A 144179-nucleotide genomic window follows, 5' to 3' on the forward strand; every position below is an offset into this window, starting at 1 on the left:
GGTCTTGGTCCTTAAAATCGTAACCTTAAAGGTGGAGGCGGCAAAAACGATACATATCACTTAAATTTAGATGTTAATAAATGTCGCTCACAAAATTGAGCGTAGACCTACGTCTTTCGTGAAAACTAACAAAATTTCCTGCTTTTTATTTGATATAGTTATTCTAGACATCAATAAATATTTTGTTTGGTTATTCCTTTGCAAGACATAAATCGAATTTATTAAACCTTTTAAATATTACAGCAACTACAACAAAAAAAATAGGAACTAACCGCTTATTCCTGCGCCACAGAATTCAACCTACGCACAGGGGAGGCTCAAGATAAAATTTTCACCCGGACGAGTTGGATTTTTGGCGCCCTCTAATTTCCACTCCGAATAAAAACCTTGACCGTGTTACATACGTATTTACGGTTTTAAATACTTCAATTATTACTACTCGTATTACGTTTATTGTAGGTATACATTTATTTAATACCTACATTATTATATTATATCAAACTATTAAGCCACCTCTGGTCTCGCACCGTCAGTTTTTACGGCACTGAAACAGATGTACAAAATCGTTTACTTGTCGAAACTCCTGGTTCTGGTCAAGCAAAGTATATGATTCACTTTACTAGAATGTTAAGAAATAAGCATGTCATTCATTCTTGCAAACATCCTGGAATTTGTTCAACATTTGACTGTGTCGTGGAGGCTTGACGCATACCAAGTTCCACAGAACCGTTACACCTTTCGGTGATAATAACCTTGCGCATTAGAATCTCGTTTCTAGCGGTCAGCCAACTGATAGTAGATGGCCTTGATGACGCAAGACTCTTTTCCCATGCATACCTGACGTCACACGACCTGTTCGTGCAGTTGGACCGTGCGCATGGAAGAATGTGACGTATGCATGGAATTGGGTCTGCGAAGCAGGGTGAATTGTAGATGTTTCCCTTTCGTTGGTTTCCCATTTATTAGTGTTCAGTTTATATCAAACAACTGTATTGATGCTCTGCAATACAACATTCACAACTGAGACACAAGAAGTATACTAGTGGTCTCAAATGACCATTTTCTTCTTTCTTGCCAAAGCCCAATATGTTGTTCATTTCATAGATGGAGAAAATATTCTTAACTTTCATTCGTCTTCTATTCTTATGTAAATAGAAGTTTATCTAATCCAGTGTATCGAAGCTTTCCACTCAGGAACTTATCGTTAAGTTTCAATCGAGTTGTGGAAAGGGATATAAAAGTTAAACGTGTAGAAACAAATTAGACCTTTGTACACTCCTATTGAGATAAAGTAGCACATACTTCAATTGCCTTCCTTTCAAAATGTGCCACTTTATGTGCCCATTCACGTATCCAGGAATTCCTTTCGGGGGGGGGGGCTAAACAGCATTTTTTAATGGGGTAGGGACGGCGACAGGGGTGGGCAAGCGCCCACCCAAAAATTCCTATGCCCACCCGATTGCCCACCCAATCAAATTCACTAAATACATATACTTAGAGATATGTGAATGTTGCAATAAATAAGTGTATTCTGGTGTTCATTACATGTACTAATGAATATTTTCTATACTAGAAATTTTCGCATATCATCATCCCATAGAAACCAAAAGGAATTACCACAGATCTTGAAACAAGATGACTGTGACCAACTGAATACTTCTATGATCAGAAGCAGCTAGTAGGCTTATGAGGCGCATAATTATGCAGGGTATGGTCAAAATGAGATCAGGATTTAGGGTGAGCTTGAGAGCTGCAGCTCCGGGCCTTCGCTGGGGACAAACTGCTTTGAAAAGTAGCACATAAAGAAAAAATTACATACTTCGAATGTGATGAAAAAATGAAGAAATACGTCCCACCTCATGTTGCTTGGCGAAAAGTTATAACTGACACTGAGGGGATTGGGGTGGGATCTTGGTGTTGTAAACACCGGGTTTTCACATATATAAATACCGGCCTGCGTATGATTAAAATAATATCTAAATAAACAAATAAAAACCTCAGTGTTGCTTCCTCCAGCAACACAATAAATTATTTCGACTTTTTAATTAGATCTACATTGAAATTCCAGAAGCGTACCTTTCCTTGTTTCATTACACTTTTTATAAAGGGTGTCTCAGAAATAATTTCGTTTTTAAAACTAACTAAGTAACTAATTCTCTAGTCTTCTTAAACCCGAAGGTTCATGGCTGCAGCAACACACGCCTTCCATCTGCCCCTATCCTGAGCAAGATCTATATACTCCTTTCCATCCCTACCTATTTCCTTTAGGTCTATCTCAACAGTATCCCTCTATCTTCGTCTTGGCCTTCCTACAGGTCTCCTACCATCAGGTTTCCCAATAAGAAACCTGTAAACTCTTCTTTTCTCTCCCATTCGTGCCACATAGCCTGCTCACTAAGTCTTCTTGATTTAATTATTCTAATAATATCTGGACATGAATACAAATTATGTAAAGTCCAGCACGGATATTTCTGCCGTGCGATGCGCGACAGAACTAAAGAAGCAGTGTTGCTAATGGAGCAGATAGAAAAATCGCTGCAGTGCACCGATGCACAGCTGTTACGTACAACAAGGAAATTAGAGAATTCAGGTCTATGTAACGTTGAGTTTTAAACGTCATGCATTATACCAGGACTAGTATTAATATGTACTAACAAGTGGCTTTGTATGTAGCTACATACATATGGACTAAAAATTCGCAAAATATGAACTAACACATACGTAAAATTACCAAAAATGCTGCAAAGAAGACTTCTTCATACGATTCCTTATTTAAGTGATTTCAAACAAAATAAAAAATATTATTTTTCATTGCATTAATGCACTGGTGGCGTTCTAACTGTTCACTCCCAAAACCCGTATACACTGGTACGGAACTGCAACGGCAGATAACAACATGCCAACGTGTTAAACCGCGACAATTGGACCACAACACTCCTCCTCAAGCAGAATTATTATTACCTCTCTGTGATCGGCGAAAGTCGGTTGCCTTTGTTCTACATTTACAAACGATGCCGGCTTCCACAACAATAACAAATACATATACTGCCAATAGACGATAAGCTGCGCGGCTTTTTCTTTTGCTATGAACCAGGGCTGGCGCTAGTCATTTTGCCTCCCTGGGCGGTGGCGGTAGATGCCGCTCCATTTCGACCCCCCCCCCCCCCCCGCCATTACGCAGCAACGGGAAATCGAAAATCAATATATTCCTAAGTAAAACATCAAAATATAATATAAATAATGAGACTTCTTATGCTATTTCAATACTATACTGCTGGACAAAAAAAAAAACCGGACACTTGCATTTTTTGTGATAACGCAATGGGTCGATAAAAGCTTTGGTACAAGGGCTAACTAAATGTTGCAGAAACTGAATTAAGTACGAATGCATAAACAAAGTCCGAGCCTATGAATGGTGCATATGGTACTACATGATCTGCCGAACATTCTGTAACATACCTGCGAGCTGTTATTGCAATTCAGATGTCAAATATTAAAGTGTCCGGTTTTCATTGTCCAGCAGTATATTAAGCGCAAAAGAATATCTCACTCGACCACAGTTTTCAATAGGCTTATTTTTTTTTCTCTTCAAATTTTGCCGCCCTGGCCGGTGGCACGGTTCGCCCTCCCCTTCCGCCGGCCCTGCTATGAACTTGGTCACCCATCAAAGCATGGCAATTTTAACACAGAAAACAATATGCATCGCATTAAGCAGCAAAAATGACAGCCACCTCTTCCTCCACCTAAATCCCATCTTTCGCAGCAAACGTCGCAAACTCTCTTGACTTCCCGCAAAATGTATGTCCGCCTGTAATTTGACATGCAATTTTTTCAATGTCGGCACTTCATTTTCACGCAGAGCGTAGTCGTATATGCGCCTACGGATAACGTTTTCATCGAAAGCGTCCACTGGTGATTTGGTCGCTGGTCTTTGTCGTTCTTTCCCGTAAGTGTGGAATGATGTGGAGGGGCCTTCTGACATCTCAAGAGATTGTCTTTCGTTCATGATAGCCCTGATTGTTCGTTCAGGAACTCCAGTCGCAGCCGCTGCTCTCTTGCCAAAATGCTGTATTGGGATGCTAACTACCTTCACTGGCTTCCTCCTTCATGAACTCGTGCACGTTGCTTAGAATTTCCCGAGCTTGGCCATGCAAGGTTTTTGATTTCAACTTTGACAGAACTGGAGGCATTATGGAATTTAACGTTCATTAACAAACACACACTTTCACATACACACACGCAATACACGCACACAACGTCAAACCGGTCAAATACTTACTATAAAATAAAAATATGGTGCTTCCAATCCAACAAAACGCACCGTCATTTTACCTGCCTTTCCCCTTCCGTGACAGAAATAGTGCTTCATTATTACAGTTGGCAACACTAGTTACTAGCTAGCCAATGAACATGCACTGCATAAAAGAAGCAACCACTACGCCGTGCTATATTGCCACATTACCGTCCCTGCCGAACGGGGTGGACCGAGAGCTGGAGCGCTAATCAATTGTTTTCAATTATGTTTGCGCGAGTGTATCCAGGAATGGAATGACAATATGACAACAATAGCGAAGGTTTTCGAGCAGGGTAGAACACGTGATACTAAGAGAGAGGGAGACGAAACGAAAATGGACATTTCCACTTTGACATGAAAAACGTTTTAAATCCATTCATTTTACAGATAATGACACAAACAAGAGATGTGCAAAATATCTCGGCGATATTTGTTTCGGTTCTCGAGAAACACGCCTTCAAACACCGCTGAAATTCACCTACTACGTCACGCATTTGAAAACGTCCTCTCCACAGACAGGAGGTCCTCTGACGTCATCACTTAGAAATGCGTGCAGGCGGGGCTTCTGCTCGTCCCGTCAACTTAGCATGAGCCGCGAGAGCGACAACAAATTCACTCGTTACTGTGTAAAACAAGTATCTTACAACTTCCAGTGCAAAAATCTGTGCTCTATTTCTTGGAGATGAATTATGCCCTAGCAGTATAGTAGTATTTACCATAATTCAGCCACTCGGTAGAGGGTTTTCACATTAGGGTGACAAAGCAAACCTTGTAACAGTCAATGGCTGAACACGTGAACAGCCTTGTTCATTGCGAATACATAGGTTAGTTCTGACTGGCAAGAACTTAATGTTATAGGAATGCCTTTTCTGGAATTACAATTATTTTCGTCATAATATTTTCTTCACAAATTTTAAGTTAATACTTTTAGAACACACTGGTTTACACGCCAATTTCTGCAATATAAGAGGTGATACGGTATAAAAAGGTACGGTGAGTTTTTAAATTTCCTGCAGGAAATGACAGTTTTCTTCAGTTAATATATATTGCAAATTTTTGTATTTAGCCTACTTTTACGTCGTTTTTCCGTTCACTTTGTTTAACTGCAACGATGAGAACGCATGGTTAATTTATTATGTATCATCTCTAACATCACATTTCTTTCTACTTTTGGCTAATCGCTACAATGAAGATGAATAACTACAAGCAGTATTCGAAGTCGGGGTGCAGGAGTACACCCCCCCCCCCACACACACACACACTACCACCAACTGCACAATCTAAGTATCATCCAACCTGCCATGCTAAGAGACAAACTTTTTCTTCTGTCCCATCTCATTTCGAAATCATTCACTTTTCCCATCTCCTTTTATGAGACGAGACGGAACATGCCTCGTCTCGTAAGCAACACTAACATTAACAATAGAAGCATCCCCCTAGCTGTCCCCAAAGTCTCGAGAAAACATTCTCCCATGTAACAATTTCCAGTTCAATGAAATGTCACTCACAAGGAAACAGTCATGCCCAGGTCGAGAGTCAAACCTGGAACATGCGACTTCCTCAGATAAATCATGAATTTTGTGTATAATAATTACAAAGCCAGTTCATTCCTGGTAATTCTGAAACTGCAGTTTGGTTTGCATATATAAGCAGGATAATATTTAGTTTTCGAGGGCTGTACCGTCGAAACGAGGAGTCAAAAAAAAAATATTAAGAAAGTTTTTTTTGTATTTATAATGATAAGCCTTTGCATACGTTGTTAATTCTATAATTTTCTATACTTGAGACGAGAACGAGAATTGCCCTCCGAAACCGAGACAGATGTTTATAAATTGAGACGAGACTGTCAATGAGACATTTACAAATAAACACGAGACAGACATTTACAACTGTCAACGAGAACGAGACCAAGGCTGCCATGTCTCGTCTCGATAGGATCCTTAGTGGTGAAGTTGTGAACCAACCAATTAATGCGTTCGGGGTAACGAGATGAGGCGGCTTTTTTTCGCAGTACAAAATTCAAAATAATTATATCGTACCATTTCAGTATGGGATATTGTTATACACATGGGGGTATATATAGTTCACGGGGGGAGGGATGGATCAACTTTTGGTATGATTAGGGTTGCTTTATTTCGTCCAGGACACTGCTGGCCGGAAGCTTCTTGGGGAGCAGGGGGGAGGGGATGTTGGACCCGACAAAGTTGTGTGTTTGTAGTCACGAAGTCATGCTACTTACTATTGATACTTTTCTGTTCATCTTGTGTCACTACGTTTTTAAGAACCAAATTTCTTTAATATGATTCGAGGGGGGGGGGGGGCAATAACTGATTTGACAGTCTCAATTCAGTTTCTTATCGCAGAAATTCCGAAACTATCAGGAAATTGCAGATATTGGTCTGCAGTCGCATCTGGTGTGTGGAATTACGAAATTTCCTTCCCATCCGCATCCCGTCCTATATGTCTCTAATTTAAGAGAATGAAATAAGTCCGAAGGAATTTTTTATGAACAAGCGGATAGAACAAGGAAACTGGTAATTTTAGTGAACCAAAAAAAGAGGGGGGTTGGACCCGTCGAATCCCCCTTAAATACGACCATGGTTATACACATTATTTCCTTGTAATAATTATACATAAACTAAGTATAGATATGTACTGTGCAACTAATGTAATCTTCTCAGTGTATTTTCTCTTATCTGCACAAAAATATTTGATCATAATTTGCGCAACAGAAATGGAACACAAACTGAAATTGCTTTATGGAATAAAGTGAAGAATGTGAAAATTCCTATTTTGCACTACATAGGTTACGGTAAATATCGATAAATATAAGTTTAAAAAATATTTGAGTGTCTGGTCAGCAACCAATTTTATAAGCAATATTTTTCGCATGGCCTGAGAACACACACGCAACTGAACCCTTCCATTTACCTTGCACGTGAGCATCACGGATATTTCATAGAAGAATGATCATTACAAAGCATAGCTTTCCTTTCTCATATCGCTCCTTCTTCGAGTATTTAAATCGGTACAGATTTGTAAAACTGCTGCACGTGTTCGCTCACCGTGGGCTACCCATCCGGAACTGGACGCTCGAAGCAGACGACAAACGAGCTCTACCTAAGGAGTGACGTAGTAACATGGCGGCGGCGTGTTTTCAGCGCAACGCTAGCCTCGCAACTTTGGAAGTCTCGTTTCTGCCTTAAACTGGACGCAGAGAAACGCGAGAACTTGCAGGGGTAATTTTTCCAGGGTGTAGTTTTTAAAATTGTTGTAAAAAAAATTGAGTGGAAATGTCCATTGGTATCTACGCAACGGCAAATTTATGTGTGTTGTACTCTAGTTCTAAATTATATAGCCTTCTCCACTAACCTGTCTCCTCATCCCTTTTAGGTGCAAATATTTTCGTCTTATTTTCAAATTCTCTCAATTTATGTTCCTCTTTCAGTGTAAGGAACCAAGTTTCGCATCCATATAATAATACAGGCAAAATTACTGTTTTGTATATTTTAACGTTTAGTTTCTTAGATATTATACGAGAAGACAAAAGTTTATGAAGAGAAAAGTAACATGCATTTCCTGAATTAAGCCTGCTTTTTATTTCCTCTTTAATATCATTTTCATTTGTTAGTACGTAATACTCCTAAGTACTTGAATTTGGAAACTGGTACAAACGAGTTGTTATCAATAATTGGATTTTGATTATTACCTAACAATTGGTTTCGACCTGTAAGCATATATTTAATTTTCTCTTTGCTAACTTCCAAACCTATCTCTTTAGCTGCTTTGAAAACTATTTTAGCATTATTCTTAATTGTATTTATATCATCCCCTAATAATTCTACATCATCTGCATGTGCTAACAGTTGAGTCACACTGTTTATTTTTAGTCCTCTGTTAGTTACTTTTAGATTCCTAACAGCGTATTGTAAGGCAAAATTAAAGAGCAATAGAGATAATGAATCTCCTTGTTTTAACCCATCATAAATTGTAAATTTGTCAGTCATATTAATATCCACACGAATTTTACTTTCTGTTTCACTGGTGCATACTTTTATCATATTAACAAGCTTCTTAGGTATTCCAAACTCGACTAATATATTATATAATTTATCTCTTTTGACTGAATCATATGCTTTTTAAAATCAGTGAATAGCTGATGGATATTTTGATTATATTCCCACTTTTTCTCAAAGTGTCTGATGTGAAAAATTTGATCTGTTACGTTTAAATCCACATTGATAATCACCTATAATTTCATTAGAATATGGGGTTATTCTTCGTTTTTAAAACTATTAAAATAAATACTTAAATTTTTGTATCAAGATAAATTTTGTTACCAAAAGAAAGCTTAACCATTAAATTTTTATTTGTGGAAAAGAGTATTGGGCAAATGGTGACCGTTCATGTTTTCATATTCAATTATTCTTGAACTAAAGTTTTCGCCGAAGTATTGCACGAGGAATAGCATTAATTTAATGTGTAATGCATTGCTTCAATTCTCTCAAAGTTTGTGGCATTGGGGTCTGTACCTTACTCGTAAGGTAAGAAAAACTCTGCTGGTATCAAATAGGGACTTCTCGGTGACAAGCTAATGTCCCCTCTGCGACTGAAGACACTTTAATGGAATAACTAATGAAGAGTATTCAGTGAATTATTGGTGACTTGAGAAGTGGCTCCATCTTGCTGGAAGAACGTGTTTCTGTTGTAGCCATCATAGTTCTGAATTGCAGGAGTAAGAAAGTCCTAATCATTTGGCAGTGGCGCTCAGAAGTTACAGTTTGAGCATTACCATGATCATCTTCAACAAAATAAGGGCCAACGGCGCACACGGTCAACGTTCCTGTTCGATCTTGATGACCTTGGATGTTTTCAAACTTTCTCACCCAATATTATTAATTAAATTTGCGCTTGGGACGTCTCTTATTCCTGCCAGGTTATAATGATGCCGGTACAAATGACGCACAACAACATAAGAATCATTATTTTTATAAAATGCACGAACACAAAAAGTACGTTGCTGCCCTGTAAAGCTCTCCATGGCAACTAAATATTAACAATGTTGCCAAGCGTTTGCGATCTATCTCAATTCTCCGTAATGTGCGAATTGCCCCAGAGGGCGGATTCAAAAACGAAAATATTTCTGAGACACCCTATATTTATATTTTACATACCTGTCATTTTCAAATATCTGCATGGTATACAAAATAACAATTTTGTATTTGTTCTACTAATAAATTTCGATGACATCCTTGTGTCCAAAATCACATTCTACAAAATGTCTAACCATACGCGCGTTACTTCTCCCGCTCGCGTAACGAAGACTTACTTCAGAAAACGAATAACAACTTAGCAAACAGATTTTTCAATGTTACTTGATTATTACTTTTGGGCAATATTTTGTCAAAATAGCCTTTCATAAGCTTGGGGATACTATATGCAGAATGAACAAACAACTGGTTTCTCTCTCTGTGTGTGTGTGTGTGTGTGTTTACATTCCAATAAGGCATTAATTTTAATACAAATATCCAGTGGCGGCGATTTGGAGGAGCAAGGGGGAGTTCCCCCTCCCCTCGCCACATTTTGCCACTTGTTGCAGCCGCACTATGGCCTCTTAATGCTAAGACTTTCTACCAAAAATGTAAACTGTCCTTGCCCCCAAGTTTTGGCATCCGATCGCCGTTACTGCAAACATTCAGATATGATGAAAATAATATGATCAGGATCATGAATTTAAATTACGAAAAAGTAATTTAATCCTTCACCATTAGCTACCATCACAATTTCTATCACTGTCGCCTAATATATAAAGTGGAGTAGGTATGTGCCTTATATTTTTGCTAGTGTTGCCCACGAGACGAGACTTTGGCCTGTCTCGTCTCGTGGAAATGCTGTGAAATGCTGTCTCGTCTCGAAAATATTCGTTTGTCAAAGGGACACATGATCAATCTCGTCTCGTCTCGGATATTTAAAAGCCTGTCCCGTCTCGTCCCGTGGGCAACACTAATTTTTGCATTTGAAGGACAAAATGTGACGCAACCAATTCACATTTATTTCACTACATTGACATGAAGGAAAAATGTGATTAGGATGTATGGGCGCACACACACAAACACTTACCTTGAAATAATTGTGTCCATCGGAGACAAAGAAGTGGAACAAGATGCGAGAATAGATAAGAAAAAGAAGAGGAAAGACACCAAACAGACACACAAATACATGTGATGTGTGTGTGTGCATGGCAGTTAAGAGAAACATTTGAAGAATGGAACGAGAGAAAGTGAAAGGGAGAAAGAGGTAACAAGCTGAGAAAGAAAGATGTAAGGAGCCATTAGGGAGTAAAACAGAAAAGATGAAAAGGAAAGGGAAAAGAAGTGAAGGGAAATCGGGAGTGTAAGAGAGAAGGGGATACGTATGTATGTATGTGTCTTACATGCATATACATTCATGTAACAGTTGGGCTGAAAAGTTCGTAGGCTGACTCATAGATGGCGTTACTAGAATTAAATCCATGTGATTTTTACTTAGTACTAACCTTCAAAAGATACGTGTATAAATTTCACAGCTGCCGGATAATTAGTTCGTGAGATATAGCATTGTGAGTGAAGCAGCTTTTGTTATTGTGAAAAAATGGATAAAAAAGAATTTCGTGTTAATAAAGCATTGCTTTTTGGCGAAAAAAAATACTGTTGAAGCCAAGGCTTGGCTTGATAAACATTATTCGGACTCTGCACCAGGAAAATCAACCGTTGAGAAGTGGTTTGCTAAATTTAAACGAGGCGAAATGAGCATCGAAGACGATGCACGCAGTGGACGCCAAAGAGGCTGTTACCGACGAAAACATCAAAAAAGTCCACAAAATAATTTTAAATGATCGTAAAGTGAAGTTGATCGAGATAGCTGAGATTATTACATAGCGTTGTTGGAGTATTTAAAGGATGAAATCACGAAAAAACGACCCCATTTGAAGAAGAAAAAAGTGCTGTTTCATCAAGACAATGCACCGTGTCACAAATCAATGAAAACGATGGCAAAATTACATGAATTCGACTACGAATTGCTTCCCCATCCACCATATTCTCCAGATCTGGCCCCCAGTGACTTTTTCCTGTTTGCAGACCTTAAAAGAATGCTCGCTGGAAAGAAATTTAGCACTGATGAAGAGGTAATCGCCGAAACTGAGGCCTATTTTGAGGCTAAAGAGAAATCGTACTATAAAAATGGCATCGAAAAATTGTATGACCGCTATAATCGTTGTATCGCCCTCAAAGGCAACTATATTGAATAATAAAATCGAATTTTGTCAAAAAAATATTTTTTACTATGTTAGCCTACGAACTTTTCAGCCCAACTGTTATCTATACCTGCCCAACCTAATCTTTCAATATACAGCTTCTACCCACCCGGTCGAAAATTTCTGGCGCCGCCCCTCATAGAACCTCACAATTGTATGTTTAAGGTAGTGGTGGCAATTGGGTTCCAAACGGACCGGGGAGGGGGGGGGGGGCTTGCAAGCAAAGTTTACTTTATCTTGGTAGACAAGGCTTAGCATTAAGAGGTGATAGTGATAGCGGGGAGGCAAAAATATGAGGAGCAACTATCCCCTAAATCGTCGCCACTGTTTAAGGCTGTCATTTTAATCGGAAGGTGAAATTGGAACATTTTTTTACCAATTGACCCCTATGTTTCCATGCACTAACATTATGTGTCGGAACCGTTTCAGTATGTGCATTTCTTCTCATCAGGCATCAAAACATCTATGTACCAGAATTGTTTTTACGAAGCTGTTACACATGCACGGGACAACGCGAGATTCAAACTGTGAGCTGCGAACTGGACGCAGACAGTTCTCGAATATTTCTCTCTGATTCGAGCCTGAACACCACTTATGTGTCTTGCCCACCCATGTTTGCAGTTCTTATAACAGCCGAAACCCACCAAATTGTTCATATTCAGGCCTTAGCAATCGCAAGTGTTCAAAAATTGTCTGTCACAGCTTCCGCTGTCTTGTCATATATCGGCACGAAACAAAGGAAGTCTTCTCGAATACAGCTGGATCGCAAAACAATTAATGTACAATGAAAACCCTTCCGTTCCCAACACATCTAATGTTTTGTCTCCCTATATGTTCACAACTTCGTTCATCTTGTTTATGAGCAGAAGTCTAAGCAGCGGAAAGTGTAGAAGATTCTCTAGACTTTTGAAAGTTCTTTCATAGGTAGCCAGCCTTCTTTATCTGTACCTTCCCTGCCCCTGTTGCAGCCTCTTGTTTGACAGAAATCTGTGACTTTGATGTCATTATCCACATTCCTTCTGCATCTGCGTCAAATGTGAACAGATCCCAAGTTTTAATGCTTTGGCCGGGTGTGGAATGTAGGGTAGGCACTATGATTGAAGTAAATATTGTACATTTTAACATGTATGATATAAATATCTGTATTATCAAAACTAGCATGGAGTGTGTATTAAGGGATGGTGTCAGTAGCAGTCATTAGAACTTCAAGAGATATAAAAAAACTAGTATTTGTACATGATATTTCTAAATTTTATATTTTAAATTAACTTAATGACCCTCGACATAGATAATTTACCTTCACTTAATACTATTAAACTTTTGAAAAATGGACTTGGAGGTCGGTTCTAGCTACGGGCCTGATGTTGTGTAACATGGCTTTACAATATGCTTTGATTGATTGATTGATGTATTTGCTTTATTATTTTACTTCGCTTTTTGTGCCACTTTGGCTAATTTGCAAAGATGGGGATGAATGGATACTCACAAACATCCATGCCCAGACCTGGATTCGAACCTGGAACCCCTGGCGTTGTAGCACAATGTGATAACCACTCAGCCATGGAGGCCGGCCTACCATATGCACTGTACTTCCACGTGCAACAGTCAACAGGATTTCCCACAAATCATGTGCATTTGCAAGTCCCTGAAATTTCTGGAAAGAGTTAATGTAATTCGAATGATGAAATTGTAGCGATATTTTATAACAAAAAATATTGTTTTCTGTGACTTCATAAGTTACAGCAACTATTATTATTATTATTTTACAATACCCTTCCGCATGTAAAACATGGATTAGAGGTAACATGAAGGACAGTAGATTAAGTGGTCTCTGACTCAGATTGCATTGTGAAAGAGTACAAAAAGAAAATGAACTGTTCCTTCATCAACAAAGTGATAGGCTAGATGCTTAATTATTGATAGGAAGAAAGGCAAATCCTGTTTCTATCTAAATAGTAGACTAGAGTACGAACTTGTATACAAAGCCAAAATATTTTCAATCCAATTTGAACGTTGATTTGTAAAGTAGTAGTAGTAGTAACTAATAATAATAAACGTTTCTATGACTCTGCCCCCCGCCCCCGAGAAAAAATCCTGCGGGCATCCTTGCGCATTTGACTTTGTTCTTAGAGCGGACAGAGAACAGTACTTATTCTTTCCTAAATATCCTCTTCCTGGTAATATCCTATTGTTTCTTTTTTATTATTATTATAATTGCACACAGTAGGATATTTGAAAAAATCCAGTGGGGATTGCAGTCAACACTTTAATATCTGGATATTACATATGTTCGTATGCATCCTCAGGTACAAAAAATAGCAACTCACCCTCCATTCAAATACCACCCTGATTATGAACAATAACACTGCTAGGTTTTCTTTTTAGCAGAAGACTGAGATAGTTACCAGTGCAGTGCTGGACTGAAATGTAACAGTTCCTTTGGCAGACAAATTTGACTCCAGGGATAAATTCACTACATATGCTGTGCAAAGATATTTTGGCATCATTGTACTTTTATTTGCTAGGCAACACAAATAAATTACCTTAAATATACTAGAAGTTACATAGTATAGATCCCTCACTGCATCTGAAACTCTGGCATGGGAGAATTCGTGATAGTGACTCTAGTTTAAGTCATGAAAAAGCTATAGTTCATATATTTTCCAAGGTTTCAGAAATCTTGGGAGTTTTTCTGTTCTGCAGAAACTCAAGTTTGTCTATTTTATAAAAAAAATATCTTTGAAAACTAGTAATTTATAAATTGTGAAGGGGAAAATGTAAAACAATTCCTTGTGCTATGACAACACAAAGGTGGTAACACACTTTCAACTTCTGAAATACTGGAGACGATATTAAAAACTCCACGCTCCAACTTCCTTTACTTCCTTAGTGCTCTCAGCACTAACAAAAAATGCATGTTTCTCCAAGATGCCCTGAAGAACTATAGGGCACGTCCATCTGTGCTCCACAAGTCTGATATAATACAAAATCACTTCAAGACACTTTTTGTATTTTCTATTAACACTATAAAAGTAGGAAAACAATTAGAAACAGCTAGACTTATTAAAAAAAATACGTAATTGGTTGCATTAATTGGTACTGACGTTTACATCATCTCATTAGAATGTGATCAGGTTACTCAAAACACACGACAAGTCAACTAGAGAGCACCACATGTCAATATTTTAAATACTTCTAAAATGACACTCAATTAAAATTTGAAGTGGGCACCCTGCTCACCCACACCAGATTGCAGGTTAACTGAATTACCATTGTAAACAGGTATGTTAGAGGCAATTGTAATTGTAAACACTAAAAAAAAGAACAAATTACAAAAAATGAACATTCATTCTACTTCAAATTCTCAAGGGCCAGATTGTTAGAAATGCTAGAACATAATTTTGGTCTCACAGGGGCATTTTTGCCACTAGGCTATAGCTTAGGGTCTGCAAAAAAATGTGAACGGGTAGAAGTGACAAAGACCATCGACTATTAAAATTACTTAATATTGTTATAATGACAAATTAAAACCATATATCAAGTCCTTTTACTTCCTTATTTCATGAAATAAAGTAGAGGAAAGGAGTGTCTAGCTTATAAATAACTTCTTACAACATAATTCCATTTTCAGTACTGTATTTTAACTACAAAGGAAGACATGCGAGGTCATATAACAGTGCTTGAATATAAACAATTCTTCCTCAAAGAAAATAATGTAAATATTTAAATGCCAACAATTAAATGTGGAGGGATATTGACGGTTGAAATCAACATCCTTGTTTCTCAGTTCCGTGGCCAGTGTGGTTACTGTAATATAGTGTCGGTTTCTTTTCCTTTGGAGCGTGTGCAGTATCAGTGTTGTGCTGCAAAGTGAAAGTGGAACTTACAAACAAAAACAAAGTTTGATGAATATTTTTAATCAGATGTGTCTATATTTGAAAGTTTACAAGGATAGCCTAGGGGCTCAAATTTTATAAATCCACCTCCCCTGTTGGTCTGTCTGTCACAAAGTACTGCAGAGAATTGTCTATTACCAATTACCATTCATTCACCTTGTTTTATCTAATGTAAGGTTCAAGAATTGAAACAAAGAATGTAGGAAAATTGCTATGAGGAAAAACTGAAGACAAGTGTGATGAAAAATGACTCTATGCAAGACACAGATGGACAATTGCAGCCACCTTGACTGACCTGGGTTGGCTGGAATCACTGGAAATCCCACCTTACCCAAACAATGACAGAATCATGAACTGTGTGTTTATGGTGGAAATTTCAAAACACAGAACCCACATTATAGTGCAAGGCAAATCAAGAAATTACTATTATTACAATACATGCATCTAGAAGGGCAGGAAGAGAAGAAGAGAGATATGAAAATTGACACCAGGAGAAATAAAGTACATCCATAAACTGAAAAATATTTTATATTGTCTATTCAATTGTACATACACATGTTTTTCATGTTTAAAATATAAACAATTTGATTTGAAAGAACGCACAGGCTGGTATATTACAAAGACAATACAAAAACATGAGAACAAGAAACAAATTTTTACAAAATATAACACCCCATTGCTTACTCTTTATCACAACCTACATACATAGTATGCACATATTATATTTACATAGGGAGTTGTTCAGCAATAATGCTGCTCCACAGGAACCTTTCTTTCCCAGTTCTTTTTGATGAAAGCATGCATAAAGAATATGCACAATAAGAATAATGAATTTTAGAAATAATCGATGTTTACGCTGATAAAGAATTAAGTCCTAGATTATTATTTTATGAATATTATACTATTATTATGCATCAATTTCTGTAGATACAGTGGAACCTCGATATTACGTTTTTCAGGGTATCAAGCTGAAAACACCGAAAATGCAGGTAAAAGGTAAAAAGGTAAAGTGTTCCCCTGTGCATAGCACCACGCCATGAAGGCGTTTTCGGAAAATATAAAATTGAAGAATATTTTATAATGTTTTGTTATGTTGCAATGATCATGATTGAATGTATAATGCAGGAAAATGTAAAATTCGCGAAAATTTAATCAGTATTCCACTGTACATTAAATTGCTGTTTTAAGTCCACTTTATGCACAGAAAGGCTAATAGGGACTGGACCTACAGTTTAAAGTGGAATCCGAACCAGTATGCGCCTCCAACAGGTATTGAACCCGGTTACCTTCATTATAATGCAACGGTGCTACCACTGCACCATCGAGGAGGCCCAGTTCCACTGTACAGTCAATATAAAATTAATTTGTTGCAAATGATGGTAATTAAATACACTTCATATTATACAATAAATGACATACAAGTTTTGTCTAGTGATTCTACTACTTATATCTATTCCAACACTAAGTTTCGAGAGAAGAGTTTATGGATAAAGTCCAATTAACATTGCATGCTACTAAAGAGATATTGTCACTAACGTTCAGGGAAGAAGTATTATGCTTATTTTATTTTAGAACTTGGCAACTCTTGTATCGAGGAGGAGCAGGGGGAGGGCCTCATGTAATTTTAAGATGAAATACTTACAATGTGACAAATCAGTATAATCATATCATAATCTCGTTATTCCCATATTAGGTCTGTGAGTCTTATTTAATACCTTAATCATCAAAACTAAATTCTGTGGCACAACAGCTCTTGAAGAACCAAGGCCTGACAAGTGGCTTTTCATTGCTGACGCATGGTCAGCATGCTGAGTATCACCACCACTCTTTCTGGCTTTTGACCAAATTGTCCTTACAATGCTGAGCCAACACCGAAAGTTTAGAGTTCCCATCGGGGATTGAATGAATGTTTGCATCAAAGGTGAGTGTGCTAACAATTTAGTTACGTGAGAGGTCTTTCATAATCACGACAAAAATAAATACAAAATATCCTGTTTATAAATGTAAAATGCACATTTAGTTACCCATGTGACTATATACATTGTTGTTCTATCAATTTAGTGTTCCCCATCTCCATATGCACTGGTGTGATAGCATCAGTACATTTACACTTTATTAAAACATGATCTCCAATGTAAACATAGCAAAGAAAAAATCGCATCTAGTGTAAAGTTTATTACCATAGCTTTTAGAAAATCTACCATGAATACAAAATAGTCTGTTAAAATTTTATAACAGTTCAAAACGTACAATTTATGGCATTAGTTTATTTTCGAAAATCTTGGAAGTATTCAAATGGAAAGACTTACAAACACAGTGGGATATTACTGTTAAAATTACTAAGTTCAATTTTGCTCCTATCTTACCATGTAAACCATTGTACATTAAATAGTGATACTTGGTTCTGTAATATTACACTTTTCACTCTTTGTTTTCTATAGAAGAAATAAGATGAAAAATGGATGTAAAATCTTGTATATCAAAGGTAGTATTTGACAGAATGCAAAGACATCCTCGACTATCAAAAATCATAATTACTGGCAGAAAGGTTAGGTTCTGCTAATACACAAATGTATTACTTTCTATCAGTGTTTACACCAAAGACACATGAAGGGTATAACATTACTTGCTATTGAATGTTTTTAATATTAACTCCTGTACACAAACATAACTAACAACCTTGTCCATCAAATATACATGAAGTCTCTCTATAGTAGAAGAATAATTAATTATATTGTTTAATATGAATGCTCTGAAAATAAAAATGGTAGACAATGGTTAACAATAAATCCAATGCATCTTTGATATAGGAAGACTATACTCACAGCATATCAAGGCAATCAATCACCTCACTCCCAACATTACCAACAATATTGTGTAATAATTTTTGAGATAATACGTTTTTTTATAACATCAACAATTTAACATTTTCACTTCATATCTTAAAAATCTACAAAGCAGGTATGGCTAGGGCTCAGTCGATACCACTTAGAACTGACACTCTTAATGATGCCCACTGATACTTGAAAATTGTACCAATTTATAAAGTATTTCAGAATATTATAACTTTACATATTTAATGGCCAAATCCATCGCTCCCCACAATTCTGCTGCAAAAAGAGAATTAAAATTATTCATCCAGGATAGAGTCTGCAAAAACACGGCATTTTTGAATGCCATGCATGATAACCCAGGGTTTGTTCAGAATTTTCCATTGAGGAGGGGGATAAGTTCATACTTAAGGGGAACATAAGGGTAAATTTAGAACCAAAATTACTATAAATTGAAGCTTTGTGAAAATTTTAGTGAGTGCAGAAGAAATTTGAGGTGTGTGTGTTGTTAAATCACTACATATAGCCAGATCTCAGAAAAGTATCAGCCAAAATCGTTGATTAAACTCCGAGATAAATATCAATATTACTGTATCAGAATCGACTCAGCCCTAGATAAGGCACATTCTGTATTTTAACAACAGAAAGAAAGGGACCACAAAAATGAATCCAATAGTACAGATCAGATAACGTAAAAGAATTCAAGAATAACAGGTCAAGAATTTTTGACTGTGAACACTTATCAAGACCTTTGATCCACACCCTATTCATCATTATGTGACATTACCATTGTAAGAATCGCTGAAAAAGAATATGAGACTTTTGGAATGTCAACAGAAAATCTAACTTTCTTTTAAGTTTGTTATGCGATTATTATTGTTTAATTTATAAATATTGGAGGAATGAACATATTCATTGAATTTTACTAGTATCATTGATTCCCCATAGATAAAAGCCCTTAACACAACTTACATAGGAATCAGCTATGTTAACAACTCCACGTTATCTCTCCTTTTCGCACATACACACACATATATACACACACTAACTCTATGATGCACATTCAGCATCTTAAAAGACAGTCAAGATGGAAGACAGCAAATGGTATTGTGTCAGCTACTTGCAGCTACACACACAATGTTTTACATAAATGACAAATAATCAAATTTGTCTTTCAGACTAGAAGAAAAGTTCAGCACATTTCTGGTCACTGGCATTAGTTTAATTATGTTGCACACATGCATAATTGGTGGTTCATACTGCAAAAAATGTCAAAAGTGCACTGAAACTACAAATGACATTAGAGAAGTATTGAATACATATACACTATGAGATCTTCAACAAATGACACTTAGTAACATGATGCCCAATTTACATGTCTATGATTATGGTATTAGTTTAAACAAACTAAATTAATGTTAAATGATACTATTTTATTGTGTGATACTTGACTAATTCATGTCAATATTTCAAACAACAAAGGCTGCTTACATTTGGATGCTGGTTGGAAACCATGATAATTGTAAACTAGTGTACACAAGGAAGTCATTGTACGTTTACAAGGATATAAATGATAACATGAACAATTATGAATCGTTTGGAAACAAAAACCATGAATGGAACATTTCATTATGTTAATACAACACAAAGTGCAAAAACAAAATATTCTGAGCAATTAAAAATAACAATTTTCAGTTGTGAAACATTCAAAGTATATGTATAAAATAATGTACAAAACTGGTTCAAGAAATACACAAAACATAGATATAAAAATGTTTATATATGCACACACACGTGATGCTATATGGGATACATACAGAGCATGGATTACACCTTTAGCATCCATGAAAATGTCTTTCTACGCTATCGCAACTTTAAATGTGAACGAAAGAAGTCATTTATAAAAATGCACATGCTAGGATGAGTAGCAAAACTGCAACTGGAAATATAATGTAAACGGACATTCTCGGGTAACAACTCGATGTTAGAAAAGTAGAATTAATGTTGTCACTGAAATGGGTAGGTACCACAACGATAACATGTTCCTCAGATAGGAATGAAATTGGGAAAACACACTCGGATTTATTCACGCAACTTTGTGAAAAGTTAGAGTATTCGTAGGTTACTTTCTCAATATCAAACGTGGCTATTATATCATTGCTCTCAAGGTCATTGTCACTGAAAAATACATAGTAATAGTAACCATTTGACGTTATGGTATGGTTTGTTTTCATGCCGATACCTGCCAATTCTGTATTTTTGGAGTTTCTACACAGATGGGAAGGGGGGTAGTAATGCTGAAAGACTATGTCACCACCGTAGCACAACTGCAAACTCATTTCAAAACTTGATTCTGAAGAAACATCGTCACCAGGTTCAGTGTAATTAATAGCATTTCCGCCATGTTCGATGGCACCATCTAGCTTTTGAGCACCACCATCAGCATTTCTACGATGACGGGGATTACTGGGAATTTTAGAATTCTCATCATTATTATTATCATGCACTTTACTTCTTTTCCGACTTCTGTGCGGATGCTCTAAATTTCTTCTTAGATTTTCTTTCTCCTTCTCCCTGTTACGTACCTGCATTGGGTCATGTTCAGTAACTGTGTCATCTGATCTGCTGCCTTGATATAGCTCATGAATCTTCCTTCTCATGTGTCTCAAATTACGGTTGTTATTTCTCAAATCTGCATTTCTATGTTGCGATGCCTTCCCGTTCGGAGAGTGATTTACAATTTCTTCCAGTAATCTTTTTATCTCTTCAAAGTCTTCTTTATCCTCCTCCTCGTCATCATCATCTTCAAGTTCTTCATCTTCATATTCATCATCATATGAAATCTTGTCTAATTTTTGACGTGCTTTCTTGGCCTTCTCTCTAGTTTCTGTAGATTCGAAAACTGCAGGATCTTGCTTGTCTCCATTCTTGGTTGTTGGAATTTTTGACTGGCTCCTTTCAGTTTTTCCGTCTGTTTCAAATACAATGTATACTTCTTCCTCTGCTGGTACACCAACTCCTTTTGTAATATCTTTCTTTGTAGTAGATGAATGATCATACAATCCACAGGTTTTTAAATTTTTCTCACCTTTAACTATCATTAAATGTCCACCATCATACCTGAAAGTATTAAAAAAAAAAGTTTAAAACATTATGGGAAAAAAAGAACAGCTGAGCCAATATCACTTTGAATCAATACTGGTACACAACTCTGACCAGTTCCCACCCACCGATACCAATAACTGAAAAACATAACAACTCTAAGTAATTCAGAATACAAATTTCAATTTGTAATTTTTCCGTTGCAACTATACCATACAAATCTGCCAGGTTTGATTTTAAATATACAGTATATAATTTCACACATGTGATAATCAGTTGTCATTACAAAACCAATTTTCACCAATTTATTGGTACAAAATTAATGAAAATTATGCTATTTGTACAACTTCCAAAATAATTACACTTCAAAATGTTACACAGCATTTTGCAGACCACACAAGATATTTAAACTATTGCAAAGTATCAAGCAGTATAAGTGATTACAGTTTATTTCCCAATGCCGATACAACTGGTATTGGCCAATATAGATATAATACTATAAGCTCAGTCCTGAAAATAACACAATAAAATTAAAAAGCACATAAAATATTGCATGTTCTGCTGTTTGTATCGTTCTCTGCATCAGCATTTTAACTCTTCTAATGAGCCAGCTACTGTGGATTAGTGGTTAGCATAAAAAGTTCTTTTTTGGCTGCCGTTCTATTTAATCCGCAGCCTGCTACAACCCTTCCAGTCTGTGCTTTTTCGCCGTCACAAATATGATTTTCTGTGTTGCCTGAAACTCCAATTTTCTTTGCTCGAGGCACTCGACCCTGACCCATGCAGAGAGCACTTTGCATGTGTACCTGTATGTGTACGCTAGTAGTGAGTGGATGCTTAATTGTTATTTTGTGAATAATCGAAGTTACGCTTACTATTGTTACAAAATGATAAAGTTGAACTTTTCTTAATATAAGGTAAAATAAGAACACCCGTAAAAGATAAGGTATTTAAAAACAGTAGTTTAACTTCCAAAATAGTGACGAATTGCTGCCAAGTGCATGATCATATCATAAATGAATAGTCCCGTTAACCTGGAATTTGTTCCAAAACAAACACTGAATATTTATGTCTAACTTTCCCACAGGATGTTAGCTACAGTCCTGCAGAATTAACTTGAGAGAAATGGCCGCTCTTTGAGTGATGCACCTGCGCTCAAATTGGCTAGAGCGGGGGACTTCCCACTGTAACTGGCCAACGGAAACTCTAATGTTCGGGCGCATGAAATGTTACCAACTGTTGAAAGGACTCACGTGCAGTGACTGGTGAAGCAAGCGAAGCGGCAGTGCATAGAGCCTCGGTGTTTTGTCTCAAGATAATTCTGCTGGACTGTAGGCAACAATGACACATGATTTCATAGCATGCTCAATTTTTTAAAAAAACTTTTGCCCCTCGCATTCTACTGAGTATACTTTAAATGTAGGATAATTGTTTCACCTTGCTGCAAATTTTGTATACATTAAACAATGAAGAAGGAACGATGGTGGTCCACTCATTAAGACTTCATGTTGGGAAACCCATTTTGACACACTGGGTCAGGAAAAAATTTCCATCAGTGGTCCTGCATCAGACGGTCAGGGTCTCACCCAGGTTCACATCAGTGGGTACCTAAGGTAAGGGAACCCCTGGGTGAGTAAATGCAGCAACAGCATGGCACCGATCACATCACTTCCACTTCGTCCAAGATTGAGAATATGTGAAGCCCTAGCTGCAAGCCCTAAGGTATCTTCATGTAGAGGAAACTTTTTTGGACAAACAATTATTTTTCAGCAGGACAAAACACACTTTTTCAGTTGAAGGGAGCAAATAATGTTTAATCAGGGTATATCTGATATCATGGCAATTCTTTATTTAGTTATTTGCTGGATATGCCAATGTGTCATACAACTTTGTACACATATAAGTTATTTGTGTTTTGTTATCCAGAGCATAAATCAATCACTCTTTTGCATTTTGCATGTTTATTTTATTTATTTATTATTATTATTTTGCCTTTCTTTTGAGCTCCTCAGCAGATATCAGTACAGCAATCTTCCCTGGTTTATGTTGCTGGATTTGTAACGGAGAAAATTACAGAAATCATGCTTTGCTCCAAATGTAACTCCCAAATATCTAACTTGTCCTGTAGTTTGGTACTTGTGGACCTAATTTCTAAAAGTGATTTTTATTCAAAAAATCTTTTTTGTTGATTTTTTTTATTATTTAAATTGGATTTTTTAGATTTTTTTTGAAAAAAAAAACATGCTTAAAATTGCTTGCATGGTTTTTGGTACCATGCACATAGATATAGTGTTTATAGAAAGGTTTTTTCTAGTACTGTGCCCTGTAAAATATTTGAACAGTTTGATTAAAGCAAATAAAAAATATACGTAAACATATTTTTTTCTGTTTCTGATCCTGTAACTTTGTCAATGAAACTAATAATAATTTAATTAAGTTTTCTTCCAGTGAAACTAAAACATTCTGGATGTACTCTACAATTGTAACTTAAAATATTAACTTAAATATTTTTATAGTCTTTGTACCTGCATTTTGGAGATTTTTTTAATGATAGTTCGAAAAATATCAGCTGCCATGTTTATATTGTTTCCTCCTTCCCTTATTTCAATTATTTTATTACCGGGGTGTAAGTAAGAAAAGGTACTAGCGAGAGGTTTAGTAACAAGGCTCAGACCATTCTATGTTCGGAGAGACGCCTCCGTCCTCCAGGTACATACCTGCGCTGTCTTCCTCGATGTACACGCACCAAAACCAAATCCAATACTGATCCTGAAATTCCCTTCCGATCTTCTCAGATCGGTTCGGTTGCTTCGCTATACAAATTCCAATACCTGTCGATTCATATCCGTCTGTCAGGCTGGTACCTTTCCACGGATGAGACAAGTAATGGAATTTGTAAGGTCTGCATTCCAAACCGACGAGAACATCCTGTCTCCGTAATGTTTCGTTTTCAAGTACACCTTCTAATTCTTACCTACAAGTCAACAATATTGACACTATTTATGATTAAACATGATTAGTATTTTGTATATTTTTCTACACAAAATGTTTGCTATTTTTGCCCATAAATTATTGAATTTTAAATCAAGAGAGATCCTATGTTTACATTTCCTTTTCTATGAGCTTCACACTATCAGTACATATATTTTGTTTCCATTATTTTCCTATCTTACAACATTATAATCACCATTAAATTATTACGAGAGTAATGTACTTTCACCAAAAGTGTTTCTGATATATACAAAATCCTTATGTACATTATTCTATAAATTATTTATTTAGAGTGATTTAAATCAATTATTTTTTAAAAAACAATCACCTGATTTACATCAATCCATCCTGGTTTAAAGTGAAACTTCCAAGAACATATAGAGCCTGCTAGTGGCTTTTATAAAGTGCACCAAGTTATTCTGTTACATCATGAATAATGATCACAAGCCTCTCAATCATAAAGTTCACATGCCTTGGAAGCATCTTTGATTGAGAAGTGGCAGAAATTGTAAATTCTTTCAATAACATGCTGGCTGGAAGGATCGTAGCAGCGAGCTATGGTCAATCATTCACTTTCAATTTTCAAATTAAACAAAAACCAGGAAGAGGCAATGAATCTTGGATTATCTTTACTCAATGTCTCTTTTTTTCCCCTTTAGGTTAATCAAGATCATGAGCATGAATGACGAATAGATGAAATTCACTCACAAAGGAACATGCATGTTCAGTTGAAAACTGAACATGGAACTTGGTGGTGAGATTCTAAGTCAATTACAATGCACTCAGCTACCAAGGCAGCTAAGAAGTGATGTAAATTAACTAAATTATGAAGCTTCTAGTTTGAATATTTTAAAGTCTGAAATGGAGAAAAGAGAAAAAAGAAAAAGATAAAATAAATTAGAAGTATTTCTCTGGTATTTTATGTAAGATTTCATGAAATTTATCTCCAACCAGTGAAAATATACAGTAAAACTTTTCAATCATGGACAGGCCTGGAGGAAAAATAAATGTCCATTATTAAGAAGTGTCCGCTATTTAGAAAAAAGTGTAGGATGTTACACAATAGGATAAGCATATTACAGTACTGTAACTGTCGGATTGACCATTACTGGTTTTGGTATATTGTAATAATTAATTGCTGGCCAGCTACAAGGTGTAAGGTTAAGTAATATACTTCCATGAGTGTACTTTTATGTTATTATTGCATGTCAGTGTATGTGCTTATTGAATTGTGCTTTGCTGGAAGTTAGTTTCCCCTGTTTTTTACCTCCCCGGTTGGGGGAGCTAGCTCTTACAAAGGACCGTTGGCAGTGGAATTTTCCAATGCTACGGGGTCCACGTCCACGGACATTTACCCCGACTATAAAAAGAGCCAGTGGGCTTTAGAAAAAAAACAGTGTTTCCCCATTGATCGATGAAAGAGGAACGTCTCAAGTTTAGTCCACTTATGGTGGCTAAACTGGATATAATAATGTAGCATCTGGTTATGCCAGCCCCTATTGCTGTCCCAAGTCGCCTTTTAGAAGAAAGCTTTGATTATGTGGATATTTCCGTATTTGATTAATTGATGCCCAAAAGAAGAAGTGAAGGCGTAAGGAAACTCATTTGTAACGGAATATCTTTTAAGCTGAGGATAGGCCCACTGAGATAGTTATGCTAACTCGGTGGTAAGGGAAGTGCCGATGGTTATGCCATAGGTGCGCAATTATATTGATTTAGAGATTTGGTATTTTGGTCTATGCAAGACACTCATGGAAACGCTCTGTAAAATATGTATATATATAACTACATATAATAAACCAATATATCCTACGAGAATGGTATAATTTCAAGAACAACGGTACTGTCCATTTAACCAGTTGTATATTCACTTGCTGTATATGTGTAAACGAACCAGGGACATACAAATATAAATTGTTATGTGAAACCCCCCCCTTTTGTAATTCCGGCGCAAATATAATCTGCTCGCTTTTGCACCCAGGGTAAGGAAAAGGAGAGATTGAGGGATGAAGGTAGGAAGTAATCCAGAGGGCCGGATAGAAACGAGGGATAGGGGGGCCGACAACTATCACATATGGGGGCTCTATTGTCCAGGATATATCTTGTTGTATAAATTGTCGTCAGGTTTGAAAGATAGACGGACTGACGGACGGATAGAATTTTTAATTTTTACAACGAAGATCGTACAGAAGTGAATGTGTGTGGAAAAAGTAAAGTAGAAAAAATGGCAGTACAAATTGATAGAGATTTGCTTGGACAGCTATTGGGTAATCAGGATATAAGCGATAAATCTCAGGAGGAAATTATTAGGGAATTAAATAATCTTGCTTTATCTCGCACTGAACAGCAGAGTGCTAAGGAAGAGGAGAAAAAAGTTCAGAAAATTCTCGATAAGTCAAATTTACTGATTCCAGTCTTCACAGGAAGCGATGACAAGATTTCGCCGCATGATTATTTGCAGGAGTTGCGGAATTATAAAGATGTCATGAGCATTTCGGAGAAGTCATTGATTGACAAGATTCTTCCGTTTTCGCTAAGGAGGGCTGCAGGGGATTGGTTTAGATTTTCACGCCCGTTTGAAGATTTCAAGAGCTTTGAAAATGCTTTCTTAGAAGAATATTATTCTGTACATTATAAGAATGAAATCGACCGTTTGATTCTGAATCGCTTCCAAATGAGCGAAGAATATCTGGTTTTGTTTATTCGTCGAATGAGAAAACTCTTTTCTATGAGGCAAAAAGAGACAGACGAATGTGAAGTAATCGAACATATTCTATCTCATGCACACCCTAGCTTCCGAAGGCATTTGTATGGGATGCAATTTCATACTTTGAAGGAATTGGAATCTGAAGCAGCCATTGTTCAGAGGAGGTTGTATTCAGAAAGGCTTTATTATTCACCGCTCGCCGGTGAGACGGAATTATCATTTTCTGAAGTTTGCAACACTGAAGAGGACACCTCGCGAAGAACAGGAGTAAAACATTTGGCTTTGTCCGCGAGGACAAGCGAGGGGGGAACCGAGAGTGACCAGCTACCCTTATGCTCTCTCAATCCAGGTTTAGGAAAAAGGATCAAGTGCTGTGAAACAACCGTTTTACCAAGAAGGGGCATTGGCGGTGACGCGACCGTAGGGCAAAAGAGACCCTCTTTTGATGCAACTTTTGGACAAAGTTAATTTGTTGGGGCTGTCGTTGTGAGGGCCATAAACTTCAGGAATGTCAACAGGCCAATAAAAGGAACCAACCCTCAGGAAAGGGGGGTCAGCAGCGCCCCCAAATAAACCTTCTGTCGCCCGCCAGGAGAAAAAGCAGAAACAAAGGCAGTTTTTTGAATGGAGAAGGCTGTTTTCAGCAAGACCTCGAACCTCTCATTCAATGTAAGATTAACAAGAAACGCTTTGTATTATTTGCAGATACGGGAGCTTCAGCTTCTACGCTAAGTTTGGAAACAGCCAAGTTGTTAGAGAGGGATGGGAATAAATTCATGAAGACGAGAAAATGGAACATTTCATTAGCTGTGGGCAGCGTTACATCAGCTGGCGAGATGTATGTACTGAAATTTAAGCATAAATTTATCATCCTTGAGAATTGTTTCCGTGACATAATCGTTGGAAGGGATTTTTTGAGGCAGAGTGGGATAATTTTGCACATTGAGGAGAACGGTTGGTCGTTCAAGGATAGCGACGTGATTTACACGTTCTCGAAGCGTGCATGTAAACGAGAATTCGCTGTTACAGTTATGCAGAGAAATAATGTGGTACAGGAAAGGAATAACTCGTCAGATCACTCGAGCCTGGATGGATGCAACACACATGCACAAGAGAATGGCGGGAAGTCTACGAATGAGGATACGGGCCAATTAGTCGATTCCCAAGGACTCGAAGTTCAGAAGACTGCAAACGCTGGTGCATTATGCTCTCTGAAAATCTCGAAAGAGGTGAAGAGAAAACGGAGGAACGGAATAAAAAGGGAATGCAAATTTCCTCGAAAAAATTCCATTTCTACGAACGAGAAGAACCATTCATTATCATTGTTGCCTTTTGCTTTAGAGGACAATGAAAAGGATGTATTACTGGTTTCTGAGAGGCTACAAAAAACTTCATCGCTTGTTTCAGAGCAAATGAGAGACAGTTTGTTATCTCATATAATGAAACAACTGAAGGGAAAGCATTTCTCTGGGAGTAGGAAGTATAAGGAGAAAGTTTCTAAGTTGGCCAATCAGTCGTTTTTGGATGAGGAGGGAGTTTTGTGCAGGAGGATAGACTGCAAGCAAGATTCTAAGGAAACAGCCAAGATATGGGTCCCGTTGAGTTTGAAATCTCAAATATTGACGTCACATCACGATTCTGAATTTGCAGGACACAATGGGAAGCAGAAAACTTTGTCGAAAATCAAGGAGAAATATTCGTGGCTTGGAATGACATGAGATATCGCTCGCTACGTCAGAAGTTGCGTTCCCTGTACAGTTTCCAGCGAAATGAAGAAAGAAGTGAGACCGAAATATAAGAAAACGAGCCCAGCCTTACTTCAGGTGTTCCAGGATGAAGAGAACGAGATCAAATGTAGGCCATGTAAATTTCGCATTGGAGACAAGGTGTGGCTGAAAGAGCACACTATATCTGGCAGATTGCGTGGCGTTAATGGTGAACTTGAAACGGAACACTCAGGTCCATGTTTAATGTCTGGAAGGATTGTCCGATTGTGGAAGGTGAACCAGGCCAGTTGTCCAGCCATAAACCACCAGCTTTTGCTGCGAGGTGGAGGGACAGCAAATGGTTGAGGGGAGCCACGTGACAAGCTCCTAATGAGGGTTAGTAACACTACCGTCGGGCCGCCTACACAGCAATCCCAGCTGTCATAATAGCCGACCATGGATCTTCTTTTATTTCTGATTTTTTTTTATTTAGTTTTCATTTGTATATAACTTAGCCCCATTTTCTTCATTTACACAACACTGTTTATTTATTTGCGTGTCTCCAAGTTGTAAACAGAAAGACACACTGCAAATTTAGGTTCGATAGTCGAACCAGGACTCGGTCAGGAGTCCAACCAAGGACTCGGTGAGGAGTCGAACCAATGACTCGGTGAGGAGTCGAAGACAAAAACTCGGTCAGGAGTCGAAGCCAAGGACTCGGTGAAGAGTCAAACCAGGGACTCGGTGGGGAGTCAAACCAGGAACCAGAGAAAACCAACTTCAAGGAAGATGCTGTCAAGAAAACTTCATCCTAGAGAGGATACTTCAGTGGCGGACTTCACAAGGAAGAGGAAGCTTGGTGAATCTGTGAACATTGTGGACAATGTGATTTGGTGAATGAACTAGTGACTATTTCATTTTTCAGATACTCTGAGAAGAGTTGAATATCTTTAGTGTCTGTTGGGTAATTGTGTTGGATGACTTTGTAAATATGGTAATCTTGTTTTGAGTGTATTGTTTTTTCTTGTTCCTCTTGAAGGGGGGAACTATGTAACGGTCGGATTGACCATTACTGGTTTTGGTATATTGTAATAATTAATTGCTGGCCAGCTACAAGGTGTAGGGTTAAGTAATATACTTCCATGAGTGTACTTTTATGTTATTATTGCATGTCAGTGTATATGCTTATTGAATTGTGCTTTGCTGGAAGTTAGTTTCCCCTGTTTTTTACCTCCAAGGTTGGGGGAGCTAGCTGTCTTACAAAGGACCGTTGGCAGTGGAATTTTCCAAGGCTACGGGGTCCACATCCACGGACGTTAACCCCGACTATAAAAAGAGCCAGTGGACTTTAGAAAAAAAACAGTGTTTCCCCATTGATCGACGAAAGAGGAACGTCTCCTCAAGTTTAGTCCACTTATGGTGGCTAAACTGGATATAATAATGTAGCATCTGGTTATGCCAGCCCCTATTGCTGTCCCAAGTCGCCTTTTAGAAGAAAGCTTTGATTATGTGGATATTTCCGTATTTGATTAATTGATGCCCAAAAGAAGAAGTGAAGGCGTAAGGAAACTCATTTGTAACGGAATATCTTTTAAGCTGAGGATAGGCCCACCGAGATAGTTATGCTAACTCGGTGGTAAGGGAAGTGCCGATGGTTATGCCATAGGTGCGCAATTATATTGATTTAGAGATTTGGTATTTTGGTCTACGCAAGACACTCATGGAAACGCTCTGTAAAATATGTATATATATAACTACATATAATAAACCAATATATTCTACGAGAATGGTATAATTTCAAGAACAACAGTACTGTCCATTTAACCAGTTGTATATTCACTTGCTGTATATGTGTAAACGAACCAGGGACATACAAATATAAATTGTTATGTGAAACCCCCCCTTTTGTAATTCCGGCGCAAATATAATCTGCTCGCTTTTGCACCCAGGGTAAGGAAAAGGAGAGATTGAGGGATGAAGGTAGGAAGTAATCCAGAGGGCCGGATAGAAACGAGGGATAGGGGGGCCGACAACTTTCACAGTACATACTTTACGAATGTAATGTTTTTTTTCTACATTCAAGGAACAAAATACTGTACTACATACGGTGAATATAAATTTACTAAAGTATCCCTACATACATGTATCGAACACTAAGTTTCTTTTTCTCGTAGACGTTTACGACTTCAACTTTTGCCTTTAAAATCAGTTGTTTGTATTTCTGTGACATCGTAGCAGAACTGACACACTCTTCTCAAGATAACCTCAAAGAATACAGTCTACTGTCTGCACTTTTAAAAAGAAATACGTTCGGTGTAACATGAAACAATGTGCGCTAGTTCGAAATACTGGCCTTGTTGTGTCGAATTCCAGGAATTGCGACAGTTTTCTTTCAGGCTGTTTGTTATTAAGAATGTCTGTTATTGAGAAGTAATATTGCCATCAAACCACATGTATTTCTGCCCGGGAATTTAAAAATCTCCGCTATTCAGAAGTGTCCGTTAGGAGAAGTTTTACTGCATATATATATATTTTTTAATATTAGAACTTAATTCGAAGGCAAGAAACTCAAAACTGTAATTCTGGGACATTGGATTTTTGCAAAACATTGCACAAAATTCTATTATTTAAAACAGGGTTGTCCAAATTACAAATCGCAGGCCACATCTGGCCCATCAAGGTAATGTATGTCTCTTACCCTGATACCTATAAAACCTCTAATGTTATTTTGGGGTAATATCTTTAGTGTATAAGTAAAATATAATTGGCTCACAACCAATCAATTATCTTATGGATCCTGCTCATGAAAAAGTTTGGGTGTCCTTGCTTTAAAATAAGAATGGGCTATGGCTTCTAATGAATACCTTAAACAGCACAACACTTTGTTGCTATTGTTATTGTAATGGCACAATTTGAACACTACAAAATATCTGCATGGAAATGGATTTCTGTTCTAAAGTTCCTCCTCTGTATTTTGTATCCAATTCAAACTCTGGATGTCAGCACAGTTGAGTACTGAATTGTTAGAGGCTTGCATATTTTGTTTTTGACGAAAACAAAAAATGTGAAATAACACATTGTAATGTCATTTTTTCATGTTTCTGAAAGGTGTGAGGTGCATTTTCCTACCCTGTTTTGTCACGAAATGATGCAAAATGTGAAATAGACTCTTATACACAAAATTTAGAGTTTGTTAACCAATGTGACACTTTCTGAGGTTTGAATTATCCTGCGAGTTATGCAATTCACGGAAAATTGATTAGTTCTGCTGTAAATATTCGAGAAGAAAAACTGGACCCCTTTATACAGGAATAATTTGAATTTAAAATTTTAGGTGCATCAGCACTTCGGCTATTTTGCACCCGTCAATTTATATGTGGTCCAGCCCCTTACCATAACTAAAATAACAGAACTGAAAAAGAGGCAGTTAGCACACACAAGGACAAAGCACAGGACAACACACAGAATTATACTGGCCTGTCGCCAGAGCATTGTTTGTCTGCAAAATGCAGTCCAGGGTGTACTATGTGGAAGGTCACCCCTTATACAGGAATAAACTCAATACTCTGGTAACTACATAAATGTGCTATTAAAAGGGATATCTTTATTTTGTGTAATAAGTGCAGCTTTTAAATCAAATTTAGGATTATATTCACAATTTTAAAACCAAAATGTCCCATTGTATACTGCATTTGATCTGATTTTATATACCACCTTAGAACCCAAAATTGACTCTTGTTTTACTACAGACATTTTGCCTTTTTATTTACTAAAAATATGTGCCTCTATGAATTGTGCCCCCAAGTGCATACTGAGTTACTGGTAGATTTCAATTGTTACTCACTATGTGTCTTCATGGCACTGTGCAATGCATGGTGCAGAGCTTAAGAGCAGTGGCGATTTCTCTGGGTGTGTAAGTCGTGTGTCAAGGGCCAAAGGAAAATGAAATAAAGAAGAAAGTATCTGTACTTTTATAAATTACGATTTTGAGCGTTTTTCTTTAATTGTCAGTCTCGAGCACCCGGTAGTTTTCGAATGCGGCGCAGCGCGCAGTGGTTGTCAGGCAGGCAGATCCGTCCCGGACTGCCAGGATGTTGGAGAGGAAATACAACGTCTTACCACTGCCGAAACATAGGATGACCGCGCATGCGCACCCTGCCACCCACCACCAAGGTTAGCTTCTCAAGGCATTGTATTTGTTCCCAACGGTTTGCTTTCATTCACCCCGCGTTCCGCGTTGTTTTGCTCGTGATTGTTGTGCATTATTTTTTAAACGTGTGGTGTGAAGTAATGTGATTATTTTAAGATGGAGAATAGTGAAATTGTTGTGCAAAAATATTTAAATAATTCCTTTTCTTCGCTTTCGTATTCAGAGAAGAAACAAGTGATTGACAATGGTCGACCATGTCCGAATCTCACGATGTCAACAAATGTTAAAGGAAAAAGTGGTGCTGGAAAAGGTTTTGAGAGACATTTTCGAAAAGAACTCTATGAAATATCAGACAGGCTTTGCGAGTGTGATGTGCTGAATAAATTTTACTGTTGAACATGTTTATTATTCTTAGGGGAGTGCGGGATCCCGAAAAGTCGAGACCAGGAAAAAAATTTCCCGTCCCGATCCCAACTTCTGGAAATGACTTCCCGACTTTTTCGGGATCCCGAGCAATCGGGAAATACCGAATGGTCATTTTAAAAAGTTGTTAATTCTCGATGTTTTCGGCAGTGCAAATGTCCGGAACTTATCGGAAATTCTTAGTTTTTGTATCAGAAATGCAAAAGCAATCACTTAAGGTGAAAATGACGTGTATAATTCGATTTTTCAAGAGCTTCGGAAAATTTCGAACATTTTCCATCCCGAAAATATCCCGACTTTGTCGGGAAATTGAGAATTTTTCCCGTCCCGAATGTCGGGATTTAAAAAATATCATGTCCCGACTCTCGACTAAAAAAGGTGTTTGGAATTATCAAGGGTATGCGGATTTGAATCATCTCAACACTGCAGTGAAAAAACACAGTGAGTCTGAATTTCATCTTTCTAGTTTCTTTAAATTTAGTAGTTTTGTTGCCACCCCTACTAGAATTGACGTTCTTTTGGGTACTCAACGAAAAGCTGAAACAGAGCTACACAATGAAAAAGTAAAAAAGAACAGGGAAATATTAAAGAGGTCGATTAACGCTGTCTACTATTTAACAAAGCAAGAACTGCCATTCCGAGGCCATGAGGAAAATGTAGCATCTCTAAATAAGGGCAATTACATGGAATTCCTTACTGCAAGTGCCGAGTTTGATTCCTCATCAAAAGAACATTTATTAAATTCTACAGTTTTCCGCGGCACTTCGGCAGGCATTCAAAATGATTTAATAAATTCAGTTTTGATATTCTGAGTAATGAAATCTACAATGAAATTCAAAACACAGACTTTGTGGCTATCATTGACGATGAAACATCAGACATTAGCAATAAATCTCAGGTGTCAACCGTGATACGTTTTTTTTCAGCCTCACAGAAAAAAGTAATTGAAAGATTTCTTGGGTTTCATGACATGAGCACCGATAAAACTGCAGGAGCTCTTTTTAGTCACGTGACTGAAATAATGGATAAATATAAGTGTGGGGATAAATTAATTGCCCAGACATACAATGGGTCTTCTGTAATGAGTGGTCAGTTGAATGGCCTTCAAAGTAAAGCTTTGGAAAAGTATCCAAAAGCTCTCTTTACGCATCGTTATGCTCATGTCACTTTCACTAACATGTTCAAAAAACGTAGTGGAGACTTCGGTCATTTGACTGCAATGACTTCAAGAGGATTTTCTAGCTTCCTGAAGGATTTCGAAAATATATTTTTAATAAAGGCTTTATCCAACTTGCATGCCTTTTAAGACGTATTATTCAGTATATTGCAGTCTAAAAATGTTGATATTTTGTATTGCATTTTGTATTGCAGTAATACAATAACTGAATTTCAACAACAGCTGCAAAAGGAAATTGAGAATTTCGAAACACTATGGAATTCTATAACTGGTGCAGTCGAAGAGGAAGAGGTTGTTGAAATGAAAAGGAGGCGACGGAACAACGAATCACAGAAAGGCCACTGCCGGAGGCTTTATTTTGAAATCAATGATAATATCAGCAACCAGATAACAATTAGATTCGCATCATTTGAAGAATTGCAATATTTTGATTTACTAAATCCCACAAAACGGGGCTACTTCAATAAAAGAGAACTTTCTCACCATCTCGTACATAAATTGCAGGAAATTTATGGCAGTCTGTTTAATTTAACCAAACTGCAGAATGAACTTTACGTTTGGTATGCTTCCACTGAAGGATCAGAGAAAACACCAATTGAGATTGTAAATTATCTACTGGACACGAATCTAGTGGGAGGGTTTGCGGAAATGTATAAATTAGCAATGTTGATCTCAACAATTCCTTCCACGATGTCATCTGTCGAGAGATTGTTCTCATCACTGAAGAGGATCCACACATTCTGCCGCTATACTCAAACTCAGAACCGGATGACGAATTTAAGTCTTATCACCATCGAGAAAGAATTGCTTTCTAAGTTGCGAAAAGGGGATAAATCCAAATTTTATGAGGCGGCGATCAGCGCATTTCTCTCTAAAGAAAGAAGAATAGAACTGGAATTCAAGTAACTGTAAGTAATGAGCAGTTGATTTTTCAAAATTTACTTTTTGGAAGGATAAATGAAGGGTAAGGGGAAAAAACCGGGAATGCATTTTAGCGATTTTTCAATGAACGGGTCATTCTTATGTCCACGGTGTTTTTTTAGGGGTGATGGGAGTTCCACCAACCCCTCTGGTTGTAAACTCGCACTTTAAAAATTAATTGTATGGCGAAGTATTGAACATTAATTTTCGTTTAAACAGACTTTGCTTGTCCTTACCCTTCAAAAATATTAATATTTTAAATGAAGTATTTACTTCATTTAAAATAATTTATGTAATGTAATGTTTTTCTAAATATTTCTAAATTTACACCAAAAATGTTCGGAGAAAATTAGTAATATTGGGTCACAGAAATGAGAGGGGGAGGGGTTAACATTCCTTCTTTGCCAACGCCTTAAGTTCAGAGTCAGGAGACGGCACTGCTTAAGAGCACTAAGAACAAATTACACTGTTCTACAAATTTTCACTTTTTTTCTGTTACAGAAGGGAAAGTAGCTGTTTCTTACTGATATTGACCTCCTGAACGTGAATATGCACTTCATTTTCTAAGATTGGTTCTTCATTTGAAGTTACGGCATAATCCAAGTTACCCATAATAATCAATGCATTGGCTCTATTTTCAAGATAAGCGTAATTTATGATACATAACAATTAATTGTAAGCAATCTGGGCATAATTTCATAAATACATTAAGAGCGCCCGCAAAAGGAACTGAAACCTGGACAAGAATGTTTCTCTGTTGTGTAGGAGAAAGTACCCTTTCTTCACTGAAATAGATTCATTGAACAGTAAAAACCACTAACTATGAATGTTGAATTCCTACCCAGACTTCTTGTAAGACGTCAGAAGATTCTCTACCTGCCATACCTCCCATGAGACTATTTCCTTGCTGCGTGAGAAATTTCCGGGTCAAGTCCTCTCTCGCAATGGTGACCAGATCTGGCCAGCTAGGTCATGTGACCTTACTCCTTGTGACTACTTCCTTTTGGGGTTTCTGAAATCAAGTCTATGTAATCAAACCCCAAACAGTGCAAGAACTCAAGGTGGAAATTGAACGTGTTATCAACCACATCAATGTGCAAGTGTGTGAAAAGGTGATCGCAAATTTCATCGAGAGAGTGAAGTCCTGCAGAGCAAGTCATGGGGGACATATGCCGGATGTTGTATTTGGTCTAGGAATTAATTCGTGCAGTTGTTACGCACACATTAAAGCTGTAGTTCAAACACAAAATAAATAAATACCTTAAGAAAAATATTGTCCATCGCGAGCCACCACTTTCGCCCATCTGTCAGGTAAGTTACGGATTCCGTGGCGAAAGAAGTCCTCATCCTTTGAAGCGACCCAGTCAGAGACCCATTTTTCGATATCTTCTGAAGAAGTGAACCGCTGTCCAATCAAATCGTTATTCATGCAATCGAACAAGTAGTAGTCCGAAGGAGCAACGTCTGGTGAATATGGCAGGTGGGGTAAAACTTCCCATCCGTCATTTTCTAAATAGGTTTTGACCGGTTTTGCGACATGTGGGCGAGCATTATCATGTTGAAAAATAAGTTTATCATGTCTGTTCTCCCATTCTGGTCGTTTCCTGGCCAGAGCTTGCTTCAAACGCATTAATTGTCGTCGATAACGTTCTCCATTAATAGTTTCACCCGGTTGCAGCAGCTCATAGTACACCACACCTTTCATATCCCACCATATGCACAACATAACCTTTGCACAGTGAATATCTCATTTCGGTTGTGATGGACCTGGTTCACCTGGCTTCACCCAGGCCTTTTTTAGTTTCGGGTTCTTGTAATGGATCCACTTCTCATCGCCAGTAACAATGCGATGTAAAAACCCCTTTCTTTTCTGTCTTTCAAGCAGCAATTCGCAAATGGTTTTTCGTCTTTCAACGTCTCTGTCTTTCAATTCATGTGGAACCCAATGTGACATCTTTTTAATCATTCCCATGGCTTTGAGGCATTTGGAAACTGTTGTTTGATCAACGCCTAATGCTTCTGCAAGTTCTTCCTGCATTTGACACAAATCCTGATCGAGCAATGCTCTCAATTCTTCGTCTTCAATTTTTTTTGGCTGTCTAGGTCGCTCTTGGTCTTCCAGGCCGAAATCACCACTTCTAAACCGTGCAAACCACTTCTGACACGTTCGCTCAGCTAGCGCATGGTCACCATACACTTCCACCAAAATACGATGACTTTTGGTAGCACTTTTCTGCATGTTAAAGTAATGAAGCAGAACACCCCGCAAAAACACTTTATCTGGCACAAACTGCGCCATGTTCAGTTGACTACAAAATGCCGTTGTTGACGCGTCAATCAACTGCCCTATACTACGAACGATGTGCGCTGACAGGAGTTTTCAACACATGTGTGGCTGGCTACACGGAACTGTGGGATGATACGATCGTTATGCCATCTCTTGTCCAGGCGCACAAATTAATTCCTAGACCAAATACTTCATACCGTATCAATCCTGCACAATGATACGATACTTAAATTGGAACATTTACCCATTGTAATGATGTAAAAATATTTGCCATTTTGTAATTATACATAGTGTTATTTTACACATCTTAAAATGTGTCCTTCTTAGTGGGACACCCTTTACAACAGCAATTCAAGTTAAAACATAACCGTTGTGCAGCAAAACTGCTTTACGACAGAACTTGGAGGAATCAATAAAAAGTCTCCAGTCCTCAGTCTTATGTGATATATTCATCGATGCAAAGAAGCCTCTGTCATGGCACACAGTCAGGTCCCTTTTGTTTCGAAAAATGAAAGATATTCTTTGACGGTAGGGAGTAATACCTTCACATCATCCGCAAGGTGATTCCATTTTTGTAGCCGCAAGGCCAACAATTCGGCTTTATTTTTATTTTTGGGAAGTTTTAAGTTCCTGATTAGGTCATTTAATTTCGCCTGTGTTATCTTGTGGTTTACAGGATTCTTGTTGGTAAACCTGATGGTAAGAGACCATTAGGAAGGCCAAGACGAAGATGGAGGGATAATGTTGAGATGGACCTAAAGGAAATCGGTAAAGGATGGAAAAGATTGGATTGATCTTGCCCAGGATAGGGACAGATGGAAGGCTTGTGTTGCTGCAGCCATAAACCTTCAGGTTTAAGAAGGCTAGAGAGTTAAGTTATCTTGTGGGGGTTTGCTAGCAAGCAGCCAAAGGTGGTGAAATACTTCCCTGAATACATGAAATGTCGGAATGGAGTGCTGTTGTTGGGATGCTACATTGCTAAACAGCCACCAGTGTTACCACATTGCAGTATATACTGCATGTACAAAATATAACAATACTCTGGAAACACTGTACAACTGAATGCAAACTGGCCAATGTTGAGATCTGAAAAAGCAAAGGATGGTGTGATATACTGGAATGTGACGTGCCAGACCGTCAACAGTGATGCTGTATATACTCGAATTGAGCCGAGTTGCTTGAATGTGCCCCCTCTCCCTCCCCCCCCCCTCCGTTACACCAAAACGAGAGCCAATTTAACATTTTTAATGTCATTTTTGTGTTCAGCATCCTCAGATTAGTAAAGAATGGTTCTTTCATTTCTGTAACAAAATGTGTGTAGAAGAGTGTTAATAATGAAGGTTGTGAGATAATACTGTATCAAACATAGGGTGGAAATTGGTTTGTGCTTTTATATTTTATTTTTTTATTTCAAAATGCCATTTCAGTCATTTGAAGTTCAATTCTTATCTTCCACCCATGTGCTGGAAACAGCACATGCTATTGTAAACAGAACAATGCATAAGGATTGTCACAAAATGTCAAACAAGCCTTGAAACAAGCCTATAACTCCCATAACAAAATATGAGGATTTCTATGCATTTATGGTTTGAAAATAAAATAAAGAGATTCATCATCCTTGTTACCTCAACTAATGAAGACTGTTTGAAATAGTGGAAATATTGTGTTTTAAAGGTAATATATTGAGTTACGTAGTCATATGTATGTCATCACCAGGGTAAGGAGTTTAAGATGCAAAATTATGATCGGGAAAGGAAAAAAAAATATGTTTTCAAAATGGTGCAAAAAAAAAAGTGTTGATAAAATGCCTTTATTCAATGCTCTCTCTTTCTGCATCTTCTGTATGTAATGCGGGCAGATCACATAGAGAACTGTGGTTCTGCTGAATAGGTTTAGTTGAAGTTTGTGTTTTCTCTCGCGGGTTTTGCTACATTATCTGGGGAACTATTGGGGCTGTAATGATTATATCATACTATTTAATAGCTCTCGTTCTGCTCTACAAAATGATGCTATAGGATTTTATGTGCTCAAGAAGAGTGAAAATAATTTATTTTTCTGTCCAATTTTGTAACAAAATATGAAAAAACAGGAAGGAAAAAGGTGCTGAAGCATCAGAAAGGGGGTGAATGTGCTAATCTTGCAAAAAGGTGCAACAAAGTGTGTTCATTTTACTTGACTAAAGCTGAGGTCACATATGGGAAAGAATTAGAAAGGATTAAACATAAGAAAGATGGAAAAGGAAAAGAGGAAAAGTTAGAGATGAAGAGGGGGAATTTGAATATATAGGCATTCCGTACTTTCCCGGAATATCGGAGAAAATCGAAAGACTTGTAAGAGGATATGGTGTAAGGTGTGGGATGCGAGCTCCAAAAACTTTAGAAAAGCATTTCACGGGGTATAAGAAAGATAGAAAAGAGGAAGAAATAAACGAGGGAGGGATGAAGGGTGTGTATGGAATAGTTTGCTAATGTGGCAAGGAATATGTGGGCCAAACAGGAAGAAGCATGAATGTTCGGTGGGGAGAGCATGACAGGGATATAAGGGAGGGATTTCCCAAGACGGGGCTCTCCGAACATATCCTTGACGAAGGCCATGTAATCGCCAAACGGAAAGTACTTAGGGAAGAAGAAAATCCTGTAAGAAGGAATGTATATGAAGGGTCGTATATATGTAAGGGAAAAAAGAACAAATTAAACATGGATGATGGGAATATCGATGAGATGTGGGGAAGATGTTCAAGAAATGGGATGGGAAGGAATACGTAAAAATAGGATTTAATGTCACCCCGGAAGTAGCACGCCAAGCTCAAATGGAAGAGAAATTCTCGCTGGACTTGACGTGAACTGGAATGTAGGAGGAGTGGGGGGGGCGGGGCGGAGGGGGAAATAGAGGAGAGGCGCCAGACCTCACGCTGTACGAGGAAACTTTGGCATATTACAATTGCAGCACATGCAGGCTGTGGCTATTCACAGTGTTAAAGTTTTAACATTCCAAGCAGCAGTTTCTAATCAGGGAAACAGCATGGTAGTATGACGTGCACCTGTAATGGGTTTTAGATTTTTATTGTTTTTTAACCACACATCTTTTACCAATCCTATATCCTGTACCTATGGAGAGGTCGACGTGGTTATGATTTACCCATAACCTAAACGTGAGCAGCCTGAAGAAGGGAGTAGATGCGTCCCGAAACGTCGGAATTACCTAGATACATACTCGCAAAACGTAAGTTATTAATATTTTTATAATCTGTTGCCTAGTGATCACTGAACACGGGATGTGTTTAGGGAAAGGAGTTCCGATGAGGAGAATTATTCTGAGGTGGCTAAAGGCCGGTCCACATGCTACGTCTTCAAGCACATCTTGCTTGCGCAGTTCAAAACTGTACAGGACAAGATGTTGCAGTTCCGGTGCGTCCACACGCTACACCTTTCTGTAGTTTTCTCTACTTAGTTCTGGGCAGTCCATTGTGGAGAAAGTGCTACTCTGGTCAATTTTCGCAGTTTGTCTTCCAAAAAGAAGGCAAATTAAATGTCTTAAAAACACAAAATGTTCAGTATGGTACAGGCACTGGCTACTGAAAATGCATCAATTTTCTCACATGACGATACTTCGTGAATTGCATGGTGGGAAACAAGTAAGAAACATTGTGCTTATTTACTTATCACCTATGTCTTCTTATAAATATGTGAATAAATAAATATTCATTGTAAACGTATAATACTATAATAGCACTCGCTGAAAGACTATTCCAATATTTTCCTAATTCCGCAGAATACTTCACAATGTCCAAAAATCAAAAGTTAACATAAATACCCTTCCTTGATGATTCTCTTATGAAAAGTTAATTTAAAATTCAGCTTGCTTAAAAATATTTATATTATAAATAAAAAATTAATTACAATGTACAAGTTATTTATATTTTCAATACTTTATGCCGCTCTTTTACATCTTGGATTAATCTCAACAATGAGAAATTGTAAGGAAGTGATTAAATGGTGATGGGACGAACACAGTGATTACACAGACACATGACCTTGGTACGAACTTGGGACATCTGGCTATAACCATGGGGATAGTATAAGGTAAGTTATTAAAACACACTTCCTGCGGGGTTGAAAAAAGTATGACCTTGTTACCATTTGTGGTTTGGCTTATTTTACTTCGCTTTCCACTATATTTGCTTAATTTTGAAGGATTATGGGGATGGGTGATGTATGATCAAATTGATGGACACTCACAAACACCCATCCCCAGGTCAGGATTCGAACCTGGGATCTCTGGTGTCGTAGTGAGATGTAATAACCAATCTGCCACAGGCACTAAGGTAAGCTAATCCGGGATGGACCTGTTTTAAAGTGGATTCGAACCACTGTGCCCCTACCCCGAGATTGAAATCGGGGCAACAGAGTTATCACAACGTCATCGGAGGATTCATCGGTTCAATAAAATCAGCATTTAATCTTATCATTGCCATTAGCCTGGAAAGCCAGAAAATAATTTATACTCTCTTGATATGATCCATATTATTATAATGTCACTAATATATTTATTTCTGTGAAAGAAAGCGTAATTCCCTTGTTATTATATGTAATATTGCACCTTGTTTGTAATGTATATCTTTTGTTTAATACTTATTGTATTTTATGCTCTATTATGAGTAGTTTAATGTATCTTCATGTTTACGAGCATCTTTTTGTAAATAGTGAGGATTCATCTGTACTTGAATCTGTGTTCTCGAAATAGTATAAAAGCGAGGATATTGCGTAAGAAATATCACACTTTCACCATGGATCGATGAAGCTTTTAAACCTAAAAAGAACTCCTCGGTGTCGTGCATACATCTTGGTATGGTAGTTCGGGGCACAAGCTAGGCCTACGCGATCATAGGTATGCCGATGGCCATGCACTGATGCTATACTGCAACAATTATTCGTTAAGAAATAAAGGTAGCCTAATGATTAATTTGGACTAAAAGGCTAAAAAGCAAATATTGGCTCAGTTATTATTACATATCTCTTGGTGTGGTAGTTCGGGGCGCAAGCTAGGTCTATGTGATCATAGGCTTGCCGATAGCCACTCATTGAGTTTATGCATTTTAGTTGAGTCAATTCATCGACAAAGCGAAATCCTCACCTTCGTCTCAAGTATATTCGCATTATAATTGTCATAAATAAAGAATAAAACTTTTTAGTTTATCTACTGCAGCAATGTGGTTTTATTTCTCTGTGCTGTGAATATTGTCTTTGCCTATCTGAGAGGAGTCTGTGTATTTCACCGAGTCTCATCGTTCACCGCTGAGTATTATTAAGTCATTATTAATAAATATAATAATACAGTTAATAGTATAATAATACAGGCTTGAACGTTTCACTCTCGTAGTTTCTTGATCAGTCAAAAATCCAAATAAATGAAAATACCTTAACATTAACATCATCCCCAGTGCAAGAACAAGCTGATTGGTTTATTCACTTTGGCCAAATCTTTTCGGCCAAAGTGAAAGAGTCCTCATGGAATTTTCCTTACTAATGTATATCTCTTTGCTGCAGCATCAAACTCTTTGTATTAAGCACTCATATGCCTGATTCTTCTTGTTCAGGTCACTGTATTTCTTTGATTTCACTTGCTACGAACACGTAAATTTCTTGTATGTAGAGTTCAATGAAGTCCGTTAAAAACTCATGTGAACACTAAGATTGGTCATCGGTGTACAAAAACGAATTTATCAAGAAAAAAGAAAGCAAGATTTTCGAACTCCGTTACTAGTGTTTCAGCACTAGGGTCGAAGGAAAATTGAGCAATAGGAGGACAAAAGACTGAGGGGAGCATAAACACACACAGAAAGTTGCTTCCGTAGTCCTTTGAGGTGTGCGCACATATCTATGCTCTTGGGTTCAGTCTTTGGACAACAATCTCCACATGTGCAGTTCTAAAATTTACACAGTCTTCCAGTCCACACACTATGTCTTGCATGCACAGTTGTGAACTGGAGCAAGCAAAACATACTTTAAGATGTAGTGTGTGGATCAGCCATACGACTCCACCAAGTAGAATATCAAATAGATTGATTGATTTGCTTTCTTCCACTTAGCATTTTGTGCCACTTTTGGCTAATTTGCCAAATGATGATGAAATTGATGAATGGACACTCACAAACATTCATGCCAAGGCAGGGATTCGAACCTGAGACCCCTGGTAGCTTAGAACGATGTGCTAATCACTCCGCCACAGGGGCGAATTCTTTCCCTAATAATAATAAAAAAATAATAACTGTTGATACTGATCTACTACTACTAAAAACTAAACTTCGTGGTGCAACAGCCCTTTAGGGGAGGACCTGTGAAGCAATTTTCATTGGGTGATGCAAGGTCTGTGCATCTGGACCCATCGCCACCTTTTTGTAGCTTTCAATTAGCTCCCCATTTGTCCTCACGATGCTGGAGCAACAGCAAAATTTTGGGAGCTCAGGCTGGGGATTGAACCCAGGATTGATGAAAAGGGAAAGGAGAGAGTGCTACCCATTCAGATAAGTGGGAGCTCACATTACTATTACAATTTACTGGATTTTAGATCTACAACCCATCTCCCCAGTACATAAATATTCTGGCAGTCAAAGTGGGGGGGGGGGGGGGATAACTAACCTTGAGCAAACTGAAAGTGTAACTGTAGAACCTGTGAGAAGGTAAAATCCCCAATACTCCAGAGTATCATCGGGTAAGGTCATCTGCTTTCGCAAGTGAACTTGCTTTTTTGTATTGCTGAAAGCTGGCTCGTGCTGCAACTGGTACGCACTAAACGTGTTGTTCATCTTCAGGCCATGACCCTGAAATGGAACAAATGGCTGACTTGAAATCATCATGCAAACACAAAACTATTTGAACAAACAAAATACCACAGTGCCAACTTACCGAAAAGATGAAAGCAACGATGTTGCAGGAAGGAAACAGGTTAGTCCAGTGGTTCCCAAACTTTTTACAGTACACAAATAAACATATATTTTAAATTCAGAAACATTTTATATTTAAAAAGTAATAAATAAGCACATATTTGGAACAATCATATCATTGATTGAATTTCAGTGAAAATATTGGAACTTTTCACGGTGTCCCTGTAAGCCAGCCACAACGCTCTGGTTAGGAACCGCTGGGTTAGTCATTCATCAATGGCTGGAAATGTGTCATGGCACAACCACAATCCTCTCTCTACAAACCTTGTCTCCTGAAGTGTCACAAGGATGTTATTAACACTACACATTCCTCATGCTAGTATTATTCTGTAAGGTGACTAGAAAATTTCTTACTTCCAAAAAGATTACATCACTTCACTGAACATAGGGGATAAAGTGAGCTCCAATTTAAAATGTTTTCAAAGTACCATTGAAATCTCTCACTCCACTACATTCAATATATAACTCAGTCCCTTTTGTGAGGGTTCTGGATTCAAATTCCCAATGCAATTAGGGTGAAGTCACATAAAATTATTACACAGTGGACTCTTTTAACTCGAACTTGGATGACTCTAATTATTCGGTAATTCGAACAGAAGTTTATCTTCCTTGAAATTCCTATTGAAACAATTGTTAAAAATTAATGTGTAATGCAAATTTTCACCCCTTTTATTTTGGATAATTCCAAGGTAGCTATCCAGAGACAGCTGTATGTCCCAGGTTGCCGATCAGCCAAGTTCACCCCAACTTCAAAATAAAAATTCCTCAACACCATTGTAACGCATCTACTCTGGTTGGTTGAAGGGGTTAACGGCCACTCCAGTCTGCCTGCGTTCAATGGGACAGTGTTGTTCTTGGCCCAGAGGACAATTTGCCTGCCACATGTCTCCCTTTTATATAATAGTTTGGTTTCAAAATTTCCCGTTCGTGGGAAACTTCCATGCTGGTTAGCGAGTTTTGCATTATGGTTCTTGGCAGCCCTGTGAGATTTTAGCTCTGGGAAGACAGAAGACAGGAATCTTCCAGGGAACGTGTGCTAAACGCTACCATCACATGTTGGAAGCCGCGGATCAATCCTATTGGGCTGAGCAGGCTGTGCACTTTGGTTGGGGAAAGAATCCTCGATGAAAAGACTGGAGATAGTTTATAGTAATGAAGCCTATAAACTATCGCTTAGCCCCTTAGTCATTATTTGAGTGTGAAGCATCAGTCACATTTGCTAATCAATTATTTCCTGCTTTTTGTTTGGGCTTCAGAGCGTGCCTAGATTATACGCACCTTCTCTAAAGGTATTACATACTCAAGTTACAAAACAAACCCTTGTTACTATTATTAACAAGCAGCGTTTTCCCTTTTGTTATTATGGGATAAAGTTTAAAAAAAGGGCTACAGCTCCTCAACCACCATTTTTTTCTGATATATTTCACTTTACATGTAATAATGAGTAAAAAGCAACACTTAAGCAACATGTGACAATTAAGAGTCCAGGGAGGATGCAGGAGCAGAGGCCCAAAGTCCGAAATATTAAAAAATTATGAAAAATTTCAGATTTTTTCAAAGTTGGGGCACAGGTATTGCATATCCTTAAAGACTGTTCCTTTGTTGTGCTTCCCTACAAATAAGGTCCATTCAGCATCCATTGGGCGTACACTAGAAGCGAAATTCCAGAAATTGTTCTGTACGCTGGCAACACTGGCACAATTACACATTGCTATTATTTTCTTAACCAAGAAGTGTCAGTTTATTTTCATCAAAACTTTGTATGGTTGTAGGAATGTACCACTGCAACATACTACATTTGTTCCATTCATTTTGGTCTATTCTGGGTGACACTTTTTTTTTATTTAATTTCAATTTTTTCTTCTTCTTCTCCCTTTAACACTCATTATTGGGAGGCACAATGTATAGCCCTGTCTTCAAGGAAGAAAACAAAACCGATTTGATCTCTCTACAACAATTTTTTTTTGTGCTTCGCCGCAAGTTTGAAAATTGTGTGCTTGAAAAGGTTCTGCCTGCAGAGGGTGTCCAGGTGCGCAAGGCTCCCTCCGCTACAGGTTAAACCTAAACCACCTGCAGTAAATACTGTTACATATGTAACTTCTCTCAATGATTGTCAAAATGGTTCTTTATTGGACACTATCCATTGTCCAGTGTTTTTCAATAATAAGTATAAGTAACAGGCACTCGATATGCCCAATTAATACTGTATGTTAGTAAAAATTTGTTTAATTATTAGGTAATGTACAAACACATATCAGAAATAATCAGGAAACATGGTCAACAGAAATTTAGTGTAACCAAAGAGGCTATCTCTTGAGAAAACATTTCTTCTTACTAAAATAATACTTACAAATAACAATAAAACTGTCAAAGTAACAAAAAAAAAACACCTACCTGACAAAATATAGATGATATACCATCACTGATTTCAACCACATCAGACTCCGACAATGGGTAAGTAACATCTGCAAAAACACTATGTCGGAGATAAAGTGGTATGACAAGCAAAATTGTAGGAAGGACAGCAGTTAGGATACAAAATGTTATCACACGGCGCGGACCATGCATTCTTCCAAATCCTGAAATAGAGAAAACCAATTGCATATTATTTCTTGAAATCTTTTGAAGATACACAACAAAGCACGTATAAAGCTGCATTTAATTATATCAATATAATCATTATTACTACTACTTGAATTAAAAGATTAGTATGTCGATAATCATAGAAGATCTACATACATTCTTGCGTAAGTGGTGGTATGATACAGTAAGCAGATGCATTCTGCGAATATTTCAATTAGTGTGGCTCAGGGGCGCCGACTTGTAAAAATTATTGGGGGGGGCTCTGATCACTGAAATAAATGAATGACTCACTCCCTCCCTTTTTTAAAAATAAAAATTACATGTTCTTATAGCAGTTTTTAAGCAGCTATTATATTCCTCATGCAAATGAAATGTAACATGAAAAACGTTTAGAAAATGTTTCAAAGTCGCTTTATGTCTTTTGTGTCTGCTCATTTGTTTTTTTAGATAACAATTAACATTTTTATTGAAAAGTATGTATTTACATTAAGAGACCAACCTAACAGTTTTATGCTGGCCTCGGTAGCCGAACGTGTTGGGTGGTCGACTCAACTCGCTTTGATCCAGAGGTCTCGGGTTCGAGTTCCGGCGAGAACATGGGTGTGTTTTAATGTCCGCAACAGACATGTGATGGGTTTCAAATAACCTTAGTGTTGATGTACCCATAAAATAACGAATATTTACACAAATAGCAGGAAAATAAGTTTTACTTTTTTGTTCCTGCTACAATATTTAACTTTTTAAATTTAATTTTGCAATAATAAAAAAATATAGCATGTACACTAAGATATAAAGTGACATACACAACAAAAACATAAGAACATGATTTAAAAATTACGCACTGGGTTATTTTTTTATGAACTCATTAACGAGCGGTCTCAGGTCCAAATTATCAAGCACAGTTTGATGTATGTGGAGTACCGCTAAGCTGCTTAGTCTCTTCTGTCCCATTGTAGATCTCAAATATGTTTTCAGTCGGCGAATAGCACTGAATGACCTTTCGGCTGTTGCTGTCGACACTGGCACAGTGCGGAGGACCATCATGAATTTGGCAACTTCAGGCAGAAACTCCTGGAGGGTACTGTCTTCCAATAGAAACTTCCTTATGTCACGCATGGTAGTTAGAACCACTTTCTTCTGTTTTGCGATATCACCAAGCATGGACATGTGTAAGGAGAGCCTGTCGGCATCCAAATCTTGGCGAAAGAATTCTCGCATTTGCTGAAAGTTTGTTGTGCAACTGTTCACAGCTGAGATGCATTCTTTCTCTATGGCTGTTACTTTTTGTAGTCCTGTAGATTCATGTCCTTGTTTAACACATGATTTTGCTGTGTCACACACGTCAGTGTATATTGATTTATAATACTATTTTGGAGTGTAGAACTTGTGAGGTTTGGCAGCATTAGGTTTTTCAAGTCTCTTAGGGACGTGACGTTGCCGGGGCAATTCTGGCTCATCAACGAGGCTGGGTTTGACCTCTGCCAGAACTGCTCAAAACCCATTCGCTTTTCTTGAAAGATGTCAGTCAAGTATTTTAGTTTTCATCCCACTTCTGTAGCATCAATGTGTGGAAACTGAATCTTACAGTGTACCTCTTCTATTGGACCCATCACATGGCAGTAGAGGGAGAGAAATAAAAATGTCTTGAAGTGAAGCATTGTCTCCAGGTATCCAGCACATTTTGATGCTGCGTCAGTAGAATCTTCTTCAGAAAATTTCTCAAAAAAATTGAGAAGGTTTTCATAGTTCCTTAAGATCTGTTGCATACTGAAGGCTCTCAACGTCCACCGACGAGGGCAAAGTGGTCGCAGTCCAGTATGGCCAGCCTTCTCATTCACATCAATAATATTCCTAAATATTTGAATTCCTTTAGGGGATTCCCAAACAGTCTTGAAGAAGTCGTTGGCTAAATTTATTATGTCTCTGATTAATATATGATAATTATATTCTTAGTATATAGTAATAAGTCATGTGTTTTGCTGTCTCCGGTCATAGCCCCCCAAAGTTGATGGTTTGGCGGTCTCAGCCCCCCAAAGTTGATGGTGTAGAACATTTCAAATGTGTATTTAAAGTTAAGATCATGTGGCACAATTCAGAGTAAACTTTACAAGAGAAGCAAAATCATACATTAGATCCTCTTAAGCAAAATTATTGGGGGGGCTCTGCCCCCACATCATTAACATTGGGGGGGCTCGAGCCCCCCCCCCCCCAAGCCCCATGGAGTCGGCGCCTATGGTGTGGCTCCAGAGTTAAAATAATGCATTTTTGATCATTTGCCCGTTCATATAATGAAGCAATTTGTACTAGGGAAAATTTTAATTGTGAGATATCAGCATCATTTTAGATTGATAATGATAATGAATATATGGGGAAAAAGGCAACAGAAGTTAATCATTTTATGACCAAACTTCTTCCTTTTTTTATGGCTTGTATGCCTTTTCATCTTATATTTTATATCTTCCTCGTTAGAATAGCCGAAAGGGGTTTCTAAAAAAATGCATTTTCCAAATGATGACATGCATGTCTATGTCTCTGTCAAAGTGTATGAGGTTTGTCTGAACAGTAACTGGACTGTCTAAATAGGGATAAGCATATTATGTAATCAAGTAGTATGATTTCTTGGTAGTATATGACTGTAATCTCAGCTTTCTGCAACCATTAGATTCTTTAAACATGCTTTTGTTTACACCTTTGTCTTTGCAGGTCGTTCAGCTGTGAGAACTGAGGAACGAACCATGTGATAACCGTCGCTGCGCTTAAACTTGCAGAACAGTTATCAATGCAAATAAAATTGTGTAATTAACGATAACCGTTATAATTGAAATAAATACAATACAGGCGCAGAAAATCTCACAACTTCCATCACCATTTTTAGTACTTATTATTTCTCGTTGCTATGGTTACATCAATTTCATTTCTTGTATTTTATACAGTGTGATAAGATGATATAACAATATATATAAAATAAACATGCATAAGTTAAAAACAACATCAATAACATAAATAATATTAACTTTGAACATGACAGTTTGAGAATAGGACAGTCTCAATCTCTCCCCTTCTCCTGAAAAAAAAAAATAAAATGAACATTTTTTTTTTTTTACATAATATATAAGATTTGAGTCCTGCTTTTAATATACACTCGTCAGGATAATGAGAAAGTTCACTTGACATAATGAACCAATTCACAAATTTACAATTTTTACTAAAGTTCTGAAAATGTCATCTTAGTGTTCGAATTTACAGTTACTTATGCATTACTTCATAACAATTACATTAGTTTAAGCAATTCTTCCTTTTTCTCATCAGAACAATTAAATTTCTTGATATTTGACAAGTTCTGCCTTGTTGTTATCTTATTTCCGTCCATAGACATCAAAATTGTATAATTGTTTTTCACAGCATCAACTATATAGGGTCCAAGCCATAATTCCATAAACTTATGAATTTTCTTGTTAATTGCACTACTATGTTCATGATTTTTCACTAAAACAATATCACCTGGGACAATCTTCAATTTATTAGCATCACACTCAATAGTTTTGGGCTTATATCTTTCCTTAATACGTGCTTTGGCGATAAAATACTTATGTTTCCAGGGCACAAACTTTAAATCATCTGGCCAGTTAATTTGACTGGTAATTGAATCCTTTAATTCGTGATGAAGAAAAAGTTCACTAGGTGTGAAACTTGTTATTTCCGAAACGGAATTATTAAGAAGTCCTGTTACATGATTCAAATATTTTACCCAGTCCTGATGATTTTGCGAAGTATATAATCGTAACAATCGTATTAACTCTTTGTTGTACCTTTCCACAGGATTTGCGAAAGGCGAATACACTGACGTGGTGATATGTTTTATGTTACAGTCATCCATATATAACTTCCACTCTTGTGATTTAAATTGGGAACCGTTATCTGGTAATATTACCTTACATGCTGGATAGTGGTAAAAATACTGGAGCTTGAATTTGTTAATTATTTCACGTGACGTTGCCTTCCTTAATGGATAAGCCATTAAAAATTTTGACATCGTGTCAACTATTGTTAATATGTACCTATATCCTTGTGATTTGGGTAACGGTCCAACAAGATCTATTGATAACATATCATGTGGAGTAGTAGAATATACATGCAATTCATCCTTACTAATTTTTGTGTGAGCTTGTTTAGTTTTTGCGCATGTTAGACAGTCGTTCAAATACTGCTTGATACTAACTTTCATTTTAGGCCAATAATATAAACTTCTGCACTTATTAAATAATTTATAGTATCCAAAATGACCTTGTAAGTCATGTAATTTATGAAGAATTTTGGGTACAACAATAATAGGTACTACAAGTTTCCACTTGTCTTCTTTCAAATGTTTCAGGAATAATATATTATCTTGAATCGAATATTGCCTTTTTATATTCTTCGACAAATTCCCATTTTGTAACTTTTGTACAATGGCACTGCAATAAGAATCCGAATTTTGACTTTCTTGCCAAAATGTTACACTATCTTCGTCAAGAAAATCAAGACTTATGTTATTTACATATAGTTCCGATAGAGTTGGAAAACCTGTACTAAATCAGGATATCTGCTTAAAGCATCTGCAGCTTCATTAGATTTTCCCGGCACGTGATATACATTATAATCAAACATTTGTAATTTCAAACTCCAACGATTTAATCGTGGATTCAAAGTTTTAGTAGATTCTAGCCAAGATAAAGGTTGGTGATCGGTAAACAATTTCACCTTAGTTCCAGCTATGTAAATGTAGAATTTTTCAAAAGCAAATAATATCGCTAAGCATTCAATCTCGTGAGTATTGTATGATAACTCATTGCCTTTAAGAGATCTGCTAACATATTGAATTATACGTGGTCCTTCTTCAGAATTTTCAGTTGAGTCTTGCCATAGAACAGCTCCTATTCCTTTCTTCGAACCGTCTGTGTTGATATTGAAAGGCTTCGTGAAATCTGGTTGATACAAAGCCTTTGGAGATATCAGTGACTTGCGGAGGTTTTCAAAAACTGAAGCATGAACATCATTCCATTGCCATTTTGATTCCTTTTTCAACAGATCATACAAAGGCTGTGCCATTTCAGCAAATCCTTCAATAAACTTTCGCCTCCAATTAGCTAATCCTAAGAACCTTCTCAAGGAGCGTTAGTTTGTTGGAATTGGAAAATTAATAATTGCTGAATTCTTTGCAGGATCAACCATAATTTTATCACCGGACACTATGTGTCCAAGGAAGCAGATTTCTTTGTAAGCAAACTTACATTTGGAAAATTTAATAGACATATTGACACCCTTTATCTTTTGTAAAACTAGTTCTAAATGTTGCATATGTTGAGACCAATCTTTGCTGAAAATTAGAATATCATCCAAATAACAAACAACAAAATTTCTGCAATCGGTGGAGAATATTTTATTCATCCTGTCCTGGAACACTGAGACTGCTGATCGAATCCCAAACGGAAGATAGCGGAAAAGATATTGTCTGCCTCTATAAGAAAAAGCTGTGTAAGGATATGAATCTTCAGTCAACGGTATTTGAAAATAACCGCATGATAAATCAATTGAAGAAAAGTAAACACATCCTAGGAACCTCTGTAACATTTCGTTAATTGCTTCTACTCTCACTTGTGGAGAGATAACATGTTGATTAAGTTTCCTAAAATCGATCACAGGTCTCCAAAGACCTCCTTGCTTTGGCACTATATGTAGAGGGTTAAGATATGGTGAAGAATCTTGGTAAATAATTCCCCATTTCTCCCACTTGGAAAGCTCTTCTTCTAAAGGTCTCCTTGATATTGGTATGGGATAAGGTGTGCTTGTAATAGGTGTTACAGTATCTAATTGAATCTTGTAAGGTTCAACAATTGCTTTTCTAGGTTTATCTGAAAATTGTACGTGATAATACGACAGAAGTTTGAATAAATCAGCTTTCTGCAAATTGTCTAAATTATCATTTCTAAAAACAGACTCATAAATGGATTTCTTAGCTGGCATATATTCTACATCATCATTCAAAGTTGACGCATCACGTAACAATCTACATGAATAACTTTCATTATCATTTAATGTATCTTCGGAACAAAAGTTAGACTTTGTACAATACTTCAAATCTTCTGTAGAAGAACATTGCCAAGTTAAAACAGAGGAAATTTCCTTTCCTTTATCATTTAGCAAACTTACATTCCCTTCTTTAAAATCAATTACAGCTTTATATTTCCTCAAAAATGGAACTCCTAAAATGACATCGGCATTCAACTCTTTAAGAACAAAAAATTCCATAGAAAAGTATTCGTTCTTTATCTGCAGATTAATAATTTTACTGCCAACAACTTTACACTTCTTGGATCCAGCGAAACCGGTGAGTTTTACATCTTCCACGTTATCCAGTTTAATGTTGCCAATATAAGACGATAGTTTACACCAAACGTCAAAATTTAGAACATTTGCCTGACTTCCAGAATCTATAATACAAACTACAGGTATTTGACAAATAATTCCATGAATAACTGGAACTTCAGTTAATGGAACCGGAATATCCTAATCACTAACAGTCCATTCAGGTTCTTCTTCAAACCATTCCAATAAAAAATTCACTTGTAGTGGTTCCGATATTAAGTCTTTATCATCACGTACATTCATAATTTCCTGTGTTTGAAATGAATTTTGTTTGTTCAAATTTGGCCTCTCTGAAAGAAAGCAGAGTGAACGAGGCACTTCCATCCGCTCCTTTAATTTAAATTTGTTGTTGATTGGTAAGATGTTCCAATACCAGATTGTTGTGTAAAGGTCCTTGATACATTTCCAGAAGGAGAATTTGATATTCCAGAAGTTGTAGATGCATCTTGTGGTTGTAATGAAGTCACATTAACAGGTTGACTGTAAGTAGGAGCAAGAGCAGGCTCACTTGTATACTGTGCTTGCCTATTGTAGAAAATCCTTCCATTCTGACTACTGTTAGGTAACTGAGAAGTTATAGCATCCTGATTATAATTCCTATTTGTAATGTCACCGGAAATACCAGAGTATGCATTATTTCTTTGGAATCTAAAATTATTTCCGTTATTATATGTAAATCCTGAATAGCCACGATTATTTCTACGTCCTCTAAAACTATCATTGCTACCTCTAAACTGTCCATATCTTGAATTAGCATTGCTAAATTCATTAGTAAAAGGTACTTGAGCATCCATCGACGAAGTCTGAGTAGAAGATGAGCAAGTGTTTTTGATGTGTTTAACATTAATTTGCTTGATACTAAATTTTGATTTCATACTGTCAGGATTCTTGTTGGGTTTAACCTTACTACTATTATCGGTTTCTTCCGGTAGGAAAATAATTCCTCTTCTACTAGTTCGGACAACATCTAATTTCCTTAACATAGTTGTTAACTGGTCCATAGAACGTATCTCGTGACAAGTTATGTTATTAGCTATATTATTTGGTAACTGGCTAATAACTAATTGAATAACATCCAATTCGTTTGGGTTCTCAACTAAATTGCAATAATTTGAATATGTTTTCAACGCAAAGCTTTCTAAATCACCATGTACTGTAGGATCATACTTCCTGTTCCTTAATACTGATAACTGAGACTAGTATTTCCGGACTTGCAAATTGTTTCATGAATTCCCTTTGAAAATGATCATATGAAGAAAACATACGTTTGTGAGTTCTATACCAGTACGCAGCTCTGTTGGTGAAACACTGCTGAATACTCTGTAGCCTTTTGTTAATTGAAATGCGCATAAGATCAAGCATAGAATTAAGATGTTCTAGATATTCTCGAGCCGATTGGTCTTCTATTTTCCCAGAAAATTTGGGTAAATGAGACAGTTCATTTATCTTTACATATCTGTTTCCTCTATCCCCAACAGTAATTACAGGTAAAGACGTTGGAGAAATACAACGATCAAACTGACTTTGTGAATTATCACAGTAATTGTTATTTGTATTTGACTCATTAACACCAATTTCAGCATTTGGACAACTTGTTCCAGTCATTAAATTTGCATTACGCCTTTCACCTTGAAACCATGGTCTACAAGCTTCATTCTGCAAGGAAGAAATATGACGAAACCCACACGTTTCACCAGGGACATTACTATAATGAACGGCAGGGAGGTTAGGTTCTAGCGAGTATGTAAACATTTGATTTATGTAACTATTTTCACCATCAGCAGAACAACATTGTTGAACATTGGAACGTTTATCAATATTTGTAATGGTAGAATTCAATCTAGAAGTTGTCTGCATATTGTTAATCGCATAATTACTTGTATCCTTAAACTGTACACTATTAGGTGACATATTATTTCGATAATGTTCCTCATTGCAGGTTGGAATAAATCTTTTGTTTCGCTTCCAGCGAACACGATTTCGAACATGCGGTTCATGGAACGTTGTTTTCACATGGGTTGTTAAAGATTCATCAGATGAATAAGTAGATGAATTAGTCACCCCCGAGTCAACTGCATTTCTAGCCCTTTCACGTGATGTCTTAGTTTGAGAACTATTTTGTGCAAGGGCAGGTTTCAAATTTCCTTTTGTGTTGCGTTGAAAATATGCATAATTAGTTTGCAAAACATCAATACGAGATTCTATATGTTGAAACCTGTTATTACAATCAATAAGATACGTTCCAAAATGTACATTTTCCTTACCAGCAACTTCCAACGATAATAATCTATTATTAATATCAGTTATTTTGGATGAACATACTGTAATAGATTTATCGTATTCACTAATCAAATCTTTACTTATTAAAATTTGTTGTCCTTGAACGTCTTGTTCTGTTCGGATTTGAGAAATATTGCTATTTAAAATACTTCCCAAATGTTTATTTTTCTTGACACATTCAGAAGCTATTGAATCAAGTTGTGTTTTAACATCGGAAGTCAAGTTGTCTAATCTTTGATTAACAGTATTAATTTCTTGATGAACAAATTCAAATTTTGAAGTTAGGTTACTATAAATATCCAATTCCAATTGTTCAAACTGAGACTTAATATTCTCATTAAACTCTGAAAATTCTTGATTAGATTGCTGTAACTGTAATTTCATATCTTGGTTAGCAAGATCCATTCGGGTTTTTAGTTCTTCATTAGACTGTTCTAACTGCAATTTCATTTCAGCATTAGACCGTTCTAACTGCGATTTCATTTCAGCATTAGACTGTTCTAACTGCGATTTCATTTCAGCATTAGACTGTTCTAGTTTCGTCTTGAGGTCTTCATTAGAAGCAACCATTAGCAATTGAATACTCTTAACAGTACTTAACAAATCACCAAAATTCGGGTTAAGAGTTTCTAGATAAGCTGGCAAACTAAAAGGATCATAATCTGGTTTGCAACCTTTACAATAATAATTTTCTAGTGTAGTCGAATAAATTGTCCAGTGAGTGACTGTAAGTTTGAGACAAGATATATGATGCCATGACGAGCACTGTGTACACTGAACATACCTCAAATCATTGTCAGGATCATTACAACAAGATAATTTGTCGGGTTTTGTAGAACAAACATCATGTTCTGTAGTATTCGCATTACTGGAAGCGACCACGGGATTACCAGCATCAAAGTAAGTAGTCATTGTATTAGCTTGAATGTTTGTTTCTTTACGCGACGATTTAGATTTACTTTGTTTTAACTTATCAGCCATTGTGATCTTCACACATATGACGATTCACTTAAGAGGAAGTGATGCCTCTCGTCCGAGCGCGACCGTCTCCCCCTCCCTTTCCTAGAAAGACCAGTTTTCCCCGTTTATTTTAAAAGAAGTAATCAATTCCACTCCTTCTCCGTAACTATTGGACTTACGACCTTCATATTTTTATGGGACACTTTTCAAAGGTTTATTTCATAATCTATTCACTCAAATTCTCTGTAGCACTAATGATTTCATACTTGATTTTAATTATATTGAGTTTGGCAACAGCGTACAATTGCCTCGCTAAATGGTCGACTTCTCACTTTCCGAGTCCGTTTTCTTCCTCATTTTCAGCGAGGGTAAACAAAACAGGTTTCGAGAATCGAGGGAACCGAGCGGGCAGTGGTTTCTAGTGTTTCGCCGGATGGGAGGGGAGGGGGGGGGTGAACTGCCTCCTCCAGAATAAATAGCCTCGGCAGGGGCAGCGTGACAAAATTCGCAGCAGCTTCTATTCTCCACTTGCTTGTGACCATAGGAGCACAGAGCAGATGGTATGGTTACTCTATCCCAGTGGTTCTCAACCTTTTCGAGACCGCGCCCAGTCCCAACAAATTTATTCGTAAATACCTTTCAATTTTTTTATAGTTCATACTAACAATTGGAAAGTATGGTATAATCATCAAAACTGACAAATTTAAATTAGTTACCAATCACTGGACCAATGCAATATTATAGCATATAAGTTCCTCAGGCCATCATCATTAAATTAATTTCTGTTCATTATTATTGACAAACCCCTTTCTGATCAAAAATATATAATATTATTCCGTATAAAATTGATTGATTTTAATTGTGTTGCTTTTAATTAAAACTACAGGCCCCAGTGGCGGAGTGCTTAGCACGACAGGGGTCCTGGGCTCGAATTCCGGAGTGGGCATGGATGTTTGTGACTCACAAACAAATTGTGAGTGTCCATTCATTCCTCATCTCCATCCTCGCAAATTAGACAAAAGTGGCACAAAAAGCGAAGTAAAAGAAAGCAAATCAAATCAATAATTTTAATTAAAATTGTACTCACGATAGAAGCCGCCATTAGAAATATATGCTTATTTCTGTGCTTATGTCAGAAATTAGTTTTTAGATTATATTTAGTTCAGTCTTCACAGAATTGCTTTCACATAAAACACATCCACTGTGAAATGAGATTTTAAAAGCCTAAATTGCGTACAATTTATACGAATCCATGTTCGAAAGACAAATTGAACGACATCCAGACAGCGCAAATTTGTAATTTATATTTTCAACAGATAGTTTCTAATTTATATGATCAGCGATCAATATATGTCGTGGGATATACACTAATGAAATCTGTCCGGAAATCTTACTAATTCAAACATTAATAGAATTTTCAAGAAAACGTGTACATTACCCAGGGCGAAGTTCGAACCTGGAATCTTCGGCGGTGACATTTTGAGTCGATAACTCAAATCATTTGGCTACTGAAGTTGTCCATTAAATGTAGAAAATATAGGTACGTGTATCAGTTTGTACTTAATCACTCTGGATAAATTCTAAGACGGTACCATAATGGAGGCTCTTCCTCCCAGTTTCATATTTTTATTCCTCCATCTCGTCTTTCTTAATCTAATGACATAAAGAGCAATATATTTAAGTTTATTACACTTATATTCAGCTCACCGCTAGATCAACTTTGATGGGAAAAAGTTTCAAGATAAAGTAAATTGAAGGAAATCATACGAGGTCTTTATGGAAAACACAGTCCTATAATTCATATAAACTGACTGTATTTTTATTATTTTCGTTGCTTTTATAACTCTTAGTTTAATCGCGACGATGAGGATGATGAAGCGATGGAATAGATGATGGGACAATCACACATCCATTGTTTACCTAGGATTCGAATTCGAAGTAACAACCGTTTTGAGACGCATATCTAGGTCAGAATCTTGATGTACCCAAACCAACACCCAGAAATATTGTTTTCGTTTTCAAATAATGTGTAAAACAAATATGCAGAAATAGTTAGTCCAGTCGAAGTCATAATATGACCCAGAAAATAGCTTTTTGTGTCAAAACTGTGTCTAATTGATTACCGGATAAAGTATTTTCTTATCCTCAAGTCAAACACAAACCTATAGACGATATCCAGCCCATGTTTCCAGCATACATTGATGCCATCCTTCGTGCCAGGAAGGTTAGCGTAGGACACCACAGTTATTTTTTTCCCTCCAACATTGCGGATATTTCATGTTTTCGTCTTCAGGGGCATGCACTTATAAATGAGGAGGAAAGGGGGGAGGGAGCTAGGGATCCTCGCCAGAAAATGTTCGACTTACAGTAGATAAAATTAGATTTTTGGCTAAGATTTTGTATCATTTAGCTCCATTGTCGAAATTAAACCAAAATGTAAGAAATCTACGTAAAACAGTCGAAATAGAAATGAATTAGATGTTTACAACTTCTTCATGTAATCATGTGATGAGATATTGCGATATTTTTTTTCTTTTGTCACATAATTACCATTCAAATTAGTGTTCTCAGGTTATCGGGTCGGTAACACTGGCTGAAGAACACTCGTAAAATAATGAATATGATTATACGGGAACGACATTAAAATATAAACAGGGAACTGGTAGTGGACAATGACAGGAAACCAAAGACAATTTTATGAACTACAAAAAATATCGCCATTGGGGCGATGTCTCTCAACGTTTGGCGAGTTACAGGATGTTGGAACTGTAGTACAAATAGTTCGATTAGTTACTTACACACTAGAAGAAGAGTCATTCAGAGTTACTATTTCTATACCATGTGGTAACTGTCACTCAGCATTTACCGGGCTTGTGAACGAAAGATGCAGTTTCTGGCTGCTTTCCCAGTTACCTGGGGTACAAAGTAACTACACTTACTTATCATTTAACAATTAATTCAAATCAAAAATATAAACACACATATAAAACACATTTAGTCTATATCACATACGTCCACACCATACTGTATATACACAAGAGTGTCACATAAATCAAAAGGTGCATATGGCCAGAGGTATTGTATACAGAGTAGAAAGCATAAGTGGAAGCCAACGTAAGGATAAGAAAATACATAGAACCATGCTAATTTGAAGTAAATACAAACTTATAACAATGTGATGTTAACATACTAATAGATCTTGCGTACTATACACAATACAAAACAATGAAAGGCAATAACATTTAATAAACAGTAGGTAGAATATACAATTCATATTTTAGACAATGTGGGAAAAGCATTTATGCAGTAAGTGTGCAATGAAGTTGGTATATCCTTGTTGGAACTTCAAATTATTTTTCAACGATTTTATCCAATTGAGCACTTTCTTTTTTCTTCTTCTTCTCTTTGTTAGCTTCCAATATACTCTGATTGGTTGATTGACTTTTTGGACACCCTGTAGAAGAAATGGTCAGTATGTGTCTCTTGGTTGCTACACCTTGTTAAATTATTTAGCTAATTGCAAAATATGACATTACGAACCTCTAAACTCTTCTAACACTGCAAGTGAAATGGGTTAGCCACAATTGGTAAAAATCCAAAATTTCAAGCCGGATTTTTATCGGATAGAAACCGTCCATTCAAAAAGCCGGCTTTACACACACACACACACACACACACACACACAGTCCAAGAAAAATGAGCTACAGCGACACGGTAGGCTATCACTGCGTTAAGAAGCAAGTGCTGCAAACAAAGGAGGAAGACGTACACATTTGGGGATTAGAAATAATATTAAAAAATAGAAAAAAAAATATATCTAGTGGATTGGGTGTGAGATTCGGGAAGAAGGATGGACACATCAGTAGAAAATCAAATAGTGACACATAATGGACATAGAGAAGAAATTATATCGACTGTCGCACAATGGAATAGCAAGGAAATGGGGTAAGGGGGCTTTCAACAATTTGGTAGGGAACAAGGAACGGGGGGTAGGGGTTTTTGACATGGTTCAGGAATGAGAGAAGAAAGAAATAAAAGCGAATAAAGCGGAGTGAACTGTGTGCCCATTTTCCACCGAGGAGTGAAAGACGAATAGTTGTTTGCTGCTTGACAAGCTAGAGTTCTTGTCTACTCTTACGGAGGGTGCTCTACATGCTGGCAAGGGAAGTGGGGAGCGGGGAATACGCAGCAAACGAACGAGACAACAGCGGTGGCACCGATAATTATGGCCTGGCGGGAGGAACTACTACGCGCACCTCGTTCTACAGGCTGCTTAGTTTCTTACCGCGCTGGATTGGTCTCTTCCCCGATCCCCACTTCCTTTGCCAGTATGTAGAGATGCCCGCCGTAAGACAGGACAAGAGCTATAGTCATTCATGGGACAAATTGGTAAAAATATAACGCAGTGGGAATCAATTAAAGTTATGGAAGAAACACACAACACATTATCCTAACCGTTCCACAAGTTTCATGTTGCATTTCAATTGCAACTTAATTCAAACGTTCATATAGCGTGCCTTATCAGTGATCTCAAAACTTTACCCTTTGAGTACCTGAAAAACCACTGAATAACAGAGACTATCTTATCAAACGAAGAATGTACATACAAATATATATATATATATATATATATATATATATTATCAAAGGCACATAATTCGTACCTACACTTCCTACGAAGGAAATGCCTAAAAGAAAGTACAATTTAGTTGCTCAAAAATATTTTTTTGATATGTGGCAATTTTATCTTGATATGAAGCTAGAATCGCCACAATAAACTCATTAATATCTTCATTAATATTTGCGTACGTATTAAAATAAATAGTGTGCTTTCGTGTGCTAACGAATGCCTAAGCTCTAGTACAATTTAGTTGCTCAAAAATATTTTTTGATTTGTGGAGATTCTATCTTGATATCAACCCAGAATCGCCACAATAAACTCATTAATATCTTGATTAATATTTGTGTGCTTATTAAAATAAATAGTGTGCTTTCGTGTGCTAACGAATGCCTAAAGGATAGTACAATTTGGTTGCTCAAAAATAATTTTCTTGATTTGTGCCGATCTTATCTCGATATCAAGCCACAATAAACCCATTACTATCTTGATTAGTATTTGTGTGTTTATTAAAATAAATAGTGTGCTTTCGTGTGCTAACGAATGCCTAAAAGATAGTACAATTTAGTTGCTCAAATTTTTTTTATTTTATTTGTGGCGATTTTATCTTGATATCAAGCCAGAATCGCCACAATAAACGCACAAATATCTTGATTAATATTTGCGTGCGTATTAAAATAAATAGTGTGCTTCGTGTGCTAACGAATGCCTAAAAGATAGTACAATTTAGTTGCTCAAAAATAATTTTTTGATTTGTGGCGATTTTATCTTGATATCAAGCCAGAATCGCCACAATAAACTCATTAAAATCTTGATGAATATTAGTGTATTTATTAAAATAAATAGTGTGCTAACGAATGCCTAAAAGATAGTACAATTTAGTGGCTCAAAATTTTTTTTTTTATTTGTGGCGATATTATCTTGATATCAAGACACAATAAACTCATTACTATCTTGATTAATATTTGTGTGTTTATTAAAATAAATATTGTGCTTTTGTGTGCTAACGAATGCCTAAAAGACAGTACAATTTAGTTGCTCAAAAATTATTTTTTTTATTTGTGGCGGATTTGATCTTCATATCAAGCCAGAATCGCCACAATAAACGCACAAATATCTTGATTAATATTTGTGTGCTTATTCAAATAAACAGTGTGCTTTCGTGTGCTAACGAATGCCTAAAAGATAGTACAATTTGGTTGCTCAAAAATATTTTTTTTTTATTTGTGGCGATTTTATCATGATATCAAGCCACAATAAACTCATTAATATGTTTATTAATATTTGTGTGCTAATTAAAATAAATACTGTGCTTTCGTGTCGCAACGAATGCCTAAATAATATTACAATTTAGTTGCTCAAAAATATTTTTTTTGATTTGTAGCGATTTTATCTTATATCAAGCCAGAATCGCCACAATAAACTCATTAATATCTTGATTAATATTTGTGTGCTTATTAAAATAAATAGTGTGCTTTCATGTGCTAACGATGTGCAAACGTCCGATATAAAATGTCATAATTTATTAATATGAGGCGATTTCCACTTAACATACGTAGGTTTGGCACTTGTTACAAATAACACAAACTCCCGTTGCTTCGTAAAACACACTGAAAGGAGGTTCAAGGGAGGTTCAAACATTCCGTGGCCAAAAGCAGGCGGGCCATTAGCACCCCTCCCTCCCTTCCCTCGCGGTCCTGCCGAAAAGAGAAAAAAAACTCCAACCACCGGAAAAGACCCCGTCCCGTGTAAAGGGTCGAGGTTGACTTCGCTTGTTTATGGCATTTGGAAAGAACGTTGCCAAATTTAATGTAAATAAAACCAAGTATCAAACCATTTGTGATAATGCAAATTTGAATGAATAGATTATGAAATAAACATTTGAAACGTGTCCCATAAAAATTTGAAGGTCGTAAGTCCAATAGTTACGGAGAAGGAGTGGAATTGATTACTTCTTTCAGAAGTAAACGGGGAAAACTCGGGAGAAGGTCGCACTCGAGCGAGAGGCATCATTTCCTCTTAAGAAGTTACGTTATACAAGCACACTGAAGATTGTAACGTAAGTCTTAATTCAGCATATGACAAAAATTCTGTTGCATTACAACAGACATTCTTACCACTGTCAGAAGACTGCACACTTTTTGAACAATCCTGGCTTCTGGGTCGCCACTTTTGATAACCGTCGCTGCGCTTAAACTTGCAGAACAGTTAACAATGCAAATAAAATTGCGTAATTAACGATACCCGTTATAATTAAAATAAATACAATACAGGCGCAGAAAATCTCACAACTTCCATCACCATTTTTAGTACTTATTATTTCTCGTTGCTATGGTTACATCAATTTCATTTCTTGTATTTTATACAGCGTGATAAGATGATATAACAATATATATAAAATAAACATGCATAAGTTAAAAACAACATCAATAACATAAATAATATTAACTTTGAACATGACAGTTTGAGAATAGGACAGTCTCACATGAACAAGGAGCAATCAACCTGAAATTTCTAATCCGGTTAGGGAAAACCCCGTCAAAAGCACTTCAAATCCTTCAGCAAGTGTATGGAGATAAATTACTAGTTTCATCAAATCAAAACACCTATAACTCATTTATTTTGTCCTTTTTAACATTGCTACTTACTTATTGTGCATTGCGGAACATTCTATAAGGTGTAATTATGAATTTCTCACGAAGATAACTTCAATTCACGTTACAAGTAATTATTGTTGTACCATTTTTTGCTTGCGTGACACACACTATGGCACGAGCGTTCTGGATCATCGCATGTCGTGCTTGTGTTTTGTCGATTTGGAGTTGGTATGTAGTGTTTCCAACCTTGTAAACGAAAAATACCTACTTCCGGGTTTTAAATTATGCTAATACGTAGAACCATGCATGGGTAGCCCCATAAACCATTCACGGATAGCCCCACGAACCATTCACGGTAAGGTTAGATTAGATTAGGCAAGCATAGATAAAATTTGGGGTCACGTAATCTGTTTGCAAAAAGACTGGGTGGTTGGAAACAGTGACAGGGGTTACGTCATCAAACGCACGGAATATCTGGTTGAGGTAGAGAAAGTACATGGAAGCAATGGCAATTGCGATATTTTTATAGATAAAAACATGAATTATAGCTAAAAAATATGAAACTATAACAGAAAATACATTTGGAAACTTCAACAATGCTACAGAAAGTGATTCGTGTAAGTAGTTTCTTGCGTAAAAATGAAGAAATCAGTTTTGACTAGTTGAAATTGTTACTGGAGATAACACACACATGTGTTTTTGAGTGGCACAAGAGGTTCAAAGAGGGCACGAGGAAGTGGAAGATGACTCCAGGAGCTTCAACAAGCAGGATTGGCGATAACGTCGAATGGGTAAGGCAGGTGTTGTGTGCAGATCATCGGCTGACTGTTTGAATGACCGCCATGCAGCTGGACATGCAAAATGACAGTGTTTGGAAGATTACCACCAAAAATTTGGGCATGTTTAAAATCTACCCAAAAATGGTGCCACGGCTGCTGAATTCTGATCAGAGGGAGCGCCCGCATGCAGGTGTGTAAGGACATCATCGCACGTCCTCAAATGGAAGTAGAGTCATCACTGGTGATGAGACATGAATTTTTGAATACGACCCAGAATCCAAGCGCCAGAGCTGTCAGTGGAAGTCTCAGTCATTGCCGAGGTCAAAGAAAGCAAGGCAGTCCAAGCCAAAAGTGAAAGTCATGCTGATTTTTCGATGTGAGAGGCATCGTCCACAAAGATATCCTGCAATGTTTGCTTTGCTAAGTGTTTCTAGAAGAGACGGAAGTTGTGGCAGGATAAATCGTGGCTGCTGCATCAGGACAACACAGCAAGCCACAACACCCTCAGCATCTGGCAGTTCCTGGCCAAGAGAAACATTCGTCATGGAACAACCTCCCCATTCCCCTGATCTTGCCCCCTGTGACTTTTTTTTTTTATTCTCCAAGCTGAAGGGGATTATCAAGGGGACCCGTTTTGCTGAACATTCCAGAAGAATCCTACCAGCAGTGCATAGAGGCGTGGCAGATAAGGATGTAAAAGTGTGTTAGAATGGAGGGGGATTACTTTGAAGGGGACACCATGTAGTTTGCCGTTTGACATAGCAATAAAGGTAAAATTTCAGTATATCCGAAACGTATTTCTTCAATTTTACAGGAGAAAGTACTTACCGAACTGACTTTCCGTACAATTTAGAAATGTCGTGGAAGTGTTTTTTCACATTGCTTAATTTATTTCGCCGGTAAATCATGTATTTTTAATGCACGAAAGCGGTTGCCTCTATGTCCTTCCACTACGTGAATCAAATGTTGCGTGCGTTCGATGATGTAACCCCCGGTCAGTGTTTCCAACCACACAATTGTTTTCCAACAAAGGGACAATTTTGAAGATGACAATTTTAACTGTTTGCCTAACCTTGCCGTGCATGGTTCGTGGGGCTATTTATGAATGGTTCGTAGGGTTTTCAAACCTGGAAAAAAAATACAAAATCAGCAACACGAAAGTACGTATTTTTCAATGAAGAAGGTTGCAACACTGCATAACCACTGATCATGGACAACGCTAGTCAAGATTTCTCCGCCATATTGCATGTAACGCAAGCAAAAACTAAGAACCAAGAATTACTCGATATGTGTGAATTATTTGCATGAAAAAAACAAAACGAAATGGCACCTTCAAGAATCCTTAGGAATGCAGAATACGTAAGTACCAATGTGAAAAACAAGAAAATAAAGGAATTTCAGACATTTTGGGGATACTAAACTTTTAATTACTACAAACTGTAAGTGTAAAAACAAATTTACTGTTTGCAAAAAATTAGTGGCCACATTAAACTACATCAGGCAGCATTTACCCCAATTACCTATGTAATTTATTAGGTAACACTTTACTATACCGGAGACGGATTTCTTCAAATTTACAGGAGAAAGTACTTACGCAAATCATTTTCTGTAGCGTTGTTGATGTTCGGGAATGTAGTTTTGATCCATTTTAATGCGAATGTATGTGGTTTTCTACGAAAATCTATTTCCGACGTGCTATTGCTGCTGCGCCATTTGCTTTCTGCACGAGAGCACAATACGCTCTCGTATTGTCCGTATATGCTAAATTGAAAGAAAGGAGTGCTAATGGAACCTAACCTAACAGACCTAACCTAGTAGGCATACCTCGTCCCCGTGATGGTCGTGTGGCTATCGTGAATTTTTGGGCTAATGTCATGGTTTTTGGGGCTACACGTGGATGGCTTGTGCGAAATAAGGAACACCAGTAAGTACTCGTTAATGTACGAAATAGACATTATTTTCGTTAGAAATTCATTATTTCACCTAAATAAATGTTCCGCAATGAAGAATAGTACGTTAGCATTGTAAAAAATTGCGAAATAAATCATTGATAGGTGTCTCCGGTATAGTAAAGTAGTACCCTTAATTTTTTGGAGAAAGGTCAATTTATGGTCCTTTTGGGGTAACACTTTACTATACCGGAGACGGATTTCTTCAAATTTACAGGAGAAAGTACGTACGCAAATCATTTTCTGTAGCGTTGTTTTCGGTAACACTTTACTATACCGGAGACGGATTTCTTCAAATTTACAGGAGAAAGTACGTACGCAAATCATTTTGGATGGTTTGTGGGAAATAAGGAACACTAGTAAGTACTCGTTAATGTACGAAATAGACATTATTTTCGTTAGAAATTCATTATTTCACCTAAATAAATGTTCCGCAATGAAGAATAGTACGTTAGCAATGTAAAAAATTGCAAAATAAATCATTGATAGGTGTCTCCGGTATAGTCAAGTAGTACCATTTCGTTAATTTTAGCATTCATACTTACCTATTCTGCATTGTGGAAGATTCTTTAAGGTGAAGTTATGTCTTTCTCCATAAAATAGTGTCAACTTACGAACCATTGACGGATAGCCCAAAAAACCATTCACGATAGCCTCATGGATCATTTCTGGGAAGGTTAGGTTGGGTTAGGTTAAGTAAGCATAGTTAAAAAAAAAGAAAAAATCTCGTAAAAAAATAGCACGTTTGGAAACACTGGTGACACCGCGTGACTTTCGACGCTCGCGCCATCTGCAGGTAGATAATGGAAACAATGGCATAATGTTGTCGCTTTACAGAAAATGCAAGTTCCTTACATAAAAAGTGATTATTTCTTGTTCTACAGCATTCTATGGTGAAGTTTTCAGTTCCCACGAAAGAAAATAACTCGAAGAACTTCGACAATGCTACAGAAACTGATTTCAGTTAGTAGTTTCTCCTGTAAATTTGAAGAAATGGTACTACTTTACTATACCGGAGACACCTATCAATGATTTATTTCGCAATTTTTTACATTGCTAACGTACTATTCTGTATTGCGGAACATTTCTTGAAGTGAAATAATGAATTTCTAACGAAAACAATGTCTATTTCTTACATTAACGAGTACTTACTGTTGTTCCTTATTTCCCATAATGTGTTACAGATTCGAAACAACAAGTAACAGTAAGTACTCGTAAATAGAGAAAATAAACATGATCTTAGTTAGAAATGCATTATTTCGCCTTAAGAAATGTTCCGCAACACGTTAGCAATGTAAAGAAGTCCGAAATATATGATTCGTAGGTGTTTTGCCCATACGATAATAGTACCTTTCCCACAAACCATCCACGGGTAGCCCCAAAAACCATTGACGTTAGCCCAAAAATCCACGATAGACCCACGAACCATCACGGGGACGAGGTTAGGCCTGTTAGGCTAGGTTCCATTAGCACTCCTTTCTTTCAATTTAGCATATACGGACAACATCGGCGTATTGTGCTCTCGTGCAGAAAGCAAATGGCGGCAGCAGCAATAGCGCGTCTGAAATAGATTTTCGTAGAAAACCACATGCATTCGCATTAAAATGGATCAAAACTACATTCCCGAACATCAACAACGCTACAGAAAATGATTTGCGTACGTACTTTCTCCTGTAAATTTGAAGAAATCCGTCTCCGGTATAGTAAAGTGTTACCCCAAAAGGACCATAAATTGACCTTTCTCAAAAAAATTAAGAGTGGTGTTGAAGAAATTGGGGCGAGGGTGTGTGGATAAATCACAGATGCTGGAATACTATAATCACTTAAAAAGGAAAGAGCTGATGCTTACCTCATTTCATTACACTTTGAAAAAAATGTATTTATCAAACATTCACTTTTCTCGTTGCCTGATTGGATAATATGTTATGCGATTAACAAGAAAAATCTTTCATAACAATCACAGGTACTACTTATAGAATTCTTCCTTGCACTATTTAACAATTTGTCTCAACTACATGTCGCACCCCAAATCCATCAATCAACATATTATCGTATTCGTTTATCACCATTCTTATCACATCACACACGAAACATAAGCAAAGATTGCCATAAGTGTTGAGGTGCAAGTGTGGGAATGGGAACGATTTGTCCCACAGATTAGCCAGAGATCATGGATTAGCTATATTCGATTTGCTCATTACCGCACAGGGACTGCTTACAGAACAACTTATATTTTTCATTCACTTGTGGTACACATTTTTCAATTACAACATGTCTTATGCGCTTGCTCTCAGGTTACTAATTTTGACTTCTTGTCCTCAAAGAAAAAGATCAAGAAATAATTACGCTTCCAAGAACAATTGTCTTGCGTTCTCCATTGTACGACAAAACGGCACACGGCTACGGCCTAATCTGTGGCTACGGCTCCTTACCAAATGTTGTCAAATTATCTGTTTACATTACAAATACATTTGTTTGAAAGAGACGCATGCAATGTCATGTCCATACTGCTCATTTTGAAAATCATACTTTCATTGTATAGACTGGTTTCAGTTCTGTGGCGCAATCACAGGGGGGGGGGGGGCATTGCGCGTTTTTTCTGGGCGAGGGGAATGAAGCCGTGAGGTGAAGGGGGTGAGGTAAAAACCGCCATCTTGGGATGTTCCACAGTTGCACCTGATACGGTGGTGGAAGTAGGGATTTGAGCGTGGAATGTTCGTTTATAAATAGGAAGTTATGCCTCTGTGCATAGCTTTCGGATGCAACAATAAAAGTGGCAAGAAATGTTTTTTTTTTTTTTAAATGAAGGAATTGAGAGGTCCCAAAATAAACATACTTACAACATATTTACATTTATTATACACGCATTTCTGTTGTGATTTTATTAGTGGTATTATTATTAACGGTATATATAAAATTTTAAATTCAAAATTGTGACATATCGGATTAGCGAACATCGTTCACATGTTTCATAAAGGTAACTATTGCGAATGTTTATACGTGTTGAGTGGAATGTAAGTTCATTGAACGAACATAGAGAGACTTCAGACATGGAAAAAGAGAGATGTGTCGCTTGGAACCCAACCATCAGAAATTAATGAGATCCGAAGCTACACGCCAAGCTGCACGTGTCGCTCGGACTGGTCTGTCCATCGTATCGCCTCGGCGTGGGTGGCGCATGCACGTTTAATTTTCTTCCTTCAGATTGAAGCAGCCCGTGTCGCTTGTGGCTTCAGATAATGGAGTTTTCAGATCTAATGTACACGCGTCTCATGTCGCGTCGGAACGAGCAAACCAACGTTTACACCTGCACAGGCCGCACAAGCCTGCATTAGTGAAATCCTCAAAGCGGCACGTATCGCTTGTTGTTTCGGTATGAAATCTCTCTATTCAGACCGAAGTGACAAGCAACACGTGCCGCTTGGAAGGGAACCCTCAGAAATCAATTCAACTTTTTGAACCGATGCCACACGGCAAGTTGCATGTGTCACTCAGACTGGTCCGTTTTCCCAATTCAGATCTAATGCACACGCGTCTCATGTCGCGTCGGAACGAGCAAATCAACGTTTACACCTGCACAGGCCGCACAAGCTACATTGGTGAAATCCTCAAAGCGGCACGTATCGCTTGTTGTTTCAGTATGAAATCTCTCTATTCAGACCGAAGTGACAAGCAACACGTGCCGCTTGGAAGGGAACCCTCAGAAATCAATTCAACTTTTTGAGCCGATGCCACACGGCAAGCTGCATGTGTCACTCGGACTGGTCCGTTTTCCCAATTCGCGATTAAAATTATCCGATATGCCATGTGGTGAGATTTTCAGGAACCACTCCACGTAGTTGGCTGCGCTTCGCCGTGTTGAAGCCGTTCAAAGCATGGGGAACATGCGGAAAAAGTAACGTATACTGTTCAGTTTTTTGCTCTGTGGTTCAGGACAAGTGAAAAGCTTACATGTGTTTTCCACCCCGTGGAATCAACAAAATGAAATGTTTAAATAAATCAGGGAAAACAGAACTGACTGGCAAGATTGGTATAACTGAAATGCGGCAAGGAAATTACGAAAAATGTACGAGTCTGTTCACTTCATTTTCCGAAATAATCTTTCGGAAAGATGATTTTATTGCCATGAAAGTAAGTTTTAAACTGTTCTTTATGAATATAACATTTTTTCGAAAACAATGTATTATGTATGTAATTTGGAACAGATGCAAGTCGATTAAGTGCGAAGATGAAAATAGTTTGAGAATTAATTAATGTCCGTAATCATAGAGGTAAGTCAGAAAAACATAATTGACATGCTAATGTTGCTGTTTCATTCAGTAAATTCACTCAATGAAATTGTTATTATTTTTATTATTATTATCATTATCAGGTGTTGTTATTAAACCAGCCTGCCTCTTTGGAGAAAAAACTACAACGGCATGTTTACATTTATTTCCTGCACAAGCTTTGCAATACAGGTGAATTGCTTTATTTTCAAATCATTACTGAGAGCCCCAGTTACGCAGTTACAACCGAGGTGCAGTGAAGATGAAACAGCACCGCTTTGAAAAACCAGTGCGTATACATTAGTTTGATCTGCGTTTTCCGTGTTATTTTTATCATCATAATTAAATGCTTCGCTCTCAGCACAGCTTCACCTTCGTTATAGTTCCTGGAATTCACCTCGCATTCACAATAATTAAATATAACGCGTAATTTAAACGTTCCTTCCATACCAGTAATGACAACACGCTGCTATTATGTACTACTACCATAGAAAAGCTACTACTGAATGTAAACAAAGATCTATGGGTCATTCCACGTCAATTCATCCAGGCCATGTCACCCACCATCCCCGATTTTGATGAAATTCGGTATGCGTATAGAACTTTTGATGCTGATTACAAAAATGACAACTTTTTTAAAATTAGTGAAGGGGTTCAGAAGTTACGCACTTTTTAAGATCTCCGTGTACGCCACATCCGGCTCCACTTTGAATGGCACGCATTAGGTTATAAACGATCAGATCTTCCCTCGGGTTTGCCGTAGAAACTTCAGGTTTGTTTTCTTTTATTGAGAATAGTATAAGCTTTCATTTAAATAACGTTTCAGATGAATGCATCAATAAACATGTATTTTTATATATAGTTTTATGTATTTTTTTAGAAAAATAAATGACTAACTTCAAGAGCGAATTTCATGCAAATCCCCCCCTTCAATTTCCCCACAATTTTATATGTAGGTAGCTCAGTGTGTGTACTAATGCCTGATGAAAAAATTGGGATGGGCGGTTCAGAGACAGGGTGATAAAAAAATCATTTGCATAAAATAACATTAAAAGTAAATCTTATTAAAAATGCTTATGTATTTAGCACAAAGCCTGAAGTACAATATGTTTCAAGTTACAATATTCAAAATTTATGTTCACTAAGCATAGGCATAACCTGGCGGGGGCAAAGGGAAGCACTTGACCCTCCAAAATTAAAAAAAAGTAAAGTGTTCCCCTGTGCTTAGCACCACGCCATGAAGGCGTATAGGGGGTGTGGGGGTAACGCCCCACACTTTCTTGATCTGGTCGTGAGTGGGGGTGATGTGATCAGCATCACGCCCCTGACCGCCTTTACCCCCCAGGGTTTCCCCCAGGTACACATGTTATTCGACGCTGGGTGGGCGCCGGGGCCGCTTCCAAAATTTATAAGTTAAATATATTTTGTGATCCTCCTGGCACTTGAGGAACAAACGAATAAATAGTAATAATTGTCATCTTTCAAATGTATTTATCAAATAATCCTGGACACTATTTTTATGCGATGGAAAACTTTGCGATTACCTCAACCCGAAGAAAGTTTCCAAGTGACCCATTAAGATAGTACCTAAAAATTGTACTCTATGCATTGCCAAAATTTCATGTACTATAAGCCCGACCCTGTGGCCGAGTGGTTAGCACATCGCACTGCGACGCCAAGGGTCCCGGGTTCGAATCCCAGTCTGGCTTGGTTGTTTGTGAATGTCCATTCATCAATTTCATCATTTCATCACTCCTCCCCATCTTCCCAAATTAGCCAAGAGGCACAAAACGCGAAGTAAAATAAACTAAATAAAAAAAAAAAATCATGTACTATAAATTGTGCCGTTCACATTTTAGATGGATATTTTGACCATTTCAAACACAGTAAAGTATTTGACTTATCACTAAGTACATATGTCCATCCATTTGTGTTGTTAATGTTCACTGGACACAGCATACTTTTTGGCCAGTAGTGGGAAGTTGATGGACAAAATGGATGCAAGAATTTAATAGCTGCATCGCCATTTTCACGTGGACTTTGGAAGCAATCCTACAAACAAGTTTGAGTCACGCACACAAATGCTACTACATAACTGTTTACTGTTGGAATTCGGAAAGCCACTTCTTCACAAAGTCAAACCATACAGTTATACAAAACATATCACATCAGCACTTACTATTTTGGCTCTGACTGTTAAACAACTAGTGTTTCGAAGTAACTAGTTACAAAGTTACAAGTACAGTTAATTTTTATTTAGGAATTCTAACTGTAACTAGCTACTTTTAAAAGTAAGTACATGTAACGTTAACAACGGTAACAGAGTTATTTTTTGCAGTAGGGAAATAGCTAAATTGGACAATTCTGTTCCAGACTATAAAAATAAAATATGTACCTTCTCCGGATGCTACGTGAAAGGATTTACTTGGAATTGCTGGCAAGGAAGCTATACTTTGTTGCATGCTAAATTTAGAACATCCACGCTTTACTGTAATTCATTTCTAATTGTATGTGAAAACTCCATTGTTTTTGGTAGACTGCTGCGTTCGTTTGGAATGTTGTTGTCCAGCTAGGAAAAAGTCATTGTCGAGGGAGTGGATCTTTGGATATTGTTGAACTTGGAATGGAGGAGAAAGAAATAGGTGCAAGTGGAATCAATGACACCATATTCAAAATACCGTAGTCAGCATACAAATTATTTTTAATTATAGGCCTAATCGTTCAAGCAAAGTTGACTGTGTTTTCCATCATTTATTAGCAGTAATAATGTAAATATATGAATACATATTATGTACTAGAAACATAAGTAAAACATGGAAGTCTTCTTGATTATTGATTTTGTGTAACGTTTACACAAATCAATGATCATTAACAGTACGTTACTGTTACAGTAACTGTAAAAGAAACTCAGTTACTTTCAAAGTACCAGTAACAATAACTGAGTAACTTTTTTAATGATTGACTGTAACTCAGTTACTTGTAAAAAGTAACTTACGGAACCTGTAAGTTCAAAATAGTGTATACTTCCTGGTACTGTTGTAATACTTTGCAGTCTCTGACACATTGTACTGTGGGTTGTTGTCATTTCACCTTAGATGATTACTAAGAAATTTATGCCTTGAATACTATTTCTACATAATTGCCGTACTTGTTGCTTTATAATAATAATAATAATAATAATAAAATCGCCTTTATTGGAGCGGGCGTGTTTCGGCCTCTAGGGCCGTTCTTACAACAGACCCTTGTCTGGAAGATTAGTACAATGGAATAAAGAGTACATTGAGAAAAAAATACATTCAGAAAAAAAATAAAAATAAAAACATGAAAAGGATTACATATCAATACAAATAAGAATAATTAAATATATAGGTATATACGCTTAGGATATATATATAGATAATGAAAAAGAAAGACAGATTTACCTATAAATTGTTGAACATAGGTATCTTTTTTTTTTTGCTTTTGTTTTAGTACACATTCATATATATTTAGTAATCTGGAAAAATAGAAAATATAATAGTAATAATGAAGTGAAATAAAATTATGAAATTATAAGATTTATGTGCACACAGTTGCCAAATGTTACAATGCGTATTTTTATGAATGAAAAGTTGCTCGTGATTAGGTATTTCAAGTCTTTACAAGTATTTTTACTGTTCAAACCATCCCGCCAGAAGAATATTTTCTGTGGTATGTGGCGAAAAAGCTCCATTTGAAAAAACTTCAATCAGCACAAATGTGTAGTATTAATTCTTACTTCATATTACGTATCCCCATGAAGAGTAGCCAAAAAAGAACTTCCATATTGAGATAAAATGCACAAAAAGAATGTTCTCGAAGATAAATTTGCTAGACTTGGGAATGTTAATAATAATTATATATATAATTATATATATATATAACATTTTAAAAATGAAGACTGTTGAAACTAACTTAGATACAGTGGAACCTCAATTTTACGTTATCCAGGAGACCAAGCTGAAAAAACTTAATACGTGGGAAAATATAAAATCTTGGAAAATTTTTAACCAGACCATTAAGATTGAATGCAAAATGAAGGAAAATGTAAAATAGAGGAACTTAAATCGGGGTTCCACTGTAATTATTACTTGCAAATTTTAAATTAATCTATAAATTTTGGAGGGGGCAAGTGCTTCCTTTTGCCCCCGCCAGGTTACGCCTATGCTTAGTGAACATAAATTTTGAATATTGTAACTTGAAACATATTGTACTTCAGGCTTTGTGCTAAATACATAAGCATTTTTAATAAGATTTACTTTTAATGTTATTTTATGCAAATGATTTTTTTATCACCCTGTCTCTGAACCGCCCATCCCAATTTTTTCATCAGGCATTAGTACACACTCTGAGCTACCTACATATAAAATTGTGGGGAAATTGAAGGGGGGGATTTGCATGAAATTCGCTCTTGAAGTTAGTCATTTATTTTTCTAAAAAAATACATAAAACTATATATAAAAATACATGTTTATTGATGCATTCATCTGAAACGTTATTTAAATGAAAGCCTATACTATTCTGAACAAAAGAAAACAAACCTGAAGTTTCTACGGCAAACCCGAGGGAAGATCTGATCGTTTATAACCTAATGCGTGCCATTCAAAGTGGAGCCGGATGTGGCGTACACGGAGATCTTAAAAAGTGCGTAACTTCTGAACCCCTTGACCAATTTTAAAAAAGTTGTCATTTTTGTAATCAGCATCAAAAGTTCTATACGCATACCGAATTTCATCAAAATCGGGGATGGTGGGTGACATTTTCACAAAATTCTGGATGATTTGACATGGAATGACCCCTATCCTACGTAGAGCGGCCATATTGGAAGCGACACTAGCGCTCAGGTGGTAATTTTAATCGCGAATAGTGTTTATCGTGTCGCCTCGTTGCTGTTCATAGGCTCCTCTCTTTTGTCGCCTATCGAGTGTCGCGTATCGCCTGATGTTTCGGTCCGAAATCTACCTATAATCTCGATTTAGGCTTACTTATTGAGGTGGCGTAAATTGTGTTATTTCGTGTTAAACCTTTGTACATAGGTCATATTTTTTATATAATAATGTTTTGTGATGCATTTATGAGTGTAGAAGCATAGGTAGGAGTTATAATGCAATTCCTATTTTGATTCAATTGTTATTTCATTAAACTCTTTCTGTTATACTAACGTAGCATTACATATGGTAAATGATCACGCCCCAGTACATAAAAAGGTGTAGATCTCTATGTTTCTTTGTCAAAACTAACTACTAAGAGCTTCGTGTTATTGTTTCTGACGAATTAAACATAAAGAAACATAACAAGCAGCCTTAATTTTCCCGTCGAAATTCCCTTTCGCTGAATGTTAACAAATAGACGCAACAGCCAGGTGGCACATCACAACATGGCGGCCGCCGTAAGCTATTTTGGCTTCAGCTGACGTCACACACGCTCTCTCTATACCTTCTATACTCTAAGGACGGAAGTCAATTCTAGGGGGGGGGGATTGAAGTAGAAAAAGCAAAACTATCAGAATCTAAGAGTAGCAGGACGAAAAGATAATCAAGATGAAATTAGATTTCACGTATTTCTTGCATTGTCTTCTAGCCGGCGAAGGACACCTGTAAGGGGGCCACAGAGGAACAATTGCCACCCTTCAATTTCAAATTTTGTGCAAAAAAAAAATGCATTTCGTGAAATTTTCTTGCTCGTTTCGCTCGCAGTATCTGCTTTCCCAGTCTCGTCAGGTTCAGAGCCGGCCCTGGGAGCCGAACAATCTAATTTTAAAAAAAATGTAAAAGGGAATGCCATGGCATGGCACCCAGTGAAGTTATTTGCGGCCTTTAAAATCAATATTGTTTTCAGTTTGCGAACATTTGGATCTAAAAATTTTCTTTATCGCTTCGCTCGCAATATGATTCTTTTCTGAAATGCATTGTAAATTACCAGGCAGAGAAGTAAGACCAACTATATAACTTCAGACTTTTGCTGCTAAACAGTTTTGTTTTAAATGCATGAACAATTGTTTGGAGGAAAAGGAACGCGCAATTTGAGAGACAATTTATATTATTTTTGCTGTTGGCTTGTTATGATTTTGTGTTTTAAGTCGAACTTTATGCACATTGCACAGTAAGCTAAGACTAAACGGGACTGGACCTGCAGTTTAAAGTGAGATTCGAACCACAGTGGGATTCGACCGGGGGTTTGTTATCAGGTGGATGAATTGATTATGTAATGTATTTAAATAATATGTTACAGATATAGAATTAAAAATACTTTAAATACGTACACAATTTAGTGTTAACACGTTGCACATGTATTGTCTTATTTTACGTCGCTCCATGTTGCATAAGTGTAAAACATGTATAGTACATGAAAGTTATAGGTCACATGTATGAAAAGAATTATATTCGTCATGCATTTTCTGTCTTTCAAAAATACAGTTCGTGTGCTTGTTTTCCATTATTAGCTAATGTGAAATTTAACGTGTTGAAAACATATTTCAAATAGTTTCTTCCAACACGTGCTTAAGCACAGACTTCTAACCCCTTTTTGCGTAATTTACAAGGAAAATAACGTCTTTGATACTACTCACCAAGACAAATAATAACAATAACAGCAACAGCATTGTTGTTATCATTATGTAATTATTAGTATTGGCACGTTTATCCTGGTACTTGTGACCCCCCAGACAAAAATTCGTAATTGCGCCTCTGTTTCAGTTAAAAGCAACCATCAATGGAAAAATTCACAACAGAAATAAATAGAGGAGTAGCCTAAAGGGGTTCGCGGTATGATATGTGCCCTACCCACCGAATACGCAAAAGTGGATATTTAATCATTTTTTTTATAACAGTTTAAAATTTGCGCAATAGAAAAATGATCCATACACTTTGTTGCATTTCTATATGTACATTTTAAGGCGAGAACGAGGCTTATAAAATATATATCCGTCATACTTATGTGACATTCCCGACACTGAAAATCTCCAATTCTACACACAACTTCCCCTCTCATGTTATTGTTAAAAATTTTCAGCCATTTACAGTACACATAACTAGGAAAATTGGGAGCTTTCAGACCGAAGCGGCAAGAGAGACACGACACGGGGGTATCGCACTGAAGTGACAAGCCAGAGCCGCTTTGGAGAGCTTTCAGACCGACACGGGAGTTTCGCACTGAAGTTAATTGATTTGCTTTATTTTACTTCGCTTTTGTGAAAGTTTGGCTAATTGCAAAGATGGGGATGAGTGATGATATGATGAATGGACACTCACAAACATCCATGCCCAGGCCGGGATTCGAACCCGGGACCCGTGTCGTCGTAGCGCGATGTCATACATAACAACTCCAGCACGGGGACCGACTCTCACTGAAGTGACAAGAAAGCGCTTGCGTCGGTGTCTGTAAGCAAGCATTCATTGCGCATGCGCTACCTCTATAGACCGAGGCAAGACGATAAACGGCGCATCCGCGCAGGGATATTTCACACCGAAGCGACAAGCGACGTGTCGTTTGGAAGCGAATCCTATAATCAATTGAACCTTTCGAATCGAAGCGACACGATAAGCTGCAGACGTCGCTCAGACTGGGCCGTGCATCGTGTTGCCTCAGTTTGTTGCTCGCGTATGCGCAGTGAATGCTTCACTCCAACGAACTATATTTAAACTCTTATAGAAGAGAGACCAATCGGGTTCCTTACATTTTTGAATTGTAATTTGTTGATATAATTAAATTTCAACATGTACAATATTTCAATATTTAAACACAGCGTTCTTCTGGCTTTATCAAGTTTGTTGATGCAGGTATGGGATGTAATTTGCCTACAGCATCATGTAAAGCGGCCGTGTTTTGCCTATTTATAGGATGTGACTACTTTTGTTTGAAACAAACAAGCTTGGAGATACGTCAGTCCAAAGTAGATCAGTCAACGTGGTAGTGTACTCTTGTACAGTGTTTCGCAACCTCCGGACAGCGGCGCTGTACTGGGTCCTACTGTCGGTTTAAAAATTATAGATAGGCTACTCGAATTTGGACTCTAATGAAAAATTAACCGGTAGACCTACATCAAAATTTAGCTTATTCAATTCTGCATTAATCTATGCTAACAATTTTTTTTCGAGTATGCCTTCCATTTTTTATCGCCGTGAGTACTAAAAAGGAGCCGTTTTTTTTAGTTTTGCAAACTATCGCTCTCTTTGAGATTCTATAAATAATAATAATAAAAAAACGGGTTTGTCCCATCGTGATGAAATTTTAGTACGGTGCAGGCAGAAAGGTTTTAAACACAATTCTTAATTTTCAAATTTTTAAAATTTGTCGAAAAAACTTTCTTATCAATTTTGTGAAGCAACTTTTGCTTAGTATTGGGTAATCCTACAAATACAATATTGGTCTTATTTTGAAGTTCTTTGCATCTGTTTTTTAAAATCCATTATCATTGTTAGTTCACATTGCGAAACTGATTTTACACAGATATACAGTAACTCGCCCAAGAATTGCTTAAGTTAGCGAAGGGAGGATAAATTAGTATAAGGGGAAATTTCACTCAGCAACCTCAGAATTATATTGTAAGTGTGCTTAAAAATGTATGTATTCATTTAATAAAAATAAGGAAAAGAAAACATAATAATTCTTGTTAGAGGAACAGAAACTGGAAGTTCTATTGGAAGAACGTGAATAAAATCAAAACTGGTATCAGCAGATTTAGAACCTTTTATTTTCAAGAAAGAATATCCTATAGACATTAAATTAACAATACAAAGAGAGAATAACGCAGGATTATTGCTCCTTAAGCAACAATGAACAGTCGTCATGGTTGAAATTACAATCTATCGCATGTACTAAAAAATAAACGGCATAACTAAAAACACATCTTATACAGTTAATGCTGTGAAGCGAATTTTTCAACTTAGAGTGAAAATTCAAAAGAATCACAAATATCAAGAAAGAAACAAAAAAGATGAGATGACATGGGGAAACGGCTGCAAGGATAGTTAAGAAACTACTGAAAGGTAAGATCTTTCTCCATATAGACAGCATCTTTTCGTATTATGTTTTCGTCTGTACCGATATTGAACAAACACGACAGCATACATTTAAAAATTCAAAACTCGAACATTAAATTCACTTCCTCCACTAAGTTACGACACTACAAGTAAAAAGGACCACGTGCTGAAGGCTTTACTCCTAGAAAAAGATACTGCAAGAAAACAAATTCTTTAAATACAGCGTGCGATTTGAAAGGGGAGGAGGGCTTTCCAGTGGTGTAGCCGTATAAAATACCGGGTCGCTTTACAAATTGCATCACCATAACAAATACGTTAAATGGTGTCATAGCTGTTAACAAGATGTCTATTATTAATATTGCAAGAAACATCACATATAATTAGTTACGTACAGAAAAAAAACAAGCAATTTCACGATTAGTATGCTGCTTTCTTTCTCTTACTGGCATAGCATTTCTTTATTATTATTTGCTCTGTATTGACAAGCCGAAGGCAGTGGGTAGCATTACGTTAGATTTGGTTTACATAAACACATAATAAATTAATGTTAAATTAAAAAATAAAAAATAACTATGCATTGGCATTTGTGAGGCAAAGCACACTCTGTCACACCTACACTACTGGGGATTTCACTTGCTCTCTCTTGAACCATCCCACCCTCTGACACATCCCAACCAGGGCTAATTATTTCCCACTCACTGGATATGTAAACTATATTATTTAACGCATCATATTTATTGAGCTCCAGTTTAGTTCAGTTAATTTACAACCCCATACACATTTTATCGTTAAGCATTTTTCGAAATATAGAATGCTGCTAATTAAACGTTGGCAACTCTGATACGTTGCAATTCATTCTTATTTTGTTTCTGAGCTTTCATCTAGCCGGTAATACAATCCGAGTCAGTGGCCCAAATCCGAATCTCTGACGCGTCACAGGAATCACCGTTTTTTGGACACGGAATATTTTGCTAAGTTAACCTCACTCTACATCTTGGGGTGTGTTAGGCAAACCTCATCAGGCTTTTGGACTGGCTTCACTTAACCTCAGTCTGGCGAGCAGACTCGTGAGCGTTCCCTTCCTTAGCTTCGCCTCGCTCTAGGTTACGCGGTGACATTTTCAAATCTCACAAAGGTCAATAGCTTGACCTAAAGTCTCACGAGCTTACGTGGCAGATAAATTTTGTCTCTCTATCTCTCTTTCCATATCGTTACGGACATCTCTGGCGTAACCTCAATTTAGATCACATGGTAGGGCCTCCCCCCATGGCGCAGTAGTAGCGTCATTGCCTTGTAATCAAGGGGTCCCGGGTTCGATCCCCGGTGGAGGCACAAGTGGTTCGGATCCCACTTTAAACTGTAGGTCCAGTCCCGATTAGCCTTACTGTGCATAAAGTGGACTTAAAACACCAACTCAAACAAACAAACAGATCACATGGTGCCGTTGTGAATCTCACCAAAGCCAGTGGCATTACTCAACCTCGATTGAGATCGTATAGAAAAACCGACAACTTATCTGTATTTACAGAACTTTGACTGTGAAATAACTTTCAGAACAGTTCGATTTCGAAAACATGCTTTAGAAACAACTTGAGTTACATATGTTCGTAAAAGAAATAAATCCCATTCCCATTCAATCCTTTCGATATTTTCTTTCTTTGAACGTTGTATAACACTCGCAACTTATTATCATCATTATCTTTCTTTCGTTCTGTGAGAAAGAATATTACGAGGCGCATCCAGAAAGTAAGTTTCCCTATTTTTTTTCCCGTGAAAGTAAACATAATGAGCCGTGTAAATTGCGCATGCGCAGCAGAGCTAAGACGTATCAATCGTATGCCAGGCGGACAGATCCCCCCCGGCGCTAGTAGCGAGGCAGCAGTCATGAAGTGGAAGCTCGTATTCCTTCTCCCGCCGCATGCCAGTAGCGAGGCAGCAGTGGTCCGAAATGGAAGCTCGTATTCCATCTCCCGCCGCATGCGAGGTTCGGTCGGTGATAAAGTTCCTGAATGCACAAAGCATTGCGCCAATTGACATTCATCGTCAGCTCTGTGAGGTCTATGGGCCGAACATTATGCGTAAGCAGATGGTGCGTCGCTGGTGTCGGCAGTTTTCGGAAGGTCGTCAAAGTGTCCATGATGAAGAGCGCAGTGGGCATCCGTCCCTCATCACTGTTGATCTGGTTCAGCTGGTGCGGCAGCGCATCGTAGAGAACCGTCGCTTCACGATTACGGAGTTGAGTAGCCTTTTTCCGCAGATATCGCGATCCGTGTTGCATGAGATTGTCACGCAGCGCCTCCTGTTAAAAAAATTGTGTGCCAGGTGGGTGCCGAAAAACCTGACACCCGAACACAAAATGAAACGTTCAGGAGCAGCACTGACATTCCTGCAACGGTACCATGATGACGGCGATGATTTCCTCGACAGGATCGTCACGGGCGATGAGACGTGGATTTCGCAATTCACCCCGGAAACCAAGCAGCAGTCAATGCATTGGCGGCATAGTGGATCTCCGGTCAAGAAGAAATTCAAACAGACGCTGTCGGTACAGAAAGTGATGTGCACCGTGTTTTGGGACAGGAAGGGCATTTTGCTTATTGACTTCCTCCCCAGAGGTGAAACGGTGAACGCTGACCATTACTGTGAAACACTAAGGAAATTGCGACGTGCCATTCAAAACAAGAATCGTGGCATGCTTACTGCAAGTGTTGTGCTCCTCCATGACAATGCTCGTCCACATACGGCTCGGCGTACAGCAGCTGTTTTGACGGAATTTGGCTGGGAGTTGTTTGATCATCCACCTTACAGTCCTGATCTGGCTCCCAGCGATTTTCACGTTTTCTTGCACCTCAAGAAATTCCTGTCCTCCGGTGAGCGTTTTGGCAAGGACGAAGAGCTGAAGACGTCTGTCACACGCTGGTTCCATTCACAGGCGGCAGAGTTCTACGACAGTGGGATCCAAAAGTTGATACCACGATACGACAAGTGTCTCAATTCTGGTGGCTGCTATGTTGAAAAATAGCTGAACCTTTGCTATACCTGTTGCCAATAAATGGTTTCCTGAAACTGTGTTGGTTTTTTTTAAAAAAATAGGGAAACTTACTTTCTGGATGCGCCTCGTATAATTTTCTATTTTGAATAAAGATTCGTTTTGTTACAAAACTCTTCTTTGACAAACAACTTTTAGGTTACAAAACTTTTCGCTTGGGATAGACATACACGATAAAACATGTCGTCTTGGAGAATAAACTTTGAAATGTACGATGTACTCTCAAAAAGTTAGATTGGATTATTTTAATACTTGAAACATTATCTAGAAAGCATTTCGAATTATGTTCTGGAAACATTCTTTGGAAAAGTATATCATTTCTATCTTACATATATTTTCACGTCAAAATTTGATTTCAAAAATTAAATAACACCGGCAATTTGTACTCTTCGAAAACTGTCTTGGGTTGTGTGAGACAACACAACAGAGATTTCTGCATCTTCGGAAAGCATTCGTTTCTTGTACATCATATTTTGTTTGATCATCCACCTTACAGTCCTGATCTGGCTCCCAATTTCAATTTGAGAAAAATGTTCAAATGATTCTGACTTGAAAAATATTTACCTTTCAAAGCTTTTTAAATTTTTAGACATATTCTTTGTGAAACATTTCTATTTTCGAAAGTGGAGGGTTTGACAAAATCACGTACTCACATTCAGAAACATTTGACCGAACATAATTTTAGAAACTTTAAATATTTCTCACGAAATTTGATTGCGTTTTTTTTTTTTACTAAAACTCCTCGATTCCACAAACATTTTAGCTTTCAATAAATTTTGATATTAAACATCATATATATCACATTGAGCATTCGTGCTCTTCAATATTTGACGAATAACAAAATCCAACTTTGAATATCACAACTTAGGTTTGTGAAGCGTTTTCGTTTTGTGTTGAAGATCTACTTTAACCAGCAAAGTTTGATTCTAAAAACTTTTCATTTTGCGAAACAATTGTAGCTAAAGCAAGAAAACCTAACTTTCAAAACTTCTCAAATTCGAAAAGTGGGTTTGATAAGAATTTACTTTTCACTTTGAGTAACATTGAGAATAATAATCATTATTGTACAGGATAAAATATTTTATAAGATTTGAGTTTTAATTTAACAACTTCGATCTCGATCTCGATGTGTATTTTCGCTTTGTGTAACGTTGACAAATCATACCTTCATTGTCTGTCTTTCGTTGTGCTGGAACACACAACAGATATCTCTTCGCAATTTAGAAGCGTTTCCATTTTCGAAATAATAGAAACACGTCTCCACGTCCAGAAATATTTGAATATATCATTCGTTCTCGAATTTGTTTTAAAATCACATAACCATTTAGATTCTACAAAGATTTTCCTTTCAGTAAACATTGATTTTAAAATTTCATAACACAGAACTTGTGATCTTCAATATCTGACTTCTGTTGGGAGAGAGCTAATAAAAAAATCACCATGGGATATCAGAACTTCGATAACTGAAAACACTTTCATCCATGCAGTTATGAAGGGGTGCTGGTAATTTCTTCATGTTGTCGTATTTTCATGAATTTGGTCTTAAATTGCAGCTTAATGTCTGTATATTGTTGGTAGAGAAAATTATATTTGTACGTCTAATGGTTTTTCTTTATTTCAGATGTGACTGAAAGATGGCAGCACCTGAAGCAACATTTACAGTGAAAGACCATAGAGTGGTGATGAAGTTTTTATTCCTGCAGAGAGAGTCCGGCAAGGAGATACATGACACGTTGGTACAGACTTTGGGGGACCATGCCCCTGCATATGCCACTGTTAAGAACTGGGTAGCTAAATTTAAAACCGGCCATTTCAGCACAGATGATGAGCCACACACAGGAAGGCCAGCATGTGTGGTTGTTCCGGAAGTAATCGATGCTGTGCATGATATAATTCTTCAAGATCGGCGAATTTCCACTAAAATCATTGCTGAGTCTCTAAACATCTCCCAGCCCGACCCTGTGGCCGAGTGGTTAGCACATCGCGCTGCGACACCAAGGGTCCCGGGTTCGAATCCCGGTCGGGCTTGGTTGTTTGTGAATGTCCTTTCATCAATTTCATCATTTCATCACTCATCCCCATCTTCGCAAATTAGCCAAGAGGCTCAAAACGCGAAGTAAAATAAACTAAATCAAATAAAAAAAATCTAAACATCTCCCGTGAAAGAGTTGGTGTTATTATCCACGACCATCTAGGTATGAGTAAGGTTTCAGCAAAGTGGATCCCGAAACTTTTGAACGCTGATCAGCACCGTGACAGGGTGAGGACATCCAAAGTGATTCTTGATTATTTTCAAAAAGATGCGTCCACATTTTTGTCTCGATTGGTGACTGAGGATGAGACCTGGATCTACCTCTATGATCCTGAAACAAAAGAACAGTCAAAGGCATGGACCCACACTGAGTCACCACGCCCAAAGAAGGCCCGTGTGCAAAAGACGGCAGCCAAGGTGATGGCCAGTGTTTTTTGGGACAAAGACGGTGTACTGCTAATTGACTTTTTGGAAAAGGGTGCAACTATTACAGGGGCATATTATTCATCACTTCTTGATAATTTGAAGCAGACAATTAAGTTCAAACGACGCGGAAAATTGACAAATGGAATTCTGTATTTGCATGACAATGCGTCTCCACACACAACAGGCATTACCCAGCAAAAATTAAAGGATTTGAAGTTCACAGTTTTGGAACACCCTGCTTATTCACCAGATCTGGCCCCCTCTGACTACTTCCTATTTCCAAATCTCAAGAAATTTCTGAAGGGGGTCAGATTTGGGTCACTTTCTGATGCACAGGATGCTGTACGTACGTGGTTTGCGGACCAACCAAAAGAATTTTTTTTTTGGGGGGGGGGGGGTTACAACAACTGGAGAAAAGACTTAGGAAGTGTGTTCACCTCAGAGGGGATTATGTTGAATAAAAAAAAAATGATTCCCATCTCTGTATCATAAACATGGGAGTCGAATGTTTGATTCGAAATTTTGTTACTAAGATAAAATATAATCTAAAACTTTCTTCTGCTTTGAAAAACATATTGGAGAATTTTCTCATCCTTTAAAAATACCTTTCCGTATCTGCCTTTCTTGGCTCTGAGAACGAAAGAGAAGCATCCAACATCGGTAGTTGAAGCTTTGTTCGACGCCCGACGACGAGGAAGCGTCCAACTTGGTCGTTAAAACTTTGTTCGACGCGGGACGACGAGGAGGCGTCCAACTTGGTCGTTGAAGCATTGCACGATGCCCAACGACGACGAGGAGGCGTCCAACTTTGTCGTTGAAACATTGCTCGACGCCCGACGACGAGTAAGCGTCCAACATGGTCGTTAAAACTTTGCTCGACGCCGCACGACGAGGAGTCGTCCAACTTGGTCGTTGAAGCTTTGCTCGATGCTGCCGACGACGAGGAGATGTCCAACTTGATCGTTTAAGATTTGCTCGACGACTGACGACGATGAGACATCCAACTTGTTCGTTGAAGCTTTGTTCGACGCTCGACGACGAGGAAGCGTCCAACCTGGTCGTTAAAACTTTGCTCGACGCGGGACGAGGAGGGGTCGTCCAACTTGGTCGTTGAAGCTTTGCTCGATGCCCGCCGACGACGAGGAGATGTCCAACTTAATCGTTTAAGCTTTGCTCGACGTCCGATGACAAGGAAGCGTCCAACTTGGTTGTTAAAACTTTCCTCGACGACGGGGAGTCGTCCAACTTTGTCGATAAAGCTTCGCTCGACGCTCCACGACGAGGAAGCGTCCAACATGGTCGTTAATCCTTTGCTCCACGCCGGACGACGAGGAGTAGTCCAACTTGGTCGTTGAATCTTTGCTCGACGCCTGACGACGAGGAGACATCCAATTTGGTCGTTGGAGCTTTGCTCGACGCTTGACGACGAGGAGGCGTCCAACTTGTTCGTTGAAACTTTGCTCCACGCCTGACGACGAGCAGACATCCAACTTGGGCGTTGGATCTTTGCTCGACGTCTGAAGACGAGGAGACATCCAACTTGGTCGTTGAAGCTTTGCTCCACGCCCGACGACGAGGAGGCGTCCAACTTGGTCGTTGAAGCTTTGCTCGACGCCCGACGAGGAGGATACATCCAACTTGGTAGTTGAAGCTTTGCTCCCCGCTCGACGACGAAGAGGCGTCCAACTTGGTCGTGGAAGCTTTGCTCGACGCCTGACGACGAGGAGACATCCAACTTGTTCTTTGAAGCTTTTCTCAACGCCCGACGACAAGGAAGCGTCCAACGTGGTCGTTGAAGCTTTTCTTAACGCCCGATGACGAGGAGTCGTCCAACTTGGTCGTTGAAGCTTTGCTTGATGCCCAAAGACTGGTGCACCGTACTGCAGTGCGCCGTACCGCAAGAAAGCTATAAAGAAAATCTGGCATTTAGGGAATGTGCAGGTAGCATCACATTTTCAATATTGTGCTCAACTTGGTCGTTGAAGCTTTGCTCGACGCCTGACGACGAGGAGACATCCAACTTGGTCGTTGAAGCTTTGCTCAACGCCCGACGACGAGGAGGAATCCAACTTGGTCGTTGAAGCTTTGCTCCACGCCCGACGACGAGGAGGCGTCCAACTTGGTCGTTGAAGCTTTGCTCGACGCCCGACGAGGAGGATACATCCAACTTGGTAGTTGAAGCTTTGCTCCCCGCTCGACGACGAAGAGGCGTCCAACTTGGTCGTGGAAGCTTTGCTCGACGCCTGACGACGAGGAGACATCCAACTTGTTCTTTGAAGCTTTTCTCAACGCCCGACGACAAGGAAGCGTCCAACGTGGTCGTTGAAGCTTTTCTTAACGCCCGATGACGAGGAGTCGTCCAACTTGGTCGTTGAAGCTTTGCTTGATGCCCAAAGACTGGTGCACCGTACTGCAGTGCGCCGTACCGCAAGAAAGCTATAAAGAAAATCTGGCATTTAGGGAATGTGCAGGTAGCATCACATTTTCAATATTGTGCTCAACTTGGTCGTTGAAGCTTTGCTCGACGCCTGACGACGAGGAGACATCCAACTTGGTCGTTGAAGCTTTGCTCAACGCCCGACGACGAGGAGGCGTCCAACTTGGTCGTTGAAACTTCATGGTTGAATTGTTGTTTGACATTTGGCGATCTGGTTTCTTCTTACCTTCACTATACAATTATTGTTGGACTTTCGTGAATAACTCATAATTTATTGCTTTATACAACTTATCTCTGGATGCCTTGAATTCATAAAAATTGTTACAATACATTTACAAAATGTTTATTTGCAAATATGTGCTTTTATCAAGATTCGTTATTGCAGTTGTGTAATGCTGTGTGTAGTTCTATTTATTTTTTCAATCTTTTTCTACAATCATTCTGATTTTGTTTGTATCTCTGACCACTTTTAAGGATTATGTTTTTCTTTTATTACATATTTAGTAAAGGTCAATATTTTTGTTTTGCTTAACAAAGTTTTTCTATTTTCTACTCACAAGTCGGGCGTCTCTATTTTAAATCTATGATATTCTTTTTGGCGCCATCTTTGATTCTCATTATTTCGTTCGTATGTAATATTCGAAAGGAAATTTAACAGTGTTAAAGAAAGTTAATTTAGGAGTTATTTTACATAATGAATAAAACTGACAACGACAGATAACAAGTTCTATTCCAATAACTATAGAATGATATTATTATTATTTTAAAGCGGTGTCAAATGAACATGTACGTATTATATTGTGATAACATGTGTATCTCTATAGCGATTTCACTGTTGTGGGCGGAATATAATACACCAGTGCAGTGGTGTATTTTGTAATTCGTTTCGGGTCGTATTTATTTATAAATGGTGCAATTTATCGCAATCAAACACCACTCACGAACCCTCGCAGTGAACCGTACTGCAAGAAAGCTATCAAGAAAATCCCCTGGAATTTAGGGGATGTGCAGGTGTATATATAGCATCACATTTTCAATATTGTGCTCAACCTGACCCATTCCCTTGTCGGCCCGAGGTGCCTATTAATTAGAAGCTGGGTGAATCTCGAGTTGCTTTATGCAGTAACATTGTCGAGAAAGTTCCCACCAGAGGCGTAGCGAGGAGTGGGTGACCATGCGGGTCTCGGGCCTCATGGGGCTGATAAAAAAAGAAATAGAAGTGAGGAAAGTAGACCGAAAGGGTTAAATTCTGTGGGCAATAAAAGCAACATTCAGTTTTTATCCGTTTTTAAATTCTTGTTAAACGTTACAATTAGGATGAATACGTCAAATATTTAGTAGATACTTCATGAATATTTCAGATATACACAACAAAATGAGATTTACAATTATTATCTAAGTCATAGAATTTAAAACACTGATACAATTAATGTGCAACGAATTCAAAATGGCAAAAACGGCGAACAAGGCCCGCATAAATGCAATAAATATAATTAGTATAATATGTATTATATTTGATTTACAATTTGTTCAGAGTCTGAAGAAGATCTTGCTCTGTAGAAGGTTGATTAATTGATTGAGTGAATTTAAAATTTTGGGTACGTCAGCACTTAGGCTATTTTTCACCCGTCACGTTATATGGGGTCCAGCCCCTTACCATAACTATAATAAAACACGTTTCTGAGGATTAAAATATTCTTACCTTGGTTAAAAGCTGAGACTGTAACGAGTCACCCAGCACATACAGACAAAACACAAGCCAACACACACACAGTCCTACGAAGATTATACTGGCCGTAGGTCCACACGCCAGAGCCTCGTTAGTCTGCAAAATGCAGTCCAGGTGGAACTGAGGTTGACAATTGGGTGTTCTACGTGGAAGAGGGTTGAATCGTCAGGTGCATAGTGTGTTTTTTTCTAAAATAAATTCTTGCCTTGATCAGCATTTTTAGTGTTTTATTAATCATGGAAACAAGGCTTAACAGTATTGTCAAAGCCAAAAAGTAGAGTGGGGGGCAAAAAGGAAGGGGGGCGGCTGCCAACCCACCCCCCATAATCGCCGCCACTGCGTAACGCTAATTATAAAGCGTTACTTTTCGAAGGAAACTAAAGGTATCTGTAAGGCCTGCTTTAGACGAAAGCATTTTCTTTAATATCCTTGCCAGCATAAATGCTACGTAAATGCGTCCAAAAATCTTAGAGCAAGTGTACTTTACACGGATGCATGTTCTGTAAAATTTCGGTAAGCTTTTGCTAATATATACAGCACGAAAGGCACGTCGAGTACACCATCTATGGTAAGTGCACGGCGTTCACAATTGAGACAACTAAAATATTCTTATAAACGTGTAGAGTAAACACTATAAAGTATGTATTTAAGCAGCGCCATTATTTTGTACCTAAAACCATTTAATAGGAAACCTTATTCCTCTCGGTTGAATAGTTATTGTGTTTTAAAAATGTGAAGCCAGGGGTCCCGTGACCGAATCCCGGCCAGGGCAATGAAGTTTGTGAGTGTCCATTCATCAATTTCATCATGTCATCACTCATCCCCATCTTCGCTAATTAGCCAAAAGTGGCACAAAATGAGAAGTAAAGTAAAGCAAATCAATCACTCGATCAAATATGTGAAGTGAGACATTCTCGACATATCACGCGGCCGCCATCACATCTGCACCCGTGACCTAGAAATCGCTTCTGATTGGTTATGCTACGAAAAATGCTACGGAAATAGGACGGATCCTATCCTTGAGAAATGCCATGAAATATGCCATGGTATCTGAAATGCCATAAGATTTTTCACTTTACACGGTAGCATTTTGGTCGTGGCACAAATGTTAAGAGAAATGCTAAGGAAAATGCTATCGTGAAAAGCGGGCATAAAAAATTACAGTTTTTGAGTAACTGATCCACCTCTGAGAGTTTCTTACAGAGGAAGTGGGTCTGTCATCGGCACATACTCTGGTTTAGTCTTTACCGTTTACCCCTTTCGGTACACAATGATGAGGTGCTAGGTGAGACCCAGAGCTGCATTGGTGGGCAAAGTAGTTTGGGAGAGAAACTGTAAAATCAAGACTAGAACGAGACCAGGTCCTTTGAGATTGGACATTTCCACTTCCACATAAAAACGTTTTAAATCAATTTAGTTTACGGATAATGACACAAACATATGTGCAAAATATCTCGGCGATATATGTTTTGGTTCTCGAGAAACACGCCTTCAAACACCGCTGAAAATCACCTCCTATGTCACTGATTTGAAGACGTCCTCTGCACAGACTAGAGGTCCTCTAACGTCATCACTTAGATATGCGTGCAGGCAGGGCTTCTGCTCGTCCCGTCAACTTAGCATGAGCCGAGAAAGCGACAAGCGTCACTTGTTACTATGTAAAACAAGTATCTTGTAACTTCCAGTGCAAAAATGCATGCTCCATTTCTTGGAGATGAATGATGTCCTAAAAGTATAGCAATATTTACTATAATTCAGCCACTCGGTAGAGGGTTTTCCCATAAGGATGACAAAGCAAAACTTGTAACAGTCAATGGCTGAACACGTGAACAGCCTTGTTCATTGCGAATACATAGGTTGGTTCTGACTGGCAAGAACTTATTGTTACTGGAATGCCTTTTCTGTAATTACAATTATTTTCGTCATAATATTTTCTTCGCAAATTTTAATAATAACAACAATACGTTTAGAACACTCTGGTTTATACGCCAATTTCTGCAGTATAAAAGGTGACGGTATAAAAAGGTAAAGGGAGTTTTTAAATTTCCTGCAGTAAAGGACAGTTTTCTTCAGTTAATATATACACGTATATATATATATATATATATATATATATATATATATATATATATATACACACACACACACACACACACACACACACACACACACACACACACACACACACACACACACACACACACACAGGGTGACTGGTAATTAGATGTATTCCCTGAAAGGGGTTAAAGTAGAGACAATTTGCAATAAATTTGACCATATGATACCCCGTCCGAAAATTAGTAGTTTTCGAGATAATCGAATTTCAATTGTTTTTTTAAAAAATGACAATTTTCCACATAAAAAGATGAATTGAGAAAACACTGCTCATTGTATGGAACTTATTTCAGAGTTTTCTGATAGCTAACAAATAAGTGGTTCGTTGAAAAAAAAGTTTTTCCCAAATAACAATCACGTGTAAGTACCGGGTGGGTCTAAACTTACAAGTGATGATAAAAAAATGCACTCTTAGTTTACTTGGCAACGTATTAATAACAAAAATGGTATGACACGAAGCGTACAAATTACTTAAATTACTTCCTTGTGGCATCTGCTATCCAACAAGCTACAAATGTTGCTAACATTCACATTTGTGTACAAGAAATAATACTTCATTCATCTTCATGTGAATGGAATCAATGAACAATACAATTAAAGAACATTACACGTCTTGATCAAAGTGGGCACCTCCGTTACGAATGCAGGCATGCAGGGTTTTACGGAGATTTGGTCTCATAACTCGTGATGTGATGGTGTCCTTGATGTGTTGACCAGCTGTTCAGATCCTCTCCCTGAGCTCTTCTTGCGAGTTTACCGGTGTCTTGTCATGTGGCTCCAAATGTAAAAGTCGCAAGGCTTCAAATCGGGGGATCGAGCCGGCTAGGGAATCGGGCCGCCTCGGCCAATCCATTTCTTTGGGTAATTTTCATCCAGCCAATGTCGAACGCCCAAGCAGAAGTATGGATGGGCGTAATCAACAATCATTTGATCGAGCAATTTTCCTGCCCCAAATCTTAAATGGCATGACTTATGAACATTTTTTGAGGAACAGGATGGCAATGTTGTTGGAGGATGTGCCTCTAGCTACAAGACGTGACATGATTTATAAGCATGATGACTGCTCAGCTCGAAAACTACTAATTTTCGGACGGGGTATCATATGGTCAAATTTATTGCAAATTGTCTCTCCTTTAACCCCTTTCAGGGAATACATCTAATTTCCAGTCACCCTGTATATATATATATATATATCAAATTTTTGTATTTATTCTACATTTACGTCGCATTTCCATCACTTTGTTTAACCGCAACGATGAGAACGTATGGTTAATTTAGTATGTATCTTCTCTAACATTACATTTCTTCCCACTTTTGGCTAATCGCGACAATGAAGATGAATGACTACAAGCAGTATTCAAAGTCGGGGTTCAGGAGACCCCCCCCCACACACACACACTACACTACCACTACCGCCAACCAGCACAATCGAAGTATCGCCCAACCTTCCACGATACGAGACGAACTTTTTGGTCTGTCCCATCTCATTACGAAAACATTCACTTGTCCCGTCTCATTTTATGAGATGACTGCTGCACATGTTCGCTCACCGTGAGCTACCCCCAGTAAACTGGATGCTCGAAGCAGACGAGAAACGAGGTCTCTCTAAGCAGTGACGTATTAATATGGCGGGGCGTGTTTTCAGCGCAACGCTAGCCTCGCAACTTTGGAAGTCTCGTTTTTGCCTTAAACTGAACGCAGAGAAACGCGACAACTTGCAGGGGTAATTTTTCCAGGGTGTAGTTTTTAAAATTGTTGTAAAAAAAATTGAGTGGAAATGTCCATTGCAGAGGCGAGATCGAAAACGAGACAGATCTCTATAAAATCGAGACCACACCACGACTTTGGAATGATATTTTAGGCCTACTTTACAATGCGACCTCATCAGACGTACAGAGTAGATATCTACATGATTATTTGTAGATAAGTCATATACAGCGTTATTAAAACAGAATGGTACAAAAGTAATGTTAACTTATTTTTAAGCGAAAAGAGATACAAAAGCAATGCTGGTGGGAAAGAAGAAAGGAAGGTTGTAAATTTATAGCCTGTGGTTGTAGTTGACGTAAAATCCGCTAGAGGTGCTACTTGTTGTTGATAGCTAAAATGACAACAACGAAGGTAGAACAAGCATATTGCGTAATGGAATTTGCATGAACATGGACAGTTGTTACAGTTCAGAGACACTTTCGTGCGAAATTCAAGAAACGACCCCCACATAGGCACTGCATTACACGCTGGGTGCAGAAGTTTGAATCAACTGGATGTCTGTGCAGTAGAAAAATTTCCGGTCGACCAGGAACGTCGAGGCAGACAGTGAATAGGATTCGTGCTGCTTTTCAAACGAGTCCCAGAAAATCGACAAACCAAGCAAGTAAAGAACTTAATGTGCCACAACCCACTGTATGGCGTATTCTAAGAAAGCATCTATGCTTTAAACCATACAAATTGCAACTCATGCAGGCGCTGAAAAACGCAGATATGCCAAATCGCCAGACCTTCTGCATTGAAATGCAGAATCTGTTCGAAGAAGAGGATGGATTCGCTGACAGGTTAGTGTTTAGTGATGAAGCGACATTTCATGTTAGCGGGAAAGTGAATCGCCATAACGTTAGGATCTGGTGTACAGAATACCCTCATACCATAGTGCAGCAGGAAAGTGAATGTGTTTTGTGCAATAAGCAGACAGAAAGTGTTGGACCTTTCTTCTTTGCCGAAGCCACGGTTACTGACCAGACCTACCTGGACATGTTATCGGAATGGCTCATGCCACAATTGGAGGAAGATGTATTCCGAATTCCATCTTTCAACAGGATGGTGCTCCTTCCCACTTCCACAACCTTGTTCGTGCATACCTCAATGCCACCAGACTAGGTCGTTGGATTGGCCGTAGCGGGAATCAAGATTTGGCAATGCTGACCTGGCCTCCAGGATCCCCAGATCTTACTCCATGCGAATTATTTTTATGGGGGTTGTGAAAGACACTGTGTACGTTCCTCCATTACCACAGGACCTGGATAATTGAAAGCAGCACATCTCTCATGCAGTGGAGCTGATAACCGATGATATGTTGGAACGCGTCTGGCAAGAAATGGATTATCGTTTTGACATCTGCCGTGTTACCCAGGGTGCTCATATCCAACATTTATAATTGCCCAGGTAAATTTACAACCTTCCTCTCTTCCTTCCCACCAGAATTGCTTTTGTATCTCTTTTCACTTAACTTTACTTTTGTACCAGTCTTTTTGATTAACCCTGTATATCTTGTTCAAGGTAATTACAAAGAAAACACGGGTAAACTAGGTTTTTGCTTATCATTGTTTTTTTTATGATTTCTCATAATTTCGACTTGGTGAAACGAATCAAGTATTACTTTTGTCGCAGTCTCAAAATTTTCGGAGATATCACAATTGTCTTGCATTCACGTGTTTTGGCGTCGTGTTTGTAAAATGTACAATGTCATTAGCACCTCTCCGGTACTGATATAACTGCAAAAATGTCCATATATTTGAAGCGAAATGTACTAAATGGCAGTTCAGTTGTTATGTGTAAATATTTGCTCACTTGTGATAGATACTCAATTGGTGTAGGTTAATTTTCTCATCAATCCTGACTTGTTCGCGAATGTAAATTGATTCGCTTTCAGTTTGTGACACTTTAACAATAGTCCTATAATTATAGACAAATTTGGGCTATTAGTCTACATGATCAGGTGATGGCTTTTCCCAAAGAAGAAAAACAAACACTTTTAAATATGGATTGTTCCTAACTGCATGAATACTTTGTTTCATTGTGTTTCTTTGGATATTCATAAAGACACTTCTATGTAACATCGTTGTATTTTTCATATTTTTGTATCATTACGTGTATTACGCCTAATATCATTTCATTATCATGACAAGTAAACGAAAGTACTGAATTACTGACAGTTAAATTGCTTTTGTATGTCATCATAGTGTATCATTACTCATTAATTTATTGTCTTTGCATGTGAATCTCACTCATGTAATTAATAATGATACATTGTCTCATTATATATATTTTTTGTTGCATCAGAAACTTCACAATCCTTCTAGCAAGTTCAGTAGAAAGAGTTACATTAAATTGAAAGAATATACCATTGTTGGAAATAATTTCTCGCATTATGTTTCAAATAGGCTATACCATCTTCATGAAACATAAAATGCATGACCATCCAATTTGTTTCAGCAAATAGACCGGCATATCAACAGGCCCGAAGTATAAAAAAAACATGCAATATAAGCACAAAGTTGATTAATATCTGAACATCAGTAAAATCCATTTAATGGCAATTGTGAGTCCGAGCTGTATGGTTGCATATTCTCAGGATGGAATTCCTTTTTTTCGAGGGCTCGTATCGTTGAAACGAACCGATACACAGAGAAGTTGAAAGAGATAAAAACAAAATCAAAGAAGAGAAAAGGAGAGAAGAGAAGTAAAGGAAGATATAGAGACGCAGAGGAAGAAAGAATGAGACAAAACGAGATAGAAATAGAAAGAAAGAAAAAAATAGAAACCATGACTACCGAAGCAGAATCACTTGATAATATTTTGTTCACCCTTGAACCCACGGGAACAAAATTTTCCGACAATGCAGGAAACGGAGAAAATGACCAAACTTTTAAAAAATTACAATAATTCTTACCTTCATGTTGCACGTGGAAATGTGTAGTCACCGTCATTTTGTATACACGGGCTTCCTGAAAACAACACGTTAATCTATCTTGAATATATTCTGACGCACATCTGGTCACTTTCTGCTTGGACACTATCTACACGATAACTTGCGATAGCACTAAAAAGTAAGATACCAACGTACTCTGCGGTTTTCTTCCATGTTCTAAGTGCGTATTGCGATCAAATCCGGAAAGGTGCTAATCACATTGTACATTTTACAAACACGACGCCGAAACACGTGAATGCACAATGCAAGACAAGCGTCACAAGCGATCAAAAGTGCACGTCAGCCAATCAGATGACGTGAAGCTTGGCCTCATTAGAATATGAACGAAGTCAACTATGCTTTCCTGTTCACACGATAGCCGAAATTCAACAGACGGAGGATGTGGGGAAACGACGAACGCGTTTCACCAATTTATGATCAGAAAGATAAGGTGTTAGGTAGATATGTGGTTTCAAAACACCTTTTTAATGACTTTTTGCTCGCTGTTATAAAACACGTGCCTCCACCCAGAGGCAAAGTGTGTGGTTGAATCTTATCTTCAGTTTCTAAAACTGTTCTTTACTCGGCAGAAAACTGATAAATTGCAGGTAGACTGTAGAGCCAAGCAACAATGCAAATACTAAATCTTAAAATCTATGTACTCTTCTGTTTCGTTGGCAGAGTATAGTTGAAGTAAAATGTGTTTGAAACTTCGCGGAAGCATAATTTTGAATGCTTATTCGATTGACTTTATTCTTGTGCGAGGTTCGGCAAATGCTAATCTACCACCTGCCTCACATAAACATTATAATACCCTATATGAATGAAATATAAATATATTGCTAATATAGCCACTAAAGAAAGAAATGACAATCGAAAACCTTATGTCTCCTTCATTCTGCATACTGTCCTTGACAGACATTCTAGGTTCCTGTATCCTACATAGGAATGGAAAGACAAAACCGTTCAATGTGAATTGTAGATATATTTTGTGAAGACCACACAAATAGTTTTTTTGTGGCAAATTAAAGAAAAGTATTATGAATCACCATAATTCATTAAGACAAATATATCCTACATTTACGCATCTTGGTGGAACTACATAAGCGTGAAGCGCGTTGCCCACATTGTGGAAGGTCAGGCAAAACCTTATCAGTTATTGTGGATGCCTGAAAAGAAGTTGTTACTTCTTACATCATGCTCCTGTGTTGGATTTCTCTCCCCCCTGCACCCCTCCGCTTCATCTTGAACGGGGGAAATCTCTGAGGATGGAACGGTTACTGAATAACAGGCTGTCTAATAAATCGCATGATTGATTGATTGAATAATTCATGATTTATATTTCTTTTCTTGTTGGTTTTCGTTACATAATGCTCTCGGACAGAATGAATGAAAAATAAAAATAAAAGAACTAAAAGTTTTTCATCAATAAGAAAATATGACATTGTTATTATATATCGTATTACAAGAGTCAAATGAAAACCTTAAAAGTTTAATAAAAATTGTGGGGCAGACTACATACAGCTCAAATTTACATGAGGTATCAACTGTTATTTAGAAAACGACTTCAAGGCTGCAACACTAATCAAGTAAGCTTCAAATTGCCATTTTTGTTATTTTAAAGATGGCGCCTTCTATACACACTTGCACCAGTGAAGAAGAAGGCCCTCCGTCAGCCTAAAACTTACAGAAATTTCTCGGCAAATGCAAATTCAATATATCTGTGCATGCTTACCATACCAGCAAGTTTACTGATGGAGGAGGAAGCTCGACAATGGCCTCAGTTTGCAGGCAGATGGGTGGAAAAATCCTTCGCAGTGTCTCGTAAGTGACAACAACTTAAGTAAGTAAGTAACAACTTACTCTTCTTAAGGGATACAGGCACTAACTCAAAGTTAAAAATATATGTAGATCAACAATAGGTCTGTACTAAAATGCAGCAAACTTGTTCAACCCTACATACAGAAATATACTAGATAAAAAACAAATTAAGGTTTTAATTTCATCTCCCTTGTATTTTGGAAAGAATTTAACCTCCATAACTCTTCACAAAGTATTTTGTACTCTGCGATATGATATGAAAGTGTTTGTATTTGAACGGTTATCGTCTTTCTATTATCGTGCTGTTATTCTATTTTCTTTCATACATATCCAACCTGCACTCAGCAACCCTGAAATGAAGCCTAACTAACCAACCAAACGCCTAGAGTGTAAGTTGGGTTGCCTAGTATAAAATGGCGTTGTCCTGAAACAATTGGTGAACGCTGTACAAATATTTTTTTCCTCCAGAGGAGCAGTTTCGTGAGGGCGATAAGAAATTATTGCAGGGCAAGAATACGAAGTTTTGTGACTGCGCCATCTGTGATTTACCATCAAGATGTGCATTATTTGGCACTTAATGGATTTAACGATTTTACGGGCGAGGTGAAAACTGAAAAAGTTACATTTTAGCAATAAATGATCTTAGATAGCAACACTTGCAGTCCAAAATTGTGTCAGAAGGTGCAGGCAACACGTGTCCAAATGCTGACCGCACAATTGAAAAAAGAGCATTTAGTTGTAGTTTTGGATAATGGATGCCATCTTGGACTAAAATGCAAATTTGAGTGACTCCAGATCTAAAAGTAAACTCTTACGTGAAACTTCATAATTTTTATGGTATTGAGTCTTCCTTAAAATTGAGGGTTAGGCATGCATTATTCAAAATTGTTCATATCTCTCCAACATTCGCCTACTGACGTCAAGGTCAATCTCGAGATTAATTCTGAACTGATACGGGTTGGTTATCACGAAAAGGTCTGTCGGTTGTAGGATGCAGAGCGAGGCATAATGGAGCAAACGAAGTTAAATATTCCCAAATATGAACTTAAAGAAAGACTTACGTGTAAAATGGATATCCAGAAATCTTCCTAGTTATAAAAAAAGACAGGTAGAGCCTTCGGGTGTATAATATGAATACCACATTCAACTCTGTATGGAAAATTTGTAACAGCTGGTGTAATCTGTTTTCTCACTTATACACTCGCGACATCTATGTAGGTCTATCCAAATGACTGACGAGAATAGCGCAATGTGATAATTATTTTGCAATCAAAACAAATGAATGAATCCTGTTTCAAAGTTTCCTTCGAAGTCCTCGAACGGACAAGTTTAACTTATTGCTCTACGATTTTACAATTTTGTTTCGAGTCAACTTTTTACACAGGCTAATCCGAGTCAATATGTAGACATAACGGGCATCAATCTGAGAAGTCTCTAGATCGGTGATTCCCCGAGTGTGCGCATTGATATGTTTCAATATTTTCATTGAAATGATACTTACTTGTTAGTCTACAGGTGCCAATGATATGAATGTTCAAAATATGTGCTTATTTAGCACTTTTTACACTTAAAATGTTTGTGAATTTGAAATATGTGTTAATTGAACTTAAGGCAAGCAAAGTAACCACACTAACTGGGTTTTGTAAGTGTTAGACAGGCCTACATTCTGACTTGGGTGCCGAGGATAAATCTTGAAGCACTAAGGGCGCCGTGAAACGAAAAAGTTTGGGAACCCCTGGCCTAGATTACAAGGCAACGGGACAAACCATCAGTCAGTCCTTCGTTAGTGTAATGGGGCTATTTGCGCCCGTCACACAATGCGGGGATAATACCTTTAACAAAATTAAAATGGTGGACAGGGCTCTTAAACAAAAATAAAGTTCCCACGCTCTAAACATTCATTCAAGAGGAGTTACTACAGATGCCAACTGAAAACAAAACATAAATCTGACAACAAGATCTTTATAACTATACTATGTGTTATGGGCACAAATCCATAACATTCTGATTCTACAGAGCATTCCCTGACATTCGCTACGAGACTCGGCGGCAAGCGGCCCGGCATCAGAGATTATCTTTCCCGGTGAACGGGGTCCGCGACAGTTGCACGCTACATTCTGTTTTTTTTTTTCGCTCTCCCTGCCTTCGCTCTCTTTCCCTTTCTGTTGACGTTGCAGACTGACACCATTATAATCCTCCCTCGGAAGTTGTGTTGGGTCGTGTCCGTGTGTTGAAGATTGTGGCTTAATATGGCACCACGAAAGTTTACATTACAACAGTGGCGTGCGGTGCTAAATCAGGCAGGGGAACAGGTGGTCTGCACTTGCCCCCCCTCCCATACCTGTCGTAATATAATACAGTAGACCAAGTAAAATTCAACCCTTACTGAAATGAACCAAATAAATATACGATACATATTTTACAAATTGTCAGAAGTGACATACATGAAGCACGTTAAAATTATGACAATAACATTGTTATAGCAAATATGATATAATGTAAAGAAAACATTTAAAACAAAATTGTTGATGCACAACAAAGAAAAGAAATAATGAAAGCAATTTATGAGTGATCAGAGGAAATAAATGTTTGGTCGAAACCTGTTTCATCTCTCTATTTGTAGATTACGTTGGCATTTTTTTGCAGAGTTGAGTATTCTTGTAATTCAAACGTCCTCAATGAAATAATTACAATCAGATGGCCGAGTTTTTTCATGACGTCCGCTGGATTTGTAGAAATTGTGACAAAACCCGAACTGTTCCAAACTCCCTTCTCGGGAACAAACAAGGACAACAATAATTTGCCGCTGGAAGAGTATCCAGTTAATCATTTTACAGAGTTGTAGTAACTTACTTGAAAATGCCTTGTGTATGATTTCGTTTTAGCCTTTAATCCAGTTAGGATAGGTATTGGTTTGCTGTCTTTTCTGTAAAGTTCAATGAACTAAAAGCTTTCATCTTCGTCTTCAGCCAGTCGATCATACAACATTCGCAACCCTACGCTCGCAACATTCGTTTTCGTATCCTGACGCAGTCTTCGGGCTGGTGGAACAGGTTGACGCGAGCTGCTCCCTCGGAAGCTATTTCGCAGCGTTTAGCCAAGGCATTTAGCAGACGCTTAGACTGTAGAAGATTTTTCCAGTTCGTTATGAATGACAGACGCAATTTTGCAATGAAATTAGGAAACTATGGACTTACTACACTCAAAACTATCACTACAACGCAATTAAACTTTAGCACATAGTAAAAATTCGAAGGAAAAGGAATTCGCTATGTCTCTCGCAGGGAGCAGCTAGAGAGTTCAGCTTCCGTGGTGAGGATCGTTTACATTCGCGCGTGGTCGGAAATACTCAGCATCAGGCCGTAGAGGGTGGAACGACGAGCGTAGGTGAAGTATAAAAAATCGTCCAGTCACGGTGAAAGTTTTTCTTCGGCGTTAATTTTGGAAATGTTGATTTCGGGAGAAAGAAGTGTTCTCATTATGTTAATATAGATAATTTAAATAGCTTCAATAGGCGATAAGTAGGAGGGAACAGCCTGTTCCCTCTGTTCCATGGAGGGACCGCCACTGCATTACAACAAAGGATTTATCTTGTCGAGTGTTACTTCGGAAAGAGGAATTATGGAGAAGTGCGACGACGTTTTGCAACGAAATTTCCTGGTGTTCCCGTTCCACATAGGACCACTATATTAAACCTCGTAAAATCTAAAGAATAAAGTATACAAAGACAATCAGCACACCATCCGCGAGTTAAAAGAGAGTTTTGTACGAGAAATCGGGAGAATTACAGTAGACGGACTTGCACGTGTTAATGCCAATTTCCTTCGGAGATGCCAGAAATGTGTTGCAGCAGAGGGACATCATTTTCTACACCTTCTGTAGTCAAGGTTAGTACACAATATGAAAACTGTAATTTTAATAGCCGACTCTAGCGACTGTCGCGGACCCCGTTCACTGGGAAAGACAAGCTCTGACGCCGGACCGCTTGCCGCCGAGTCTCGTAGCGAATGTCAGGGAATGCAGATAGCCTTTTGTTCGCATGACACCAAGGCCGCCAGTAGAAGGGATTGGGGGGCGGTAGTGGTCAAAGTGGGGGAACTGGGTGATACTATCACGCTCCCCCAGTTAAGACAATTTTCATAAAACGCATCCCACTAGGATAATTTGCATAGTCATCCCCCCCCCCCACTGCATTTTCTTCATGTTGATCCATGCAGCGATTCCTTACTTTCCCCAAACTTATTTTCCCAGATATCTCGGGGGGTGGAAGTACCCTTGTGCTTGGATGGATCAACATGGAGAAAATGCAGTACGTGCAAATTACACTAGTGGGAAATGTTTTATGATAATTTTCTTACCTGGGGCATAAGTATCACCCCTTTGTGCATGTCCTATGCCCTGAAGTTATAATGAGCTTAAAACGATAATTGCGGGAAAACAGAAAACCGATTTCAGGGCATGGATAATAATAGATGTGTTTTCACAGTTGTTGCGAACTTGCTACAGCTTCCGATAAGGAACTTCACAGAGATTGCCCTCCGTAAGGAGTCGAAGATGATTTATTCCGAATTTCCTTCAGGAGTTTGCTTAATTCTGAAACCACCTCAATACCTTTCATTACTGCATTGGCAAAGTTTCTTCTCGTTGATATCCCTCCACTAGCGTCCCGTAAAAATGTCACTACAGCAGAACAATCTTTCTCCAAATTGAAACTACCTCCGGAGTAGTATAACCACAGTCACCACAGACAAATTATATCAATTTGTCTCTGGTATAACTGACTCATTATTCGCAGTGTTGAATTTGAAAGAGCAAGATCTAATGATGTTAGTGAAGGAATAGCGTCAATCGCAAGTCAGACGAGAGACATAAAGAAGAGGGCGTGGAATAGTTTTTCTCCTTTTGAGTACCAAGTGTTAAAGGAATAAAATTGTATTCTATCATAAATTCATAGGTACAGGCTCGACTTGTACATGTAAGCAACCTACCATTCAAGTAATTACATACATTTCTAGGAAGAAATTTTGTTGCTGTCTGTACATGAGGAGAATTTGTTTCTTGCGGGAGGGCTCTTGAAGATTTTGTTACTGACTTTGGAGCAATGATGTTGGGGAGTTATCTACAGATAAGTGATTTTTTTATTATTGGTTCATATCCACATAGGAGCTGATAAAGGAATATAAATAAACTAGCAACTGATATGTCTTTCAGTGAACCGATATACATAGGTTGTTGGTCAGTTACAGGTAAATGGTCTTGTAATTCGACTCTTTGACGCGACGACGAATATATATATATATTCAGCCTATTCAGTTTACGTGAATTCAACACATAATAATAATAAGCTACAATGAAAAATAATAATAACTAGGTTGTAAAATAAGCTAGATGCAAATAAAATACATAGACTACACAATTGCAGCTACCATAGTTCTCACTTTTTCAATACTTCGCGAAATACAAAGAGGCACATAAATTATTTCTTAATATGCACGTTAATTGGAATAACATATGCAGATTTGTCTGCTGCATACATGCATGATGTGCTTTTTGTGGTCGAAATGTTCCGATACATTTCATAAGTTGACTAGTGTATAGTGACGCTAAGCAACAAATATGAAAATCATGTGAAGTTGATCATTGTGGTACCATTACATAATTATGATTGTGTGTACGTACATAGCTGGTATTTATGTACTTGTTTGCCTCTATTTCTCTCGATATCCTACTTATCGGTTAGTTTTGAAAATTTTGATTCTAAGCTAGGCTCGTTCTTCATAGAAAATGTGCGCATTTTTCAAAAGTAGGACGCTTTCTGTTTACAGCCCATATTACAGACACATACCACCAGATGTCCTCTCATTTCCAAGAAAGGACGATCTAGCAGTTCAAAGGCCATTGACGTCATTCTCCCGATGCAAACGGGAAAAATGTTTTCTCGGAAGAACAGTATGTGAAACACGAACATTCTATTAGTTACGAACACAAAACGTGCTCCTTCCTACGCAGGTTTTAAATTTTATGAATTCTCAAGTAGGGTCCTAGGTACGGTAGAACGATAGATATATATTTGTACATTGTTGTCCAAAACACAAAACGGCATTTCAGAATGATTGAGTGTATGTAGCATGAGACAGAGTCAGATCTACTCACAACTGACAAACAACCGTCGTGCACGCTTTATGTGTGTTTCAAAATGCATTTTCTCGTTTAAACATGTGATATTATCATCAACATCATCACCACATTTTAATAAGGTGTGGAGTACGTATAGAAGTTCAAAATATAAAAAAACCGATTGGGGTGTGTCTTTCTAATCAACTTTGAACATTGTACACTTGGTCACAAAATTGCTCCAAATACTCACTTGACCAGGTATGTGCATTGCTTGCTCTTTATCTTCACAATAAAACCACTTTTATCTTCCTAGATTCGTTCGTTCCCAGACTTTTTGCATTTGAGAACACCGTCCCTAAAAATCGGAGAAATTTTATTTTTATCCGAAGTCCGTGTAAGGAGTTTCATAAAAACATGATCCACAACCGATCATCAAAATCCGAGAGGTGAAAGTGTCGGTCAATGCCTGCTTGATTTGACGTGGCGTAGTCATCTTAGAAATTGCACTGAACCAATACGAAATCTTTTATAAAATCTACGAGAAAATTGTACTACTACATAGTATTACATAACCACTGTAGATTATGTAAAATAAATTCTGTTCCTTGAGTTAAAAATGAAACATACAAGCAGATTCTTACGAAGGGGGGCTGATAAGTTCTCGGCCTGACCCCCTTCCGCACATGTCATCCTGAAATCATTCATTGCATTTGAAACATTGATCTTTTGGAAGTTTAAGTGCCAGCTAGGATGATCGTATCACTAACGTTTTTTTTCTTTACAGGGCATTGATTGATTGAACCATGGCGCAGCCAAATGTGGAATTTACCAAGGAGGAGTTGCGAGGTGACATGAAGTTCTTTTTCCTGCAACAGAAGTCGCCGAAGGAAATCCATGGTTGCATGCTAGACACATTGGGTGTACATTGTCCTTCATACTCCACTGTGAAGAAATGGTGCTCAAACTTTAAGCGTGGTGATTTTTCTACAGAAGATGGTGTGGGAGGCCAGTGTCAGTGTCAACTCTGGAAAAAAGTGGATCAGGTTCATGACCTGATTTTGAATAACAGACGAATTTCACTTCAAGCGATAGCCGAGACCTTGCACATATCCAAAGAATGTGTCTGGTCAATAATAATCCACAGTTGGACATGCATAAGCTTTCCGCGAAATGGGTGCCCAAACGTTTGAACGCCGATGAGAAACGCAAACGTGTGACATCTTCTCAGGTGATTTTGCGGTATTTTGCGAACTCTAAGGGAACTATAAGGACGATTTTTTTGAATCGGCTCGTTACCCAGGATGAAAGTTGGTTCCACTAATTTGATCCTGAGACCAAACAGCAGTCATGCGAGTGGCGCCACTCAGGATCTCCCAGGCCAAAGAAATTCCAAGCACAGAGGTCCGCATGCAAGGTGCTTGCCTCAATATTCTGGGAATAGGATGGTGCTTTGTTATCAGACTACCTTCCAAATGGACATACCATAGCATCATAGTATTACTGCAGTCTTCTGGCTAAGTTAAAGGACGCTATTAAAGAAAAGCGCCGGGGAAAGTTGAGAAGAGGTGTGTTGTTTCTGCAGGACAATGCTCCCGTTCACAAGGCTGGAAGAACAATGGATTTTCTGAAGGACCTAGGGTTTCAGTGCATTGATCACCCACCTTACTCACCAGACCTTGCGCCCTCTGATTATTATCTCTTCCCTAGACTGAAAAAAGTCCTGATAGCACAGAAATTTAGAAGTGATAACGAGGTTATAGCAGATGTCGAACAGTTTTTTTGCAGACCAGAATAAATCATTTTTTGGAGGGGTTAGAGAAGTTGGAGCAACGAAGTGCCAAATGTGTTGACCTTCGGGGAGAATACGTTGAATAGCCTGAAACTTTCGTGCCTGTAGCTAAAGTCTTTCTGGGTCGGCCGAGAACTTATCAACCCCCCTTCGTAGTTATAAACTTGTAATAGATGCTTCCCCGGGTGACGTATTGTAACGTCATAATCAAGGGTCCCGGGTTCGATACCAGGCGGGGTGGAGGCACAACTGTAGGTACAATGCATATTAATCCATTTATGCATAAATTGGACTTGAAACAAAAAATTAAAGACTCACAAACTTGTAATGCGCGGTAATCCAAAAAATAAACATGCTTTATGATGGATCCGCAAGTGACCTGTCCACTCTTTCAAATTATTGTTCTGAGTTCACTTTTAAGCACAACACAACAGAATGTGGGAATATGATTTACATCGGAAACTTTTTTAAATCAGCCAATCAATCAATCAACAACACTCATACCATACGTTCCTACCGGGAAGAAAGAAAGAGCGTGAAAGAGAAATGTAAACAAGATACACGAAGGGAGACAGCCATAGATAGAATGGAAATCAGACGAGGACAACAAAAATAAGAGGTAGATTGTCCTCAAGAGACAGAACAAAAGGAGTCGGAACTTCGGTGGTTAGTCCGAAAGTCGGCCACCAATCCGACAAGATTTTACGTAAAATTTAACGAGAAAGCAAGACGAAATGGAGTCAAAAATCAAACTATAAAAGCTGGTTTCATTGCAAGAGAAAGTAGTGCAGAACCAATTACGATAGTTGGAACAAGTAAGCAGAATGACAGGTGCAAGAGTTCCTAAAGCAGTGTCCTGCCCAAGGTGGGGTTGGTGGGAGTCACAATTAGAGAGGGTGCGATGTTCAAAATAATGGAAAATGAAACATGCATGTATGCTTTTTAGCTACTACATCGAATACAAATTAATTTTTAGTAGGCTTACATGAAAATATAGCAATGAAACTGAAAATTACTAGTGATGCTTTTCATTTTTCTTGATCTCTTTGACCACGACAACATGTGCAGAGAAGTAAATTTGACTTCGGTTTTAGGTTAGCATACATGGGTTTCCTGTCTGGTATACAATAATAATGCTATTTCTTCAGTACCTATAACATTATACGCTCAGTGTGACGATATGATTTTCAAAGGTAAAGTTAAGTGTTTTCGGTTGATTTAACAAAACACGTTCGGTTCAACTTTCTGGTAACGAATCGAAACTAAACAAACAAAAAAAAAATATACTCAATTTGCTAATTTTGAACAATTCTTTGGCAACCATAAGATGTGTACGATTACTTAGAGAGCATTTAGTACTCATGTAATTTGTTTAACGCCTGTTTAAACAAATGTTTGGTTGCCATAAACTATATTTTGGTTATTCCAAACTTTCTCTATGTGAAGAATTTATGAAAAAGGAGCGCGGAAGAAAATTAAGGAATGCTTGCGCACCCCTTTGCACCCTGCTGGCGACGCCCTTGTCAAACCTACCCCCTTCCCTGGCCCAGTATTCCTAAAAAAAACAAAGAACGTCAAAAGGCAGGAAAATATGGCAAAATTAGAACTGACCTACTAAAAGAAGTGTACGTAACAACCCCCTTTCGAAAATCCTGGGCACGCCAATAACCTAAAGTACCTAGGTAGTAATGATGTGAAAAAGGACGAACCAAGAGGGAGACCTAGAAGAGCATGGTAAGAAGATGTGAATATACTTGTGGAAGTTAAAGGAGAAGATTTGAATTAATAAAGAGTCTAGCACAGGGCAGGGATAAGGTAAATGTATAGTTCCCCGTGCATATAGCACCGTGCCATGTAGGCACATTTAGGTGATGTTGAGGTAGACCTCCACACATTCTCGATCTTGGCCATTTTGGAGGTGATGTGATCAGCACCACGCTGCGACAGCCTTTACCCTAAGCGGGAGGCCTTCTGGAAAGCCTATGCACACCGCAAAATAGAAGAAGACGGACTAAATTTAATAAGTAAGTATTAAGAAAATAAGTCAATTAAACATTTACTTACTTCTAATGTCCGAGAGAGAAGAATTGTGGTAGTATACCACTTGCTCAAATTGTACAGAATTTGTAGGTGATCGCTGCATTTTGATCAAACACTGTTTAGAACAATGGCAATAAAAAAGGCAAAACAATAATGTTGAGTACACTACAATCACACCGTGCACTGCACTTCACGCACAATGTTTACATTGGACGCCATCACAATTTTGATTTCCCATTTTCAACACTGAAAATAATATTACAATCTCAGTTTCGCATCACGAAACATTAACTAGCAATATCAGTAGACTGTGGAAGATTTAAATTGAACCAGACACCATGTCACTACACAAACAACAGTTCCCATTGTACGGAAATCCTCGTCCAAACGTTTTTGGTAACAGTTTCCATGCTTTGTACCAAGGACGTTGTGGTTTAAGATAGCTGCAGCTGTGAACTTTGTCCATCAGAATTTCTCCTAAACTCCGTCGTCCAATAGGAGTGGAGGAAGTGTGTCGTTTGAAGGGAAAAGGGAATATATTACTGCATCAAAGATAGCTTCAAACTGGCACTATAAACATAACAGAGAGGGAATAGTATGCTATAGTCCAATTATGAGTTTTATCTTCTTCCTATTGTGATAAGAGGTTTTACTTTTGATGGCTTCTTGTCAGCTTAAACACAATAATATTTTGGTTTCTTGCTCTCTCTCTGAGAAGACAATCTACATGTTAAGAAGATGTTGCAATTACTATTCAGAAGTTGACGTTATTATTTGAATATAACGAACATGGAAAGAAAATCGGACATTCACGAGCGACAAGTAATACGATAATATGGTTCTGACGTAGGCTAGCTGCAAGAGATAATGTACAGTTGAAAAATATTTGTCTTTGTCAGATCAACCAGTATATCTAGTTTTTGAGACGCAGTTTTACCTGATGTATATATACGATAGACTCAAGAACTCAGAGGTTTGTTTGTTTTAAAAGATAGCACCTTGTTCAGTAATGTGGGTTTCGAGATAAGAAAGGTTATTGGACAATGGACGGTTCTGGTTGAGACTACCATGCTTGAAATTGCATTCGCTAGCAGTCAACACAGGTGCTCAGACGATAAGCGAAGTTATTAATATTGACTAGAAATTGTTCGTTCGTCTCTGCGCATTTAAAAACATATTATTACTTTTGATGAAATCTTATGTACATTTATCTTGAATTTTCAGTCCGGTCACTGATTGTCCAGCTGGCAAGACACGATTAGAAGCTCTACTGGGGCGAGATAAAGAAATATTTGTATGCATGTGGCATAAACAGCCAACAAACATCAGGCATTGAATTGACCAGACTTTGCAAGAAAGATTTAAATCTGAAATTTTGTGGAGTTAATTTAAGGGGTGGCGTGAAACGAGGTCCCTGCCGCTACGGGCCTGAGTGGTCCATCCACAACAGAAAATCTGTCGCCCCCTGAATAACATACTAAAAGTAAAAAACCTCATGTTTCCGCGTCGACCAAATGTGGCTAAAAGATGAGAGGGCAAGGACGAATTAATTAAAGGAGGTCCGGATCCCCCGCCCCGAAGACTTGCCAAGTACTAAAATTAAATAATGAAAATATGCTTTTTTAGCATTTGTTGTACAATCGATTGTTATTAATTTTCTCTCAACTTATTTCAAAGCAAGAATTGTATACCGCTTTGAAGGACAGTACCAAAGATTTATGCTTGCACACTACTATTTATGAAAATATGCATAAAATATTAATCATGAACTTTACTTTCAACCAACTGGATCTAAAAACCTTTTTTTGTTATTAAATAAATATTCAATTCTTCATCTATTTGAAATGAATTTCTTTGCCAGGACACTTGCTTTATGCAAATTATGCCAATCTTAACTACAGGTAAGCGAGATATTGAATATGTGCTATTATATCTCCCCGGTAGAGTAGTGGTAGCGTCGACACCTTGCAATCAAGGGGTCCAGGGTTCGATACCCGGTGGAGGAACATAGTGGTTCGGATCCCACTTTAAACTGTAGGTTCAATCGCGATTAGCCTTTCTGTACATAAAGTGGACTTAAAACAACAAATCAATCAAATCTCTATTCTTACACCGTCTTTTTTATCCATTCGTGTAGTAATAACAATATATTAATTAATTTATATATTTTAATGAGTATTTATTTAATTAAATATACTTCTAATATAATTATTTTAATTTAAACATTATTATTATTATTATTCCTGAGACACTTGGCTCGCCCACCCCCCGAAATATATTTCTAGATACGTGACTGTGAGAGCGATATAATAATAGGCGTTAAAGGAAGATCATCATTTACACTTACATCAATTGACGATTTGTTATTAGTTTTATACATCTTGGAAGGATGGGAGAGCAGAGTTCACTCATGTTGCAAAGGATTTTTTTCCTTTTTGCTGAATAGTGTCAACGCTCTACAATTAGGTCTTCGGATAAAACAAATTATGCCTTGCAGATAAGATAACGGTTGAGCACCTTTCGAGCTGGTTGCAAGCAATCACGTAATACATGAGGATGTGCATCTCAAAATGAGCGAGTCTGGATTTTATTTCTCAAACACATATCTTTCTACCTCGTTCAAAGCTACTTCTCCCCAAGTAAGATCTTTAATAATGGACTTTTTCATTGGCACATTATTTAAGATAATCCCGTCTACTTCTATTAAATAGTAGAGGAACGAGCTGCTCGCTTAACCACATACAAAGGATGTAAGCAGGCCCGTATCAGGATTTCATTACGGGGGGCTCATTCCTTATCAGCAGAGGCGTCGCCAGAAATATTTGTAGAGGGGGGAAGGCCACTGATAAAACTTCATTAGTAGAAATAATAATTACAATAATAATTATTACCACGCTTACAATTGTCATTTTACAGTAATAACTATTATAAGTTATTATTAAAGATAAACCAATTTTAATTCCAAATTTATTGTTATTATTATTATTATTATGTAAATGGAGAGACGTTGCTACTCAATCCACCGTATGAGTGAATATCCAACACAAGTGTTGTCCATTATTTTTCTTACATTTTGTAGTTAAAATCCATAGTTCTTGTATTTTGTTATTAACTTTTACACATTCCGTTAAAGAAGGCTTTAATAGTTAGGGGCAAATTTTACTCAAAGTTCATATTGTGTGACTCTCACAAAGAAAACTATACATTTTGAGAGCTGTGGATCCATTTATTTTTTGGATTAAATGGTAGAAAATGAAATTATAACCTGGTTCCTCTGTTATACACTAAACTCTTTTCGATCTAATGTTTATTCCTGCTAAGGAAGTTAATTACCACTATATACTATTTAAATTAGATATTTCTAGGATTTCGGGGGGCTTCAGCCCCTTAGCCCTCCCCCTGGCTACGTGTAGGTATTATGAAATCCCCTCAGAAAGTCGCATCAATTGAGAAATTACACAGTCCGTGAAACACTGTTGCAAACTTCAATCTATGGATATATTATATATCTATTAATTTACTAAATTAATCGTCCATGGTAACCAAATTACAGCTACGTTTAAGGTGCTTTCAGACCGAAGGGACAAGAGACGCGCTACAGGCCACAAGCAGTAATCAATGCAACCTTTCGAACTACAGCGACACAGCAAACTGAACGTGTCACTTACGTAGGCCTATCACTCGGACTGGGCCACTTTCTCACGGTGCTTTCAGAACGAAGCGACAAGCGACATGGACATTGCGCACCGAATCGGCAAGCGAGAAGCAACATGAGTGCCTTCAGGCTCAAGCAAAACGTTGCACTCCATCCACCTTATTCACCAGATTTGTCACCTCCGGACTTTTTCCTCTTCCCAAAACTGAAAATGCACCTGAAGGGTTCAACATTCGACTCGATTGAGGAGATCCAGAAGGCTGTGACCGACAAACTCAAGACACTTCCGAAAAAAGAGGCCATGAAGAGATTGAAAACTCGTGCTGAGCAATGTATCGCATCAAATGGATCCTATTTTAAGTAAATAAACAGTCAAAACTCATACGCCTTTGACTTTGAATTTGTTATTGCCTTAGTCCGGGAACTTATGGACCGCACTGTTACATATAACACGAGGCGACACGATGCACGGTATTGAGAAAACGGCCCAGTCCGAGCGACACGTTCAGCTCGGTGTTTTCACGCAGCGAGCGTGAGCATTGTTTAACAACTTGTCACCCTTTGGAAGCTGCACAGGAAAGAACTGTCGAAGGCAACGCCACGAGTCGGACGATTCGTTAGATTAATCATTAGCTGGAAAGTGCGAGAGGGAACATTCTTGAATAGGAGGTTGAGTCGAACTAGTGGAAATATTGTTTGATTTTTTTTTTTTTAGTTTTGTTTCTAAGTTTACTTTATGCACAGTAAGGCTAATCGGGGCTGGACCTACAGGTTAAAGTGAGAGCTGAACCACTATGTGCTTCCACCGGGCATCGAACCCAGGACTCCTTGTAGTGGAATTATTAACGAAACTTTTTATCTGCAGAACATTCCAGAGTATAACAAGGATAACGGGGATTGAACTTCGCGGTTGATCTGTGCAAAAGAACCAGTTCATGAGACTTCATGGGTAAGTGCAATGGCGGATTCAGAAATTACTGTTGGGTGGGCGAATTTCAGAGTCGGGTACCTCACCGAACCTACAATTGCACTGTTTTATATGAATAATAGCTACATGGTCCTTTTAGCAGGAGACGACTATGCTCTAGGGATTAGCTCTTTTAAGGGGTCCAGAGCGGAATAGATGGTTATTATTAGAGCCCGGAAGTTCAGGCATTTATTTTCGTTAAAACAGGCAGGCAAAAAGGCATTTATAATGTGGAAAATAGATACTAAAAATGAAAAAAAAAGGCAAAATAAACCGAAAAAAGGCACATTTGGAAGTCGCTTACTTTTATCTATAATTTCTGGCAAAATGTTAAGATCTACATTGGGAAGAGTATTTCAATTTTCTCCGTCTTGATTGCACATAACTACAAGGCGTTTTTTTAAGTTCTCAACATTCATTGATAGTCGTCTATCAGAGAGAATGTTTTTCATAATAGAAAATGATATTTCTACTTCGACAGAAGTTATTGGAGCATACATAAAACAAGCTAATGTAGCTGGACTCATTTGGTAACAGCATTTTCACCTTTTAGAATATCACAAATTGTTTTCAATTGTTTCAAGTCCTCATTTGCACTCACTACCCGTTTACACTTTTCCGCAACAGCTGACCCCTTTTCTCCTGGCACTTCCATCATCTGCTGCATAGATTCCTCGTAGATTTTCATGGATGCTATAATTGTAATTGTCTCTGGCAATGCACCATAATGTGCACAAATAAACTTGAATAGCACAGGAGTTTTTCACTTCACGAATTGAAGCCGCTTCATTTTCTGGAAGAGCATCTATCACCTCACTGATTTTTTCAAGGTTGTTAGCATAATATATAGCTGCTGATATCCAGGTTCCCCATCTGGTCAAGACTGGTTGCGGAGGTAAACTAAGCTCAGGTGCAACTTCCTTAAATTTTCAGGTTCGAGAGGGAGATTTCAGAAATATCTTCTTTGTGTTTGACATCAACCGCTCCACTTCAGCAGTCAATCATGCACAAGGAAATGTTAACCGAAAGGCAATATCCTAACTGAGCATGAAATACATTTTTCTCACACTTTTCTCCTTCAGCAATGTTGAAACATGTACGAGTTCAATATTACTTAAATAAGGCGAAAATTATTCACATAATAAACGGAAGAAAAATAAATGCCAACAACGTCTTTTGGGAGAAAAATAATTTATATACACATTTTTTTTAAAAAATGGTCAAATTTCATTGAAAAATGCAAAAAAAGGCATTATAATTAAAAATAGGCAGTGGGGTCCCAAATAGGCAAAATAGGCAAAATGAAAAGGCTTCTAAAACATTCGAAACAACATAAGAAACGTATATCCGGAAAAATTTTATCAATATATGCAAGAGGCATTTTGCCAAACTTCCAGGCTCTAGTTATTATTATACATTGTTATCCATTGGCGTAGCAACTAATTGCGGGGTCTGGGCGAGATCAGAATGGAAAGCCGCGATCCGTTCGTTAAAATTTACATCTCAAAATGCATGGATACAAAATCTTCAGGCCTACGGTAGCAAAAGTTTTATGAAATTTAAATACCGTATTTCTTCAAATTTCAGGTTCACCTTTTTCTCGGGTCTTTGATATTGAAAATTTAGATGAACTTTGGATTTGATGCGTATTGATGAGAGTATATGCATAAACAGGGGTAGAAAAATACAGGACGCCTGAAAATTTTCACCTGCTGCCTGAATTTTCAAATTCAGTGCTAATTATTATTATTATTTTTTTTTAATATTTCTAGTTCGCTTATGGAAATTTCCATTACCCATTTTTTTAAAAAAAAATAACGAGCACAGTATGTGTTTTTTAATGTTTGTGTGTTTTCTGTATCACGTGTAATATTATATCATAACAATAAACATGCCATTATATTTCTTTCACTGTTGCTAGCCGAATTTTAAAATCTGTGGCGATATGGTAGAGTCGGCCATATATTAGAATTATTGCATAGTTTATCATGATGTTACCAGTTGAGCCTTCTTGAGGAGGGCTACTCGCGCGCAAGAATTAATTGCTTTTAATCCAATCCAATTAATAAATTAAATGCTTTAAGATCATACTTCAAAATGTGTAGCTTTATCTTAGTTGGATTCATGGCTTTCTTAGACCATATTTGAAAAAAAAAAAAAAAGGCTGGCGCCTGAGTACTGGCGTACGCAGAGGAGGGCTGAAGAGGCTACAGCCCCATCCGAAATTTGGAGAAAATCAACATTTTCAAAAGCAGCGAGAACTCGGCGAAAAACATGAGTGACAAAGTAAAGCCTACTTAAAATACCCCTTTGCCATTTTGAGAGAGGAAAATTCTAAAAATATGAAATATCGTATTGTGTATGCAGGAACCGGTACAATTTCAACCTCTCACGAAAAAAATCCTACTTACGCCAGTGCTCCTGGGGAAAAGAGACTGGGGCCTGAATTCTAACCCTGTAGGTAAATATACCATGGCATTAGTGTAATATAGAATGAAGTATTTGCAAATTTCAGTAATCAAGTTTTCTCCTCGATGTTTTACCGAAGTAGAAGTATGGGTAAAAAAAATCACCCTTAACGAAATTTTGTTTCCTTTAAATTTGTTGTGTTAGAACAATCAACATTTCACTACAGTCAGTCCATTTTAGTAGTGAGCTCTGTGATTTGTTCTTATGCTGGTGTTCCTGTAAATAGGTGGTCAATGAGTCAGCTTTTGCAAAGTGCACATCAATCGGACATTAAAAATGGAGAGACAGAAGCATCACTCATGATGCAGCACTTAAACATAAAGTTATTTTGTGTGCTGAGGAATTTGGAAACTGAATCCGGTCGACCATTTACCGTAAGGGAAGTGTCGGTTCGTCATTGGAGACGTCAACGACAGCAATCTATCGTTATCAGCCTTTCTCTTATACATGGGAAGAAGTGGTACAGATTCATGCCTGGGGGCTGTTAGTCCATTCTTCCTTCCACTTTTGGATGATCTGCGAGTTAATTCTCCAATGGTAGGGGCATATCTGCAAATTACTTTAAAAATTCTCTCTTCTTGGCCTTCCTTGCACCAGTATATGGCGGTTCTGTGTTTGGTTATTTGGTCATTTGTGATGATGTTATTTTTGACATATGTTTTATATTTTATGTAGTCTTCACAGGTTGGTCCGTCGAAAGAAACTATCGCGTTGTAGATTATGAATATGTATGGATTAATAAGCGAGATGACATTCATGGTCTGAATGAATGTGTTCGAACCTATTGCTACCAATTTATTTATTATAGGCTTAGCTTTTGAAGTTACGTAATCCATGCCATCGTTGCATTTCTCGTAATTTCACACCTACATCTTTAGCTTATTTTACTCTACTAAGATTTCTCTCGGAGTTTTATCTGTGGGTGTTTATTAGCATTCAGCTTACCCTTTAGGATTATAAAGTGGTTCTTTCGGGTGGCAATCGTCAATTTCGCCGTATCACACAAGTCCTCGAGAGAGTTTATTGCAATACTGATCTATCTTTCCAACTCTGTTCTTGAATTACCTTCCATAACAATTATTACGTGATCTAGCAAAGTCTATTGTGCTTTTGATCTCCGAAAGATTTCCTAATTTTTGCGAGATGGCTCCAAGTTTAGATTCCACAATTCGGAACCTAGAATGGATCCTTGCGTTGTTGATTTTGAGGCCGTTAAGTTAGACGTCTGATGTGCTTTCCATCTGATATGATTCGTGGGTAATCTATGCCTCTCAAGGTCCTGAAAAGACGGGGTCAACTAGCGTTGGTACAGGTACATGTCAGTTCAAAGCCTCACAACGCCGTCAACGTCTCTACCATCTGTGAGGGCCTCTTTTTTTCAGTTGGAAGAGGGACGCAAGGCAATTTGTACCTTACAACCTTGCACCGGAGAACCAACTGCAATCGACTTGATATATCGTTTGCAAATACACTCGATATAAATGTCGATTGCATCTGTGTATAACAAGATCTCGCTTTCATGTCCACAGCGATCTCTTATAATACACCATTTTTCCTTTTGAGTCTGCAAATACTGACATATTTAAATCTAAAAAACATAAAGGTAAAGTACTCCCCTATGCTTAGCACCATGCCATGAAGGCATATAGGGGGTGTGGGGGTAGCGCCCCACACTTTCTTGCTCCGGTCGTGAGTGGGGGTGATGTGATCAGCATCACGTCCCTGCCCGCCTTTACCCCCCAGGTACCCATGTCATTGGGCGCCGGGGCCGCTTCCAACGTTAGAAAAGTTCCCGGATTTGAACCGGCCGGGGATCGAATCCGGGACCTTTAGCATGGTAGTCAGACGCATTACCGACATTCTTTTTAAGGAAAGCCCCTAAGCGGAAGCTTCCCCCATCACACTTCATTCACTCACATCATTTCATTTTACATTTCTATTTCAGGACTTTTCAGGACAGACAATCACAAATACCCATGTCTTACCCGGGACTCGAGCCCGGAACCCCTGGCGTTGTAGCGCGCTCTGCTAATCACTTCGCCACGGAGGTTGACACCGACTGAGCCACCGCGGTCATTTATATTTAAATCTAAGGTAATAAAAATTGCACAAAGTACTTGAAATACCTATCACTCAACCTAACCTGCAAGAATTACTTCGCAGACCCAAAAGGAAGAACCGTTGGTGGTCTTACATTATATACCTACTATCTGCATACCTACCTACACACTGGCTATCAAGACTTACTTCATTATACACCTACATTTGCCTGAAGTGACATGGGAAAATCTCAGGTATTACTGTTACTACTGTAATTTTACTGTGGCAAGCTGGCCAAGTCCACCCCAGCATAACAACAGTGGATGCTGAGCAAAACGTAGGACCTTCCCGACCCAGCAATATTCCAGAGCAGACGAACTCGTACTAGCTCGAAAAACCGTCATGTACTATCACACCATAGTATAGGGCCACCAACGCACAGGCAGGCCCATTGTCCTAGGTGGAACTTCCACGAGGTCTCCTACCAAACGGCAGGGAAAAACCTTATCGGGAGAGATCCTACAGTTTTGTTGCTATCCAAATAACAAGAATCCGTGAGATATAGGGTGGAAACGTAACGTGTAAAGTGCTTTTAATTTAAGAAAATAAACCTGCCTTGGTTAGCAAGTATAGTGTGTTTAATATGGAAACAAGGCATAATCGTGTTACAGCAAGAATCCAAGTTACTTCAGGAAAGTCCTGTGTGTTATATTTTGTTAGCACGAAATTTGTGTCATAACGACGCACGTTTGAGTAGCATCTTCAATGTCAATTGAAGTAAGTGGATCGCATTGTTTGTTACTTGCATTTTTACAATTGCGAATGAATCTTTTACAGAGCGCTACAATCCTTAACAATTTGAAAAATGTAGAAAAATTGTTTATTATTGCCTCTGCTTGCAGATGAGACACCAGTGTGGTTACAGGAAGCTTTCGTTGTTCAGGAACATCTTTGTTGTTAAGACTTGTGTCAGATGATGATGATGGCCAATACGTTTCATTTTCTTGCAACCAAGCTGGACCATGAAACCATAGCGAATGATGATGAAGATCTTGAGGTTTAACTCCACGGGAGATTAAATCCGCTGGATTATCCTTGGAAGAAACTTGACTCCATTGATAAGTTTGAGTAAATTCTTGAATTTGCGCTACTCTGTTGGATACAAAAGGCTTCCATCTGCTTGCTGGCGATCTGAGCCATGCCAGAACTATTTGTGAATCTGTTCACACATAAACATTGTTAATATTAAGTCTCAAAATTGGGAGAGTCTTGTTGAGTAATTTGGCCAATAAGACTGAAGCGCACAGTTCGAGTCTAGGAAGAGTGGTTTTCTTGATGGGGGCGACCCGTGATTTTGAGCACAGTAAGTGAACTTTGGTGTAACCTTCTTCGTTCGTTGAACGAACATACAAGCAACTGCCATAATTTTTCTCCGATGCATCGGAAAAGCCATGGATTTGTATATTCTTGACACAACCAGGTGTTAGGATGAAACGTGGTATTTGCATTTCACTGATGACTGGTAGCTGAGAATGAAAATGAACCCATTCAACTTGCAGGCTTTCTGGAAGTGGATCATCCCAGTTTATGTTATGAAGCCACAACTGTTGTAAAACATACTTATACATTACAGTTACTGGTGAAAGCAGTCCAATTAGATCAAATATCTGGGCAATAACACTGGCTACTTGACGTTTGGTTGGTTTGTGTGACATCATGTTAACAGACTTGGTTCCAATGTTAATCATGAAAGTGTCTGCCGAGGGATTCCATGAAACGCCTAGAGTTTTAACACCCTCGGTATGAAAATGAATAAGACTTTGAGTCTCTCTCAGTGATTCTGGAATAGCGTTGAGTACTTCAGTGCTGTTGGAGCACCACTTTCGTAAGATGAATCCTCCTCTTTTCAGAAGTTCTGATAGATCTTGATAAAGTTGTAACGCACCTTGCACGCTACTGCTTCCTCCAACGTAATCATCAACATAAAAATCACGCTGTAACACTTGAGATGCGTGTGGGAAGTTAACTGCTTCATCTTCGGCTAACTGCTTCAGACATCTAGTTGCTAAAAAGGCACTTGATGTAAGCCCATACGAGACTATATTCAATTGAAATACTGTTATGAGTTCCTGAGGAGAGTTTCTCCACAGAATGCATTGCAGTGACCTGTCATCTGGATGTATGTGTATCATTATATACATTTTTGTTACATCAGAAACTAATGCCAACTTGTGAGTTCGACATCTCAGAACAATGGAAAAAAAACCTTCCTGTATGGTAGGTCCAACCACTTGTATGCTATTTATTGATTCACCGCTTGTTGATGGCGAACTCCCATAAAAAACAACACGTATTTTCGTTGTACTGGAATCCTTGAAAACACAATGATGCGGAATGAAAAATTTTGTTCTGTCATTTGTTTGTACATCATTTAAATTTCCTATGGGTTCCATGTGTCCCAACTGGTAATATTCTTGCATAAATTCTGTATAATCAGCCTTTAATTGTGGTTGACGTTGAAACCTCGTTTCTAATTGGTGAAATCGAGTTAATGCAGAGTGTTAAGAGTCACCTAACACTGAACGATCCTTACATAATGGCAGCCTGACCGTATAACGGCCACTTTCATCTCGTGTCACATTTCGCTGAAAATGTTGCTCGCAAGCAATTTCTTCTGGTGATTGCAGTTTCGTGTGGATCTCCTCTATGATCCAGAACTGTTCCAGTTGCGAGCTAAGAGAATATTCCTTTCTCGTGGAAAATGACCTAGTAATACTGTTGTTAGAAGACGTTGCTGGAATCTTTCCTGCAATAATCCATCCAAACTCTGTATCTTGAGGAATGGGGAAATTTCCTGGTTTTGTTCTCTTTTCAGGCTTCACAATGGTAAAGAAAACCTCTGCACCAAGCAGAATTTGTATTTTGCCCAGCGAACAAAAGTTTGGGTCTGCTAAACGAATATCTGTTGGAATGTTCCATTCAGATGCATCAACCTTTTTTGAAGGCATTAGTCCTGTGATGGTTGGCAACACTGAGCACGAAATACTTGTCGTAAAATTGCTATTATTAGATCTCAGACGGATCTCTACTGAATGACTCGATTCAGCTGACGAATTGTTGATTCCCTGAATGGGAACTGGATGCTTTACCTTTCGAAGACGATTGCTTTGAACAACATCTTCAACAATGAAATTATTCTGCCTCGCCGCGTCCAAGAGAGCACGACAATTGACCCAATTGCCCGCTATATCTTGTACTTGAACAATTGCCGTAGCAAGTAACACCTGTGAAGTACTTTTCTGCTTAATTGAACAATAAGAAACTTGAGGCGCTTGATCTGAATGCTGTGAAGAATCCCTTGTTTTATGTACCAAAGATGGGTTCACGTGACCCCCAGATGACATTTCACGCTGCTGGTTTACATTGAATTTACCTTCATCTACGAAAAGTAAAGTACTATGCTTCTGTTTACATCGCTTGCACACTCTTACACTGTGCCGAAACGTAATTGTTGCTGCTAAGCAGGGACCTGTAACGTAACCCAACTTGTAACGCTGTCAAGTTACGAACGGAACTATCGATATGCGTTACAATGGCATTGGCGTTCCACACAGTACCGGACAGATTGGACCTACCTACAACCTGGGTAAATTAGGTGTACCGTTACTCAACGACCCATTCGCTTCAGGTACTGAGTGGAACGGGTCTCGGATGGAACGGGTACGATCGTACCCGTACATACTGTACCTGAACGGTGGCTACCGGGTACGAAATGGAACCACAAGTTGGTAACCGGTACTGAAGCACTATGACCAGCGCTTGTTATTAAAATACCGGTACCTGGATAGAAATGGATGAAGCGGGTAACATTTGTAACAGGAACTTACAGTACGTATCATAACAGTTTACTGTCAATCAAAATTCCACAGCAGCAAATGGAATACCGATAAATATACACTTCTTTGTTTAAAACTAATTATAATAACTTTAGAAAAAAGTAATTCGTGATCTTTCTGGATTTTATTTATCCGAAAAATATGTATAAATGCTATCTAGTTTATCTTTCATTAATTTGTTAATAATGGTATCAGCTATGCAAAAATTTTGAAGACCGTCACTCTGGCAAACTATTAACGATAGAAACAATTAGTTTCAACAAGCTCATGTAAATTATACTAATTACAACGACCTGCGCAGAAGGTCGATATTCGTCATTCAGGCAACCTGTTACTAGGAGGCATGTGCAGTAGGCCCCATTACTTTTAAAATAGGTAGAGACGTGAAATTGAGTTTGAAGATAGATTATGCTAATTAGAGCACGGCAAATCAACATGATTGTGGAAAACCGGAAGTTGATGGACGCCATATTGAAAAATGTTACTTCTTAAGATAGAGAAGTGAAATTCGGTTCAACGGTAGCTTATGCTAATTAGAGCATGGCAAATCAACGTGATTCCGGAAAACCGGAAGTTGGTGGACGCCATATTGAAAAATGTTACTTCTTAAGATGGAGAAGTGAAATTCGGCTTGAAGGTAGCTTATGGTAATTAGAGCATGGCAAATCAACGTGATTCCGGACAACCGGAAGATGGTGGACGCCATATTGAAAAATGTTATTTTCTAAGACAGAGAAGTGAAATTCGGCTTGAAGGTAGCTTATGGGAATTAGAGCATGGCAAATCAACATGATTCCGGAAAACCGGAAGTTGATGGACGCCATATTGAAAAATGTTACTTCTTAAGATAGAGAAGTGAAATTCGGTTTGAAGGTAGATTATGGTAATTAGAGCATGGCAAATCAACGTGATTCCGGAAAACCGGAAGTTGGTGGACGCCATATTGAAAAATGTTACTTCTTAAGATAGAGAAGTGAAATTCGGCTTGAAGGTATCTTATGGGAATTAGAGCATGGCAAATAAACATGATTCTGGAGAACCGGAAGTTGATGGACGCCATATTGAAAAATGTTACTTCTTAAGATAGAGAAGTGAAATTCGGTTTGGTGGTAGATCTTGCTAATTAGTGCATGCTAAATCAACATGATTACGGAAAACCGGAAGTTGGTGGACGCCATATTGAAAAATGTTACTTCTTAAGAAAGAGACGTGAAATTCGGTTTGACGGTAGCATATGCTAATTCGTGTATGACAAATCAACATGATTGTGGAAAACCGGAAGTTGATGGACGCCATATTGAAAAATGTTACTTCTTAAGATAGAGAAGTGAAATTCGGTTCAACGGTAGCTTATGCTAATTAGAGCATGGCAAATCAACGTGATTCCGGAAAACCGGAACTTGGTGGACGCCATATTGAAAAATGTTACTTCTTAAGATAGAGAAGTGAAATTCGGCTTGAAGGTAGCTTATGGGAATTAGAGCATAGCAAATCAACGTGATTCCGGAAAACCGGAAGTTGATGGACGCCATGTTGAAAAATGTTACTTCTTAAGATAGAGAAGTGAAACTCGGTTCAACGATAGCTTATACTAATTATAGCATGGCAAATAAACATGATTGTGGAAAACCGGAAGTTGATGGACGCCATATTGAAAAATGTTACTTCTTAAGATAGAGAAGTGAAATTCGGTTTGAAGGTAGCTTATGGGAATCAGAGCATGGCAAATCAACGTGATTCCGGAAAACCGGAAGTTGGTGAACGCCATATTGAAATACGTTAATTCTTAAGATAGAGGAGTAAAACACGGCTTGATGGTATCTTATATTAATTAGAGAATGGCAAATCAACGTGATTCTGGAGAACCGGAAGTTTATGGACGCCATAAAGAAAGACGTCAATTCTTAAGATACGGCAGTGAAATTCGGTTTGATGGTAGCTTATGGGAATTAGAGCCTGGCAAACATGATTCTGGAAAACCTGAGTTTGATGGAATTCATATTTAATTTTTAATAAATAAAAACTAAATCGACACTCAAATGTATTTCTTTTTCAACATGGCGTCTATCAACTTCCAGTTTTGCAGACATCATATGCATTGTCCATGTTCGAATTAGCAAGCGCAATAATCTAACCGTATTTCACTTCTTCATCTTAATAAAATGCATTTTTCATTATGCCGTCCATCGACTTTCGGTTTTATAATATCATATAAATTGACCATGTTCTAATTAACATAAGCAACCATGGTCAATTTATATGATATTATAAAACCGAAAGTCGATGGACGGCATAATGAAAAATGCATTTTATTAAGATGAAGAAGTGAAACACGGTTAGATTATTGCGCTTGCTAATTCGAACATGGACAATGCATATGATGTCTGCAAAACTGGAAGTTGATAGACGCCATGTTGAAAAAGAAATACATTTGAGTGTCGATTTAGTTTTTATTTATTAAAAATTAAATATGAATTCCATCAAACTCAGGTTTTCCAGAATCATGTTCATTTGTCATGCTCTAATTCCCATAAGCTACCATCAAACCAAATTTCACTCCTGTGTCTTAAGAAGTAACGTTTTTCAATATGGCGTCCACCAAATTCCGGTTTTCCACAATCATGTTGATTTTCTATGCTGTGATTTCCATAATCTACCATCAAACCAAATTTCACATTTTTCAATATGGCGTCCACCAACTTCCGGTTTTCCACAATCATATTTATTTGCCATGCACTAATTACCATAAGTTACCATTAAACCGAATTTCACTCGTATATCTTAAGAAATAGCATTTTTCAATATGGCGTCCATCAACTTCCGGTTTTCCACAATCATGTTGATTTAACATCCACTAATTAGCAAGATCTACCACCAAATCGAATTTCACTTCTCTATCTTAAGAAGTAACGTTTTTCAATATGGCGTCCACGAACTTCCGGTTTTCCGGAATCACGTTGATTTTCCATACACGAATTAGCATATGCTACCGTCAAACCGAATTTCACATCTCTTTCTTTAAAAGAAACATTTTTCAATATGGCGTCCATCAACTTCCGGTTTTCGACAATCATGTTGATTTGTTATGGTCTAATTCCCATAAGCTACCACCAAATCGAATTTCACTTCTCTATCTTAAGAAGTAACGTTTTTTCAATATGGCGTCCATGAACTACCAGTTTTCCATAATCATGTCAATTTGCCATGCTCTAATTCACATAAGCTACCGTCAAACCGAATTTCACTTCTCTATCTTAAGAAGTAACATTTTTCAATATGGCGTCCATCAACTTCCGGTTTTCCACAATCATGTTGATTTAACATGCACTAATTAGCAAGATCTACCACCAAACCGAATTTCACTTCTCTATCATAAGAAGTAACATTTTTCAATATGGCGTCCATCAATTTCCGGTTTTCCACAATCATGTTGATTTGTCATACACGAATTAGCATATGCTACCGTCAAAGCGAATTTCACGTCTCCATCTTAAGAAGTAACATATTTCAATATGGCGTCCATCAACTTCCGGTTTTCCACAATCATGTTGATTTGCCATACACGAATTAGCATATGCTACCACCAAATCGAATTTCTCTTCTCTATCTTAAGAAGTATCGTTTTTCAATATGGCGTCCATCAACTTACGGTTTTCCACAATTATGTTGATTTAACATGCACTAATTAGCAAGATCTACCACCAAACCGAATTTCACTTCTCTATCATAAGAAGTAACATTTTTCAATATGGCGTCCACCAACTTCCGGTTTTCCGCAATCATGTTGATTTAACATGCACTAATTAGCAAGATCTACCACCAAACCGAATTTCACTTCTCTATCATAAGAAGTAACATTTTTTCAATATGGCGTCCATCAACTTCCGGTTTTCCACAATCATGTTGATTTGTCATACACGAATTAGTATATGCTACCGTCAAACCGAATTTCACGTCTCTTTCTTAAGAAGTAACATATTTCAATATGGCGTCCATCAACTTCCGGTTTTCCACAATCATGTTGATTTGCCATACACGAATTAGCATATGCTACCACCAAATCGAATTTCTCTTCTCTATCTTAAGAAGTATCGTTTTTCAATATGGCGTCCATCAACTTCCGGTTTTCCACAATCATGTTGATTTAACATGCACTAATTAGCAAGATCTACCACCAAATCGAATTTCTCTTCTCTATCTTAAGAAGTAACGTTTTTCAATATGGCGTCCATGAACTTCCGGTTTTCCACAATCATGTCTATTTTCCATGCTCTAATTCACATAAGCTACCGTCAAACCAAATTTCACTTCTATATCTTAAGAAGTAACATTTTTCAATATGGCGTTCATCAACTTCCGGTTTTCCACAATCATGTTGATTTAACATGCACTAATTAGCAAGATCTACCACCAAATCGAATTTCTCTTCTCTATCTTAAGAAGTAACGTTTTTCAATATGGCGTCCATGAACTTCCGGTTTTCCACAATCATGTCTATTTTCCATGCTCTAATTCACATAAGCTACCGTCAAACCGAATTTCACTTCTATATCTTAAGAAGTAACATTTTTCAATATGGCCTCCATCAACTTCCGGTTTTCAACAATCATGTTGATTTAACATGCACTAATTAGCAAGATCTACCACCAAATCGAATTTCACTTCTCTATCTTAAGAAGTAACATTTTTCAATATGGCGTCCATGAACTTCCGGTTTTCCACAATCATGTCTATTTTCCATGCTCTAATTCAGATAAGCTACCGTCAAACCGAATTTCACTTCTATATCTTAAGAAGTAACATTTTTCAATATGGCGTCCATCAACTTCCGGTTTTCAACAATCATGTTGATTTAACATGCACTAATTAGCAAGATCTACCACCAAACCGAATTTCACTTCTCTATCTTAAGAAGTGACATTTTTCAATATGGCGTCTAATTTCCAGTTTTACCAAAATAATTTTGATTGGCAATGGCAGGTCAACCCGAATTTCAGATCTGTAACTTAGATGGTAACATTACTCAATATGGCGTACATTAACTTTCCCTTTTTTCCACATGTATTATTAGTTGGTAATATTCTAATTACATAAACTATCATCATGGCGAACTTTCAATATCTTGCTTGAAAATATTTTTTTTAAATATGTTCACCTTGCACCCAATATTACGTGTATTGGTTATATAAAGGTAACATTATTAATAACAAATCTCACGATTCCATATTTATTTATATATATACAATTTATATTTTATTGCCTACAACCTCAATTAATATTAGTTCTTATCGATTTTTCAAGAATTCAACAATGAAAGTTTTAAAATGAAGAGTTACGTGACATATATTTTCTGATCCATTCAATACCCATTTGATTTGCTGAAAATAGGTTTTGTTACAATTGTACCCGATCCTAAAGTTCAGATATACCCATCATGAATTTGTACCGGTATGATTCTAAGGAGAGGTACGTACCGTAACGGAACCGGCATTCAGATAAGGAACAAGTTCCATGCTTTCTGGTACGGGTATTTTAACGTTCCACTCTGTGTACCCAAAGCTGTCGTCCCCGAAGCACTCTCGGGTACGAACGGAACGGTATAGCAGAAGCGTTACTGTTCGCCTTACCAAGAGGTTCTGGTATTTTCCTTGGAACGGTCCACAGCACTTGGGCCGGTACGCGGTACCCGGTACGGAAATAACGCGGAACGGTGACAAATACCAATGAATTGCGTTACGTTACAGGTCCCTGCTGCTAAGACAGTTAAAACATACGCGATTCTCACGTAACAATTTATATTTTTGTGAAATAGAAGCTTTCTTAAAGGCTTCACACGAAAATAAGCGATGTTTGTTTGCTTTACAAAACATGCACAATGAAGAATCTGTTGTAACATATGACTTCGAAGATTATTGACATTTAGCACTGTACTGTTTGTGCATATTTGTACCTTGTTACCTTCACTCGTAACTGGATTAATCTTTTCAAGAGCCTGGCATCTGTGCTCTAGAAAACTAAAGAGATGATCTAATGTGCTAAATTCAGTATCATTACTTTCTAGTTCAAATGCTCTTCTCGTTGCAGGATCGAGATTTGAAACAAAATGCTGAACTAAAATTATATCAGTTAACGACGTGTCGTCAGTTATCATTTTGAGCGCTGAAATAGAGCTAACTGCATTGTTTGTAAATGCACGAAGTTCCTGACAATTCTCCTTTACAACTGGATTGATATGTAAAATATCATTTACATGTGACACTGCTATCAACCTTTTATTGTCGTATCACTCATTGAGTTGCTCCCAAGCAATAGCGTAATTTGCTTCTGTCATTGACAAATTCTGAATTAGATGTAAGGCCTCGCCTTTCAACGATACGCGCAAATACTGAAACTTCTGAACATTTGAAATATCTACATTGTTGTGTATCAGCGACACGAACGTGTCCTTGAAAGACACCCACTGCGTGTAATTACCGCTAAAATGTGGTAATGCAATTGCCGGAAGTTTCACCTGCGTACTTCCTCGTGATGCAGATTGTTTAGTTTCAGGGGAAACTGGCTTTGTGACATGCTTGTCAATCAAAATTTGCATTCTTGTTTTCAAATCAAAGTACATGCGTTCAATTTCTGCTCTTGCCGCGTCATGTTCACCTTCGACTGATTGCAGTTCAATGGTGCCCTGAACTTCTTCTAATTTTAGCCAAACCTCGTTTAAATGCTCCAAGCGAGTCTTGATTGTTAGAATGTTGCTTGATGCTTCATCGTAAGTATCAACATACGAAGCTATACGTTTGAGTTTGCGCTTGCATGCATTTCTTTCTTTGATAAGACGCTGAATGTCGGCCATGGTTGCAAGGTAAGGAAAATACAAGGAAGGAAATGTAAAATGAACCAGACTTACTCACCGATTTGCTTCTTTGATGCTAGCGTAGAAAGTCATTCCCTCCTCCCACGACGGTGGTGAAGAAACAGAGAATGCATCATCATCCTACGACGAAACAAGAGTTCCTGAAACAGCTGATTCCACCGTACCGTGACGATTAATGCTACTGTAATCGCAACCGAGTTCAAGGTCACTGCAAAATGCGTTCAAACAATGTTCGTTACGAAAGCGCGGAAAACCTGTATGCGTACAAACGAAAAACACTGTTTGTTCTGTAACACTGTCACAATTAGCACTGCCACAACTGATGATCACTGACCTGCACGAAACAAACTGTCACTATATCCGGAATGCGGAGGACCATAAATGTGTGTAGATTCCTTCCAGGTATCACCAACAAAGAAAACTAGCACCTCTGGGGATGACGCCATATTGAATACCTTACCATAGGGCTGGATCAACGGATACAGCAACAAATTTGCATCATACAAGTTCTTTAATTCACTTGGCATTATACAGTAATTAAATACGTTTGCACACTGAATAAGATACAAAAAGCCCACATCCTATAGGCTAGCTGAAAAATGTTATTCGCGCTTCCCGCGAGCCGACATGCACCATGCCTATGTGTGAATATCACAGTCCCAGATTTCCGCGTTCTTGCAAGAAGCTACCAGCGGGAGTAAAATATAAACAAATGAGGCGCGGAAAGCAATATTTTTTTTTTTTAAACCCTCCGCCATCCGCGGCCTCATAGTAGCACAAATGTCCCGCGCGCGGCACTCAGTGCCGCCCTATCAAAACGAACGTTCTTTACATGAATTATTGATTCAAATCGATGTTCAATTACACTAGCACTTACTACAAATCAGGCGAAATATATAGGAACGCAAACACGTCAATTATTGACATTTTTATTAGCTATTAAAGGAAATAATTTAAAAAATGAGAGAAAGTGTTCCATAGAATTGCAAGCTTATAACCTTGAAGCAAATGCATCAAAATATTATTCTAGAAATAATTAGAACTTTGCCATATAATGAAGGAACTAAAAATGAATTCTCCATTCACAAACATGTCAACGTATTTTTCAAAAAATTTCAACGCATTTTTCAAAGATGTTCAATGTATTTTTTTAAAAAAAAATATCCAACATATTATTCAAAACGAATTGAAATCGTACAACTCATATTAGCTTAGAAAGGAACTATTTGTTCCAAATTTCTCAGTCAACGTCTTACTGACTCGCAGAAAAAGCAATCAAATGTATGAAATACAACTCGAAGAAACTTACAAAATATTGTTAGAATGTTCAAATCTCAATATTTTTCTCCTACTTTTACGAGATATACATAAAAACCCATACTGACAGCTGCAAGCACGGGGTGGCCTCGGGAATAGCTAATTCTGCAATGTTGGGAAGAGAGAGAATTGTTTTCAGTCTTTAGAAGAGATCAGTGGCGAAGCGTCCTATGAGGCCCGGAGGCCGGGCCTACCCTAATATATTTGTCTATTACGGATTATTTTATTACTTATAAATTTCATTAAACGACGCTTAATAAAAGAAAACTGAAATTCTAGGTCTTCCGATAATTACAGCAAGTTTGCAACCCTGCCTTGAACCGTATCTGCGCATTCAGCGAGGCCCGCCCGAGAGTGCCTCAGCTGGTCCCATAACAACCTATGTGATTCGTGCAGGAAAGCATAATTTCAGGGGCGCGTTCGCCTGTAATGTAAACTGAGAGGCCGGCCTCTTTTCTCTCTCTCTGACTTCCGAAGAGTGCCGATCGTGTACGAGCGCGTGACGAAGCAGGCAGTGGACGTACAGAGCAAAGAGAATGGTACAGAGCTTGTTGAGAAGCAGCGTTTCCATGGAAGATTCAGAGCTGTGCCGGGAGCGGAGCACACCCAGCTGCTAACATGTAGCGAAAATGTGTTGCTAATACCTCTAAGCCTGACCTCCTAACCTATCAAAGTAGGCATTATTAGAATTCTAACTGCAAATAATGCATGCAAGTTGGTTACCAGTGTTAAGTTTGGTGCTTTCAGCTCTTTTGAGGAACCGCTTTTCGCGAAGTGTTAGCTGCTGGATGTGCCCCACACCAATCTCGATTCAGAGAGGGAAAGTATTTTATTTCTTTGAGGAAAGGGATATTCAGGCGAAATTTCCTTTCATGATTAGTGACATAACTGAAAACGCGCTACTTTTAAAATGGGGCAAAGTACGTACAATGCAAACATATAGAGAAAATCCATGTTACTGAAATTTTCTGGTCGGTGTGTTACACAGTCCGTGTTCTCATTTAGCATTTCATCATTTTCTAAATCATATTATAATTTTTTTTAAAAAAGTCGCCTATTGAAGAAGAATTATATGCATAAAAGAGTTAAAAAGAAATAATTGATTGATAGATTTAGTTTATTTTACTTGGCTTTCTGCCATTTTTGGCTAATTGGGAAGATGAGAATGAGCGATAATATGATGACATTGACGGAGGGACACTCACAAAGAACACCTATGCCCAGGTGGGGATTCGAACCTGAGGTCCTTGTCGTAGCACGCTGTTATAACCAGTGACGTGCACTGAGGAGTAGCTAGTCTAGCAGAGATAGATCAATCAATCTCACATCTCGAATTATATTCAAATCACAATATTTATTGTCTTGTTAAAGCCACCACAGCTCATATGCAACACCTTCTTTTCCACGCACTTCTCGTCCATCGGTGTTCTCCGCGGGCAAAGCAGGCTGGATACCCTAGCTCGCTCTTCTTCCGCCTGACCAGTTTCCAGGTAGAAACGGCCGGCCCAAGGAAAAGGAAGATTTCTACTCTACTTCCCTTGCCCCCACACACCCCGCTGCAATGGTTGAAAGCCCAGGCTTTCAGGTCCCCCAGCCTATCTCCTATAGGACAGATAGGGGATTGGTTTCTCATAATTTTTTTTTGTAAATCCTCTAAAGAACACAGGGTAAAATTTTCTGCAGTACTTATGTTCTCTGTATTTACACAACCTTTTACACGTTGTACAATATGTGTGTATGTATAATATGGGATGTAGTTTTATTGTTTATAAAATGGGAACGTGTTATGTGCAGACAATAATGTTATGCTTTCTTTCTTTTTTTCTTTTTCAAATATGGAATATATAATGATTAAATTACAAATATGTGCTCAGGCTCTCTCTGACTCTCGTTTTAGTAGTGTTTTATTTAAATATACTAATATATTGGCCTGTAACAGTCATAAATACGGATGTATTTATTTGGGCAAGAGAACGCGTGTTCATATTGTTGTTGGTTTGGTTTATTTTACTTCGCTTTTCTGCCACATTTGGTTATCGCGAAAATGAGGATTGAGTGATGATATGATGAAATTGGCGAAGGGACCTCATATGAACAATCCAGGCCAGGATTCGAACCCGTGATGAGTGCGCATTCTTGTCCTATGTGTTGCAGTGAATATTGAAATAATTTGGAATGAAAAATGTATCTCAGAACTCAAAAAGTCAAATGAATATCATTGAAGAAACTACAAAAAAGTGTGTTGTGTTTTGTTTCCTGTCACCAAATCAACCAAGCGCGGGGGAGTGGTTATCACAGCGCGCTACGACACCAGGCATTCCGGGTTCGAACCCCGACCCGGGCATGGGCGTTCCCTGTGCTCGTCCCTTCATCAGTTTCATCGTATCATCTTCACAATTAACCAAATGTGACAAAAAAGCGACGCTAAGTAACAAAAATGAAATCAAATCATTGATTGATTTCTCAAATTGGTTTATTTTATTTCGCTTTTCCGCCACCTTTGGTACAACAAAATAGATGAAGGAACACACACAAAGAACACAAATGGCCAATCCGAGATTCGAACCCAGGATCTCTGGCTTAGAGTCAAATCAAATAGTTTTTTATTTTTGAATGTGGGTGGGGGTAACGTGTACTTTTTTCTAGTACTCATTCATAATTTTGCAATCTTTTCCTGTTATTGACATTCTTCTTTTTTGAAGGAATACTGGCCCTAAAGGGAGGAGGGGTGTGACTCACACCAACCCCCCCTTGAGCACGCCACTGACTGCTACCCCAAGTGTCGACGTCACCCCACGTCACTGGTTATAACCAATCCGCCGCGGAGGTCAACATTTAAAAGAAATAAACGCTACAATAAGTGACGATCAAGTGAACCAACCATTTCTGTAATGCGAGAAACATTTACAATACTGTTATTGAAGTAGCAAATATTTTTTACGAGCAGCTTTAATCTAACAAATGTAAGATGGCTAGGGCCTGACAGAACGGCTTTTTCATTGGGTGACGCGTGGTCAGAACATCGAGTCCCATTGTCACTGTTTTCTGACCTTGGAGACAGAAGCGCCTTTATTCTCAGATATCTAATCGAGATTAGATTAAAGTAGAATCTGAACCAATGCCTCCAGGGGGAATCGAACCTTCTACTTCTTGATTATAAGGCGAGAGCGTTAATCACTACATTGTCCTTTACAATAACTATCCCGACTTTTTCGAACAGTAGTAGACGAGATTCAGGCAATATGTTATCTTTTATTTTCTAGGGGCTATATTTTAACATACTACTGTTAAAAAAAATCACATCTTCCCCTCCCCCCAATCCCTGCTCCGTCCTGTGCCTACCCTTCCAGAGACAGCACGCTTCGCCACTGGGTCTTATATACTATAGTACCATTTCTGTCTATGTTAGTTTGTCTTATTATATATTCTAAAACCATATTGAAAAGTAAAGGAGCAAGTCCGTCACCTTATTTCAATCCCTGGTTCAGTACTATGTCTTCTGTGAGTTCGTTCTGTATTTTAATTTGGCTTTTGGTTACTGTCATTGTCTGACTAATCAGTTTAATCAGTTTTTCTGGTATTTTAAATGTCCGTAGTATGTTTTCCAATTGGCCTCTCAGTACACTATCATATGCCTGTTTAAAATCTATATAAATCATATATATATATCCACATTGTATTCCCAGCATCTCTCAGTAATCTGTCTTAATGTGTAAATCTGGTCTGTTGTTGATCTTCCTATACGAAAACCTGCTTGGTATTATCCTATGCATTTTTCAGCCAAGGGTTCCAATCTCTCTTTAAGAAGTCCTGATAATATTTTATATGCTGTTGACAGAAGTGATATACCTCTGTAGTTGTTACATGTTAGCTTATACCCTTTTTTATATATAGGGCATATAATACTATTCTTCCATTCTTCCGGCATATGTTCTTCTTCCCAGATTTTATATATCAACTGGTATATTGCCATTATTAATTCCGGTCCTCCTTTTTTGAGTAGTTCACTGGGTATGCCATCTCTTCCCGGTGCCTTATTCCTTTTCTGTCTGTCCATTACTTTCTTAAGTTCTTCTTCTGTTGGTGGTTCGATTTGTACTTCTATATTACCTTGCTGTTCTCTATTTATCTGTATTTCTATTACATTATCTTCTACGTTCAGGGGTGGGTTTAGTAGCTGTTCAAAATAGTCTTTCCATACTTGCATAATCTCCTGTCTTTCACTTACTATTTCTCCCTCACTTTTGCGGATTAGATCTGTTCTTGGTTTGTATCCTTCTTTGAAGGATCTAACTTTTCTAAAAGCTTGTTTTATATTATTTGCCTTAAATTCTTCTTCTATCTGTGTCAGGTTATCATTTATATATTTCCGTTTCTTCTTTCTACAAATTTTATCCGCTGCCCTTCTTGCTTCTTTATACACTTCTTCTCTTCCTCCAGTTGGTCTATCCTGGTATTCCATGTATTTTCTATTCCTAAATTCAATCACTTCCTTACATTCAGTATCAAACCATTCCTGTTGTTTTGGTTTCTCTTGATATCCTAGGATTTCTCTCGCTGTTGTTGTTACATTCTCCCTCACTTTTTCCCACATTTCTTCTATAGAGTCTCCTGGTATTATTGGGTTTCCTTGCATTTTTTCCTTTATAACTCCTCTGTATTCAGTTAGTTTTTCTTCTTGATATAATCCCTCAGTCTTGTATTTGTCCTGCCTACTATTTTTATTTAGTTTATTTTTGTTCATTCTGCATCTGTATTTGATTGTTACTAGATAATGATCCTATCCACAATGTGCTCCTCGCATGGTTCTTACATCTAACATACTTGTGGCGAATCTTTTATCTATTAGGACATGGTCAATTTGATTAAATGTTTGACCATCCGGTGATATCCATATTCTTTTGTGTACATCTTTATGTGGGAAAATAGTGGAGCTAATTATCATGTTCTTACTTACTGCAAATTCCATTAATCTCATCCCATTCTCATTGGATTCATTGTGCAGACTATGCATACCTATCATTCCTCTATATTCTTGCTCTTTTCCAATTTTGGCATTCATGTCTCCTAAGACTATTATTGTATCATTATTTGGCGTTGAATCATAGACTCAGACTCTTTCAAGCTGTTGGTAGAATAAATCCTTTGTTACCTCATCCTTTTCCTCTGTTGGAGCGTGGGCATTTATCAAGGTTAGGTTAAAAAGCCTGGTCTTAATTCTTAAGGAGCATATTCTTTCACTGATTGGTTTAAAATCCAGGATATTGTTTTTAATCTTCTTATCAATTATAAATGCCACTCCAAATTCTCTTTCTCCTCCTTCTTTTCCACTGTAGCAAATTGTATGAGTCATATGTTCAGTGATTCCTTTATCTTTCCATCTTGTTTCTTGTATGGCTGTTATCTGGATGTCATATTTCTTAATTTCTTGTATTAAACCTCCTATTGCCCCTGGTTTATAGTGTTCGGACGTTCCATGTACCAATCTTCATATCCATTTTCCGTTGCCTTTGTCGTTTCCATTTGTGGCTACCATTCCGAGGCTCCTTTTCTGGTTTCGAAACCTTTCTCATTTTGGGGTGTGGGGTTGTCAGCCCCACCCCAACCCCCATACTTGGAGGACCAGGATTTTTGATTGAGGTTTACTCCCCTAGAGAGATTGGCTTCACTACGCCTTCGGAGCCCTCTCTGCCCCTTTGGTTTTCTGTCAGGGTTCCTTCCCTTAGCCTATGGGGATCCTTCCCCTCCCTGCAAGGCAGCAGGGGCTGAGCTTTTATAGTGGCGGCTCTACCTCGCCACATCACAGGATTTTCCTCGGAGTCTTGCAGTATTTACTGAGATGCAGTTGCCACATCTCACCGCATCCTCCAATCCTGCTGCTGCTTGTCCGCGACTGTTTCCAGCTAGCCAACATATCTGCTGGCCGTTCCCCTATCCGCAACCTGGGGACGGGCCTGGTGGCATGCAGCTTTGCCTCTGGGAAGGTAGCCCAGCCCAGGAAAAAAAAGCTACTACTAGCGTTTAGTAATTTCACTTCAGTCTTAATTAGCATTATTTTTGTGACTTTTAGTCATTTTATGAGTAAAATTGAAGAAAACCCTCTTTTCAAGCAATAAATAAATTAGTCATTTTTAAAGTACCCATTATTTTTTAAATTAGTCTGATCTGAATATATGAACTCAAATGCTTGACTCTAGTAAACTATTATTGGTCAGACCTTACAGCCTGCAAAATCCCATTTTTAGGATGGTATTTGATGGGAGGATAAGGGAGGTTCCCCTCTTTGTTGCTAATTTTTGGTACTTGTATATAAAAAAATTATATTACATCCCAATACTTCAAGAGAAGTCCTCCCTCTCACCAACAGGAAGTTTTCAGGATATCTTTGTATCGCTGTTCGTTCCTCAAGCACCAACGAAACTTGATACCTGCTGTTTCCTGACTCTCAACGTAGCAGTGGGGGGGGGGGGGTGAGGCTGGACTGTCCTATTTACATCCTGACACTTGGAATAAATGAGGAATTATGTCTAATCTTGTACTACCTACTTAACCTATGGACTTTTCTTCTCCACATCAACATGTGATCAAAGCATGTTAGAACGAAGTAATCTTATTTCTCCCTATTGATAACATTAACTAGTTGTTTTTATCTCGTTTCATAGCTCAGTGTGTGATTCTGTCATGCAACATCTTGTTAGTACTATGTAGAATTTGACCTTACAATGACTCGTAGACCTGAAGCTATTTTTAATCTAACGAGTCCTTCAGACCAATAGTTCCACAAATACAGAAACATACAGCGTGTCCACAAAGTCCTGCTACCGTTACAATGAAACTTAACTCCTAAACTATATGAGATAAAGACATGCTGTTTTTTGCAACGTGTTCTATAGCTCTCAAGGTTTTATTTACTATCACAACACTTTCACATGCGCCCTGTTAGTTGCCCTCAGGACGTCGAGACAATATTCGATCTCCATCCATACACGCTGCAGCATAGCAGCATCAACCTGTTCGAGGACTTCTGCAATCCGTGTAATAATAATAATAATAATAATAATAATAAAATACCACTAGTGATTAAAACTTTGAGAGCTGTAGAACACGTTGCAAAAATCCGCATGTCTCTATCTCATATAGTTTAGGAGCTATGTTTCATTGTAATGGTAGCAGGACTTTGTGGACACGTTGTATATCTAAAACATAAGGAAACAAAATCAAACAAATTCACACATGATATAAGAAAGGGGTAGAACATGTCAGAACAAATTACAAATACCGCCCCATCATGGATTCAACTTTTTGCTTTTAAGAAATGGAAATGTGATTATATACATATCAAAATAGACTAGAAGTTCATAAAAAACATGTTGGTGTGCCTCATTTCAATACAACTTCTAGCATGGGCATCCTTAGTGGGGCCTATCCATGACCCACCCACAATAATCCAGAAAAATGTAATATCCATGTGCAAGAAATTGGCATATTATACAGAATGCCCTCCAATACTCAAAAGTAATGACACTTTTGACTTCAAGCATGAGTGCCAATCAGGGTTGGGAAATTATGCAATAAAATAGTTTTCTATTTGACATGTAAAATATGCATAAAATATGTAAAAACTTAAAATCTACAGATTCTAACGTGCAACTTAAAAAATCCTAACAATCCAAACAGTACACATTCTTCATAATGTATTAATCCATTAATGTATTATTTTCACAATATTTAAAAAAAAATGTATAATTATTTGCCTGCAGGTCTGTTTGATGTGTTCAGAGAAAATAAATAAAAATCGCAATTATGACCATGTTATTTTTCACAGCTCACAGACCATTAATTTGTAAGATTGACCTAATATGTTGGCTTAAATGTGTACATATTATTCTTTGATGTAAAAATTAGCATGAAGCCAAGTAAAATATCTGTTGCTTACTAATCAATATTTATCCTTTTCAGGTTCAAAATTTATCAACACGCTTATCTCCTCTGTTAGTTGATATACTAACCTCTCCCCCTTCCTTTAATGCAGATAGATATTTTGGAAGTATTCCAATGACAATGAGGATTATCCTGTGTGCCAATATTGACCTGATTGTTCACAAAAAGGTCGGTAATGAAAATTTGGAAAAAGTATGAGAGAAGACAAGTCTTTGGGAGCAACATGTTAGTTACTTTATTGTGGATTGCAACAAAGTAATAGTTACTTTAATCATTACTTAATTATCATACTGCACTTTTCAGATAATTTCTTGGTGAAAAGAAAAAAACAACAATTCTTTTGTTTACTTTGCTTCTGGGGGACTTAATGTAATTCTTTATTCATACAAGGAAAGCATTTTTCCTTCTTAGAAATTTGTTTTCCAGAGAATAACAATCAAGGTTTCTGTTGAGAAATGGTAATCGATAGGGCATCTGACTGTCAATTGGGAGACCTGGGTTCGATTCCCAGGATGAGGGATATAAGTTTGATTTTTTTCCGGCCTTGTCCGTGCATAAACTGGTTCCAAGGTTCAGCCAATGAGTACCTCGTAGAAACCCAGGAGGCGAGGTAAAGGCTGTCAGAGAATTATGCTGATCACATCACCTCCAAAATGGCCGAGATCGAGAATGTACCCTACATCCCTTAAATGTTTCTTCATGGCAGGGTGATATATGTACAGGGAACTTTACCTTATCTTTGCCCTTTTTCCTATGCTTGAGTGCATTGTTTCAACTACTGTAAATATTTACATTTGAATGTATTATTTACTAACAGATAGTTTGAGTGATATATCCATTTGTTTCCCTTGGCCTTATTCATTTCTTAATTTGCATAATTTCATTGTTAAATACATTGCTCGAAGTGAAGGGGGTGTGTTTTTGCAAAAACTCCCCCAGCTGCCTCACTGCAACATGTTAAACCCTAGGATCATTGCCCCAGCTAACCCCAAGGCTCGCCCAAACATCGCCCCAGCTAACATCTTCCACTTCTATCGCTGATTAAATAAAATGTTTTTTGTGGTTTAGTTAAGGATGGTTTATTACACTAATAAAGGTTATTGATTACTATTTTCGTAAGCCATATACATGTATGTATAGAGTACTAGCTCTTACATAGCTCATCACGTTAATGACTGAAGGACATGGAGAGAGGTCAATGATGTTGCCAGAATTCCTGGTAGTCATGCCTTCAATAGGAGATTCAATGCAAAGGACACAGATTGGCTGTAACAGTCACATGGCTCTCCACTGTGTACAATGTATAGGAGTTCATCAGCCATTGTATATGACAAGCTGTATGGATAAGCATTGTTACAGAGTATATTTCATACATGTTCTCCACCAACATAAGAAACATCCATCTATAACAGAATTATTTCAAAATAAGTAAACATAACAACTGATTTTTTTTTTTTTTAACTGAAGCACATTTTCCATGCAACTAAATTTCCTACTGACTGAAGAAATAATCAGCAAATAGGTTTTGTCAACTAGATCATGTTCTAGTTCTACTGGTTACCAAATGCAATGAGGAGTCAATCAGAACCAATCTTGGCAACAACAGAAAAAAAATGAGAGAGACTGTTCCCACTTTAATGCAGTTCATTTATTTTTTTGTGTAAAATAATAATAATCATTATTTTAATTCAGTGTGACACAAAATTTAGATAAGAGGTGAAGCTTTTCCATGTGCGTTGCATTATGCTATTAAGGCACATATGGGATATGGAATGCCGAAGAGCCAGGTTCATAATTTTCACTACGTTCTAAAATTGTATGTTTAAATAACTGGAGGTGCAACAGCCCATGAGAGCCAAGGCCTACCTACCTACCTACTGCCAGCTTCACTCCCGAGGTGGTAGATCATCCAGTCAGTTAAGGGGTGACATGTGGTCAGCACAACTGACTGCGGAATCCGGTCTGTAGATGACCAAAAATGAATGAAGAACCTGTCCGGCCCTGAAGGACCAAAAATGAATGAGTATCCGGTCCCGTAGGATTTAAATGTAAGCGTATTTGTAGGTTACCACTTACATCCCTCTGAAATGGATTATGTCACTATAGAGCTAAGTTCACAGGGAGTTGTAAAGAAAATACAGGTACACACTAATAACTATAACTATGTATTATAACAGGGACGTAGCTAGGTTGATCAGTTTTTGGGGGCCCAAATGTCAGAAATTTCTCGATCAAATCATTAAGGAATTTAACAACAACCAACATTATGTATGTATGTGGGTATATATATGAAAGAGTGAGAGACAGACAGACGTTGTTAAATTAAAATCAACTATCATATACACATGCACGCCACTCTCCATCATACGCAGGATGTTTTTCTGGCCGGGGGGGGGGGGGGTAGAATTGTAAAAGTGGATAGGGGGTTAAAATTGTACTAAGAAAAAGTAATAATTGTGACTAATTTTAATGGGGGTTTGCTTGATTGAATTGGCATTTTAAGCCCACTATGCACAGGAAGGTTAATCGGGACTGGACCTACAGTTTAAAGTGGGATTCGAACCACTGTGTGCCTCCGCTGGGATCCGAAACCGGGAACCCTTGATTACAAGTGGCGACGCTACCACTGCGCCATCGGCGAGGCCAGTAAAAGGGGTTTGCTCGATTGATTGATTTTACTTCGCTTTTCATTCACTTTTGGCTAATTGCGAAGATCGGGATGAGTGGTGATATGGTGAAATTAATGAATGGATACTCAACAAACAACCATGCTCATACCGGGTATCGAACCCGGGACCCCTGGCGTCCCAAACAACTCCGTCACGGGGGCGGCTAATGAGAGTTTGCATTTGCCACTTTGTTTTCTTTCTTAGGTTACCAGTCCAAATTCTCTGACAGACCGACACCGAACTGCGGCATATATTTATTTTATTTGTGAAACAAAGTTTCTACCGATTTCCCATCATAAACTATTTCTGGAAAGAGTACATTCGTGATTCTATTGTGTTCAAGCTGACAGAGATAAATTTTACGGTGTACCGCCCCGCACACTTGCATTTAGGGTGTGACCAAATTGAGGAAGGATGAAAAGAAACAGACAGCCCGTCGGCCAAAGATAATGGGATACATCCAATTCTCTCTGCCATCGGCATTCAGGCCAGAAGCCAGAAGGTCCACTGGGCTCTTTTCCGCCGTCTTGTGTTTACAACCGCGGGAGGGCTTCTCTGACGTCAAGATGAAACTGCCTTCCGAGTATCTCATACTTCAGTACTACAAAGCACGTAGTGCTGTTGTTTCTTAGAGTAATGAGCAGGGGTGTAGATTTATAGACGCTAAAAACTTTTAAAACAGCAGGTAAATAGGCACCCAACACGATGAAAATACACGTATGCACTTGGTAATACACGTGTTGACTGGATTGTTTTTGTATTTTGTTGTATTTCTCTTATATTTGCGTCACTTTATTTACATTCGGTTAATCGCAACGAATATGATGAATAGTATCTAAATGCAGTGGCGTACCCAGGAATTTGGAAAGGGAGGGGTAATGTGTACATTTTTAAGTAGTCGGTCCTCATTTTGACATATTTTCTTGCGTTTGACGTTCTTTTTTTCTTTTTTTTTTTTTTTTTTTAGAAAAACTGGACCAAAATGGGGGGTATAACTCCTACCAACCCCCCCCCCCTTGGCCACGCCACTGGCTAGATGATATTGATGATATGGAAAATACTTTATTCAAAGAAAATAATAATAATAAGAAGAAGAAGAAATGTGAATTGAGCATATTGCAGGGAATAACTTTGAAATTGTGGATACTTACTGCTTTTGCTTCAATGTTATCTTCCCCTTCTATTCCTACGATAATATCTAGTTCTCAAAAACGGGCTTTAATCGCGGCGTTGAGGACGAATAATGATAAGATGGAAAGGCAAGCACGAAGGAACATTGACAAGACAAAACAGAACCCGTCATAGGATTACACTGGCTGTGTATCCACATACCGGAGCCTCATTAATCTGCAGCAATGTAGTCCACGGTATACTACGTGGAAGAAAGGTTGATACTTGAGCGCCCTCCGTAAACACTACTCCCTATTTTAAATAATGTTGGTTTACTGAGATACCACAAGTGCACGTGTGTGTGTGTGCACGTGTAACAAAAAATAATCATTACGCAATATTAATAACAATGTTGGTTTTGAGAGTAGAATTTCACTAGAAATGGATATTGTCTTGTCTTTTATTTCAGGTTTCATAATATAGCATAGACGCTGACATAAACCTTGAGCGGTGTATACTTGCGCCAAGATAACTGAAACATCGGAACTACAGACTTCCCATCCTCTTTGTTTCACCCTGGCACTTCCATGCTTGTGTTTGAAATGCGGTGATGGATCTGTAATATGGGAATTTAACTCCAAGAAATCCTCAGTTGGGTATCTCATGTATACAGGGCCGGTGCTAGTCATTTTGCCGACCTGGGCGGTGGCGGCAGATGCTGCTCCCTTTCGAATGCCTCCCCTTCCTCTCTCCCTTCATTACGCAGCAACGGGAAATTGAAAATCAATATATTCCGGGAAATTGAAAATCAATATATTCCGAAGTAAAACATCAAACTATAAAGTAAATAACGAGACTTGTTACGCTATTTCAATACTATTGAGCACAAAAGGATATCTCGCTCGACCACAGTTAAACTTTAAAAAATGCGACACTAATTTTATAGTATTAATATATTTTATGAGAACTCTCTCTCTCTCTCTCTTTTAAACGTATCTTAATTGTAACAAGTATTAGGAAAGAAATGAAGGCTTGACTTCATGTTTACCGTTGTAGGTCTGTGATATATGATTGGCTTTTAAAACGTAATATTTCCGGATCTCCCGCGTGGGTGATGAAAGGTCTATCCTGCGTTGTCCCCGCATAAAGCGGCTGTGGGGTTCACCCAGTCTCAAATTAATGGGTACCGGGGGGCAACCCTGGGAGGTAAAGGCGGCCAGAGAGTGGTGTTGATCACATCACCTCCAAAATGGCCTAGATCGAGAATGTGTGTGGCCCTACCCTCCACATCCCCTAAATGTGCCTTCATGACATGGTGCTGTATATGCACAGGGAACTTTACCTTTACCATTGCATGCAATATTCTCTTTCGTATAATGCTATCTTGCATAAAATGGAAACAAGCGTGTTTCAGACATGATTGACCGAAGATAGTATTTTTATTAACTTTAATTTTTTTTTAAAATAAAAATGTTCGCCACTTGCCATGGTTACCGACAAAGTTAATAAATTCGAAGTTCTACACTCACATTAAGTGCAAAATCATGACCCGTTATCAGTTTAAGGTCTCCCTTGGTATAATTGTTTTATTATATCCGAAAGCACTTTTAGTTCATCTTTTAATTCAGTATCCTTCATGTGTTAACATTCCGACAAGTTTTCTACACTTTTCAGACAAAACATCAGATGGCATGTCTTTATGCTTACTAATATCATAAAATAAATTGAAAGATTCACTATGATGTTTAAGCTGCTCAAATCTTTCTCTTAGAACTAAAATAATCGTCTAGGACTTGGTAATAAAAATCAACTTTTTCCATTTTTGTGGATCTTCCAACAGTTTCATCATACTGAAACTGCTTCATCTTTAGATTTCGGCCCTGTATAGTGTTGCCCATCTTTGGATCATCTATACCTAAATTCTATGCCAATTCTCTCTCATCAACCGGGACTCACAGGTCGTCGCCTCCACGAGTGCCAAGGCTGCCAAATGGCGCCTAAGAAACTTTGAAATTTTTCATCACTCCTGCTTTTTTTAAGCGCTGATATGTTTGCAAGAAAGCATCTAACAAATTGTAGATTACCAGGTGTGCCGGTTAATAATTCTTAATTTCGTCGCTGGATGGCGCTGGAAGCAAGGGTTGGTGCACAGTCTCAACTGTTACGTCAGTGTGTTGCCAGGACAGTACCTGCCAAAACGCCGTGGATGTGCAACCGAGTGCGAGTGATCGTAATATTGGGTTTGTGTGGGAAACATATTGACCTTCAAACCAAATAAGGAGCATGTGCGGCACGTCCTGGTTTTCTTGTTTAATTAAAAGAAAAACGCTAGTAAAAACCATCGTATCCTTGGGGAAACATACGGCGACAATGTCCTAACGCAAGACGCGTGTGTGCGTTGGTTTCGACGATTCAAAAGTGTGATTTCAACTTGAAAGACAAAGATCGCCCGGGCCAGCCGAAAAAAATTCCAAGACGCCGAATTGCAAGCACTGTTGGACGAAGACGAAACACAAACGGAACAACAACTGGCAGAGAAGTTAAATGTTGATCGCCAAACCATATCTGATCGTCTTCATGCCATGGGAAAGATCCAGAAGGCAGGAAAATGGGTCCCACATCATCTGAACGACAGACAAATGGAAAAGCGAAAAACAGTGTGTGAAGTGTTGCTTTCTCAGCATGAAAGAAAGTATTTCTTGCATCGGATAGTGACTGGGGACGAAAAATGGATCTACTTCGAGAACCCAAAACGCAAAAACTCATGGGTTGACCCAGGACAACCTTCAACATCGACCGCAAAACCGAATCGCTTCGGAAGACAATGCTGCGCATTTGGTGGGATCAG

The 144179-nt window shown here is 38.0% G+C and overlaps 3 protein-coding genes across 6 annotated transcripts; all 3 read right to left on the minus strand.

The window, feature by feature from the left end:
• Window positions 1–15996: 15996 nt before the first annotated feature.
• LOC145987864 (uncharacterized) lies at window positions 15997–108797 on the minus strand. Of its 4 annotated transcripts, none has more exons than XM_083122624.1 (4): window positions 108424–108797; window positions 47117–47301; window positions 44418–44599; window positions 15997–21435 (listed from the first exon to the last, which is right to left on the minus strand). In XM_083122624.1, exons 1-4 carry the CDS (start codon window positions 108500–108502, stop codon window positions 20214–20216), a joined length of 1668 nt encoding a protein of 555 aa, XP_082978750.1. In that variant the 5' UTR covers window positions 108503–108797; the 3' UTR covers window positions 15997–20213. The 4 variants fall into 4 exon arrangements, with proteins under 4 accessions (XP_082978750.1, XP_082978753.1, XP_082978751.1 ...); XM_083122627.1 differs by lacking the exon at window positions 108424–108797 and adding an exon at window positions 99515–99581; XM_083122625.1 differs by lacking the exon at window positions 108424–108797 and adding an exon at window positions 96615–96993.
• An 11294-nt stretch (window positions 108798–120091) lies between these two features.
• Window positions 120092–120934, minus strand: LOC145988059 (uncharacterized). The gene has a single exon (XM_083122896.1). The coding sequence runs from the start codon at window positions 120932–120934 to the stop codon at window positions 120092–120094; it is 843 nt and encodes a 280-aa protein (XP_082979022.1).
• Window positions 120935–127709: 6775 nt separating this feature from the next.
• LOC145988060 (uncharacterized) lies at window positions 127710–128273 on the minus strand. The gene has a single exon (XM_083122897.1). It carries the CDS (start codon window positions 128271–128273, stop codon window positions 127710–127712), a length of 564 nt encoding a protein of 187 aa, XP_082979023.1.
• Between the last annotated feature and the right edge of the window lie 15906 nt (window positions 128274–144179).

The sequence above is a fragment of the Lepisma saccharinum genome, chromosome 5 (assembly GCF_977018435.1).
Source record: "Lepisma saccharinum chromosome 5, izLepSacc3.1, whole genome shotgun sequence".
In the NCBI taxonomy this organism is placed as follows: domain Eukaryota; kingdom Metazoa; phylum Arthropoda; class Insecta; order Zygentoma; family Lepismatidae; genus Lepisma; species Lepisma saccharinum.

Bases quoted from the DNA above. Each gene is read 5' to 3' on its own strand.
- LOC145988059 (XM_083122896.1), bottom strand. From the start codon at position 120,934: ATGTCATCTGGGGGTCACGTGAACCCATCTTTGGTACATAAAACAAGG.
- LOC145987864 (XM_083122624.1), bottom strand. From the start codon at position 108,502: ATGCAGCGATCACCTACAAATTCTGTACAATTTGAGCAAGTGGTATAC. The intron at 44,600-47,116 runs GTAGGTGTTTTT...GTTCCATTTCAG, and splicing joins TATCATCTATATTTTGTCAG to GGTCATGGCCTGAAGATGAA. The intron at 21,436-44,417 runs GTTAGTTATCCC...TAATACTTTCAG, and splicing joins ACACTTTCAGTTTGCTCAAG to GTATGATGGTGGACATTTAA.
- LOC145988060 (XM_083122897.1), bottom strand. From the start codon at position 128,273: ATGGCCGACATTCAGCGTCTTATCAAAGAAAGAAATGCATGCAAGCGC.